The 139994-nt window shown below is 48.4% G+C and overlaps 7 protein-coding genes, 1 long non-coding RNA gene and 3 pseudogenes across 23 annotated transcripts in view; 7 read left to right on the top strand and 4 right to left on the bottom strand.

The window, feature by feature from the left end:
- Klk1c4 (kallikrein 1-related peptidase C4) overlaps positions 1 to 1868 on the top strand; it is a 4185-nt gene extending 2317 nt beyond the window's left edge. Inside the window, exons 3-5 of the mRNA XM_087610059.1 lie at positions 785 to 1071; positions 1168 to 1304; positions 1667 to 1868. Coding sequence (XP_087466185.1) covers positions 785 to 1071; positions 1168 to 1304; positions 1667 to 1822 — 580 coding nt within the window. The 3' untranslated portion in view covers positions 1823 to 1868. The remainder of the gene's footprint in view (positions 1 to 784; positions 1072 to 1167; positions 1305 to 1666) is intronic.
- A 311-nt stretch (positions 1869 to 2179) lies between these two features.
- LOC147996791 (uncharacterized) lies at positions 2180 to 3772 on the bottom strand. Its single transcript, XM_087610049.1, has 2 exons — positions 3658 to 3772; positions 2180 to 2924 (listed from the first exon to the last, which is right to left on the bottom strand). The coding sequence occupies exons 1-2, from the start codon at positions 3734 to 3736 to the stop codon at positions 2626 to 2628; spliced, it is 378 nt and encodes a 125-aa protein (XP_087466175.1). The 5' UTR covers positions 3737 to 3772; the 3' UTR covers positions 2180 to 2625.
- A 1073-nt stretch (positions 3773 to 4845) lies between these two features.
- Klk2l (kallikrein related-peptidase 2 like) lies at positions 4846 to 10309 on the top strand (annotated as a pseudogene).
- A 19020-nt stretch (positions 10310 to 29329) lies between these two features.
- Positions 29330 to 33389, top strand: Klk1c10 (kallikrein 1-related peptidase C10). The gene is made up of 5 exons (NM_001135173.1): positions 29330 to 29375; positions 31306 to 31459; positions 32310 to 32596; positions 32693 to 32829; positions 33194 to 33389. Exons 1-5 carry the CDS (start codon positions 29330 to 29332, stop codon positions 33347 to 33349), a joined length of 780 nt encoding a protein of 259 aa, NP_001128645.1. The 3' UTR covers positions 33350 to 33389.
- Positions 33390 to 36313: 2924 nt separating this feature from the next.
- Klk5l-ps3 (kallikrein related-peptidase 5 like, pseudogene 3) lies at positions 36314 to 41731 on the top strand (annotated as a pseudogene).
- A 1875-nt stretch (positions 41732 to 43606) lies between these two features.
- Klk1c12 (kallikrein 1-related peptidase C12) lies at positions 43607 to 58321 on the top strand. 8 transcript variants are annotated; one of them, XM_087654456.1, is made up of 7 exons: positions 43761 to 44005; positions 48167 to 48234; positions 54196 to 54292; positions 56166 to 56319; positions 57236 to 57522; positions 57619 to 57755; positions 58118 to 58321. In XM_087654456.1, exons 5-7 carry the CDS (start codon positions 57345 to 57347, stop codon positions 58271 to 58273), a joined length of 471 nt encoding a protein of 156 aa, XP_087510582.1. In that variant the 5' UTR covers positions 43761 to 44005; positions 48167 to 48234; positions 54196 to 54292; positions 56166 to 56319; positions 57236 to 57344; the 3' UTR covers positions 58274 to 58321. The 8 variants fall into 8 exon arrangements, with proteins under 8 accessions (XP_087510562.1, XP_087510566.1, XP_087510553.1 ...); XM_087654436.1 differs by lacking the exon at positions 54196 to 54292 and having other exon boundaries at positions 43607 to 44005; XM_087654427.1 differs by lacking the exon at positions 48167 to 48234 and having other exon boundaries at positions 43696 to 44005; positions 54196 to 54281.
- A 310-nt stretch (positions 58322 to 58631) lies between these two features.
- Positions 58632 to 78346, bottom strand: LOC148007343 (uncharacterized). Of its 7 annotated transcripts, XM_087600348.1 has the most exons (6): positions 78121 to 78285; positions 76471 to 76533; positions 61113 to 61303; positions 60141 to 60287; positions 59522 to 59601; positions 58632 to 59379 (listed from the first exon to the last, which is right to left on the bottom strand). In XM_087600348.1, exons 4-6 carry the CDS (start codon positions 60239 to 60241, stop codon positions 59081 to 59083), a joined length of 480 nt encoding a protein of 159 aa, XP_087456474.1. In that variant the 5' UTR covers positions 60242 to 60287; positions 61113 to 61303; positions 76471 to 76533; positions 78121 to 78285; the 3' UTR covers positions 58632 to 59080. The 7 variants fall into 7 exon arrangements, 3 of the variants coding, with proteins under 3 accessions (XP_087456474.1, XP_087456478.1, XP_087456476.1); XM_087600352.1 differs by lacking the exon at positions 76471 to 76533 and having other exon boundaries at positions 61182 to 61303; positions 78233 to 78321; XM_087600350.1 differs by lacking the exon at positions 76471 to 76533 and having other exon boundaries at positions 78233 to 78268.
- On the top strand, positions 67806 to 74013 carry LOC148007344 (eukaryotic translation initiation factor 1 pseudogene; annotated as a pseudogene).
- LOC148007342 (uncharacterized) lies at positions 74415 to 78692 on the top strand. Its single transcript, XR_015646376.1, has 2 exons — positions 74415 to 74525; positions 77370 to 78692. It is a non-coding gene; the product is annotated as an uncharacterized LOC148007342 (long non-coding RNA).
- An 8250-nt stretch (positions 78693 to 86942) lies between these two features.
- On the bottom strand, positions 86943 to 92173 carry Klk4 (kallikrein-related peptidase 4). The gene is made up of 6 exons (NM_001004101.2): positions 92134 to 92173; positions 91697 to 91768; positions 89474 to 89639; positions 88979 to 89229; positions 88755 to 88891; positions 86943 to 87541 (listed from the first exon to the last, which is right to left on the bottom strand). Exons 2-6 carry the CDS (start codon positions 91758 to 91760, stop codon positions 87389 to 87391), a joined length of 771 nt encoding a protein of 256 aa, NP_001004101.1. The 5' UTR covers positions 91761 to 91768; positions 92134 to 92173; the 3' UTR covers positions 86943 to 87388.
- Positions 92174 to 131585: 39412 nt separating this feature from the next.
- Positions 131586 to 139994, bottom strand: part of Klk5 (kallikrein related-peptidase 5) — an 8663-nt gene continuing 254 nt past the window's right edge. The window contains 5 exon segments of one of the 3 annotated variants that reach the window (NM_001427467.2): positions 131586 to 132171; positions 134810 to 134943; positions 135154 to 135410; positions 136939 to 137203; positions 139708 to 139827. In NM_001427467.2, coding sequence (NP_001414396.1) covers positions 132019 to 132171; positions 134810 to 134943; positions 135154 to 135410; positions 136939 to 137203; positions 139708 to 139780 — 882 coding nt within the window. In that variant the 5' untranslated portion in view covers positions 139781 to 139827 and the 3' untranslated portion in view covers positions 131586 to 132018. 3 annotated transcript variants of the gene reach the window in all.

Raw genomic sequence — 139994 nt, 5'->3', positions numbered from 1 at the left:
ATGGTCTGTCCATGACCTCCTGGGTCTCTTTGCTCCTCTCTCCAGGCTTGTGTTCATATTCTGGTTCTTTCTTTTCTGCCTTGTTGTTCATATGTCTCCTGCCTGTATTCACATTTGAGTGTCTTTGTGGCTGTCTGTCACTCTGTGTCTTCTCCATGGGTCTAAACCCATCTCAGTCTGGGTCTGGGTCTCTTGTGTCCTCTTTTATTACTACTGACAATACTGGAGAACAGGCCTAAAGGTCCCTGAGGATACAAAGTCATGTCACTGAATGTAGGTTGAGCCTGAATGTATGGTGTGAGAGAATTCCTCACTCTCCTCAGAGAAGCTCGGCCATTAGGACCTTCTGTCCACTCACAGGACACAGGGAAGGGCTGGTCAGAGCTGGATCTGGGTGAGGTAACTGAGTACAGAGGGAGAGCAGGATGCTGGTGTGGGGAGGGGAACTAGGGGAGGGGAGCTCAGACTTGGGCTGTGAGCCAGGCCTTACCTACTGGGGAAGTTCAGCCAAGTTCCTGCTGCACCTGAACAGCTCTCAGGCCCTCCCCTCCTCTGTGCTCCCTCTTCCCTTGTCTTCTGTCTTTGTCTCTGACTCTCTGTCTCTAAATGTGTGTCTGTGAGTTTGTGTGTGTGTGGCTCTGTCTCCCTCTCTCTCTGTGTATGTGTGTGTGTGAGTTTCTGTCCGACTCTTCCTTCCTCCCTCCCTCTTCCCCCTTTCCCTGTATTCTGCCCAATCTCCCTGGTTGCCTCTTCTCATTCACTCCGTCTCCTTCCCTGCCCTCAGCTATTACCATGTTTTGTTGGGACGACACAACCTATTTGAAGATGAACCCTTTGCTCAGTACCGGTTTGTCAGCCAAAGCTTCCCTCACCCTGACTACAACCCATTCCTCATGAGGAACCACACCCGACAAACCGGGTATGACTACAGCAATGACCTGATGCTGCTACACCTCAGCGAGCCGGCTGACATCACAGATGGTGTTAAGGTCATCGATCTGCCCACGGAGGAGCCCAAGGTGGGGAGCACCTGCCTTGTCTCAGGCTGGGGCAGCACAAAACCCCTTATATGTAAGTCTAAGCCAGGAAACAGAGCTGGGTGTGAGGGGGAGGCAGAGAGGACCTGGCTGGGGTCTGCTCACGACCTGCTTGCATCCTGATCCACAGCAGAATTACCAGATGATCTCCAGTGTGTGAACATCGATCTTCTGTCTAATGAGAAGTGCATCGAAGCCTACAGATGGAAGGTGACAGATCTCATGCTGTGTGCAGGAAAGTTGGAAGGAGGCAAAGACGCTTGCAATGTGAGAAAGCATCTCCCTGCAGAGAGGTGTAGGGATGAGAGAAGGAACTGAGGTTCTCAATTCCCACTTCCTCACCCTGTCTAAGCAGATGCTTCCCATCCTTCCTTATGGAAGTGATGTGAGCTGGGAGGGGAGGATCCTGCAGTTGGTACTATTCCTCCTCATTGACTTGGCTTCCGGGACCGGCCTGTCCACCCCTCACTCGCTGTAAGAGCTGGCCTCCCAGGAGCTGGGTTCCCTCCCCTACTGGCCAGAGCTGCCTCTTGGAGTCTCCCTGTCTTCCTCCTGAAATCAGTTCCAGGTTGTGAAGTAGAACCCAACTTCCAACTCCTTCCTTACTCCTGTCCCTCTCCTTCTTTCAGGGTGACTCAGGAGGCCCCCTCATCTGTGATGGTGTGCTCCAGGGCCTCACATCATGGGGCTCTGTCCCATGCAGTGAGCCCCATAACCCAGGCATCTACACCAAAATTATTAAGTTCACCTCCTGGATAAAAGAAGTTATGAAGGAAAACCCCTGAGTGTCACACTGTCCCCTGATCTCAATAAAACGCACCATGCAGCACACGTGTTCAAGTTCTGACACTCTCTCACCTTCTGGAGCCTGGAGCTGGGAGTCCACCCAGCTAAGGTCTGGCCTCTAAAAGGAGGTCAACAAGGGATAGGGGTCCATATATGGTTGGCTAAAGGGATCCCCTTGAGACTAAGGCAGACAAAAGGCTCAGACCAAGTCAGGGATGGCAAAGGGGTTTCCTTTGGCAAGGAGCGTGTTCAGGTCTCACAGTGTAGTAATGTTCGACACACCTTAAAGGTCGTCTCCATCTAGGCCCGATGCTACACTGGAGGCAGAAGAGATGACAAGCAGTCGGACATTGAATACTTAAACTGCCAGCCTGGTTATATTGAGTTGCAGAAGCCAAGAAAGGGGCAGGAGTCTTATATTAATCCTTTTCTTCCTGGGAAGGGGTCTGTAAACAGAAGGGTAGGGACTACCCCCAAGGCTAGGCTGCAGAGTATTCCCCTGGAACCCATGGAGGGTATGTCTCTTGTAGGGCTGGAACAAGGATGAGGAGTGGCTTAGGGGCATGCCCTGTGGGGCAGAGTATTGCCCAGCTTGGGAAAAGGGCCACATTGTTCCCACTCCTTGGGACCACAAACCAGTGTCTTTTCAGAGGGATATAGCCACAGCTGAGAGTATTGGAGGACTTTCAGAGGAGGGTCCCTGCCAAGACTCAGGCAGTAAGGAGTGGGCCCTACAGCGGGGACTGGGGCTTGCCACCTGTGTCCCCAGGGTGCTACCTGCTCTCAGGGGAAGTATGGGACCTCAGGGGAGGTCTGATGGAAACTGAGCCACAGGGACCGAGGTAGAGGCATCAGGCTGCGGGGACTCATCAGTGTCCTGAGAAGTTGCGTCGTCCCTCTGTTGGGGAGGCTCGAGGTAGTTCACAAAGTTGCTTGCAGTAGACAGCTTCTGGGCGGGCTCCAAGTTTCTGGCCGAAATAGACAGCTGCTGCAAGTGTAAGGAGTGGTGTCTCGAGGCCCAACGGAAGTAGCTGAGCCTCCGCTCCATGAAAGGCGTATTGTAGCTCCACATCCACACTTGGTTGAGGAAGGACAAAGTCCCTGTGGGAAGGGACCCCTTTGGCACTCAACTCAGAGCCCCACTTCAAGCCCCAACTCACTCCTGGAGGCTTGACCCCCTTTCCTGCGCTCCACCCCTGCCCTGCACAGGACCTGCCCTTCCCTCTGAGGCCCCGCCCTCACCGGCCCACAGAATCTAGGCTCTGGTGCACCAGCACAGGGAAGCCAACTGGTAGGATACCTGTGGCCTTAGGCACAGCCTATTGCAGTTGAAGACAAAGAACTTCAGTGTGAGCAGAATCAGAAGCCCTGCACTGGGGTGGGGCAAGAGAAGCACAGAAGGCTAGACAGGAAACACCACACCACACACCAAAAGGAGAGAAATAGAGTCAACCAGCCTTACATGCCACAGGTGAAAACACACACACACACACACACACACACACACACACACACACACACACACACACAGAGGACAAATGGATACATACTCAGTACTCAGAGGGAAAGGGAATTAAGAGACAAAACCATCGGTCACAACTAGTGGGCATAGGCTTTTAATCCCAGATACTTATGATGCTGAGGCAAGAGAATGGCATATTCAAAGCCAGCATGGACTAGAGTGAGAGCACAGCCAGTCTGAGCTAGATAGTCACAGAGACACCCCTCTCCCTCAGAGCAGCAGAATTGGAAATCTAGCCACACCTCTGGGTAGGAGCAGCTCTGGGCTTGGGTGGGGAAATCTTCAGTCACCCCTGTCCTTGCCAACACTTACCAATGCCAATGCTGAGGAAACTGAAGATGAAGTCTATCTTGTTCAGGCGTCGGCAGACTGGTCGGAAGGAGAGGAACATGGTGGGCAGGAGGATGAGGCATAATGCCAGGGCCAGAAATATGGAAGCCCTTGCTCATGTGAGTGTAAAGTGGGGAGGAGAGTCAGAGAGATGGCTACAGTTACCTCCCCCACCTCTGTCCATCTCTCTCTCTCTCTCTCTCTCTCTCTCTCTCTCTCTCTCTCTCTCTCTTTCTCTCTCTCCCTCTCCCTCTTTCCCTCTCCCTTTCCGTCTCTGTATGTGTGTGTTTGTGTGTGTCTGTCCTTCTTCTCACACTATCAGGAGTCCAAACTAATTACCCCAAAGGCTGGGATGGAGAGCCATCTCAAGGCCAGCCTGAGCAGTTTAGAGACACCTAGACCTTATCTGTCTCAAAATACAAAGTATAAGCAGTCCAGGGGTCCTGGGGTTGTGGCTTCACTGGTAGAATGCTTGCCTAGCATGTGTGAAGTCCTGCACTCCAGCCTCAGCATGAATGCTGGGCTTGCTGACCTCCAGCTCAGCTCCTGCTTCAGAGAGACCTTGTCTCAAGGGAGTAAGGGGGACACTGACAGTGGGGGTCATCTTGTCCTCCCCTGCCCTCCATGCCCGACTCAGATGCCTGTACCAGCAGATACACACACACACACACACACACACACACACACACACACACACACACACACACACACACACACCACTATAAAAACACGTAAGTATTCAGAGGTGTTAGAAAGATAGTCTTGATCTCAGAGCGGCAAATGGGCCATTGGCATAGATTGTACTGACCACTGAGACTTGGAAGTGAGGTTTTTATTGGGGTCTAGGTAAGTAAACTTTGATTGAGTGCCAGTCATACCCCTGTTTTCACCCATTCCACAACCTTCAGCTTCTTTGATCAAGCTGCCCTGCCCATGGGCCCATTCCCAGTTACATCTCAGACCCCAGGAATCCATACTGAACTAAGAAATATGGGTTCTCGTGCTCAGTCTCTCTCCTTGGTGTAAGTGTATATCTCCCAGACTTAGAGGCGAGGCTCAGATATCTCCCATGTGCCTGCAGGGCCGGGTGGAAGTGTGGAGGGGTGAAGGCTTTCTCAGGCCTTGTAGAGAGACCAAAAGACCTCAGCTCCAAGCTCAAACCCTGCTGCCATGTGGTTTCTGGTTCTGTGCCTCATGCTGTCTCTGGGGGAATATGGTAAGAAGTTGAGGGTTCCACAGGAAGAAAAGGGGACCAGACTCCTCCCTTCTTTCCCATAAGTCTTCCCTCTCACAGCAGCACAGTGTCATTCCCCACCCCATGGAGTTCCTAGACCAGAGATGGGTGTTTTGATTTCTTGTGGTGCCACCCGGCCAGCCTATCTCAGCCCTACCATGCTGCATAGCCCTTCTTCTTCCTTTTGTCTACCTTGATGTCCTAGAAAATCTCTTCTAGTCCACACCCTGCCTCCAGCCAATTTACCTCAGGTGCAGATCCTGGGCCATCTCGGTCTGTCATGGTGAGATTCAGAATTCTTCACTAGAAGACATCCCTCTGCCTTCCAGCACCCCTTAGCCTAACCACAACACTCCTGTCATTCTCACACAGACTCAACTATCACCCTAGGCCCTCCACCTTGACTTCTGTCCCACACTTCTTTTCTGGGAACACAGATCCTAGGACACACCCTGTTCTATCATTTAACTAAGAGATCTCCTCAAAGATCACAAATAGCTCTGCCCTCTACAGTCTGGAATTAGGTTTTTTTTTTTTTTTAAATTTTCCTCTTATTCTGCTCTCCTCCTTATCTTTCTGAGAGGGTTGCAGGGGCTCTTCTAGAACTGCTTCCTGGGTCATCTTTGGAGTCTAGTCTGTCCCCATCCTTTCCCACTCTGATCCCTTAACCCTACACAGGATGGTTTTTCAATAAACAGACCTCTTCCATAGGAGCCCATCTCTATTTTGGACACTCTTTCCCTGAGAACAGAGTTTCCACCATCATCCACCCCATGCCTTGCTTATGCCCAATCCCCCAGGAGCCTATGCAACTCCAGACATTGCCTCATCTGATGTCTCCCAGTCTGTTGTCTAGGGTTAACTTTGTATTCAGAGTCTATGTCTCCCTAGATAAAGCAAACTACCATCGAGCAAGGCAGGTGTGAGTCATGAAATCCAGTCCACTCTAGCACCCCTTAACCTGACCACCCTCCTGGTCCTCTGCACCATGTCCCTTCATATCCACAGGAAAGTTTTTCTTCTCAATCCCTTTTCCATGCCAATGCTGGGCCCTACCCAGAATTTCTTTCTGCAGGTGACTTTCCCCTCGTCCAGTCCAGTACCGTTGGAGGCTGGGAGTGTGAGAGACATTCCCAACCCTGGCAGGTCGTGGTGTATCACTATGACAAGGCTGTCAGGGGTGGTGGGGTGGCATCCTGGTCCAACCGCAGTGGGAACTCACAGCTGCCCACTGCATCCCAGGGAGGATGGGTTCAGGTGTGGCTGTGGCCGGAGCATTTGACTGACAAGCAAGGGTCCCTGGGATCCACCTCCCAAACACATTAGTAGGAGGAAGATTGGGATGAGGGAAGCTCTTCTCCTTCAAGGAAGACTATGCCACCGTCTTCCTTGAAGGACCTCATGGGAGGTAGAGGTCTGAGGGATGAAGGTTGGTGCTGGGTCAGAGGGACAGAGGGGTGGATGGGCCATGAGCACCTGAGTCTCTCCTCATGTCTCCCATTTTTGTCTCTCCTCTTTCCCTGACTCCATGCTTCTGCATCTGTCCTATCTCTGTCCTCCTCTGGGTGCCTCTGTGACCATCTGTCACTATTGGTCCCCCCTTCTAGATCTACGCCCAACTCTATCTGGGTCTGGGTCTCACTCTCCATCCCCATCACTACTGACCACATTGAAGAACAGGATTCACTGCACCCTACAAGGCTGGAATGGGGGGACCCATATGCCAATGTGAGGGAAGTCCTCAGCTTCTCCAGAGCAACCTGGCACTGTAGGATCATGTCCAGGCTGGGGGACATACAGGGAGAGGCTGGACAGAGCTGTGTCAATACAGCTGGATGAGCACAGAGACAGGGCAGGGTACTGGGAGGAAGTGGGCACAAAGCTTGGGCTGTGACCATATGGCAGTTGCCAGGCAAGCTCAGGCTAGCCCAGTGCACCTGAGTGGCTCTCAGGCCTGCCCCTTCCCTGTTCCATTTCCCCTTCTCTCTTTACTTCCTGCCTCATTGTCCTTTTCCTCTGTTTGTCTCTGCCTCTTGTCCATCATGAGTCCCTTCTCTCCCTTGTACTTTCTGCTCCCACCTGTCCCCAGGTGCTTTCCCATACTGCTCCTCGCTGCCACTTCCCCCTGCTACCTTTCTAGTTCTTTTGATTTAATCATGTGTGTGTGGTGCATGTATGCATACTGTTGATGAGTGTGTGTGAGCATGTGCGTGTGTGTGTATGGAGGCCAGGAGCAGACATCATCTGTCTTCCTCTCTTGCTCTCCAGCTTGTGTTTTCTAAGTTGATTTATCCCTTTTATTTGTTGTGTATGTGTACGTGTGTGAGTATGTGTATGTGCAAGCATGTATGACACTGCACCAGCTTGGAGGTCAAGAGACAGCTTACAGGAGTCAGTTCCCTCCCTCCACCATGTAGGTCTTGGGATTGAACTCAGGTCACTGTGCTTGGCTGCAAGAGCCCCTACCTACTGAGCCGCTTCACTGCCTGCATCCTTTTTCTTTAATCATCTTAATAAAAAATCCTGTATATGAGTGATTTGCTTCTATGTGTATCTGGGCACTAGGAACTAGAGTTACAGACATTTGTGAGCCAGCAGGTTTGTGCTGGGAATGGACCCAGGTCCTCTGAAAAAGCAGTCAGTGCTCTTAACCACTGAGCCACCACCTGTCTAGCCATCTTCTGCCCCTATTTTTTGAGACAGGAGCTCAAATATTCAGCATAGCTGGGTCCCAGGCAGCACTAGAGATCATCATGTCCCTGTGTCCTCATCTGGGAATACCAGGAACGCACAACATTCAGTTCCGAATGTCCAAAGTCAGGTGCTCACACTAGTGCAGTAAACTTGTTACCTGCTGAGCCTTCTCACACCCTGGTGTCCCTGCCTTTCCCATTCTGTGTCTGTGTCTGCGTCTCCCTCCCTCTCCTGCCAGTTCTTTCCTGCTCTCTCTGCTGTCCACCCTCTCTTTCCTCTCATCCATTTCTTTCCTTTCATCCATTTCTCCTCTCGTTCTCCCTTCTGCCCAGATGCCCTGCGTGCTCCTTCTCCCTCATCTCTGCTTCTCCCTCACATAACAAGGTGAGGCTGGGTCAGCACAGCCTGGACGCTGATGGAGACACTGGCCAGTATGTCCCTGTAGACATTCTGTCCCACACCCACTCTGTAACAGGAGCCTCCGAATGCCCACGTTTCTCAGCCCGGATGCTGACAACAGCCACAACCTGATGCTGCGTCAGCTGAGGGAGCCAGCCAACACCACAGAGGCTGTGAGGGTGACTGAGGAGCCCACTGAGGAGGCTAAGCTGGGGAGCTGCTGCCTGGCATCCGGCTGGGGCAGCACCAGGCCAGATAAGTGTATGTCTGGGTCAGACCCTGTAACCTGGAGCAGGAAGTGCGGTTCTGGAGGAACAGGCCGGGCAACTGAGCTCCTGTATTCCTGTCATGGTTGTGTTCTCTCGGGCCACAGCTCTAAGTGCAAAGATGCTGCAGTGTGTAGACCTCACCCTCATGTCCAGTGATGTCTGTAAGGATGCCTATTCATAGAGGGTGACAGAACTCATGCTGTGTGCTGGACACCAGGAAGGCAGCATAGATACCTGCATAGTGAGCAGCCCCAAACCCAGGTCACTGAGAGAAGACATGGAGACAACCAGAGTGAAGGAAACTGATTCTGGTCTGAGGCCCAGCAGCATTTCCTCAGATGCTCAGGCACCATAGTCCTTCAGTGCCCTGCCCTGCAGTGTGTCACAGCCTCCTCTGCTCCAGTCCTGTCCCCTCTCCTTCCCAAACCAACCTATGTCTCTCACTTTTCCACATCCAGTCTTTTCAGCCTGTGAACGCCTTTTCTTATGGATCTCCATGGTACCTATGACCATCCTAGACCCTGGGCAGCCAACAGTGAGCCTAGTGCAGCCCCTCCCTCCCAGAGCAGCATTGTGTGTGTGTGGAGGGGTGGATGCTGCATGGCTTTTCCTGGGCCAGCATTTCTACTCACCACAGACAGAGAAGACAACACACCAGGTCATCCATCGTGGCGAGCTCATGAGTTGTTAGATTAGCCTCAGGAGCACGGAAGGCAACTGCATCATCAAAGAGCCTGCCCCAGGATAGCACTTAGGAAAGCTGCACCTCCTGAGTCTCCTGCACAACTCAAGCCGTTCCCCTCAAGACTCTCCTGTCCTGAGGGGCCTCCTGAAGCCCCATGCTCACGCCAGGAGGGGGATTTGGATGTGGAGAACACAGATCCAGAAAAAAGGGCAGCCATAAGCACCAGGTACAACTCAGGCGTGATGGGGTAGAATGTCATAAGGTGATGGAGCCACGGGGCAGACAAGAGGCCTGAGACGCTGGGAGGGTCACTGTGGTAGGAGGGAATGTTGTGTGCAAGGTTAGAAGAGGCAGCACCTGACACAGGGGTGCAGGGCACTTGGAACTGGGGGGGGGTGGGAGGCAGGGACCAGGTCTCCAGGGCAAGGGCTAGAGGGCTTTGGGGGAACCAAGGAGCTTGTGACTAAATAAATGTCTGCAGACAGAGTGTGAACAGGGCTCAGAGCACACAAGGAGAGGTTGCTTTCTTCAGGGCCTCAGCAGGGCCCTGTCAGATACTTTACTTTCTGGTGTGCTGGAAGCTGGCTCTGGATGGTGCTGGACTGAGCAGGGACAGGTGACTCTGCTCTCAGTCGCCCTCTCGTGTTTGTGAGATCAGGCTTCAGGAAGGCTGAAGCAGGAGGGCTTGTCTCAGGCTTGAGCTGGGTGAAGACTCCAACCAGATCTTTATCCTCATCTGGTCTCACCCCACCCCCTTCCTCGCAGGTGTTTCCACAGTCTCTCCTGCTGCATTACCTCCAAACTACCCTTCTAGTGTCAGAGCTGGTCTCTCTTAGCCCCTGCTCACCCTTGGCTATGAGGTGTCTATCCTAGAATATGTTTATGGGAATGGGGCCAGGAGATGACCCCACAGGCAGTGTCACCTTTGTTCCCCTACTGCCGACCTGGGGACCCTGCCTTCTGTTCCCCACACTGACACGGAGACACTGCCTTCAGTACAGGAGATGTATCTGTTTGCCTTCCCCTCTGCCCAGGGCTTCAGGCTGTGTTCCCTTTGGGATGCTATCCTGCATTTTCCTGGGAGGCAAACTGCAAAGTTGTGATCTGTAATCTGTTGGTGGCTAAGGATGAGAGGTGGGGCACCCAGACAGAAAGTGGGATGTTCTCTCGCTCTACCTCCGTGCCTTCTTCTCTCAGGGTGACTCTGGAACCACACTCCTCTGTGATAGGATGCTCCAAGGGATTACATCATGGGGTGGTAACCCCTGTGCCTTTCCTAAGAAGCCTAGCATATTCACCAAAGTGTCAAAATGCATAAGCTGGATCAAGGCCAACCTGCAGATCATCCCATGATGTCTTGTGCCTTCCCTAGTAAACTGACAACCATCTATTTCATGGTCTGCACCATCCGTTTTTATGGGCCCTAGGCATATGGGAGCCCACGATTCAGCTGACAGAATACAAAACCTCCTGACTCTTCCAATTCTGGTGCTTAGCAGGAAGAACGAGCAGAGACATTTGGTTCCGGAGGTCTCAGAGGGGTTCCCTATGCCTCTCCCATCTTAAGAGCATGGCAGGTCTGCAAACAGCTCAAGCAGAAGGAGGTGGTGGTGGCCTTGGCATGCATGTGATGCAGAGATGAAGGAACAGGGTCCCCTGGGAGGCAGGACAGAGGCACACAGTGACAAGTCCATGGAGCCCTGAGCAAAAGCCAATCCACATGCACCTGGGTACATGGTGGGGTGATGCTAAAATGTCACCCTCATTTTTTTTCTGGACATGAGAGGATGCCTAAGGAAATTCTGAACAGAGGAAGGAGGTCACTCCATGACACAAGGCTGGGGAAAAGGAGAGCAACTACAGAATGGGGAAGCTCATTCACTTTGTGGGTGTTGGAGACAACAAGCCGCAATTAACAGAGGGACTCTCAGTCACAGATGTGGAGCTAGGGTGTGTCATGGGTGAAGACCATGACAGGAAGCAGAGAGGGACCCAGAGGCAAACTTGCAGGTGAGCTGTGGGGTGGAGAGGGTAACCTTACCACTCCCACTCCCTGTCAGAGGTTCCTATGGACAGTGGTGTGTCAGGACACGTCCAGAGGGCTTCCATCAACAGCAGCTCAGCAAGCTGATGGCCAAATCCGCATTCACACTTAGAGTCTCGCTCTCAGCACAAACTGCTACTGATATCCAGGGCTCCAGTGAACTGAGACTCCACTCATACAGGAAAGTCTCAGGCATCCAAAATTGTCCCAGGAGGGACTCAAGTTAGGGTTTTCTCAAGGTTGAGTGCCTTTGCCTCTAGGGAATCTTCTACAGCCCAGGAGATGAAGGAAGAAAGACTGAGGAAGAGGAGGAGAGAGGAAAGGAGGGGAAGGGGGAGAGAGGAAAGAAAGCAGTGGGGAAGGAAGAGAAGGGGGAGGGCTGAGGAAAACAGCAGGCCTGGTGACATCTTGTGATCTGTTGACCAGTGAGTGGGCATGTGGAAGGAAGTGCATGTATGGGGAAAGACCCACACTCACTGGGGACATGGTGGTCACTCCATTGCTTTTTCCTCCCATCCTTGTGCAAGAAAGAATCTCACCCTAGGTCCGCAGGGTAGATGGATATCCAGCCTTCCATACTGGACATGAGAGACCATAGAGTGTGTCATAGGGATATAGAAAGACCATAGCTGAGGAATAGGTCATGACTGGGCACATGAGACAACACAGAACTGTTAGTAGAATCAGGCTGAGGAGTGACACAGCTTAGTGAACTGCAGTTCTCCTAGGGAGAATGGAATTGTGGCATCACCATCCGGAAGGCTGGCAGGATATGAGAACTTTGTGAGATACTGCTGGTGGTACCACTGATGGAGAAAGAAGCTAGGTTGAGTGCCTATCTCAGGGTGGGGCCCTGAGGCCTCTGAGGCCTCCTGTTGACAGACTTTGAGACAGAAGCTGCTGGTGAGGACACAGTGTGCTACTGGATCCCTCCCTCACAGTCATCATCCTATGAAACCCAGTGCATGGGCTTCAGGACTTTAATTACTGGTCAGGAGGACAGGGTCTGAGTCACGGCTATGGCCCTGGGAGAGGAGGTGGTGACTGAGCTACTCCAGGAGCTGAAGTCCGGTGAGATCATACCCTACAAGGAAGCTGAGAAACAACATGGATGCTCCACTCCCCCATCCAACTGGGCCTGTGAGTCACACTGACAAAACCAAGTCCCCAGGAAAAGCTGCCTGCCCTAGAGGCTTTGGGAATAGGGTGAAGCCTGCCTAAAGTGTAGACCAGGACATAGTCCATGCTTACCCTTGAGTGCCTCACTCTGCAATAAACTGCCATCTTCTAAACAAAGGTCTCTGCACCTCAGATGAATTCTTTTTGATGGAGATCACAGGGCATGGGGAGCCAGGGGTAATCCAGTAAAAGGTCTTGGTGAGTGTTCCATAAGCATGTGAAGGGTCATTTGGTGACTAAAAATATTTAATTTGGATGCCAGTTTGAGGTAGAAATGTCCTAATAAGGGGCTGGAGAGAAGATTTAGCTGTTAAGACCGTTGGCTGCTCTTCCAGAGGACCTAGGTTCAATTCCAAGCACCTAAATGGCAGCTCACAACTGCCGGTAATTCCAGTTCCAAGGGATTTGACACTCATACAGGAAAAACACCAATGCACCTAAAATAATAATACATAAATAAATCATTTTTAAAAATCTTTGAAAGAAGAAATGTCCTAATAAATTTCTGAAGGAGTTAAGGCAAGATATTGACAATATAGAACATGAAAGCATAAAACAAGTTAGAATAGAACTAGGGATGAAGATTTGCATATACTTTAAAACAGAAAATTGTCAAGATGAGAGGATCTAGGCGAGGTCAATGACTCAGTCAGTAAAGTGATCAGTGTGCAAGTGTGAGGAACAGAGTAGGAGTCCCCAGCATGCACCTAAAAGCCAGCTAGGACAGTGTCTGTCTCCTGGAGATGGGAGACAGATTCCTGGTACTTGTTTGACAATCAGTCTAGCTGGATCAGAAAGAATGTTTGTCTCCCCCCACCCCAAACACAGACAAAAAGGAGAGGGGGAAGAAAGAGGGAAGGAGGAGAAGAAAGCAGAGAGAAAGGAGGAATGAGAGCAGGAGTTAGAGCAGGAGGGAGAGCAGGAGGGAGAGGAGGAGGGAGAGGAGGAGGGAAAGGAGGAGGGAGAGGCAGAAAATAGGGGGAAAAAAAGAAAAGGAGAAATACAACATAATTAGTTATTTGCAATGGACTAGGTAGGATGTCAACTGTCTGATTTCAGATCATAAGTCTCCCCAGGGCGCTCCATGTGTGAGATGGCCCCCTCCCTGGAAAATACTTAACCTGTTACACTGATGAAGCACAGGCTATTAGCATCCATTACAGTCTCCACTCCACAGAGACACATTTTCATGAAAATCCTGTGACAAGGGTCATACCTGAAGCAAACAGGAATCTTCCAGAATGTTCATCCCAGGAGAACAGCACAGACAGTGGTGTGGTCTTCACAGCAATGAGGACAGTGTGCAGTGACCCAGGACTGTGAACCATCAAGACAGAGCAGCAGAAACATGGGGCATCTGGGGTAAAGGGGGTAAGAGGAGCTGTGAAGCCATACAGGGTGTCCAGAGACACAGGGAGACAGGAAGGCCCTGTCCAATGAAGATGAACAGCATGGTGTCTGGGGTAGGGCTCTGTGCTGGACCTACCAGGACCCACTGAACACAGTTTAACCTTCTCTCCGATCCTCTCTGCCAGGCCCCTTGCCTCCATCACTGTCTGCCACAGTCTCTAAGGTTCAGTCCTGTGAGTGAGAGTCTCATCTCCACCTGACTCGTGTCTTACATCTTCTCCAGCTCTCACCTTCTAAGGACACTGAGGGTTCCTGGAATCTGATCTAGCAGGTTGGTGTATGAATATTGGGTCTCTACGGTCTGGGTCTGCAATTCTGAATCTCTACAGTGGAGGGTTTTGGGGTGGATGACTGGATGACCCTGTACTCTCTTTGTTTAGCTCTGTGAATATGTCTCAGTATACACACACACACACACACACACACACACACACACACACACACACACACACAGTCACTAATCCTATGAATCTTAAATATACCATGTTCCCTTGATGAAAATAATCACTTTCACAGAGCAGGTCCTGTATTTCGGGCATTATCATTCACACACAAACACAGAACTTCCCTGTACCCTTAAAAACAATGGTCGTCTCACAGATTAAGTAGAACAGTGTGGACAAAGTAATTCTTCAAAGACTGAGAAATGACCTGTTGAATGCCAGAGGGTCAGATTGGCATGGACTTGATGTGCCGCAGACCCACGTGCCTGGGATGAGGAAGTCTGTCTCTCACCCACAAAGCTCTTTGGGCCCACAAAGCCCTTTTGTGGAGATTTGGAATTGCAGACTCAGCCCCAGAGATCCAACATCTAAGGACACATTAGATCACATTCCAACCAACTCTGAGACACAGAGTTGTGGCCTCAGTATATGTCAGCATTTTCCCTTCCTTCGCTGGCAAACTTTTTGGGACTCCCTCCTTGCACATCCAGACTCTATGTGCAAACATTTGCTTATGGGATATGAGACATCCAAATTTATACTGGAGACTGAATTAGATCTAATTTTGAATCCAAAGATGTCTCAGTGTTGCATATTAATATATGCATATGAACATGCGTGTTGTGGTTATTGAAGATACACTGCGAGGCACAGCTGTCATCCACAGTGGTACTCTGGCTGTGCTCATCGATCCACGACATGCTCACAGCCATGCTGTCCTGGTTAGGGTTACTATGGCTGTGATGAAAGACTACCACCAAACCTCTCAAATGGCTCTAGCTTGTGTCAAGTTAAACTAGCCAGCACGAAGAGGAGGGGACAGAAGCCATCAATGTCTGTAGAACAGACAATGGAGAAGGGAAATGTTGAGGACGACCCTGCTCTCAAGGATGGTGACACATTTCTGAGGACTGTAGCCACTGCGTCTCATGCCCAGGTTAGAAGGTGAGCTCACGGACCTTGGCAGATTGAATCCCACACTCACCTCAAACATGTCCCCTCCTGAATGCTCTCTGGGGACTGCAGTTCCTGCAGTAGAAAGTTAGGCTCCGCATCCTGGCATAAGGCACTGAAAGCAGGAAGTTCTCACTGCTGGGGAAGCATTGGGGAAGACAAGCGCTCATTGTTCTAGATCCTGGGGCAGACAGGCACTTGTACCCAGCCTACACTTTCAAATTCTCTTCTCATTTTTGGGCAAGATTATCCTTCTTTCAGCAACCCTATAGTCTAGGCCCCAGCCCTCAATCCCTCAGACTCAAAGCTCCAGGCCCAGAATCCCCTTCCTCAATCCCAGGGGTCCACACCCAAGTCCTCATCCCTTAGACCCATGGACCAAAACCCCAGCTCACCGAGAACCACAGGCCCAGAGTTCAGCCTATCCCCTCAGACACAGGACAATTTCCAGCACTTGTTCCTCAGACACAAGGTCAAGGCAGCTCCCTCTTCCCTCAGATAGAGAGAAGGACTTCCTGGTGCCACCTAGTGGTAAATCCCTCTAAGTACAAAACCAACTTTCCACTTTGCACAGCACAACAGAACCCCTGTTCTTGGCTCTGTGGTGCTGCTTCACACTGGGGCCTCCCATACTCACTCACCTCTCCCATCCCTCCAGTCCCTCAACTGTAAACAGGGTTGTGGTCGAGGGGCTTTAGGGATACAGAACAGGATGTCATGTCTGTCAGAATAAAAAGAAACAACCAGGGATGGTGGTGAGCATCTTTAATCCCAGCACTTGGGAGGCAGGGAGAGGGAGGTAGATTTCTAAGTTTGGGTCAGCCTGGTCTACAGACTGAGTTCCAGGACAGCCAGGGCTACACAGAAAATCCTTGTGCAGAAAAACAAAAAGAAAGTAAGAATCCAAAACAAAATGTCTTCTTCCACTGACTCTATCCACTCCCATAAGCTCTGTGCCCAGATACTGTAACTCAGCACTGACTCCCAGCCAGCAGGAACCCAGCCACCAGTGTTGCTGGAGAGGGGACTTATTGTTCCTGCCTCTTAAATGAGGAAAACACGGCACAGAAAGACTGAGTGATATGCCCAAAGGCAGGAAGCATTTTGTATCTGGGCAGGATTTGAACTCAGTACTTTGCTCTAGATCAAATGCCTGAATGCCATATCAAAGCTGGTTTTTAACCACTAGCCTGATTTTATGATTTGAACACATACTTCACAGGCATTACCTCACTGTACCCCAGCGAGATCCGTACCTTCCCATCAGCCCAACCTAAGTCTCTGACAGCCAAGCAAGACTGCTTCACACCCAAGGAGCAACCCTGGAACCAAAATCTTAGCCTCTGTCTATAGCTTGGAGACTGGACCAGTCTCCTTGTGAGCTGCCTGTTTGTTCCTGAGGAGCCTAACACTCTCCCTTGTTATGCAAATGAAATTTTACTTAGCTTTTCAGAAAAAAAAAACTACCCTCTGTGTACTGGCTCCCACAACAGCACGGACACACACACAGACACACACACACACACACACACACACACACACACACACAGAGGGGTAGAAAGGAGGGTGGGAGGGAAAGATGAGTGCACACACATGAACATACGCACAGACTCCCGCCCGTACACAGACGCACACACACGTTTAAATAAATCTTTTCTTCTCTTGTTGTAATGGTTGTCACTGAAGTTTATTGTCTCAGTTTCCTAACCTAGCCCTAGTCCTGCAAGCTTCTAACCTCCATACAATGTTACCGAGGTCTAGAAAGTTTTCTGCCTCTGAGACTTCCTGCTGAAAATGCTGACCTTTCTTGTTCACTCTGAACTCCCATTGGTAGTTAAACTCACCTGTTCTGGTTCAATATTCATCTCCATGCTAACCAATCTGTTCTCTCTCTCTCTCTCTCTCTCTCTCTCTCTCTCTCTCTCTCTCTCTCTCCCTCTCTCCATCTCTCTCTTTCTCTGTGTGTGTGTTTGTCTCTGTTTCTGTCTCTGTTTCTCTTTCTTTCTGTCTCTGTCTCTCTCTGTCTCTCTCTCTCTGTCTCTGTCTCTCTCTCTCTCTCTCTCTCTCTCTCTGTGTGTGTGTGTGTGTGTGTGTGTGTGTGTGTTCTCTTATCTAGCTTTCCTAAGTCTCTCTTTTTGTGAGAGTTAGACACATCCTATCCTGTCAAAACTTTCTCTGACTGTTCACTTTGTCTGCCACTCAATTAGAGATCCTTTCAAATTTGTGTGTATCCTTCTACGAACTAACTTGACCTTCATTGTTTGGGATTAAAAGTTTGCATTAAGGATGTGTCTAAATTCCAGCCAGAGGGCTGAGGTACACCACAACTAGAAACAGGGCTTTTCAGTAACTAATAAAATTTGGGGTTCACAATGTAATCAAACATCCTGCAATACATACACACCACTGATACTACAAACTAACTAAGTTAATGGAAGGAGTCTGAACTGGGCTCTGTGAATCCAGTTAGAGTCTCTGAATGCATCTTTGAATGAACAGTTGAAGAGCGGGGGTTGGGAGGTCAGGTTCCCTCAAATGAGACATCTGCTTTCCCTGAGCACCAGGACTCACAGGTATTGTCTCCAGCAGAGACTCCTCCAAAGCCTGCACCTCCAGACTATAAGTCAGGGCCCTTGTTCAGGGTTGATAGAAACATCACAGAAGGGCTGAGAGCCCGGGAGGGTGTGGAGACCAAGTGAGGATGAACAGAGTGGACAGACTGCAGGGTGAGAAGGCAGGGAGGAGGGTGCAGTGACAGAGCAGTGAAAGATTAGAATGTGAAGCCAGATGGAGAGAGCAGAAATGTGGGGACCTGGCCAAGGGAGAGGCTAACAGGAAATGACTGGGGTGGGTGAACCACAAGAGGGAAGAAGTTAGTAAATGAAAAAAAGAAGTAAAAGGAGGACATGATTGATCCTAGGTGTGATGGAGGAGAAGGTTTATTGTAGATATGAGGGACCATAAGATTCAGAGAGGACAGAGCTGGCAGACTGAACCGGGTCATGTTAGGAAAGGGAGAAGGAGAGAGGAGAGAGCCAGGAGCCAACAGGCCAAGTGGGAAAAAATGGTAATCAGAATGGCTGAGGTTATATAGGGAAGAAGGGGAGGGTAGCCCAGCTTTGAGGACCCTATAACAGGTAGGAACTGAGAGGTATCTGAGGAAATCCTGACAGCCAGCATCAGCTTGGATACATTAATACTCACTCAAGGTTCGAGATCTAACTAACTATGAGGAGAGCAGATGGATGCAGGGCAAGCCAAAGAGAGTTTCAGCGGGAGAAATGAGTCAGGGAAGGGAGTACTAGGAAGCCGGTGGCTGCAGAAGACCGAAGGTCTGCATTAGATAGAAGTCCTGAGTTTTTCATAACTGATCCATGGGAGCTGATCAAAGAAAGACTCCTCAAGAGGTGAAAGGGAAAGTAGAACGGGAAGAGAAGGAAAGAGGGGACAAAAGGAAGAGAGAGAAGGGGAGGGGAAGAGAGGAGAAGAGGAGGGAGAGGAAGATGAGGGAAGAAGGGTGGAGGGGAGGAAGATGGAGGCAAGATAAAAAAATATAAAGAAAACTGGGAGGTGGGGTGGAGAGGAGAAAGCGGGAAAGGGGAGACAGAGGAGGCTCTGGGAGGAGGCATGGAAGGATCACAGAATGGGAGCCAGGGGAGGAGGAAAAAACAGCACACCCAGTCTCAGGCTCAAGGACTCCTGGTTTGGCCTAGGTCCCCAAGAGGATTGCTGCAACCAGCTTGGGGCAGACAGGAGGACATGCAGATGATGTCACCGCTAGGGGGCAGGTCAAGCACACTCCCAAAAACCACATCCTGGACTGTAGTTGGCAAGGTGTGAGAGCTCCTAGGTTGTCCCTTTACATGTCTTAGAGACAGTATGTGTCTGTGCAGCTCACAGTAATGTGTCCTATTGGACACCAGGGTGTTCCACAGAGGTATCTGGACCCTGGGAATGTGAACTGTGGACACCCCTCCCCTTGGCCTTCTACATAGATTTTGCCCTATCCGAACTTTATTCTCTATTAAGGAAGCCCAGGCACCATCTCCCAAGAGGACACAGGGATCTGAGGGCAGACAGCAGTGAGCGGCAGCCTGAGTCCCACAGAAAAGTGACACAGATGAAGCTCATCTCAGCGTGAAGCTGGGCACCGCTGAGTGTGAACGTTGCAGAGACATGTGGACATGGGAGACTTCCAGAGTGGATAGCCTTGGGGGTCCAGCATGTCTGTAGGTCTAGGATAGAGACGTGAAATGGGGCTTCTGGGGGATCTGAAGCACCACAGTTCCAGAGTGACTGGAGCCCAGTGATTTCAGACAACTGTCACACCTTTGGCCCCCAGGTTTCTGATGACACAGGGAGACAAAATATCCTAAAGTCTGAAAGCCCATGTTCTGAAGATTTGTGTCCTGTATGTCCAGGGGGACTGAGCCAGCCCTACAGGTTTGTCCCATAAAGCCAACAACTTCCCAGACCTAGGGAGGGATGGAGCTTGTAACTGATGTCATGATTGGCTGTGTGACCTCAGCTTAGTGCCTCCTGCTCAAGGGACCTTCTCATTATGGAGGTTCTAGGGAATTGTTCAAGGCCCTTTGAGGGTTCTGAGACACCAATAGCCAGTCACAAATACCAGAAGCTTTGGATCGTCTGTATGATGTCTCCTGGCCCAAATACAGAGTCTAGAGGCCAAGCTCCAGATCCCAGGACCACCTCAGAATCCAAAAGACAAGACCCTGCAAGCTAGATGTTCAGTGTGTGCTCCACAGCCTACAGTGCAGTGATCCACAGTCAGAAGCCAAGCTAACTTGAGTCCAGCTTATTTGTGCGTCTATTGAGATAGCATTTCTCCATTCCTCAGCCTGGACAGCCCAGGCTGGCCTAAACCTTCCATTCCTTCCCATGCCTACTTCCTAAGTGCTGGGGTTATAGGAAAAAGGCTTGTGATACTGGGCCTGGCTCATGCAAATTCTGTTCTTTTGTGGTTTTTTTGTTTTGTTTAGTTTTTGGGTTTTTTGGAAGGGGGATGTTTTATTTTGTTTTGTTTTGTTTTGCTGTTGTTATCATAAACAAGTCTCAGGTATCCCGGGCTATCTTCAAGTTCATATAAGTTGGCAAACATGTCCTGAACTCCTGATCCTCCTGCCTCACCCCCTCAAGAGCTGGGATTGCAGGCTTGCCCTATCCTATTTGCTTTATGTGGTGCTGGAGATGCACATCTGGAAGAGGGTGAAGAGAGGGAGGAGGAAGGAGAGGAGGAAAAATATAGAGATTAAACCAGAAGAAGGAAAAGATGCAGAACAAGCCTGGGACCACAAAATTTATTCACAGTTCTGAGCCCAGGATGCAGCTGACTGAAGGCACTGGACCTCAAACTTCAAAAGTAAACTATCGTAGGGACAAGGCTCAGTGAACAAAGTGCCTGTCATGCAGACCTGAGGACCTGAGGTCAGTGTCATCCAGAACTGGGAAGATGGGACAGGTAGGTCTCTGGAGCTGACTGCCCAGATAGCCTGGGTCTATCAGGAAGCTCCAAGACCAACAGAGAGAGAGAGAGAGAGAGAGAGAGAGAGAGAGAGAGAGAGAGAGAGAGAGAGAGAGAGAGACTGCTCAAAAGAGAAGCTGTACAGATAGCTCAGTACTTATGAATACATGCTGATCTTTTAGGCAACCCAAGTCTGGTTCCCAGCACCCATGCCAGGTAGCAACCAGAACAACGTTCTGTAACTCTAGTTCCTGGGGATCCCATGTCTCTAGCCACAGGGACACCTGCACTGGTTCACAAGTCCACATATGTAAGACACACATAAGAAATTAAAATAAATAAATAAAACTCCCAAAGTGGCTTTTGGGAGATAACCAGAGTTGATATCTGGCCCCCACATGCACATGGACATGTGTGTGCAAACTTAATATATTTTAATGAATAAAAGTTTAATTAATCAATCATATGTTGGTGGTGCACACCTTTACTCCCAGCACTTTGGAGGCAAAAGCAGTCAGATCTCTGAGTCCGAGACCAGCCTGGTCTACAGAGTGAGTTCCAGGGTAGCCAGGGCTACACAGACAAACCCAGTCTTGAAAACAAAACAAAAGAATTAAACTAACACTCTGGACTTCAGGTCATGACAACCAGATCCAAGCCTTTTCCAGTACATTTGCTAACATAAATCTACATGCACGGTGGCATGGTGGCATATATGTGTCATCCCAGCCTTTGGGAGGCTGAGGCAGACGGATCTCAAGTCCAGATTCACATCAGCAAGACCCCGTCTCATGACAACAGAAAGAACCAAAGCTCCAAAAGTCTCTCCCGGGTCTGAGAAGCACGACTTTAACAGTCAGCGTCCACAGCTACCAAAAAGTTCCAGCTCTGTGCTACACTGTCCTCTGGTTTCTGCTCTTTCTCTCCTGTCCCCTCCCTCTGAGGGATTTTCCCCTGGGTGGAATTTCTCCTTGTAGACACAGACAATGTCTTCAGACTAATAAATGTTCATTAGAAGCACCTAGTCTCACATCCCACCAGTCACCATGGTGTCCAGCCTGTAAACCTGACTATCCACTTCCTCTCTCTCCACTCTACCCAGCCCCACCCCGAGACCCAGGCTGGTCTAGGAGCTTGGACATGAAGGCTGTCCATTGTCTGCTCCCCTTCTGGCATCCCTCCTGCCCCGGATGTCACTGGAGGATCAGAGGGGATAAAATCGTTGAGAGAGAACTTGGGAAAGTGGATGGGAACACACAGGGGACCTGACAAATGCCTAGGTGTCCAGGAGGCAAATACTACCCTGGATGATCGGTAGTCAAGGGATTTGGGTCTTCTGTGTTCTTTTCCTCTTTCTTTAAGTTGAATTTGAATCAAGAAAATGTCTTGAATCTTCTAGAAAGAGCCTAGGCTGAGGAGGGAGGAAGGGACAGGGTGAACTGGGAGGATGTCCCTGAAAACACTTGCCATGGCCCAAGAACCTGGTCAGCAGTTATCACAAGTCCAGTCAGTTCAGAACCACCTCCCTAATGTGTCCCACACTGGGCAGAGCTGGGGACAGGAAATTCTATCCTGACCACATTCTCCTCAAGGTTAAGAAGTAGGGAATCCAGGTCTCAGTATCTGCAGTCACTGCTACCATGCAGGGGCAGGACAGACGCCATAGAATCTTGATGACATCGCCTCTGGATTACCATGTCTTGGTCTTCCAAGGCTTGCATAGTCTTTCAGGATGAGTTGAAAGAGTAAATAGCAAGATGAGGCGGACTTGAATTCACTCCCCCAAACTTCCTGAGGTCTCTCCATGGGCCAGACTTGAACACTGGGTGGTACATGGGAATGTCGGGTCAGTCTGGAGGGATCTGTTTAGGAGTTCTCAGTCTGATGAGGAGACACCACAGAGGGTCTGGGAGTGAGTGGGGAGAGAGAAGTTCGAGATTTTGGGTAAGCCGTGCAGTCTGTGTGTGAAACTGCAGGCTGAAGTCCAGCACTGGCTCTGCCTAGGGCAAGGTCACAGAGACCCAGCTGGGCAGGTTGGAAGAGGAAGAGGAAGTTCATCCTTTCTAAGTACTACTGAGGACATGGAACTTTATTTAGGGGTTATCAGAAGTCCATGGGAGACTTGACAGGAAAAAGGAGTGCACATCTCTGCTGTAGAAAGACCCGGTAGAAGGCAGATGGGGTAGTGAAAGCCTGTCATTCAACACCTGAGAGACTAAGGCATGAAGGTGGAGAGTTCAAGGCTAACCTGGGTTACTTAGTGAGACCTGGAACAAAAGAGAGTTGGAGATGCAGCTTGGTTGTAGGGAGCATTTCTAGAATCCACCAGTAAGGAGTATGTGTGGCTCAGTGCAGTTATCCAGCTTAGATCAGAAGAGAGGAAAGAAAGAAGGGAAGGAGAGAGGTAAGCTCTCTAGGAATATGTGTATGGGGTAGACTACAGGAGTACTAGATTAAAGAGGACCCATGGGAAGCTGGATGGAGTCCTGATCAAGGGCAATGGGGATGAGAGAGAGACCCAGAGGCTATTGAATAACACTGGGGTCTGCCAATTCTGGAAGGCACAGAGGTCCCTCCAGAGATAGGGACCAGGAGGGAACAGAGGTGGAGGCTGCGGGAGACGGAAGGCAGATCAGTAAAAGTAGATCTCTTAGTCAAGCATCATGCTGTACAACTGTCCTCTCAATAGTCAGGAGACTAAGGCTGGAGGGTCATGAGTTTGAGGCCAGCCTGGGTCATGTAGAAAAGCACTGTGACAAAAGACAAAAGAAAAGTGTGTCCTACACAGGGGATGCACTTCTGTCTTCAGAAGGGTGATGGGGACAGATGGATCCAGCCTTATCCCAATCTTTGTCCTGCCCCTCAGATCACTAAGACCTGGACCTTACTCTACAATGTGGCTTCTCCTTGCTTTCATCTTGCTGGTGTCTGCAGGTGAGGGGCATCAAAGTCAGGTACTGGTCTGATCAAAGAGGGTGCCCCTTCCCCCAGAATATCTGCACCCTGGGACCTGCCAGCTTATACTTCACCCACAGACCCCTATTCCTATTTCCATCTGAGACACAAGCTAAATGTCCCTGAATTCTCAATCCTGAGTCACCAGAAGTTCTGGGCCACCTGAGCACTTGAACCTGAGTTCCAAATATGATCTTTCTTACTGTGTAACCTTGGGGACACTCTTTTACCTCTCTGGCCCTCGAGAGCTATATAGCTATGACAGTCAGGGTGAAGTCCCTATCACATCATGTAGGTGACACATGTGATAAACAATGAGGGTGGTTGAGACACCAAGAGCTCAGGACTTAGGTCTGAATCCTGTGGCTACCAGTTCCCCAACACTGCAAGTCTAGTTTCCCAACCCTAGGAAGGAGGCAATTATCCTCCCTAAGAATTCAGTGTGGTTCTGTATGAGGTGTGTGAGCATGATGGGACAATTTGGACACTCCAGGCACAGCTATTCCCACACATCGACCATGTGAGGCAGAGGGTGTGGGAAAGTCCAGTGGATAGAGCATGGGTGTCTGAGTTTAGATCCCCAATACCCACATGGGAAGCCCAGATGAATGCCTGTAAAACAGAGCTGGGATGTGGAGACAGGGGAATACCTGGGGCTTGCTGGACATCCAGTCCAACCAGTCTCTAACCTCAATGTTTAATGAGAAAACCTGTCCCCCAAAATAAGTTCAGAACTTTTAAGATGACACAGATTAGGTACCTGCTGTCAGGCTTGAATAATGGAGTTTGGGACCCACACTGTGGAAGGACAGTCACTACTGCCTTCATTTACTAAGGGAAAGGTTGAACTCAAGGATGGCCATTAAAGCAAGGTCATGCTGAGTGACAGGCCAACCACAGACCAACCTCTATCACACATCTTGTGGAAATTTTCAGTGTAACCTGATGATTTATGCCCTGCAGAAACCTGGAGGGGTGTCCATTAACAATCCTCCTGTTCCACACATGACCTCTGCCCAGGGCTCTCAGCCTTCCCCCATGGTGACCAAGCCTCCCCTTGGGCTCACCATGGGCTCTGCCTCAGCTGTGTGCTGCACCTAGCCAGAGCCTCCACCCTCCTCCAGCTGGGACCGGCTGGGTGCAGCTCAATGCCCAGCTGTTCAGCCAGTGTCCTCCTCCACAGGGCGACTTCACCCTTCCTCTGTTAAGCCCCTCAACTGCCACATCAGCACTCCCACAGCCTCTCAGGTTCTTGGCTTTATTCCTGACCTTGGAAGGTAGAGGGCAGAGTGTAGACAGATGGCTTGGTTGTAACAGTTCAGCTCAGGAGTAGGCGTCTGTCATGATCTTGACTTTGGAGGAGTGGGGCAAGAACATTGCTGTAGTGTTCTTATTATAGTAATCTTTCTGTCTCTGTCTCTGTCTCTCTATGTCTCTCTGTTTCTCTGTGTGTCTGTCTGTCTGTCTCTCAATGTGTGTGTGTGTGTGTGTGTGTTGTTGTTGTTGTTGTTGTTGTTGTTGTTGTTGTTGTTGTCCAGAGGAAGGAACAAGGTCCTCCCACCCCTTGTTAACTTCAGTGTATGTCCTTAAACATTAGTGCTCTTCTGCTTGGTGTCTTTGACCTTAAAATCTCAACTCTGTATCTGGTGATATCTGAATGTGGTCTGGGCTGGTGGGGAACTGCTGCTATCTAAATATTCATCCTATAGGTGAATGTCTGTGTCCCTGAGTTCTAGAAAGTGGCTTGTGGGTAAAACACATATTTTTCATTGTGTGCACATGTCTATACATCCAGTATGTACACATGCATGTCAGCCACTGCCTGCTTTGTTTTTTTATTTTATGTGTGGGAATATTTTGTCGGCATTCATGTATGTGCACCATGTCTGTGCCTGGTGCCCTCAGAGGTCAGAAAAGGCCATCAGATCCCCTGGAACTGGAATTCCAGATAGTCATGAGCTACCATTTGGTTTCTGGAAATTGAAACTGAATTCTCTGTGAGAGCAGCCTGTGCTCTTAACCTGTGAGCCATTTCTCCAGCCCAACCTTAGTTTTTTGACACAGAACTTATCAGAGGCACAATGCTCACTGGTTAGCCCGGGGGAGCTCCAGGGATCTGATTGCCTCCAGGCAGTGTAGCTTATGGAGTTATAAGCACGCGCCGCCATGCCTGGCTTTTTCCTGGAGTGCTTGGGATTGAACCTGGGTCCTTGTGATTGGAAGGCAAGGACTTTACCCACTGAGTCGTGTCCTCAGATTTTAAATTGTGGTTTGATGTTGTAACTAGATCTGTACCGATGTCTGTCATACTTCAGGCATAGCTACCATCACCAACCTGAACATCCTCATGGACACATAAATAAACGGGTGTCCTTTGTTTAAAGTAACAAGTGTAATCCCAGAACCTGAGAGACCTAATAGAGAAGACTGTCAGGCATTCAGACTGCCCCAGTTACGTTACAAGTTTTAAGCCAGGCTGTGCAACAGAGTGAGACCTTGCCTCAAAACACTGAATGAATAAATCAATTCATAGTGTTTCAAGGGCTTAGAATGCTTCAGGCAGAATTCACCACACACAGACACCGGTAGGCCCTTTCTGAGTTTCATGACCGTACCCATGTTCTAGGATTGAGAAAAACAAGCTCCAAGAGTCCAAAGTCTGGCCTGGGAGACAGGTCAGTCAGTGAGAGTCCAGTCAATGAGCTGCTTACTGTACAGATTTGTGGATCTGGGTTTGACCCTCGGAATGTGTCAGAAGCCATAAGCAATGAAGCTCTGGGTGGCGGGAGTAGACACAGTCGGTTCACGAGGGTCACTGGCCAGTCAGCCTAGCATAGTCAGTGAGCACAGGTTCAGTGAGAGTAATCTATCTCAGTACTCAAGGTACATGTGCCTGAAGAATGACCCTGGAGACTGTCCTATGACTTCACATGTGCATATATACACCCAGGCACATGCGCACAAGCAAACACAGGAGTCACTGTCTCCCTGCAAGTACAGTTGGAGTTGTCGAAATCAGAGTATAGAACTGCAAGACAAGTGTGTGTGTGTGTGTGTCTGTGTGTCTGTGTGTGTTTGTGTGTGTGCGTCTGTCTGTGTGTGTCTGTGTGTGTGTCTGTGTGTGTGTGTGATATGCATGTATACTCACGGGTGCAGTGTGGGTGGAAGCCACATTTATATCTATTTGTTTTAAAATTTTATTTTCTTTATAATTGCATGTGTGCACATGAACGCATGCATTCAAAAATGTGCATGCACTAGTGCACATGTGTGTTTGTATGTATTCCTGAAGGCCAAAAGAAGATGTCAAATCCCTTGGAACTGGAGTTACAAGTTGTGAACCGTCATTTTGGTGCTGGGAATTCTAATCGTGCCTTTAGGAAAGTAATCTGAGTTCTTAACCCAAGAGCCATCTCTTTAGCCTTCTATTTTTTTTCTTTTCTTTTTTCTATTCCTTTCTTTTGTTTTACCCAGGCTCTCTCACAGACCTTTACACTAGCTGGTCAGCTAGCTCTGGGATCTGATTGTCTCCCTCCCCCAGGCTACACCACTAGTGTTACAGGCATGTGCTGCCACATCTGACTTTTTATGTGGGTGTGGGTGTTTCCCCTGCATGTATGTATGTATGTGCATCACATGTGTGTAGTGCACATGAAAGTCAGAATATGGCCTAGGAATTGAAATTACAGATGGTTCTGAACTGCCTTGTTGGTGCTGGGAATCAAACCTGGATCCTATGCAAGAGTAGCCAGTGCTTGTAATTGCTGAGACATCTCTCTATTTCTTAGATAGCCAAGGCCCATTTGCCTAGGGATGGTGCAACTCACAGTGGGCTGGATCCTATTGGACCAGCAAACAAGACAACTTCCCACAGACACGCTCTGGGCAACCTCTCAATTGAGATGCCTTAGATGATCCTAGGCTGTGTCACATTGGAAGATGAAATCAGACAGAATAGATCAAGTAGGGCTCCTTGAATTTTCTTTGCTTTGGGGCAGAGACAATGTGGTGCTTAGCTATGGATGAAGTTCCAGGATCAGTTAGAATCATGGCGAGGTTGAAAGTGGGCTTGGAGATGTGGGCATGGAATGTATAATATGATCTGGGAAGGCATAGATGGAGGGAGTTTGGTTTGACTCAGGATAGGGAGGATATTGTGATTGGCATTGGATGGCGTCGTTTTGTGGGAGGGGTAAAGAATAAGAAAGATGGGAGTTGGGCTGCGTTTACAGAGTACAGGTTTAGATTAGCTTTTGATCAGGACGATACATGGATTTCGGAGGGCATCTGACTTGAAGTGAGTGGGGCTGGGTACTGAACATGGAGGACTGAGTTCCCTTGGGTTGTGTTGAATCAGCGGAGAGTTGGACTGATTTGAGTTAAGGTTTGAGCTTCCTGGGCTGGGTTGGCTGGGGATTTCATTGATGAAAAGTCGTGGTTGGTTAGAGTAAGGGCGACAGTGGGTTGGGTGTAACTCGGTTGGTTGATAGAGTTACCTGGCTTCCATCTCCAGCACCACAGACAACAGGCAGGGCGGCGCACACCTGTCGCCCCGGCACTCAGGGGGTTGAGACAGGAGGAGCAGGTGTGCATCCTCTCACCACATAGAATGAAATATTGAGAAAAACCCCTCCCTCTGTCCACAGGGTGACTCTGGAGGACCCTTGGTCTGTGGGGGTGCCCTGCAGGGCATTGTATCCTGGGGTGATGTCCCCTGTGATACTACCACCTAGCCTGGAGTCCACACAAAAGTCTGCAGCTACATAGAGTGGATCTGGAAAAATATGAGAAGGAACTGAATCAATGGCCCACCACTTACATCCTTCAAGGACCACCTGGGACTCTGACTAAGAATCCCCAGTAGCTGGCCAGCAGCCTCATTCCTACCTGAGAAAGCTCAGTCCCTCTGCATATCAATATACACTGTTAGCCAGGGTCTCCTCCTTCCTGATGTCCCTGTTTGACATAAAGAAAACAGTATTGGTAGGGTGGTGGTGTGGGTCTTTGATCCCAGGACTCAAGAATCAGAGGCAGGTACATCTCTGACTTTGAGGCCAGCCTCGACTACAAAGTGTGTTCCAGGATAGCCAGGGCTACACAGAGAAACCATCTCTTAAAAAAAGAAAAAAGAAAAAGAAAATAGTGTTGTTCCATATTTCTGTTGATCCAACTATCTGCATAAGGGTGTGAATTTCTTTCTAAGGGTATTGTTGTGGTAAATAATATTTGGGGGTTTCTACATCACCATAGATCATTTACATCCCAAATAAAAGACTCAAAACCTTCATATTTACAAAAAGCCTTAAAGCACTACGCTGGGCAGGTTTCAGCCCTCTATGCTCTTTTGTCTTCTTCCCTGTCAATGACCCCAAGATGTGACTCTCCTTGTTCCACCTGGGCCGCTCCTACTGCTAGGGAATGGCCCTCATGGATATGTGCTCATGAACCACCTACCCAATGACAACTTCTTCCTTCCCATGTCCTTTTCTTCTCATGGTCCCTGTCTGAGACCCCAAGACCAGGAACTTCCAGGTTCTTGTACCTGCATATAACACCCCTTCACTGTCACCCCTGAACTTGGCATCTAGCTTTGGTCCCCAGAACATAAATAGGTCCAGGAGCAGCAGGGCCTGCCCCACCCAATCTCCACCCTGGTAAGGTATCCAGGGTGACCTAGGGTCTACTGGACAGCAGGTGCAACAGGGCCCTCCCCTCCCACAGCCATGAGGGTGAGAGCAGGGATTCTACCTCCGTCAGCAAGGGCAGGGCCTTGGCCAGCATCTGGGTGCCAACAGGGCAGGGGCGGGGCTGGGGGGAGAACGAGGAGTTTTTAAAGGCTCCCCAAGGACACTCCTCAGCTCCAAGATCACCACCTACTTCTCTTCTACTTCTGGACACCTGATATCATGTGGTTCCTGATCCTGTTCCTCGCCCTGTCTCTGGGAGGGATTGGTGAGACAGGGGGGACGTTGGAGGGGCCAGAAACCTGACTCTCATGCTGCCTTTGGCCCAGGACATTCCTCTTCCCTCTCCCCTGGCCCCAGCTACATTCTAAAGCAACACCTGCTCCTCCCTCTCTCCCCCAACACACTGTCAAGTCCCTCACAGTCCTCTCTCCCATGCCAGGTACCTGTTCCCTCCCATTTTCCAGAACTTTCTCCTTCCTTAGCCACCTCAACATCACTGGGCTTCTCCTGTCACTCCAAGGAATCTTTCCAAACCCCGAATTAACCTTAGGACCTCACTTGTCTCTCTAATTGTTGTTTTGGCTTGAGCCTAAGAATCTAAGCCCTGATTCGGGAGCTTGCCCAAATCCCACACTAGAGCCCTTGGCTGTCTAGAAGCTGTCAGACTTCAGCTGTGCTCTCCACATCCTTAAAACTGGTCTCCCATCTTCTCAAGGTGCTCAGTTTCTATTGACAGTTTCACTTCCCAAATTGCCTTGTGACATCAGATATGTCCCCCTACCCTTTCTCCTGTGGGGGGTTGACCCATGTCCCTTCTCCATTGCTTTTTGGTTAAGTCTAGTTTTGGGAGGAGGTGTCAGGTGCCAGTTGTGGACATCAAGGATCTTCATCGATCACTTGGATAGGGTCTCACTGAATGTGGATTTTCCATTTAGACTAAATTGACTGTCTGGAAGGTCTCAGGGACTCCTACTGCTTCCACCTTTGGTGTTACAGGGGCACACTGCCACACCTGACCTGTTACCTGGGTTTGGGGAGTTCAGCTTGGATCCTAATGCTTGCACAACCAATACTGTAGCAACCAAGCCATCTGCCCAGCTCTCGGGAATAAGCACTGAGCTAGTGTCTCATGGTGAAATTCAGGCTTGTCTTTGGTCTGTGGCAATCCTCCTGCCTCAGCATTCTGTGTGCTGGGATAACAGATATGTGCTTGCCAAGCTTCCCTGTTTCCTAACTCTGTGCTTTCTCTGACTCTTCCCTCCCCTGCTGCCCACTCTCATCCACAGGCCACTTGTTCTTTCTAGCCCCACCAGCTCCTGTCCTGTCTTGCTAGAACCCCACTGCACAGCTCCAGTTCCCATTCTGTGCAGGACATCCCAAGACCCCAACACCTAACCCTAGCACCCCACACCAACTGGGTCCTCCTCTCTGCCTCATAGTGGTATGACTTGTTTAACTCTATTTACATCCCTCTGCTGTCTTGAGGCTGCCTCCAAGAGAACCCTGAACCTCACCAACACACTGATCATTTGACCCTGCCCACTGCTTGGGAAACAGGACCATTCCCTCACATCCCCCAGAGTCTCCTTCTCCAATTGCTTGTCCAGGCTCAAACTATGTTCTTAGGGAGCCCCACTCTCTTAGGTATCATCTCCACCACAGACCATAACAGGAGCCCACACCCAAGGCTCAAACCTGCCCCTTTAATTTGGAAACCCCTCATTCTCTCCCATGACAGCTGGCCGCTTCATACCCAATCCAGGAAACCCCAAGTCATCCCCAAGCTCCCGTGTCTGGATTCATTTATTTGCTCAAATCTAGTTATCAGGGTCCTCACCCTTTCCAGAATTCCCAAAATCCAACCAAAGCCCTGATGTCTTCTCAAGCCTTGGAGTCTTTAAATGCCAAAGCCTCTTGGCCTCTGATTTCACTCTCATTGGACTGAGAATGGACTGGAATTCTCTCTCTTTCTCCCTCTTTCTTTGCCCTCCATCCCTTAACCCATACCTAATTTCTGCTTCATGAATTATCTCTGTCCCCACAGCATTGATCTCCTTGCAGAGGATCAGCCATACTGGAGTCCCTTCCCCACATACTGTAGCTATGTCCCAACCCTGTCTAACTGTGTCCCCCAACACTACAACCATACACGTATCTGTTCCAACCATACCCCCACCCCCGTTTGCTCCTTACAGATGCTGCACCTCCTGGCCAATCTCGGATTGTTGGAGGATATAAATGTGAGAAGAATTCCCAACCCTGGCAAGTGGCTATCATCAATGAATACCTATGCGGGGGTGTCCTGATAGACCCGAGCTGGGTGATCACGGCTGCCCACTGCTATAGCAAGTGAGTAAGAGAGGGCACAAGAATGACTCGAGGACAGGCAGAGGTACTTAATGGCAAGGGGTTGGGATTGGCTCAAAGTCAAAAGAGATCCAACAGGGCTGGACCCCTGGCCTATCCATGACCTCCTGGGTCTCTTTGCTCCTCTCTCCAGGCTTGTGTTCGAGGCCTGGTTTTATCTTTTCTGTGTTATTGTTCATATGTCTCCTGCCTGTATTCACATCTGAGTGTCTCTGTGGCCATCTGTCACTCTGTGTCTCCTCCACAGGTCTAAACCCATCTTAGTCTGGGTCTGGGTCTCTTGTGTCCTCTTTTATTACTACTGACAATACTGGAGAACAGGCCTAAAGGTCCCTGAGGATACAAAGTCATGTCACTGAATGTAGGTTGAGCCTGAATGTATGGTGTGAGAGAATTCCTCCCTCTCCTCAGAGAAGCTCGGCCTTTAGGACCTTCTGTCCACTCACAGGACACAGGGAAGGGCTGGTCAGAACTGGATGTTGGAGAGCAGGTTGTTGGCAGTAGGGGAGGAGAGTTAGGGAAGGGGAGCTCAGACTTGGGCTGTTGGCTAGGCCTTACTTACTGGGGAAGTTCAGCCCAGTTCCAGCTGTAGTTGAACAGTTCTCAGGCCCTCCTCCTCCCCATGCTTCCCTTGTCTTCTGTCTCTGTCTCTGTCTCTTTGTCTCTAAATATGTGTGTGTGTGTGTGTGTGTGTGAGAGAGAGAGAGAGAGAGAGAGAGAGAGTTTCTGTCCAACTCTTCCTTCCTCCCTCCCTCTTCCCCCTTTCCCTGTATTCTGCCCAATCTCCCTGGTTGCCTCTTCTCATTCACTCCGTCTCCTTCCCTGCCTTCAGCTATTACCATGTTTTGTTGGGTCGAAACAACCTATTTGAAGATGAACCCTTTGCTCAGTACCGGTTTGTCAACCAAAGCTTCCCTCACCCTGACTACAAGCCATTTCTCATGAGGAACCACACCCGACAACGTGGAGACGACTACAGCAATGACCTGATGCTGCTCCACCTCAGCGAGCCTGCTGACATCACAGATGGGGTGAAGGTCATTGATCTGCCCACGGAGGAGCCCAAGGTGGGGAGCACCTGCCTTGCCTCGGGCTGGGGCAGCACCAAACCCCTGAATTGTAAGTCTAATCTAGGAAACAGAGCTGGGTGTGAGGGGGAGGCAGAGAGGACCTGGATGGGGTCGGCTCAAGAACCTCTTGCCTCCTGATCCACAGGGGAATTACCTGATGATCTCCAGTGTGTGAACATCCACCTACTGTCTAATGAGAAGTGCATCGAAGCCTACGAACAGAAGGTGACAGATCTCATGCTGTGTGCAGGAGAGATGGATGGACGCAAAGACACTTGCAAGGTGAGAAAGCATCTCCCTGCAATGAGGTAAAGGGATGAGAGTAGGAACTGAGGATCTCAATTCCCAATTCCAGACCTTGTCTAAGCAGAGGTTTCCCATCCTTCCTTATGGAAGTGATGAGAGCTGTGAGGGAGGACCCTGCAGCTGGTACTATTCCTCCTCATTGACTTGGCTTCAGGGACTGGCCTGTCCACCCCTCACTCCCTGTAAGAGATGGGCTCCCAAGAGTTGGGTTCCCTACCTTACTGGCCAGAGCTGCCTCTTAGAGTCCCCCTGTCTTCCTCCTTCGGAAATCAGTTCCAGGCTGTCAAGTACACCCCAAATTCCAACTCCTTCCTTACTCCTATCCCTCTCCTTCTTTCAGGGTGACTCAGGAGGCCCCCTCATCTGTGATGGTGTGCTTCAAGGCATCACATCGTGGGGCAATGTCCCATGTGCTGAACCCTATAACCCAGGTGTCTACACTAAACTTATTAAGTTCACCTCCTGGATAAAAGAAGTTATGAAGGAAAACCCCTGAGTGTCACACTGTCCCCTGATCTCAATAAAACTCACCATGCAGCACACGTGTTCAAGTTCTGACCCTTTCTCACCTTCTGAAGTATGGAGCTGGGAGTCTGCCCAGCTAGGGTCAGGACTCTAAAAGGTCGGGAAGGGATAGGGGTCCATATATGGTTGGCTAAAGGGATCCCCTTGAGACCAAGGCAGACAAAAGGCTCAGACCAAGTCAGGGATGGCAAAGGGGTTTCCTTTGGCAAGTAGCGTGTTCAATTCTCACAGTGTAGTAATGTTAGACACACCTGAATGTTTAACTCCATTTAGGCCCGACGCTATACTGGGGCAGAAGAGGTGATGAGCAGTCGGACACTGAGTACTTAAACTGCCAGCCTGGTTATATTGAGTCGCAGAAGCCAAGAAAGGGGCAGGAGTCTTATATTAAGCCTTTTCTTCCTGGGGAGGGGTCTGTAAACAGAAGGGTAGGGACTGCCCCCAAGGCTAGGCTACAGAGTATTCCCGTGGAACCCATGGAGGGAATATCTCTAGTATGGCTGTAATGGGATTGAGGAGTAACTTGGGGGATGCCCTATGGGGCAGAGTATCGCCCAGCTTGGCAAAAGGGCCACATTGTTCCCACTCCTTGGAACCACAAACCAGTGTGTGCCCAGAGGGACATAGCCACAGCTGAGAGTATTGGAGGACTTTCAGAGGAGGGTCTCTGCCAAGACTCAGGCAGTAAGGAGTGGGTCCTAGAGCAGGGAGTGGGGCTTGCCACCTGTGTCCCCAGGGTGGTACCTGCTCTCAGGGGAAGAATGGGACCTCAAGGGAGGTCTGATGGAAACTGAGCCACAGGGGCCAAGGTAGAGGCATCTGGCTGCAGGGATTCATCAGTGTCCTGAGAAGTTGCAGTGTCTATCTGTTGGGGAGGCTCTTGGTAGTTCACAAAGCTGCTTGCAATAGACAGCTTCTGGGCAGGGTCCAAGCTTCTGGCCTAAATGGACAGCTGCTGCAAGTGCAATGAGTGGTGTCTCGAGGCCCAAAGGAAGTAGCTGAGCCTCCGCTCCATGAAAGGCGTACTGTAGCTCCACATCCGCACTTGGTTGAGGAAGGACAAAGTCCCTGTGGTAAGGGACCCCGTGGGCACTCGACTCAGAGTCCCACCCCAAGCCCCAACTCTGTCCTGGAGGCTTGACCCCCTTTCCTGGGCTCCGCCCCTGCCCTCCCTAGGCCACGCCCTTCCCCCGGAGGCCCCGCCCTCACAGGCCCACAGAATCTAGGCTCTGGACCACCAGCACAGGGAGAAGGCCAGCTGGTACGATACCTGTGGCCTTGGGCGCAGCCTATTGCAGTTGAAGACAAGGAGCTTCAGTCTGAGGAGAATCAGGAGCCCTGCACTGGGGTGGGGCCAGAGAAGCACAGAAGGCTAGACAGGAAACACCACACCACACACCAAAAGGAGAGAAATAGAGACAACCACCCTGACATGCTTTAAGGAAGCGCGGACACACACACACACACACACACACACACACACACACACACACACAAACACACAAACACACAAACACACATGCACACACACACACAGGACAAATGGATACATACTCAGAGGGAAAGGGAATTGAGAGACAAAGCCATCAGTCACAACTACTGAGCATAGACTTTTAATCCCAGCTACTTATGATGCTGAGGCAAGAGAATGGTATATTCAAAGCCAGCATGGACTAGAGTGAGACCACAGCCAGTGTGAGCCACAGAGAAAGCCCTAGAAAGACAGAGACACCCCTCTCCCTCAGAGCAGCAGAATTGGAAATCTAGCCACACTTCTGGGGAGGAGCAGCTCTGGGCTGGGGGCAGGGGGTGTCCCGGAATCTCCAGTCACCCCTGTCCTTGCAAACTTTTATTGATGCCAATGCTGAGGAAACTGAAGATGAAGTCTATCTTGTTCAGGCGTCAGCAGACTGGTCAGAAGGAGAGGAACATGGTGGGCAGGAGGATGAGGCATAGTGCCAGGGCCAGAAATATGAAGCCCTTGCTCATGTGAATGTAAAGTGTGGAGAAGAGTCAGAGAGATGGCTACAGTTACCCCCCCCCACCTCTCTGTATGTGTGTGTGTGTCTGTCCTTCTTTCACACTATCAGGAGTCCAAACTAATTACCCCAGAGGCTGGGATGGAGAGCCATCTCAAGGCCAGCCTGAGCAGTTTAGAGACACCTGGACCTTATCTGTCTCAAAATACAAAGTATAAGCAGTCCAGGGGTCCTGGGGCTGTGGCTTCACTGGTAGAATGCTTGCCTAGCATGTGTGAAGTCCTGCACTCCAGCCTCAGCATGAATGCTGGGCTTGCTGACCTCCAGCTCAGCTCCTGCTTCAGAGAGACCTGTCTCAAGGGAGTAAGGGGGACACTGACAGTGAGGGTCATCCTGTCCTCCCCTGCCCTCCATGCCCGACTCAGATGCCTGTACCAGCAGACACACACACACACACACACACACACACACACACACACACACACACACACACACACACATACCACTATAAAAACACGTAAGTATTCAGAGGTGTTAAAAAGATAGTCTTGATCTCAGAGCGGCAAATGGGCCATTGGCATAGATTGTACTGACCACTGAGACTTGGAAGTGAGGTTTTTATTGGGGTCTAGGTAAGTAAACTTTGATTGAGTGCCAGTCATACCCCTGTTTTCACCCATTCCACAACCTTCAGCTTCTTTGATCAAGCTGCCCTGCCCATGGGCCCATTCCCAGTTACATCTCAGACCCCAGGAATCCATCCAGAACTAAGAAATATGGGTTCTTGTGCTCAGCCACTCTCCTTGGTGTAAGTGTATATCTCTCAGACTAAGAGGCATGGCTCAGATATCTCCCATGTGCCTGCAGGGCCGGGTGGAAGTGTGGAGGGGTGAAGGCTTTCTCAGGCCTTGTAGAGAGACCAAAAGACCTCAGCTCCAAGCTCAAACCCTGCTGCCATGTGGTTTCTGGTTCTGTGCCTCATGCTGTCTCTGGGGGAATATGGTAAGAAGTTGAGGGTTCCACAGGAAGAAAAGGGGACCAGACTCCTCCCTTCTTTCCCATAAGTCTTCCCTCTCACAGCAGCACAGTGTCATTCCCCACCCCATGGAGTTCCTAGACCAGAGATGGGTGTTTTGATTTCTTGTGGTGCCACCCGGCCAGCCTATCTCAGCCCTACCATGCTGCATAGCCCTTCTTCTTCCTTTTGTCTACCTTGATGTCCTAGAAAATCTCTTCTAGTCCACACCCTGCCTCCAGCCAATTTACCTCAGGTGCAGATCCTGGGCCATCTCTGTCTGTCATGGTGAGATTCAGAATTCTTCACTGGAAGACATCCCTCTGCCTTCCAGCACCCCTTAGCCTAACCACAACACTCCTGTCATTCTCACACAGACTCAACTATCACCCTAGGCCCTCCACCTTGACTTCTGTCCCACACTTCTTTTGCTGGGAGCATAGATTCCCATGACACACTCTGTTCTATCATTTAACTAAGAGATCTCCTCAAAGATCACAAATAGCTCTGCCCTCTACAGTCTGGAATTAGGTTTTTTTTTTTTTTTAAATTTTCCTCTTATTCTGCTCTCCTCCTTATCTTTCTGAGAGGGTTGCAGGGGCTCTTCTAGAACTGCTTCCTGGGTCATCTTTGGAGTCTAATCTGTCCCCACCCTTTCCCACTCTGATCCCTTAACCCTACACAGGATGCTTTTTCAAGAAACAGACCTCTTCCATGGGAGCCCATCTCTATTTTGGACATTCTCTTTCTGAGAACACAGTTTCCACCATCACCCACCCCAGGCCTTGCTTACTCCCAAACCCCCAGGAGCCTATGCAACTCCAGACATTGCCTCATCTGCTGTCTCCCAGTCTGCTGTCTAGGGTCAGCTTTGTACTCAGAGTCTATGTCTCCCTAGATAAAGCAAACTACCATTGAGCAAGGCAGGTGTGGGTCCTGAAATCCAGTCCACTCTAGCACCCCTTAACCTGACCACCCTCCTGGTCCTCTGCTCCATGTCCCTTCATATCCACAGGAAAGTTTTTCTTCCCAATCCCTTTTCCATGCCAACACTGGGCCCTACCCAGAACTCCTTTCTGCAGGTGCCTTTCCCCTCATCCAGTCCAGTACAGTTGGAGGCTGGGAGTGTGAGAGACATTCCCAACCCTGGCAGGTCGTGGTGTATCACTATGACAAGGTTGTCAGGGGTGGTGGGGTGGCGTCCTGGTCCAACCGCAGTGGGAACTCACAGCTGCCCACTGCATCCCAGGGAGGATGGGTTCAGGTGTGGCTGTGGCCGGAGCATTTGACTGACAAGCAAGGGTCCCTGGGATCCACCTCCCAAACACATTAGTAGGAAAATTGGGGTGAAGGAAGCTCCTCTCCTTCAGGAAGACTATGCCACCCTCTTCCTTGGAGGACCTCATGGGAGGTAGAGGTCTGAGGGATGAAGGTTGGTGCTGGGTCAGAAGAGCAGAATGGTGAGTGGGCCATGAGCACCTGAGTCTCCCCTCACGTTTCCCATTTTTTCTCTTCTCTTTCCCTGACCCTATGCCTCTGCATCTGTCCTATCTCTGTCCTCCTCTATGACCATCTGTCACTATTGGTCCCCCCTTCTACACCTATGCCCAACTCTCTCTGGGTCTGGGTCTCACTCTCCATCCCCATCACTACTGACCACACTGAAGAACAGGATTCACTGCACCCTAGTGGCAGGAATGGGGGGCATATTCCAATGTGAGGGATGTCTTCTGCTTTCCAGACCAACCTGGCACTGTAGGATCATGTCCTCGCTGGGGGACACAAAGGGAGAGAATGGGCTGGTCTGGGACAGGGCAGCTGGATGAGCACAGAAAGAGGGCAGGTTACTGGGAGGAAGTGGGCTCAAAGCTTGTGCTGTGACCATACCGCAGGTGCCAGGCAAACTCAGGCTAGCCCAGTGTACCTGAGTGGCTCTCAGGCCTGCCCTTTCCCTGTTCCATTTCCCCTTCTCTCTTTACTTCCTGCTACATTGCCCTTTTTCCTCTACTTGTCTCTGCTTCTTTTCCGTCCCCAGTCCCTTCTTCTGTCCCTTATACTTACTGCTCCCAGGTGTCCCCAGGTGCTTTCCCATGCTGCTCCTTGCTGCCCCTTCCCTCCATTACCTTTGTAGGTCTCTTGATTAAATCATGTGTGAATGCTGCCTGTGTGTGTACTGTTTGTGCATGTGTGTGTGTATGGAGGCCAGGAGCAGATGTTAGCTGTCTTCCTCTCTTTCTCTCCAGCTTCTGTTTTCTAAGTTTATTTCTCACATCTCTGTTTTGTATGTGTGAGTGTGTGTGTGTGTGTGTGTGTGCAAGCATGTATGACACTGCACCAGCTTGGAGATCAGGAGACAGCCTGCAGGAGTCAGTTCCTTCCCTCCACCATGTAGGTCTTGGGATTGAACTCAGGTCACTGTGCTTGGCTGCAAGAGCCCCTACCTACTGAGCCGCTTCACTGCCTGCATCCTTTTTCTTTAATCATCTTAATAAAAAATCCTGTATATGAGTGATTTGATTCTATGTGTGTCTGTGCACTAGGAACTAGACTTACAGACACTTGTGAGTCAGCAGGTTTGTGCTGGGAATGGACCCAGGTCCTCTGAAAAAGCAGTCAGTGCTCTTAACCACTGAGGCACCATCTCTCTAGCCAACTTTTGCCCCTATTTTTTGAGACAGGAGCTCAAATATTCAGCATAGCTGGGTCCCAGGCAGCACTAGAGATCATCATGTCCCTGTGTCCTCAGCCCGGGAATTGTAGGCACATGCCACTCAACCTGATTGGCATCTCAGTTCCTAAGGTCAATGTCAGGTGCTCACACTAGTGCATTAAGCTCTTTACCCGCTGAGCTGTCTCACACCCTGGTGCCCCTGCCTTTCCCATTCTGTGTCTGCCTCTCCCTCCCTCTCCTGCCAGTACTTTCCTGCTCTCTCTGCTGTCCACCCTCTCTTTCCCCATCCATTCCTCCTCTCATTCTCCCTTCTGCCCAGATCCCCTGCTTGATCCTTCTCCTTCGTCTCTGCTTCTCCCTCGCAAAACAAGGTGAGGCTGGGTCAGCACAGCCTGGATGCTGATGGAGACACTGGCCAGTATGTCCCTGTCGACATTCTCTCCCACACCCACTCTGTAACAGGAGCCTCCGAATGCCCACGTTTCTCAGCCCGGATGCTGACAACAGCCAGGACCTGATGCTGCTTCAGCTGAGGGAGCCAACCAACACCACAGAGGCTGTGAGGGTGACTGAGGAGCCCACTGAGGAGGCTAAGCTGGGGAGCTGCTGCCTGGCATCCGGCTGGGGCAGCACCAGGCCAGATAAGTGTATGCCTGGGTCAGACCCAGTAACCTGGAGCAGGAAGTGCGGTTCTGGAGGAACAGGCCGGGCAACTGAGCTCCTGTATTCCTGTCATGGTTGTGTTCTCTCAGGCCACAGCTCTAAGTGCAAAGATGCTGCAGTGTGTGGACCTCACCCTCATGTCCAGTGATGTCTGTACGGACTCTTATTCACAGAGGGTGACAGAATCCATGCTGTGTGCTGGACACCAGGAAGGCGGCAGAGATACCTGCATGGTGAGCAGCCCCAACCCCAGGTTGCTGAGAGAAGACATGGATACCACCAGAGTGAAGGAAACTGATTCTGGGCTGAGGCAAGGCCAGCAGCTCCTCAGATGCTTAGGCTCCATAGCCCATCAGCACCCTGCCCTGCAGTGTGTCACAGCCTCCTCTGCTCCAGTCCTGTCCCCTCTCCTTCCCAAGCCACCCTATGTCTCTCACTCTTCCTCATCCAGGCTTCTCAGTCTGTGAATGCCTTTTCTTATGGATCTCCATGGTGCCTATGACCATCCTAGACCCTGGGCAGCCAACAGTTAGCATAGCACAGCCCCTCCCTCCCAGAGCAACATCATGGGGGTGTGGGGAATGATGCATAGCTTTTCCTGGGCCAGCATTTCTACTCCACAGACAGAGAAGACAACACACCAGTTCATCCATCTTGGCGAGTTCATGAGTTGTTAGATTAGCCTCAGGAGCACGGAAGGCAACTGCATCATCAAAGAGCCTGCCCCAGGACAGCACTTAGGAAAGCTGTGTCTCCTGAGTCTCCTGCACAACTCAAGCCGTTCTCCTCAAGACTCTCCTGTCCTGAGGGGCCTCCTGATCCCCATGCTCATGCCAGGAGGGGGGTTTGGATGTGGAGAACACAGATCCAGAAAAGGGGGCAGCCATAAACACCAGGTACAACTCAGGAGTGATGAGGTAGAATGTAAGGTGATGGAGACACGGGGCAGACAAGAGGCCTGAGACGCTGGGAGGGTCACTGTGGTAGGAGGGGATGTTGTGTTCAAGGTTAGAAGAGGCAGCACCTGACACAGGGGTGCAGGGTACTTGGAACTAGGTGGGGAGCAGAGGGAGAGGCAGGTACCAGGTAGCCAAGGCAAGGGCTACAGGGCTTGGGGGAAACCTAGGAGCTTGTGACTAAATTAGTGTCTGCAGACAGACTGTGATCTGGGCTCAGAGGGCACAGGAGTTTGCTTTCTGCAGGGCATCACTAGGGTGACAGGGGATACACTTACTCTCTGGTGTGCTGGAAGCTGGCTCTGGATGGTGCTGGACTGAGCAGGGACAAGCTGACTCTGCTCTCTGGTGCCCTCTGGTGTTCATGAGATGAGGCTGCAGGAAGGCTGAAGGGGGAGGGCTAGTCTAGGGCTTGAGCTGGGTGAGGACTCCAACCAGATCTTTATCCTCATCTGGTCTCACCCCACCCCCTTCCTCGCAGGTGTTTCCACAGTCTCTCCTGCTGCATTATGACCAAACAGCCCTTCTAATGGCAGAGCTGGCCTCTCCAAGCCCCTGCTCACCCTTGGCTATGAGGTGTCTGCCCTAGAAAATGTTCGTGGGAATGGGGTCAGGAGATGACCCCGGAGGAAATGTCACCTCTGTTCCCCTACTGCTGACCTGGGGACCCTGCCTTCTGTTCCCCACACTGACACAGAGGCACTGCCTTCAGTACAGGAGCTGCATCTGTTTGCCTTCCCCTCTGCCCAGGGCTTCAGGCTGTGTTCCCTTTGGGATGCTATCCTGCATTTTCCTGGGAGGCAAACTGCAAAGTTGCTATCTGTAATCTGTTGGTGGTTAAGGATGAGAGGTGGGGTACCCAGACAGAAAGTGGGATGTTCTCTCGCTCTACCTCCGTGCCTTCTTCTCTCAGGGTGACTCTGGAACCACACTCATCTGTGATAGGATGCTCCAAGGGATTACATCACGGGGTAGTAACCCCTGTGCCTATCCTAAGAAGCCTAGCATATTCACCAAAGTGTCAAAACACATGAACTGGATCAAGGCCAACCTGCAGATCACCCCATGAGGTCCTGTGCCTTCCCTAGTAAACTGACAACCATCAATTTCATGGTCCACGCCATCCCTTTGTATGGGTTCTAGGCATCTGGGGGCCCACGACTCAGCTTGCAGAATACAAAACCTCCTGACTCTTCCAACTCGGATGCTTAGCAGGAAGAACGAGCAGAGACACTTGGTTCCGGAGGTCTCCGAGGGGTTCCCTATGCCTCTCCCATATTAAGAGCATGGCAGGTCTGCAAACTGCTCAAGCAGAAGGAGGTGGTGGTGGCCTTGGCATGTGTGTGTTGCAGAGATGAAGGAAGGGTGTCACCCGGGAAGACAGGACAGAGGCACACAGTGACAAGTCCATGGAGCCCTGAGCAAGATCCACGCCCCACGCACCTGGGTACATGGTGGGGTGGTGCTAAAATGTCACCTTCATTTTTCCTGGAGATGACAGGATGCCTAAGGAATTTCTGAGCAGAGGAAGGAGGTCACTCCATGTCTTAAGGCTGGGGAAAAGGAGGGTGACCACAGAGTCAGGAAGCTCATTCACTTTGTGGGTGTTGGTGACAACAAGCCGCAATTAACAGAGGGACTCTCAGTCACAGATGTGGAGCTAGGGAGTGTCATGGGTGAAGACTATGACAGGGAGCAGAAAGGGATCCAGAGGCAAACTCAGAGGAAACCTGTGGGGTGGAGAGACAAACCTTACCACTCCCACACCCTGTCAGAGGCTCCTATGGACAGCGGTGTGTGAGAACATGTCCAGAGGGATTCCATGGACAGCAGTTCAGCAAGCCTGGTGTGCAGGGTGCTCACTGGGCTCTATCTCCTGTACTCTGCACTCAAAGGGGTCACATGACTCACATCCTGTCCATCTCCAGTGTCTGCAGGGCATAGCCCAGATACCCAAATCCACATTCACCCTTATAATCATGCTCTCAGCACAAACTGCTACTGATGTCCAAGGCTCCACTGGACTGAGATCCCACTCAGACAGGAAAGTCTCAGGCATTCAGAATTGTCCTAGGAGAGACTTAAGTTAGCATTTTCTCAAGGTTGAGTGCCATTGACTCTATGGAATCTTTTAGCATCCAGGAAACAAAGGAAGAAAGACTGAGGAAGAAGAGGAGAGAGGAAAGTAGGGGAAGGGGAGGAGAGAGGAAAGAAAGGAGCAGGGAAGGAATAGAAGAAGGAGGGTTGAGGAAAACAGCCGCTCTGGTGACATTCTGTGATCTGCTGACAAGTGAGGGGGGCATGCAGAAGAAATTGCAGGTATGGGGAGAGACCCATACTCACTGGGGACATGGCGGCTACTCCATTGCTTTTTCTTCCCACCCTTGTTCAAGAAAGAATCTCACCCTAGGTTCACATGGTAGAGGGATACCCAGCCTTCCATACTGGACATGAGAGACCATAGAGTGAGTCATAGGGATAAAGAGAGACCACAGCTGAGGAGTAGGGCATGGCTGGGTGCATGGGACCATACCGGACAGTAAGCAGAATCAGGCTGAGAGAGAAGGGGAGGGGAAGAGAGAAGCGGAGGAGGGAAAGGAAGATGAGGGAAGAAGGGTAGAGAGGAGGAAGAAGGAGGCAGGATAAGAAATATAAAGAAAACTGGGAGGTAGGGTGGAAAGGAGAAAAGGGGGAAGGGGAGACAGAGGAGGCTCTGGGGAGGAGGCATGGGAGGCTCACAGAGTAGGAGCCAGGGGAGGAGGAAAAACAACACTCCCAGCCTTAGGCTTAAAGACTTCTCCCTCAGCCAAGATGCCCAAGAGGAGCTGCAACCAGCTTGGGGCAAGCAAGAAGACGTGCAGATGAGGTCACCTCTAGGGGGCGGGGCGGACACATTCCCAAAGCCCACACCCTGGACAATACTTGGCAGTGTGTGAGAGCTCCTAGGTTGTCCCTTTGTGTGTCTTAGAGGCAGCATGTGCTTGGGCAACTCACAGTAATGTGTCCTACTGGAAAGCTTAGTTAAAGCTCCTCCCCCAGGCCCATCAGGAGCCTACAGTATAACCCCAGTTATAATCCATTCCCCTGGCCACCAGGGTGTTCCAAAGAAGTGGCTGGAAGCTGGGAATGTGAACTGTGGACTCCCTCCGCTTGGACTTCTGCATAGCTTTTCCCCTATTGGAACTTCATTTTCTCTCTATTAAGGAAGCCCAGGCACCATCTCCCAAGAGGACAAAGGGATCTGAGGGCAGACAGCAGTGAGCAGCAGTCTGAGTCCCACAGAAAAATGACCCAGATGAAGCTCATCTCAGCATGAAGCTGGGCAATGCTGAGTGTGGACAAGGTAAAGAGACATGTGGACATGGGAGACTTCTAGAACAGCTTAACCTTGGGGGTCCAGGGTGTCTGTAGGTCTACGATGGAGACCTGAATTGGGGGTTCTGAGGGATCTGAAGCCCCAGAGTTCCAGAGTCCCTGGAGTCAGGTGATTCCAGACAACTCTAACACTTTGGGCTCCGGAGTTTCTGAGGACACAGGTAGACAAAATATCCTAAAGTCTGAAAGCCCATGTTCTGAAGATTTGTGTCCTCTATGTTCAGGGGGACTGAGCCAGCCCTACAGGTTTGTCTCATAAAGACAACAGCTTCCCAGACCTAGGGAGGGACGGAGCTTGTAACTGATGTCATGATTGGCTGTGTGACCTCAGCTCAGTCCCTCCTTCTCAAGGGACCTTCTCATTATTGAGGTTCTAGGCAATTTTTCAAGGCCCTCTGGGGGTTCTGAGACCCCAGGAGCCAGCCACAAATACCAGAAGCCTTGGATCATCTGTATGATGTCTCCTGGCCCAAATATAGAACCTAGAGGCCAAGCTCCAGATCCAGGACCACCTCATAATCCAAAGAACAAGACCCTGAAACCTAATTGTTCAGTGTGTGCTCCACAGCCTACACTGCAGTGATCCACAGACAGAAGCCAAGCTGACTTGGGTCTGTTGAGATAGCATTTCTCCATTCCTCAGTCTGCACAGCCCAGGCTGGCCTTAACCTTCCATCCCTTCCCATGCCTACCTCCTTAGTGCTGGGATTACAGTGAAAAGCCTTCTGATACTGGGCCTGGTGCATGCAAACTCTGGTCTTGACAGGGGTCGGGGGGTTGTTTTGTTTTGCTGTTGTTATCTTAAACAAGTCTCATATCCCAGGCTAGCTTCAAGCTCATTTAAGTAGGCAAACATGTCCTGAACTCCTGACCCTCCTGCCTCACACCTTCAAGAGCTGGGATTGCAGGCTTGTCCTATCCTATGTGGTTTATGTGGTGCTAGTCAATCAAGTATAAGAGGGAGTGGAGGGGCAGAAGGGGAAGGAAGAGGAGGAGAGGGAGGAGGAAGGAGAGGAGGAAAAACAGATTAAATCAGAAGAAGGAAAAGATGCAGAATACAAGCCTGGGACAGCAAAAGTTATTCTCAGTTCTGAGCCCAGGATGCAGCTGACTGTAGGCACTGGACCTCAGACTTCAAAAGTAAACCATCATAGGGACAAGGCTCAGTGAACAAAGTGCCTGTCATGCAAGCCTGAGAACCTGAGCTCAGTGTCATCCAGCACTGGGAAGATGGAGAGGTGGGTCTCTGGGGCTGACTGCCCAGATAGCCTGGGTCTATCAGGAAGCTCCAAGCCACACCAAGATAAAGACTCTGCTCAAAAGACAAGGTGGCGAGCTGGAGAGAAAGCTCAGCAGTTCAGAATACAAGCTGCTCTTCCAGGGAACCCAAGTCTGGTTCCCAGCACCCATGCCAGGTAGCAACCAGCACAACCTGCTGTAACTCTAGTTCCTGGAGATCCAAAGCCTCTAGCCTGAGGGGCACCTGCACTGGTTCACAAGTTCACATATGCAAGACACACATAAAATATAAAAATAAAATGAATAAAACTCCCTAAGTCTCATTTGGGAGACACCCAGACTTAATATCTGGCCTCCATATGCACATGGGCATGTGTGTGAAAATTTAATATATTTTAAGGAATAAAAGTTTAATTAGTCAACCAGATGGTGGTGGTGCACACCTTTAATCCCAGCACTTTTCAGGCAGAAGCAGGCAGATTTCTGAGTCCAAGGCCAGCCTGGTCTACAGAGTGAGTTACAGGGAATCCAGGGATACACAGACAAACCTAGTCTTGAAAACAAACAAAAAACAAAAACAAAAACAAAAAACAAAAACAAAACAAAACAAACAAAAAAAACAAAACAAAAAAAAGAATTAAACTCACACTCTATACTTCAAGTCCTGACAACCAGATCCAAGCCTCTTCCAGTTCATATTCCAGTCCATATGCTAACATAAATCCAGATGCAGGGTGGCATGGTGCAGATACCTGTCTTTCCAGCCTTTGGGAGGCTGAGGCAGACGGATCTCAAGTCCAGATTCATATCAGCAAGACCCCGTCTCATAACAACAGAAAGAACCAAAGCTCCAAAAGTCTCTCCCGGGTCTGAGAAGCACGACGTTAACAGTCAGCGTCCACAGCTACCCAGAAGCTCTGGCTCTGTGCTACACTGTCCTCTGGTTTCTGCTCTTTCTCTCCTGTCCCCTCCCTCTGAGGGATCTGCCCCTGGGTGGAATTTCTCCTTGCAGACTCAGAAAAGGCTTCAGACTAATAAATGCTCATTAGAAGGACCTAGTCCCACATCCCACCAGTCACCATGGCGTCCAGCCTGTAAACCTGACCATCCACTGCCTCTCTCTCCACTCTACCCAGCCCCACCCCGAGACCCAGGCTGGGCTAGGAGCTTATAAATGCAGTTAGTCCGGTGTCTGTCCCCCTTTGGCATCTTAGCTGCCCTGGATGTCACTGGAGGACCTGGAAGGGTGAGATCTTTGAGAGAGAACTTGGGAAAGTGGGTGGAGCAGAGAGGGGACCCTACAAATGCTTTGGTGTCCAGGAGGCAAATATTACCCTGGATGATCAGGGGTCATGGGTTTGGGGTCTTCTGTGTCCTTTTCCTGTTACTTCAAACTGAATTTGAACCAAGAGAATGTCTTGAAGTTTCTAGAAAGAACCTAGGCTGATGGGGTAGGAAGGGACAGGGTGAACTGGGAGGACGTCCCTGAAAACAGTTGCCATGGAGCCAAGAACACCGTCAGCAGGACAATTCAGTTCAGAACCACCTCCATAATGTGTCCCACGCTGGGCAGAGCTGGGGACAGGAGGGTGTGACCTGACTCCATCCTTCTTGAAGAAAAGGAGTGGGGAGCAGCCAGATCTCAGTATCTGCAGTCACTGCTACCATGCAGGGGAAGGACAAATGCCATAGAATCTTGATGACATCGCCTCTGGATTACCATGTCTTGGTCTTCCAAGGCTTGCATAGTCTTTCAGGATGAGTTGAAAGAGGAAATAGCAAGATGAGAAGGACTCAAATTCACTCCCCCAAACGTTCTGAGGTCTCTCCATGGGCCAGACTTGAACACTGGGTGGTATATGGGAATCTAGGGTCAGTTTGGTGGGATCTGCTTAGAAGGAGTTCTCAGTCTGATGAGGAGACACAACAGAGAGTCTGGGGATGGAGAGGAGGACAGAGAAGGTCAAGAGTTTGGACAAGCTATGCAGTCTGGGAGTGAAACTGCAGGCTGAAGTCCAGCACTGGCTCTGCCTAGGGCAAGGTCACAGAGACCCAGCTGGGCAGGGTGGAAGAGGAAGAGGAAGTTCATCCTTTCTAAGTACTACTGAGGACATGGGACTTTATTTAGAGGCTATCCGAAGTCCATGGGAGGCTTGATAGGAGAAAGGAGTGCTCATCTCTGCTCTAGAAAGGCAGATGGGATAGTGAAAGTCATTCAACACCTGAGAGCCTAAGGCATGAAGGTGGAGAGTTCAAGGCTAACCTGGGTAATTAGTGGGACACTGCCCCAAAATGAATAGTAAAAAGAAGGTTGGGCATGGGTGGTAGAGGGCATTTCTAGAATCCACCAGTAAGGGACAAGGAGTGTCTGTGGCTCAGTGCAGCTATTCCGTTTAGAGCAGAAGAGAGGAAAGAAAGAAGGGAAGGAGAGAGGTAAGCTCTCTAGGGATATGTGTATGGGGTAGACTACAGGAGTACTAAATTAAAGAGGACCCATGGGGGAGCTGGATGGAGTCCTGATCAAGGGCAATGGGGATGAGAGAGAGACCCAGAGGCTATTGAATAACACTGGGGTCTGCCAATTCTGGAAGGCACAGAGGACCCTCCAGAGATAGTGACCAGGAGGGAACACAGGTTGAGGCCGCGGAGATGGAAGGCAGATCAGTAAAGTAGATCTTAGTCAAGCATCATGCTGTGTAACTGTCCTCTCAGTAGTCAGGAGGCTGAGGCTGGACAATCATGAGTTTAAGGCCAGCCTGGGACATGTAGAAAAACACTGACAAAAGAAAAAGAAAAAGTGTGTCCTACAGAGAGGATGCACTTCTGTCTTCAGAAGGGTGATGGGGACAGATGGATCCAGTCTTACCCCAGTCTTTGTCATGCCCCTCAGATCTCTAAGACCTGGACCTTCCTCTACAATGTGGCTTCTCCTTGCTTTCATCTTGCTGGTGTCTGCAGGTGAGGGGCATCAAAGTCAGGTACTGGTCTGATCAAAGAGGGTGCCCCTTTCCCCAGAGTATCTGCACCCTGGAACCTGCCAGCTTATACTTCACCCACAGACCCCTATTTCCTTTTCCATCTGAGCCACCAGCTAAATGCCCCTGAATCCTCAATCCTGAGTCACCAGAAGTTCTGGGCCTCCTGAGCCTTTAAACCTGAGTTCTCAGGATGGTCTTTCTTGCTGTGTAACCTTGGGGAAACTCTTCTACCTCTCTGGATCTTGAGAGCTTTATAACTATGACAGTCATGGTGATGTCCCAGTCACATCGTGTAGATGACATATGGGACAAGCAATCTGGATGGTTGAGACACCAAGAGCTCAGGACATAGGTTTGAATCCTGCAGCTTGCAGTTCCCCAACACTGCAAGTCTAGTTTCCCAACCCTAGGAAGGAGGCAAGTAACCTCCCTAAGAATCCAGTGTGGTTCTCTTTGAGGTGTGTGAGCATGATGGGACAATTCAGACACTCCAGGCACAGTTATTCCCACACATCGACCATGTGAGGCAGAGGGCTTGGGGCAAGCCCAGTGGATACAGCACTTACTGTGTAAGCATTTGCTTTGTAAGCATGGCTGTGTGAGTTTAGATCCCCAATACCCACAGGGAAAGCCCAGCTGCATGCCTATAAACTCCAGAACTGAGAGGTGGAGTCAGGGGGATCCCTGGGGCTTCCTGGCTATCCAGTCTAGCCAGTCTCTAAGCTCCATGATTAGTGAGAAAACCTGTCCTCCAAGATAGGTTTCGAACTTTTGAGATGACACAAATGGTACCTGCTCTCAGGCCTAAATAATGGGGACCCACACTGTGGAAGAACGACCACTATTGCATTTCTTTACTAAGGAGCAGGTTGGAATCAGGGATGGCAACTAAACCAAGGTCACCCTGGGTGACAGGACAAACACAGACCAACCTCTGTCACACATCTTGTGGAAATTTTCAATGTAACCTGATGCTTTCTGCCCTGCAGAAATCTGGAGGGGTGTCCATTAACAATCCTCCTGTTCCACACATGACCTCTGCCCAGGGCTCTCAGCCCTCCCCCATGTTGCCCAAGCCTCCCCTTGGGCTCTCCCTGGGCTCTGCCTCAGCTGTGTGCTGCACCCAGCCAGAGCCTCCACCCTCCTCCAGCTGGGACCGGCTGGGTGCAGCTCAATGCCCAGCTGTTCAGCCAGTGTCCTCCTCCACAAGGCAAACTCACCTTTCCTCTGTTAAGCGCCTCAACTGCCACATCAGCACTCTCACAAGGAACAAAGGGACTGAATGTACTCCAAGCCATCTGTTCTCCTCAGTGAGAATCCCTGATACATTGCATTGTGCCACCATCATTATTATCTCTGAGGCATCTTGCAACAAGGACTACCCAAGTTGCCTGCTGCCCACCATTGTGTGTGACTTTGTTGAGGTCGGTGGCACAGACTACTAGGTAAAAGGAAAGAATGGGATGTATCCTAGCTTGATTCGCTGTTGCTGTGATAAAATACACTGGCCAAAAGCATCTTGGAGAGGAAGGAATATATTTAGGTTGCACCTTATACTTTGACATTGAGGGAAGTCAGGGCAGGAAATCAAGGGTGAACCACAGCAGAAACCATCGCTGGCTTTCGCACTGACTCCTGTTCAGCTAGCCCCACATCTGTCTCTCTGTCTCTGTCTCGCTCTGTCTCTCTGTCTCTCCCTGTCTCTCTCTCTGACTCTCCCTGTCTCTGTCTCTGTCTCTCTGTCTCTCCTTCCTCTCTCTCTCCCTCTCTCTCTAATGTTAATGAGTGCTTCCCCTGCATGTTTGTCTGTCTGTGCATCACAAGTGTGTGTAGTACACATGAAGGTCAGAAAATGGCCTTGTTGTTGAAATTACAGATGGTCTGAACCACCTGGTGGGTGCTGGGAACCAAACCTGGTTCCTAGACAAGAACACCCAGTGCTCTTAATCAGTGAGACATCTCTCAATTTCTTACACAGCCAAGGCAAATTTGCCTAGGGATGGTGCCCACAGTGGGCTGGATCCTCTGACATTTGACCAGCAATCAAGTCAACTTCCCACAGACATGCTTGGGCAAACTCTCAATTGAGATGCCTCAGAGGATCCTAGGCTGTGCCAAGTTGGAAGCTGAATTCAGACAGAATAAGACAAGTATGGTTCCTTGATTTTTCTTTGCTTTGGGACAGGGACAATGCTGTGTTTAGCCATGGATGAAGTTCCAGGATCAGGTAGAATCATGGTGAGGTTGAAAGTGGGATAGAGATGTGGGCATGGAATAGATTTTGTGGTCTGGGAAGGCATGGAGGCAGGGAGTTTATTTTGACTCAGGATGGGGAGATATTGTGGTTGGCATTGGATGTCATAGGTGAAAAATAAGCAATGATCAGTGTTGGGTTGTTTTTAAAGAGCACAGCTTTAGTTTGGCTTTCAATGAGGACAATATTTAGATTTTGGAGGGCATCTGATTTGAACCAAGTGGGGCTGGGTACTGAACATGGGGGACTGAGTTCTCTTGGGATGTGTTGAATCAGAGGAGGCTTGGATTGGTTTGGGCTAATGTTTGAGTTCCTGGGCTGAGTTGGCTCAAGATTTCATTGATGAAAAGTCGTGGTTAGTTAGAGTAAGGGCAAGAGTGGGTTGGTTGGTAGAGTTACCTGGCCTCCATCTCCAGCACCACAGACAACAGGCAGGGCGGCGCACACCTGTCGCCCCAGCACTCAGGAGGTTGAGACAGGAGGAGCAGGTGTGCATCCTCTCACTACATGGAATGAAATATTGAGGAAAACCCCTCCCCATGTACACAGGGTGACTCTGGAGGACCCTTGATCTGTGGGGGTGCCCCGAAGGGCATTGTATCCTGGGGTGATGTCCCCTGTCATACTACCACCAAGCCTGGAGTCCACACAAAAGTCTGCAGCTACATGGAGTGGATCTGGAAAAATATGAGAAGAAACTGACTCATTGGCCCACCATCTATGTCCCTCAAGGACCACCTGGGACACTGACTAAGAATCTGCCTCATTCCTACCTGAGAAAGCTGAGCCCCTCTGCATATCAGCATACACTGTTATCCAGGGTCACTCCCCTCCTGATGTCATCTGCTTAGCATGAAGAAAACAGAGTTGGTAGGGTGGTAGGGTGGATCTTTGATCCCAGCACTCAAGAATCAGTGGCAGGTGGATCTCTGATTTTGAGGCCAGCCTGGACTACAAAGTGTGTTCCAGGATAGCCAGGGCTACACAGAGAAACCTTCTGTTAAAAAAGAAAAAGAAAATAGTGCTGATCCAATTTTCTCTGTAAGGGTGTGACGTTCTTTCATTAGGGGTATTGTGGTAAATAATATTTGGGGGTTTCTACATCACCTTAGGCCATTTAGTTCCCAAATAAAAGACTCAAAACCTTTATAATTTCAGTAAGCCTTAAAGCACTACACTGGGCAGACATCAGCCCTCTATGCTCTTTTGTCTACTTCCCTCTCAATAACCCTGAGATGTGACTCTCCATGTTCCACCTGGGCCGCTCCTACTGCAAGGGGCTGGCCGTCATGAACATGCGCTCATGAACCACCTACCCAATGACTACTTCTTCCTTCTCCCATATCCTTTTCTTCTTGTGGTCCCTGTCTGAGACCCCAAGCCTAAAATCTGCTAAGCCTGCCTATCTCGCTTCTGCCTATAGGTGGTAGGCATCTTTATTAACCAACCAAGGATAACTTGGGAACAAGGTTTGTACAACAAAAGTTGGTACATGAGGATCTACTGGTCTTGAATCAACCAGGTCTTGGGGTACAGAATTTTGCAATGAATATAAGCAGCACTAAGCCAAAACCCTATAGGGCATAATGGGAAATGTGTGGAGGACTAGGATACAAAGTCTCCTGTTGCATGTTACCCAAAGACCCCTTCCTTGGGAGATGGTACACGGCTTCAGGTATGGCTTTGCTCTTTTGAATTAAATGTGGAATCACGGATCAGGGGTGTGACCTCGCTCATCCTTGGTTTTCCCATCTGTGACCTAAGTGACCACAACACATGTCTCCTAGGGTGTCTGTGAGGATTAAATGAGCTGTGCTTCTTAGCCAATCAGAACTGTGTCTGGCACTTTGTCCACACTCATGAGCTGTGTACCCCAGTAAGAGGACCTAAATCTAGATTTCCAAGATTCATCATTAGTTCTAGGATTCCCGGTGGCCAAGCCAATAAGGGAAATGTTCTCTTTGCCTTGTCTGCGTTGGTGACACACAATACAGGCTTGGACATGGTGAGCTGCCTTGCTGATTGCATCCAGGTCTCAGGGTTGAAGCCTGTGGCTTTACCATCAAGGATACAGGAGTCCAGTTTCTGATTCTCTTCAGAGACCCCAACCTGTGATTCTTAGGATCACTGAATGTTGAAACCTTTGATATTGATCATTGAAATCAACAGATTTTAGATAACATTGTTTTTATTGCAGGCCTTTATTGTGTGGGTGAGAGTGGCTGTCACAGGACATATTTCAAGAGTTGGCTTCCTTCTACCACTCAGGATTGAATTTAAAGGACGTCAGGCTTGGTAGCAGACACCTTACCCACTGAGCCATCTGGCCAACCTCAAAATATTTACTTATATATTTATTCCCTCCTGTCAGTCAAGGATGACCTTGAACTTCTGATCCTCCTGCCTCCACATCACACATGCTGGTTCTACAAGCATGCACCACCTCACCTGGTTTTACACACCACTGTGGTTCAAACCCAGGGCCTCGTGCATTCTAGGCAATGAGTCCACCACTTGGCCTGCATCCCAATCCTACTCATCCCCACACACACTTCTTTTGGAAGACAAGGTCTCATGTAGCCTGACCTAGAACTTGTTCTGTAGCTGAGCTGACCTTGAACTTCTGATCCTCCTGCCTCCACTTCCCAAGTGCTGAGGTAACAGGTGTGACCACCATGCAGGCCCTGTGGGCAAAATCTTCCACAAGGTAGGCAGTTAGTGCAGATCTTTTGGCTTTTGAAGGATGGGACCTTGAGTACCCTTACCTAGGAAACAAGAGAAAGTCATTGACTACAACACTGTTCAGGGCATGTGACACTCCCCAGGAATAACCCAAATTCTCATATTCTAGCTAAAGAACGGTCAGGCCGTGGTAATGTGCACCATAACTTCTATTTATCTTATTTTATTGCTTTGTTTTGAGACAGCTCTATATATAATGCTGGCTGTCCTGGAATTCACTATGTAGACCAGGTTGGTCTACATCACAGATTATTAGGGCCTAAAATCACAGAGATCCTCCTGCCTCAGTCTTCAAAGTGCTAGGATTAAAGGTGTTCATCATTATACCCAGCTCCCAAACTTCTAATAGGAACAATAAAATCAGTGATCCAGAATCCAGAGTCAAAGAAGGCAAGATTTTTGGCATTCATAAATAAATAAATAAACAAATAAATAAACAAATAAATAAATAAATAAGTAAATAAGTAAATAAATAAATAAAAGACGCACGTCTGTGGGGAGCTTGCAGACTTCTTGACTGTCACTGGTCCAAAGAACTTTTTTGAAGTGCTGATTTCTGAGGATCATCTTGGCCTTGAGGTGCAGGACCTTCCTTACAGCTGTGTTTTGGGGGTCACATGCTCCTCCACACACCTATCATACCCCTTCACTATCACCCCTGATCTTGCCATCTGGCTTTGGTCCCCAGAACATGAACAGGTCCAGGAGCAGCAGGCCCTTCCCCACCCAATCTCAGCCCTGGGAATGTATCCAGGGTGACCTAGGGCCTACTGGAGAGCAGATTCAACAGGGCCCTCCCCTCCCCCAGATATGAGGGTAAGAGCATGGAATCCACCTCCGTCAGCAAGGGCAGGGCATTGGGCAGCATCTGGGTGCCAACAGGGCAGGGGTGGGGCTGGGGGGAGAATGAGGAGTTTTTAAAGGCTCCCCAAGGACACTATACAGGTCCAAGATCACCACCTGCTTCTCCTGGACACCTGATACCATGTGGCTCCAGATCCTGTTCCTCTTCCTGTCCGTGGGACGAATTGGTGAGACGGGGGTAAGCAGGCATGGTCAGAGCCCTGACTCTCATGCTGCTTTTGGCCTTGGACATCCCTTTCCCCTCTCCCCTGGCCCCACCAACATTCTAAAGCTCCACCTGCTCCTCCCTCTCTGCCCCTGCACACTGCCAAGTCCCTCATAGTCCTCTCTCCCATGCCAGGCCCCTGCCCCCCCATTTTCCAGAACTTTCTCCTCTTCCTTAGCCACCTGATCATGTCTGAGCTTCTCCAGTCTTTCCAAAGAATCTTTCCAACCCCTGATGAATCTTAGGACCTCGGTTTCCCTCTATTTTGTTGTTTTCCCTAGAGCCTAAGATTCCAACCCCTAAGTCAGGAGCTTGCCCAAATCCCAAACTAGAGCCCTTGGCTGTCCAGCAGCTGTCAGCCTTCAGCTGTGCTCTCCACATCCTGACAACTGGTCCCCCATCTTCTCAAGTTGTTCAGTTTCTATCAACAGTTTCACTTCCCAAATTGGCTTGTGACATCAGATGAGTTCCCCAACCCTTTCTGGTGTGGAGGATCAGCCTATGTCCCTTCTAGATGGCTTTTTGGTTAAGTCTGGTTTTGGCAGGAGTAGTCAGGTTGCAGAAGCCAGTCTTGGACATCAAGTATCTTCAATGATCACTTGGATAGGGTCTCACTGAATGGGGAGTTTCCCTTTAGGCTAAATGGCTGTCTGGAAGACATCAGGGGACTCCTACTGCTTCCAATTCTGGTGTTACAGGTGCACACTGCCACACCTGACCTCTTACCTGGGTTCTGGGGAGTTCAGCTCAGGCCCTAATACTGTAGCAACCAAACCATCTCTGCACAGCTCTTGGGAATAAGCGCTGAGCTAGTGTCACTGGCCCATGACAATCCTCCTGCCTCAGCCTTCTCTGTGCTGGGATTACAGATAAATGATTGTCAAGCTTCCCTGTATCCAAACACAGTGCTTTGGCCCCCTCTTCCCTCCCGTGCTGCCCACTCTCATCCACAGGCCTCTTGTTCTTTCTAGCCCCACCAGCTCCTGTCCTGTCTCTCTGGAACCCCACTGCACAGCTCTAGTTCCCATTCTCTGCAGGACATCCCAAGACCCCAACACCTAACACTAGCACCCCACACCAACTGGGTCCGCCTCTTTGCCTCACAGTGGTCTGACTTGCTTTGACTCCTTTTCCACCCCTGTGCTGTCTTGAGGCTGCGTCCAAGAGAACCCTGAACCTCACCAACACCCTGACCATTTGCCCCTGCCCACTCCGTAGGAAGCAGGACTGTTCCCTCACATCCCCCAGAGTCTCCTTCTCCCACTGCTTGTCCAGACTCAAACTATGTTCTTAGGGAGCCCCACTCTCTTAGGTATCATCTCCACCACAGACCCTAACAGGAGCCCACACCCAAGCCTCGACCCTGCCCCTTTGATCTGGAAACCCCTCATTCTCTCCCATCCCAGCTGGTCACTTCATGCCCAATCCAGAAAACCCCAAGTCATCCCCAAGCTCCCGTTTCTGGATTCATTTATTCCCTCAAATCTAGTTTTCAGGGGCCTCACCCTTTCCAGAATTCCCAAAATCCAACCAAGGCCCTGATGTCTTTTCAAGCCTTGGAGTCTTTAAATGCCAAAGCCTCTTGGCCTCTGATTTCACTCTCATTGGACTAAGAATAGACTGGAACCCCCTCCCCCCATTGCCTGCCATCCTGTAATGTGATTTCTGCTTCAGGAGTTATCTCTGTCCCCACAGCATTGATCTCCCTACAGAGGATCAGCCATACTTGAGTCCCTTCCCCACATCCTCTGGCCATGTCCCAGCCCTGTCTAACTGTGTCCCCCAACACTACAACCATACACGTATCTGTTCCAACCATACCCCCACCCCCGTTTGCTCCTTACAGATGCTGCACCTCCTGGCCAGTCTCGGGTTGTTGGAGGATATAAATGTGAGAAGAATTCCCAACCCTGGCAAGTGGCTGTCATCAACAGATACCTCTGCGGGGGTGTCCTGATAGACCCCAGCTGGGTGATCACGGCTGCCCACTGCTATAGCCAGTGAGTAAGGGAGGGGACAGGAATGACTCCAGGACAGGCTGTGGTACTGAATGGCAGGAGAGTGGGACGGGCTCAAAGTCTAAAGAGGTCCAGCGGGGCTGGACCCCTGGCCTATCCATGACCTCCTGGGTCTCTTTGCTCCTCTCTCCAGGCTTGTGTTCATGTTCTGGTTCTTTCTTTTCTGCCTTGTTGTTCATATGTCTCCTGCCTTCATTCACATCTGAATGTCTCTGTGGCCATCTGTCACTCTGTGTCTCCTCCCCCGGTCTTGGTCCATCTCAGTCTGGGTCTGGGTCTCATGTGTTCTCTTTTATTACTACTGACAATACTGGAGAACAGGCCTAAAGGACACTAGGATACAAAGTCATGTCCCTGAATGTAGGGTGTCCCTGAATGTAGGGTGTGAGAGAAGTCCTCACTCTCATCAGAGAAGTTTGGCCTTTAGGATCTTCTGTCCATTCACAGGACACAGGGAAGGGCTGGTCAGAGCTGGATCTGGGTGAGGTAACTGAGTACAGAGGGAGAGCAGGATGCTGGCAGTGGGGTAGGGGAGTTAGGGAAGGGGAGCTCAGACTTGGGCTGTGGGCCAGGCCTTCCCCACTGGAGAAGTTCAGCCCAGTTCCATCTGCACCTGAACAGCTCTCAAGTCCTCCTCCTCCTCCCTGTCCCCTCTTCCCTTGTCTTTTGTATCTGTCTCTCTGTCTCTAAATGTGTTTGTATGTGTGTGTGTGACTGTCTCTGTGTGTGTATGAGACTTTCTGTGTGCATGTGTGTGTGTGTGTGTGTGTGTGTGTGTGTGTGAGTTTCTGTCTGACTCTCTTCTTTCCTCCCTCCCTCCCCACCCCCTTTCCCTGTACTCTGCCCAATCTCCCTGGTTGCCTCTTCTCATTCAATCCATCTCCTTCACTGCCCTCAGCAATTACCATGTTTTGCTGGGCCGAAACAACCTATTTAAAGATGAACCCTTTGCACAGTACCGGTTTGTCAACCAAAGCTTCCCTCACCCTGACTACAACCCATTCTTCATGAAGAACCACACCCTATTTCCTGGGGATGACCACAGCAATGACCTGATGCTGCTGCACCTCAGTGAGCCTGCGGACATCACAGATGGGGTGAAGGTCATCGATCTGCCCACTGAGGAGCCCAAGGTGGGGAGCACCTGCCTTGCCTCAGGTTGGAGCAGTACCAAACCCCTTGAGTGTAAGTCTAATCTAGGAAACACAGCTGGGTGTGAGGGGGAGGCAGAAAGGACCTGGCTGGGGTCTGCTCACCACCCTCTTGTCTCCTGGTCCACAGGGGAATTCCCTGATGATCTCCAGTGTGTGAACATCAATATTCTCTCTAATGAGAAGTGCATCAAAGCCCACACACAGATGGTGACAGATGTCATGCTGTGTGCAGGAGAGTTGGAAGGAGGCAAAGACACTTGCAATGTGAGACAGCCCCTCCCTGCAGAGAGGTGAAGGGATGAGAGAGGGAATTGAGATTCTCGATTCCCACTTCCACACCCTGTCTAAGCAGATGCTTCACTTCCTTCCTTATGGAAGTGATGTGAGTTGGGAGGGGAGGACCCTGCAGCTGGTACTATTCCTCCTTTTGACTTGGATTCAGGGACTGGCCTGTCCACCCTTTACTCCCCTGAAGAGATGGCCTCCCAAGAGCTGGGTTCCCTTCCCTACTGGCCAGAGCTGCCTCTTAGAGTCTCCCTGTGTCTTCCCCCTGAAGTCAGTTCCAGGTTTTCAAGTAGAACCCAACTGCCAACTCCTTCTTATTCCTGTCCCTCTCCTTCTTTCAGGGTGACTCAGGAGGCCCCCTCCTCTGTGATGGTGTGCTTCAAGGCATCACGTCCTGGAGCTCTGTCCCATGTGGCGAAACCAATAGGCCAGCTATCTACACCAAACTTATTAAGTTCACCTCCTGGATAAAAGAAGTTATGAAGGAAAACTCCTGAGTGTCATACTGTGCCCTGGTCTCAATAAAACCCACCATGCAGCACACATGTTCAAGTTCTGATTCTCTCTCGCCTTCTGGAGTCTGGAGCTGGGAGTCCACCCAGCTAAGGTCTGGACTCCCAAAGCAGGTCGGCAAGGGATAAGGGTCCATGTACGGTTGACTAAAGGGATGGCCTTGAGAGAAAACCAGACAAAAGGCTCAAACCAAGTCAGGGATTTCCCAGTGGTCTCCTCTGGCAAAGAATATGTTCAGATCACAAAGTTTAGTAAAGCTAGACACACCAGAAAGGTCGTCTCCAGCTAGGCCCGACCCTACACCAGAAGCAGAAGAGATGACAAGCACTTGAACGCTGAGAATTTAGAGTGCCGGCCTGGTTTTATTGAGTCTCGGAAGCCAGGAGGGAGACGAGGATGTTATATTAATTAAACCTTTTCTTCCTGGAAAGGGGTCTGTCCACAGAAGGGTATGGACTGCCCCCAAGGCTAGGCTACAGAGTATCCCCATGGAACCCATGGGGTGTATGTCTCTGGTAGGGCTGGACCAAAGATGAAGGGTGACTTAGCGGCATGCCCTGTGGGGCAGAGCATCGGCCGGCTTGGGAAAAGGGCCACATTGCTCCCACTGCTTGGGACCACAAACCAGTGTCTTTTCAAAGGGACATAGCCCCACCTGAGAGTATTGGAGGACTTTCAGAGGAGGGTCCCTGCCAAGACTCAGGCAGTAAGGAGTGGGCCCTAGAACAGGGAGTGGGGCTTGCCACCTGTGTCCCCAGGGTGCTACCTGCTCTCAGGGGAAGTATGGGACCTCAAGGGAGGTCTGATGGAAACTGAGCCCCAGGGACCGAGGTAGAGGCATTTGGCTGCGGGGACTCATCAGTGTCTTGAGAAGTTGCGTCGTCCCTCTGTTGGGGAGGCCCGGGGTAGTTCACAAAGCTGCTTGCAGTAGACAGCTTCTGGGCGGGCTCCACGCTTCTGGCCGAAATGGACAGCTGCTGCAAGTGCAATGAGTGGTGTCCTGAGGCCCAACGGAAGTAGCTGAGCCTCCGCTCCATGAAAGGCGTTCTGTAGCTCCACATCCGCACTTGGTTGAGGAAGGACAAAGTCCCTGTGGGAAGGGACCCCGTGGTCACTCAACTCAGAGCCCCACCCCAAGCCCCAACTCGGTCCTGGAGGCTTGACCCCCTTTTTCTGGGCTCCAACCCTGTCCTGCCCAGGACCCGCCCTTCCCTGCGAGGCCCCGCCCTCACCGGCCCACAGCATCAAGACACTGGTGCACCAGCACAGGTAGGAGGCCAGCTGGTAGGATACCCGTGTCTTCAGGTGCAGCCTATTGCAGTTGGAGGCAAAGAGCTTCAGTCTGAGGAGAATTAGCAGCTCTGCACTGGGGTGGGGCCCGAGAAGGACAGAAGGCTAGACAGGGAACACCACCCCACAACCCGAAAGGAGAGAAATAGATACAACCACCCTGACATTCTTCAAGTGGACATACACCCACACACCACACACACACAAACACACACACACACACACACACACACACACACACACAGGACAAATGGATACACACTCAGTACTCAGAGGGGAAAGGAAAATGGGAGACAAAGCCATCAGTCACAACTACTGAGCATAGACTTTTAATCTCAGCTACTTATGATGCTGAGGCAAGAGAATGGTATATTCAAAGCCAGCATGGACTAGAGTGAGACCACAGCCAGTGTGAGCCACAGAGAAACCCCTAGAACGACACAGAGACACCCCTCTCCCTCAGAACAGCAGAATTGGAAATCTAGCCACACCTCTGGGTAGGAGGCAGCTCTGGGCTTGGGTGGAGAATCTCCAGTCACCCCTGTCCTTGCCAACACTTACCAATGCCAATGCTGAGGAAACTGAAGATGAAGTCTATCTTGTTCAGGCGTCGGCAGGCAGGTCAGAAGGAGAGGAACATGGTGGGCAGGAGGATGAGGCATAATGCCAGGGCCAGAAATATGATGCCCTTGCTCATGTGAGTGTAAACTGGGGAGGAGAGTCAGAGGGATGACTACAGTCTCCCCCCCTCCCCGCATTCACATCCCTTCCCCATCTCTCCTCTCACCTATGGAGTCCAACCTAAGCATTCCAACAGCTGGGAAGGAGACCCATCTCAAGGCCTGCCTGAGCAGTTTAGAGACACCTAGACCTTATCTGTCTCAGAATACAAAGTATAAGCAGTCCAGGGGGCCTGGGGTTGTGGCTTCATTGGTGGAATGCTTGCCTAGCATGTGTGAAGTCCTGCGCTCCAGCCTCAGCACTGTGCTGAACTGAGGTGGTAGCACACTCAGGGGATCCCCGCCCTTGGAAGGAGGATCAGAAATTCAAGGTTAGCCACAGCTACTCATTGGCCTGGAGGCCAGCCTGGGCTACATGAGACCCTGTCCCAAACTAGGCAGAGGATGGGAATATAGGTCAGCACCTGTCTAGAATCCTCCAGTGAGGGTCTGGGGCTTACTTCAGAGGTAGAGCGCCTGCCTAGAATCCTCCGATGAGGTTGTTCTGAGGACATGGCTCAGGGGTAGAGCCACTGTGGAGTGTAAGGCTCTGGGTTCAAACCTCAGCAAACAGCAACCCCACCCCCCAAAGGAAGAAAAAGCGTCACCTCCACTCACATTAGCAAAATGACTATGTAGAATGTCTAAAGTAATCCTACTACCACTCACAGAGTTACATACCACCACCAACAGTGCCCCTACTGTGAGCTCTTACCTACCCCCCAAAAGAGACTCCTGGGAAAGCGCACATGGCCCACCCCATAGTCACCTCTGGCACCCATTATCAGGACCCACAGTCTATGTATACACTGACCAGTGAATTGGCCCACGTTGGCACACTTATGCCTCCTGCAGTCAATCCAGATGAAGCCAGTGAATGGACAATACACATAGGCCATCCGACCATCATCACGCCAAACACCAACAAAGTTGCCAGGAAGGTGAAGAATAGGGACCCACCTAGGACCAACTTTCGGTCCTCCTCCCAGGAACAGAGCAGGTCAGCTGGGGAGGGAGAACGTTCTGGGGATCTGGGTCTTCTCTCCAAGCTCTCACTGCCAACCTTCATCCTCATCCTCATTTCCATTCCACCCTCTCATCTACAACCAGTTCCCTGGGGAAGTGTCTGCAGCTCATCTCCAACACCAGGTCAACTCTTCCCATTCCCACTGGCCTCCTGTGACGCAGTACACCTATCTCAAACTCCAGCTGACTGATGATGAATGCATGACTGGATGAGTACATGAATGAACTCACGAGTGCACGAATGCATGCTTCCTGTCTCACCCTTTAGAGCAAAGAACAGTGTAGTTTCCAGAACAATTTAGGCACAGAGGCCAAGGACACAGAGGAGCCCAACTGGTCATCTCCTCAGTTAGCCTGGATTTGGGCTAGCCTGGCATTCTTGGAGCTTATACTGCACACATGCATACACCCAGGTCAAATGGGATCATTGCCATGAGAGTTGAAATAGTCTAGATGCTCAATGACAGGGGGTCAGTCTGAAACCTGCAACAGCAGCTAGGTGTCAAAGGCTAAGTATTTCTTCTTCTCTGTAACAACCCATGCTGAATGAACTCTCCCACCCAAACCCTAAAATAAAAACAATATTCCTAAGTACACATAGCGGTCCTGTGGAAGAACAATCAGTCTTTGTTTCTGTGGCCATGTTATTTTTATTAGCCTAGGCTGAAACAGGTCCACAACCACAGACTTTTTATTTACTGTCCTAAGCAGTAAAGAAGTTGGTTGCAAGAGGGACAGTACATTCACTGCTAGGACAGCAAGCAAAGCTGATCTCCAGAGACACCATCTCCCCAGGCTGCCTGCTGGGCAAGCATCCATGAAGGGCAGCCTGGGAAGGGACAGGAGAGAGGGCCTGGCTGGAAGAGACACAGCAGACTCGTGTCTCCTCACAGTGTTGCTCTGGCCTCTCCCAGCTGCAGGGCACCTCAGCAGTGTGTCAGGAAATACTGTCAGCTACATTCCTCATCTCCTTGGCAGCCAACGCTGCAGGTCCAGGTCCTCACACTGTCTTCAGCAGCCTGCTGTCAGTAGAGAAGAAAGGCAGGGTTAGAGTCTGTGGGGCTTGGCTGAGTGGAGGACTCGGGGTGGGAGTGGAAGGGCAGGAAGGCTGGGTTCTGGAAAAGGAAGAGGCTGAGGTCAGGCTTGGGTCAGGAGCGTGTAGATTGGGCCCTTGAGACTCCTGAGGGGCAGACTGGAGAGACACCATCTCATCAATACTGAGATGGGAATGTCACATGCTGTCCAGGAGTCCCATATCCTTGGAGGAAGATCTGGAAGCCAAGAGGCTGAGTTCCAGTTGTGTGTGTCTGGGAGCGACATGTCCCTTAGAGGCAGGGACAATTGGTCCAGGTTGTCAGGGAAGAGCATGGGACCTCCAGGTTTCCAAAGAGATGGAGAAACAGGTTCTGCCCTTCCATGGTCTCTTCTTCTTTCCATGACTCTGCATGGGTGCTCCAAAGATAGAACAGTGATCCACGTGAAAAGGGGTTTGGGGGTTTATCCCACCTCACCCAGAAACCAGGCTCTGAGATCTACTGCCATGATCTGCCATGCCATGACCTTCACCCAGTTCCCAGGCCAGGGTCACACTGTGAGCTCACTTGTGTCCATTTCTAGGGACAGCCTGTGAGATGCTCCCTGGAACCTGGGTCAGACGAGCATCCTGTGAGGCAAGGGAAGCTGGTTGAAAGGGAGCTGAGGAGGCCAGGCTTTCAGTGATGGCTACTGGGTAGTATCAGGAAAGGCCTGCCTTTAGAGGCATCGTCTCCTTCCACTGGCCTTCCAGGTCTCTGAGAGATGTTGAACTGTGCTGATAACCAAGGATCTCAGCCATGTCTAGAACAAGGACTAGTCAGGGCGCTTGGCTCACAGGAACTTATGTGTCAGAGTGGAGTTGGGGGCGGGGACTCCTCTGCAGTCCTAACTGAGAGGGACTCAGGTGACAAGTGTGGGGTCCATTTGAGCATCAGGATGTGCTAGTTTGCGTTCCTCTGAACAGTTCAAATACTGAGTGGGTTGAGGGCAGGGGATGGGTACTGGGGAGAATGGAGGACTAGGGCACAGCTGGGGAGAGTTCACCCGGTCAGTGGCCAGGCTTTCGCTCTGATTCTCCTGTGATACATCAATGCAAATTTCAATCCAACCAAATATGAGCTCCAGGTCTTTGTGATGTACTGAGAACTCACGGGGTTTCTGTCATTTGGTATTCTCTCTTGGCCTGAGAGAATATGGCCATCTGTGGAGAATGCATGGAAACGGAGGGTGCTTAGGGAACTCAGTGAACCCCACATCCTCCACAGGAGCTGCACTCTCACATGCTACAGGCTCAGTCATGGAGGGTCCTTCTCCTGATGGGAGGGTGCTGGACAGGAGCATCTGTGAGCCATGAGGAGCAGCCCTGCGACAAGGGAGTGCACATCTGCACGTGTGAGGGTGGAGTCAGAGGTTCTGAGTGCTGAGACCGTTTCAGCTTCATTAGAGCCTGGACTCGGGCTGTGAGGAAAGTGCTGGGGACGCAAGCAGGAAGATCTGAGTTCCAATCCTAAGAACTCGACCACACACCCCTTTCTAAATGAGCCCTGTCACCCAAACACACACACACACACACACACACACACACACACACACACACACACATACACACACACACACACACACGAAGCCCCTGTTGATGTGAGTTGTGGGGACAGGATGGTTGCTGGGGCTTGCTGACCACTAGCTGAGTTCCTGAGTCAGAGAGACCTTGTCTCAAGAGAGTAAGGTGGACACTGAGAGTGATGTACATCCTGGCCTCCCCTGGCCTCCATGCCTGAATAGACATGCAAATATAAGTGAACATATATTCACACAGATAATATAAAAATACTTTAGTATTCAGAGGTGTTAGAGTTAGTCTCTGGTCTTGGAGTGTCATGGGGGTCAGGGTGTTTGCTGCCTACTTTCCTCTTCCCCATGGCTTGCTCAGCCTGCTGTTTTATATACCCCAGGACCACCTGCCCAAGGTGTTCACCACTCACAGTGAGCTGGATCCTCTCACATTAATCAGTAATCAAGAAACTGCCCAACAGATTTTCCAAAAGGCCAGTCTGATGGAGGTATATTCTTGATTGAGGCTCTCTCCTCAGTTGAGTCTAGCCAGTGTCAAGTTGACAATAAACTAGCCAGCAACGTGACAGTGGATGCTTGCTTATAAGCCACATGTGACGTGGAGGCAGGGGCAGCAGAAAGAGATGGGAAGAATCAGGAGAGTGCACACAGGGTTTCCAGAGATGCTGGGAGGCTGGAGGGCAGTCAAGTTATGTTAGATATCCAGACAGCAGAGACTAAATCCCTCGAAGGGGCAAGGCTGGATGGCTATGAGCTCCAGGGAATCATGTTTCCTACCTGCCCAATGTCCCCAACATGATGTAATAGTCGGGGCCAGGGTTGCAATCATGCACCACTACACCTGGCTTTGCCTTTTCTTTCTTTTTTCTTATGTGTAATTTTGGGGCTCAAACATGGGTAGGTCCTCATAGTTGCCCAGCAAGCTCTCTACTTACTGAACTATATGTACAACCAGGAGTCCTAGATCTTATAAGATAAGAAGGCTACCAGCCAATCTTTCTAGGCTGCTTCCCTGATGGCAATTGTTCCTTACTATCTTGAGTGGCAGTCAAGGCTCCTCTTCATACCCACTGTGTATGTGTGTCCCCACAAACCTGGTGACAAAAAATGTCTAGTGCTCTGGGAAGTAAGCTTGGGCACTTTGGAGAGGACATGATTTATAAGCCTACTTGCTGGCCCAACATTCCTCTTTTATTAAGAAAAACACTTTAATAAACTCTTTGTGAGTTTCATACATGCATACAATATATTTTGATCACATTCACCCTCACTCCTACCCTGACTCTCTGATCTGCACACTCACTTCAAAATTTGTATTGTCGTCTTCTTCCCTTCCTCTTCCTCTTCTTCCTTTTCCATTTGTCCATTTGTGTCCATTTGTGCTGCTCATATGCTTGTGGGCATGGGGCCACACACTTGATAGTGCTTAACTTACCATGGTTACAACTTCAACGAGAACTAATTCTTCTCTTTGAAGAAGTAAGTGTGTACCGGAGTTATCAGCTTCTGGGGTGAGGTTGTGAACCTCTGATTTCATCCTACAGTGCTGACTGGCTTCATCTTGTAGATCTTGCTCAGGCAACCACAGCTGCTGAGAGTTCGTGCGGGCAATGGTCCTGTTATGTCCAGAAACCACTGCTTTGCTTTGGTTTTTCTTGTTCTGGTTCTTTCAATCTTTTCACCCTATCTTCCATGATGGTCTGTGACACCTCTCCTTCCCTCCCTTCCCCCCTCCCCCCATCTCTCTCTCCCCCTCCGTCTCCCTCCCCCCCACCGTGTGTGTGTGTGTGTGTGTGTGTGTGTGTGTGTGTGTGTGTGTGTGTGTGTGATATCCCATTTGTGACTGAGCACTCCGCTGACCCTTATTTTTTGCATATTGACCAGTTGTGTGTTCTGCATTAACCACCATTTGGGGCACAAAGAAGCTTCTGTGATGAAGTCTGAGAGCTTCACCAATTTCAAGGCAGTTTGATGCTATGTTCATTTAGCAAAATGATAATTGTAGGTTCACTCAGGGCTTATAATCTCAACTTCTGAATTTTGGCCAAATGTACAGTACTAAGTGTAGGATGATGCCACAGGTGAGGCAGGTACAGGATAGAAGGAGGCCTGTCACTGGAGGAGAAGGAAGGATGGGTGGGAGAGAAGTTTGAAGGAAGAGGAGACTGGGGGAGATGGGGAGAAGAGGAGACAGAGAGAGGGGAGAAGCCATGGCAGGTGATGTTAAGATTCTGCTCTGTGTATTTACAGGTTGTTATCAATGTTCCTAAGGGATGGGTGGTACTGGGCTTTGTATGTTTAAGTGGGCAATTACATCTTACCAATTGGATCTAAGATTATTGTGTTGTGTGTTCTTTTATGTGAGGGTTTGAGTGTAGGAAAGTGTGCGGCTGGGCTTTGTTTCTGCCAAGATATCTAGCAGATATCTTGGGACACTGTGGTGAGGACCTAGCGGGTAAAAAGACCACATTACATTATTATTTTTATATTTTTACAACAACAACTAAGCATGGATTACTTTTTGTGGAGAACTAGACCTCTACCTCCTCTTCCTTTTTCTCCTCCTCCAACTTTTCGAGATAGAGTCTCACTATATACCTTTGGCCCTGGAACTTGATGCATAGACCAGGCTGGCCTTGATTTCACAGAGATTTTCCTATCTCTACCTCCCAAGTGTTCATAGTATATGCCACCATGCCCTGCCTGGTCAAACATGCTTGATAGATAGTTCAGACAGAGGATCCCTTTTAAACTTTTCTCTGAAGACATATAAACACAAGATATCACACATAATTTCTTTCTGAAGTAACTCAGCCTGTAAACTTCCTTCTTCCCTACACAACAATCGCACACTGTTTTCCTCATGTCTCTCTTTCATTGTATCTGGGTTCCTCCAACAACATCCAAGTCTTGGTCCCAGTGATGATGCACTGTGAGAATATATATTTGTCAGGGAAAGTGTGTGTGTGGATTTGTTCTTGAGGAGACAATCATAAGGAAAAGAAAGTATCATGACCCTTGATTGCGTAAGCCCTTTTGGGGACTTCTGAATTATAAAATTTGAAATATTCTCTCTCTCTCTCCCTCCCTCCCTCTCTCTCTCTCTCTCTCTCACTCACTCACTCACTCACTCACTTCCTCTCTCTATTCATCATCTCCCCTCAAATGTAGTTCATGTCTACATATGGTGAGTATCCTTCTACCTCAGGTACCTGATCTTCTGGCAGATCCAGAGATAAACGTATCTTCTGTCCTGGTTCCTCGTATCCTCAACAACTTTCCACCTTCTAACTCTATGTCTGGGGTTTGCCTGAAATGTGGTCTGCTGCATTTTGATCTATAAATGCTGAATCTCTAGAGTCTGGCTCTGCAATTCTGAATCTCTTTTTATGGGCTTTATGGGTGGATGATACTATAATCCTTGACTATCTTTTTGTGAATATGTCTGACTTAAAAATAATATTTTAGATATTGTCTACAAAGTATATACCATTCACATTTTGAATAAATCATTATATGCTCTTGTTTATTGCTACTCTCTTCTGAGAGTCTCCTGTGGGTGAACAAGGCTGATCTAAGATAGATATGGTCTTAACTAATAACTAACTTTCATTAAGGAATTATAAAATTGCCCCTTTCTTGTTTAACATTTAAAACTATTCAATCTCACAGGTTAAGAAAATGGAAGCATAGATTAAGTAAAAAACAAAACAAAACAAAACAAAAACAAAAACAAACTTTGCCCCAGTCACTGAGTCTCCGCTGAGGACTCAGCTACCTCCCCCTCGAATCCCCTCACTTCCTGATGCTCCGTCTCCCCACCCGCCTTCTCCAGCAGCCGCCTGCTGCAGACCATTTCCACTGAGGAAAAGAAATGTATGTCCAGAACCTCCACTCTTTCGACCCCTTTGCTGATGGAAGTAAGGGTGATGACCTGCTTCCTGCTGGCACTGAGGATTATATCCATACAAGAATTCAACAGAGAAACGGCAGGAAGACCCTTACAACTGTCCAAGGGATCGCTGATGATTACAATAAAAAGAAACTAGTGGATAGGGCCTCTGGGAAGATAGAGGCACTCAACACAGCGGTCCAGACACTGCCCAGATCTGAAGGGACCCGGTCAAACAGCTCCCTGCACCCAAATCCCATGGGAGGGAGAGCTAGACCTTCAGAGGGGCAGACACTCCTGGGAAGCCAGAGGAGATTACTTTCTGCCCACATTTCTGACTCTAGAGGAAATTGCCTAGTGCCATTTGGGCTCCCTGTGCACAGGGTACCGAATGAAGGTGGGGCAGGGCCTTCTGGTTGCTGCCCTCATGGAGAGCTGAAACCCAGCTCTGAGGAGCGACTCCAGGCCCAAGACCAACTTCTCTGCTCCAAGTGACCTGCCTGGTAGACTCAGGACAAACACCCACAGAACAACTACATGCCTGAAAGCAGAACACTCTGTTCCCATAACTGGCTGAAAGAGAACAGGAAAACAGGTCTACAGCACTCCTGACACACAGGCCTATAGGACGGTCTAACTACTGTCAGAAATAGCAGAACAAGGTAACACCAGAGACAACCTGATGGCAAGAGGCAAGCGCAGGAACCCAAGCAACAGAAACCAAGACTATATGGCATCATCGGAGCCCAATACACCCACCAAAGTAAACAGTGAATATAAAAACACACCAGAAAAGCAAGATCTAGATTTAAAATCACATTTGATCATGATGATGGAGGAATTCAAGAAAGACATAAAGAACTCTATCAGAGAAATGCAGGAAAATACAAATAAACAAGCAGAAGCTTATAGAGAGGAAATGCAAAAAATCCCTGAAAGAATTACAGGAAAACACAATCAAACAGGTGACAGCAATTAAAAATGGAAATAGAAGCAATAAAGAAAGCACAAAGGGAGACAACCCTAGATATAGAAAGCCAAAGGAAGAGACAAGGAGCCATATATACAAGCATCACCAACAGAATGCAAGAGATAGAAGAGAGAATTTCAGGAACAGAAGATTCCATAGAAATCATCGACACAACTGTCAAAGATAATGTAAAATGGAAAAAGACAGTGGTCCAAAACATCCAGGAAATCCAGGACTCAATGAGAAGATCAAACCTAAGGATAATAGGTAAAGAAGAGAGTGAAGACTCCCAGCTCAAAGGACTAGTAAATATCTTCAACAAAATCATAGAAGAAAACATCCCTAACCTAAAGAAAGAGATGCCCATAAACATACAAGAAGCCTACAGAACTCCAAATAGACTGGACCAGAAAAGAAACTCTTCCTGTCACATAATAGTCAAAACCAAATGCACAAAGCAAAGAAAGAATATTAAAAGCAGTAAAAGATAAAGGTCAGCATATAAAGGCAGACCTATCAGAATTACACCAGACTTCTGACCAGAACTATGAAAGCCAGAAGACCCTGGAAAGATGTCCTACAGACCCTAAGAGAACACAAATGCCAGCCCAGGTTACTGTATCCAGCAAAACTCTCAATTAACATAGATGGAGAAACCAAGATATTCCATGAAAAAACCAAATTTACACAATATCTTTCTACAAATCCAGCCCTACAAAGGATAATAATTGGTAAAGCCCAACATCAGGAAGCAAGCTACACTCTAGAAAAAGCAAGAAACTAATTGTTTTGAAACAAAACAAAGAGAAGACAAGCACACAAACATAATCTTACATCCAAACACGAATATAACAGGAAGCAACAATCACTATTCCTTAATATCTCTCAACATCAATGGACTCAATTCCCCCAATAAAAAGACACAGATTAACAAACTGGATACACAATGATGACCCAACATTTTGCTGCCTACAGGAAACACACCTCAGAGAGAAAGACAAACACTACCTCAGAGTGAAAGGCTAGAAAACAACTTTCCAAGCAAATGGTCTGAAGAAGCAAGCTGGAGTAGTCTTTCTAATATTGAATACAATTGATTTTCAATCAAAAGTCATCAAAAAAGATAAGGAAGGACACTTCATATTCATCAAAGGAAAAGTCCACCAAGATGAACTCTCAATCCTAAATATCTATGCTCCAAATACAAGGGCAACTACATACATAAAAGAAACCTTACTAAAGCTCAAAGCACACATTGCACCTCACACAATAATAGTAGGAGATTTCAACACCCCACTCTCATCAATGGACAGATCATGGAAACAGAAATTTAAACAAAGACGTAGACAGACTAAGAGAAGTCATGAACCAAATGGATTTAACATATATTTACAGAACATTCTATCCTAAAACAAAAGGATATGCCTTCTTCTCACAACCTCATGGTACTTTCTCCAAAATTGACCATATAATCGGCCATAAAACAGGCCTCAACATAGAAATAATCCCATGTGTCCTGTCAGATCATCACGGGCTAAAGCTGATCTTCAATAAAAGTAAGGAAAGAATGCCCAAATATACATGGAAGTTGAACAATGCTCTACTCAATGATAACCTGGTCAAGGAAGAAATAAAGAAAGAAATTAAAGACTTCTTAGTATGTAATGAAAATGAAGGTACAACATACCCAAACTTATGGGACACAATGAAAGCTTTGCTAAGAGGAAAACTCATAGCTCTGAGTGCCTGCAGAAGGAAACAGGAGAGAGCATATACCTGCAGCTTGACAGCACACCTAAAAACTCTAGAACATAAAGAAGCAAACACACCCCGGAGGAGTAGAAGGCAGGAAATAATCAAACTCAGAGCTGAAATCAACCAAGTTGAAACAAAAAGGACCATAGAAAGAATCAACAGAACCAAAAGTTGGTTCTTTGAGAAAATCAACAAGATAGATAAACCCTTAGCCAGACTAACCAGAGGACACAGAGTTTGTTTCCAAATTAACAAAATCAGAAATGAAAAGGGAGACATAACAACAGAGTCAGAGGAAATTCAAAAAATCATCATATCCTACAACGAAAGACTATATTCAACAAAACTTGAAAACCTACAGGAAATGGAAAATTTCCTAAACAGATACCAGGTACCTAAGTTAAATCAGGAACAGATAAACCATTTAAACAACCCCATAACTCCTAAGGAAATAGAAGCAGTCATTAAAAGTCTCCCAACCAAAAAGAGCCCAGGTCCAGATGGGTTCAGTGCAGAATTCTATCAGACCTTCATAGAAGACCTCATACCAATACTATCCAAACTATTCCACAAAATTGAAACAGATGGAGCACTACCGAATACCTTCTACGAAGCCACAATTACTCTTATACCTAAACCACACAAAGACCCAACAAAGAAAGAGAACTTCAGACCAATTTCCCTTATGAATATCAATGCAAAGATACTCAATAAAATTCTTGCAAACCGAATCCACGAGCACATCAAAACAATCATCCATCATGATCAAGTAGACTTCATTCCAGGGATTCAGGGATGGTTTAATATAGGGAAAACCATCAACGTAATCCACTATATAAACAAATTGAAAGATAAAAACTACATGATCATTTCATTAGATGCTGAGAAAGCATTTGACAAAATTCATCACCCCTTCATGATAAAAGCCCTGGAAAGAACAGGAATTCAAGGCCCATACCTAAACATAGTAAAAGCCATATACAGCAAACCAGTAGCTAATATTAAACTGAATGGAGAGAAACTTGAAGCAATCCCTCTACAATCAGGGACTAGACAAGGCCGCTCACTCTCTCCCTACTTATTCAAGATAGTTCTCGAAGTCCTAGCCAGAGCAATCAGAAAACAAAAGAAGATCAAAGGGATACAGATTGGAAAGGAAGAAGTCAAAATATCACTATTTGCAGGCGATATGATTGTATACGTAAGTGATCCCAAAAGTTCCACCAGAGAACTACTAAACCTGATAAACAGCTTCAGCAAAATGCCTGGGTATAAAATTAACACAAATAAATCAGTAGCCTTCCTCTACACAAAAGAGAAACAAGCCAAGAAAGAAATTAGGGAAATGAGACCCTTCATAATAGTCCCAAATAATATAAAATACCTTGGTGTGACTTTAACCAAGCAAATGAAAGATCTTTATGATAAGAACTTCAAGCCCCTGAAGAAAGAAATAGAAGAAGATCTCAGAAGATGGAAAGATCTCCCACGGTCATGGATTGGCAGGATTAATATAGTAAAAATGGCGATTTTACCAAAAGCCATCTACAGATTCAATGCAATCTCCATCAAAATTCCAACCCAATTCTTCAGAGCATTAGAACAATTTGCAAATTCATCTGGAATAACAAAAAAACCCAGGATAGCTAAAACTATCCTCAACAATAGAAGAAAAAGTGGGGAAGAATCTTGAACACATGGGGACTGGAGAAAATTTCCTAAACAAAACGCCAATGGCTTATGTCCCAAGATCAAGAATCGACAAATGATATCTCATAAAACTGCAAAGCTTCTGTAAGGCAAAGGACACTGTTGTTAGGACAAAACGGCAACCAACAGATTGGGAAAAGATCTTTACTAATCCTACAACTGATAGAGGGCTTATATCCAAAATATACAAAGAACTCAAGAAGTTAGACTGCAGGGAGACAAATAACCCTATTAAAAAATGGAGTTCAGAGCTAAACAAAGAATTCACAGCTAAGGAATGCTGAATGGCTGAGAAACACCTAAAGAAATGTTCAACATCTTTAGTCATAAGGGAAATGCAAATCAAAACAACCCTGAGATTTCGCCTCACACCAGTCAGAATGACTAAGATCAAAAACTCAGGTGACAGCAGATGCTGGCGAGGATGTGGGGAAAGAGGAACACTCCTCCATTGTTGGTGGGATTGCAGACTAGTACAACCATTCTGGAAATCAGTCTGGAGGTTCCTCAGAAAATTGGACATTGATCTACCTGAGGACCCAGCTATACGTCTCTTGGGCATATACCCAAAAGATGCCCCAACATATAACAAAGACACATGCTCCACTATGTTCATAGCAACCTTATTTATAATAGCCAGAAGCTGGAAAGAACCCAGATGCCCTTCAACAAAGGAATGGATACAGAAAATGTGGTACATCTACACAATGGAATATTACTCAGCTATCAAAAACAATGCCTTTATGAAATTCATAGGCAAATGGATGGAACTGGAAAATATCATCCTGAGTGAGGTAACCCAATCACAGAAAAACACACATGGTATGCACTCATTGATAAGTGGATATTAGCCCAAATGCTTGAATTACCCTAAATGCACAGAACACATGAAACTCAAGAAGGATGACCAAAATGCGAATGCTTCATTCCTTCTTTAAAAGGGGAAGAAGAATACCCTTGGCAGGGAATAGGGAGGCTAAGTTTAGAACAGAGGCAAAAGGAACACCCATTCAGAGCCTGCCCCACACGTGGCCCATACATATACAGCCACCAAACTAGATAAGATGGATGAAGCAAAGAAGTGCAGGCTGACAGGAACCAGTTGTAGATCTCTCCTGAGAGACACAGCCAGAATACAGCAAATACGTAAGCGAATGCCAGCAGCAAACTACTGAACTGAGAACGAGACACCCGTTGAAGGATTCAGAAAAAGGACTGAAAGAGCTTGAAGGGGCTTGAGACCTCATATGAACAATAATGTCAACCAACCAGAGCTTCCAGGGACTAAGCCACTACCCAAAGACTATACATGGACTGATCCTGGGCTCCAACTGTATAGGTAGCAATGAATAGCCTAGTAAGAGCACCAGTGGAAGGGGAGGCCCTTGGCCCTGCCAAGACTGAACCCCCAGTGAACGTGATTGTTGGGGAGAGGGCGGTAATGGGGGGATTCGGAGGGGAACATCCACATAGAAGGGGAGGGAAGGAGTTAGGGGGATGTGGGCCTGGAAACTGGGAAAGGGAGTAACATTTGAAAAGTAAATAAGAAATACCCAATTAAATAAAGATGGAGAAGAAAAAAGAAAACTAGTGAAGTCGTTTAAGAAGAAATTTGCCTGCAATGGTACTGTAATTGAGCATCCAGAATATGGAGAAGTAATTCAGCTACAGGGTGACCAGCACAAGAACATAAGCCATTTCCTGATAGAGACTGGACTGGCTAAGGACAGTCAGCTGAAGGTTCATGGGTTTTAAGAGCTTGTGGCTCTCTGAAGCTTAAGTGAGGATTTCCTTCCAATGAGTAGAATTTCCCTTCTGTCCCTTGTCACAAGTTTAAAATCCTCACAGCTTGTACAATGTAATCATTTGGGGTCTGCTTTTAACTTGGACTAGTGTAACTCCTTCATACAATAAACTGAAAAGAGCCATAAAAAAAAACTTCAATGATCTATATTGTAATGGAGAAGGGATGGGACCTCAGTCTTTGGGTCTGAGGAGAGAATCTGGAAAGAAAGATGAAGATTTTGACTCCTGTGTCTGAGGGAGGAGGAGAGTTGTTGAAGAGAGTGAAAAAAGGGTGGTGAGAGAGAACAAACCTCCCTCTCTCACAAACACAGACACTCCCCCACATACAGATGGGGCTGGGAGGCGCCCAAGGCACAGACTTAGGGTGAGAACATCCATCAGCATCGTGACAGAGGGTGGAGTGACCCACACAGTAAATCCCTAGACTTACTCTCCAGCTTTAAGAGGTGAAGAATCTGGGGGTGAGTCTTTGATTCTTTAAGATAATGAAAGCCAAGGATAGAGATAGAGGAATGTCATGTGGGAGTGTCAAGGGGACAAGTGGTAAGACTATACAATCACAGGCAGGCAGAAGAGGCAGGCAGAGGCAGGCAGAGGCAGGCAGAGGCAGGCAGAGGCAGGCAGAGAGGCAGGCAGAAGAGGCAGAGGCAGGCAGAGGCAGGCAGAGGCAGGCAGAGAGGCAGGCAGAAGAGGCAGAGGCAGGCAGAGGCAGGCAGAGGCAGGCAGAAGAGGCAGAGGCAGGCAGAGGCAGGCAGAGGCAGGCAGAGGCAGGCAGAGGCAGGCAGAAGAGGCAGGCAGAGGCAGGCAGAGGCAGGCAGAGGCAGAGGCAGGCAGAGAGGCAGGCAGAGGCAGGCAGAGGCAGGCAGGCAGAGGCAGGCAGAGAGGCAGGCAGAGGCAGGCAGGCAGAGGCAGGCAGGCAGAGGCAGGCAGGCAGAGGCAGGCAGGCAGAGGCAGGCAGAGAGGCAGGCAGAGGCAGGCAGAGGCAGGCAGAGAGGCAGGCAGAGGCAGGCAGAGACAGGCAGAGAGACAGGCAGAGGCAGGCAGAGGCAGGCAGAGGCAGGCAGAGAGGCAGGCAGAAGAGGCAGAGGCAGGCAGAGGCAGGCAGAGGCAGGCAGGCAGAGGCAGGCAGGCAGAGGCAGGCAGGCAGAGGCAGGCAGGCAGAGGCAGGCAGAGAGGCAGGCAGAGGCAGGCAGAGGCAGGCAGGCAGAGGCAGGCAGGCAGAGGCAGGCAGAGAGGCAGGCAGAGGCAGGCAGAGGCAGGCAGAGAGGCAGGCAGAGGCAGGCAGAGACAGGCAGAGAGGCAGGCAGAGGCAGGCAGAGGCAGGCAGAGAGGCAGGCAGAGGCAGGCAGAGACAGGCAGAGAGGCAGGCAGAGGCAGGCAGAGGCAGGCAGAGGCAGGCAGAGGCAGGCAGAAGCAGGCAGAAGAGGCAGGCAGAGGCAGGCAGAGGCAGGCAGAGGCAGGCAGAGGCAGACCTTCCTGAGTTCCAACCCTCCCATCTCAGAATGTTCACTGTGCTCTAAGGCCTCTGTGCTCTGCTGGCCCAGTGTCTGCCGGCAGCTCTTCTGAAGGGCAGGGCAGGGCTGGCACGAAGGGGAAGACACACACTGGAAGCTAGGAGAAGTGGGAGTCCAAGACAGGGTTCTGCTTAGCACCAGGCTCACTGATGTCTTTCCCCTGGGTTGTACTTGACCATATCTCTCTGAAATTAGAGCAGCCTTGGTCACCCACAGAAGACTCTCAGAAGAAAGGAACACTAACATTCTCCTGGGAGGAGACACAAGAGACACTTGTCCCCTGGCTATCAGATTATCAGGACAATAAACTACAAGAAACTGGAGTCTCCCTAGGAGAAGAGCAAGGCTAGAATCTGCCCTTTGTGTGTGTGGAGTCCCCTGGAAAGAGACTTAGATCTGCACTTTTCAGACCACCGTGCAGAGGGACTGGATGGGAGGATGATGTGGAGTACCACACTATGACCATGCTCGACCATGCTTGCCTCTCGCCTTTTATTTACACTTAAACCTTTGAATCCGGAACCTGAAGGTGGACTTGGCAGAGACGTCACTGGGCCTCTTTGTCCTCCTAATGTGGCACACTGAACCAATATCCTCTCTGGTTTTCTCTGATCTGTGTCTCTTTAATAGATCTACAGAGGGCTAGCGGCCAACCAGCTTCTGACCTTAACAGCTCCTTTAATATTCTCTGAAGCCTGCCCTAACCCTCCATGAAAGGTGTAATATTGGCTGAGGGGTTTGGCCTCTTCCATGATAGAGCTGGCTGTGAGTAGCCCAGGGGACTTCCATAGACAACAGTGCAACAGCTAGACACTTCAGAGTGTTTGAGACTCTGTGTGACAGAGGCCACAGGGTCAGTGGTAGATACCAAGGCAGACTCACTTGAACTCACCATTTGTCCTCTGGTCTGAAGCAAGCTGGTTCTGCAGATGCTGATATCCAGATAGAGCTTGTTCTGTATGCAGACAGTTCACTCAGCTTTGATGAGCTTAGGTACCAAACGGCTGCCCCTTAGGACCTCATGAGAAGGAGATGCCTACACATCTCAATCCACACCAGTCAATGCTAGCTGCTTTGAACCACTATCTCACACAGAGAAGCCTTGGCCCCTAAGACTGAAACTGAGTCCTTTGAAAGCTGAGGAGGGTAATGTGGATGTGCAGGTGAGGCCTTCGGGGCATACATAGTAAGTGTCCTTAGGTAGATAACGAGGTAGGCTGGAGAAATGGTTTGGTAGCAAAGAGCACTTGCTGCTCTTCCAGAGGATCAAATTCCATTCCTAGACACATTAGGTAGCTAACAGCCACTAGTTAATTTCAGTTATGGGGGATCTGACTTTGTCTTCTGGCTTCAGTAGTTCCCTCGGCAAACAAGTCACACACACACACACACACACACACACACACACACACACACACACGTGCTCTCAAAGACAGGAGTTGGGGATAAGAGATGAAAAGATGCAGAAAAACAAGATCTAGAGGCAAGGAGAGGTGAGGAGAGACAGACAGAGACGGAAAGAGGGACAGAGACAGAGAGACACAAAAAGATGGGGAGATAAGGAAAGACAGGAAGAGACAAGAGACAGAAAGGGAGGGGAGAGGAAAGGTGAGGGAGGGGAAGGGTGGGAGGAGAGAGAGAGGGGTGAGGGACAGAGGTGAGGGGGGCAGAGAAAGAGGGGGAGGGAGGGGGTGAAAGGCTCCTTGGAGGCGACTTCAAAGGTTTCTGCCATGATTTCTGTGATGACCTGGTCACTCTGCCCCCCTCCCCTTGTCCTTCCACACATCCTAGGGGCCTCCAGTCAGGACCAGCCAGAGAAAAGGACATCCATCCTGCATTTCCCACTGTGACCTTGAAGCTACCTCTTAAAGAACATCTCAACCCCATCCATTGGCATCTCTAGTGGGCAGGCCCTCACCAGGGCCCTGCTGGGGGCACTGTAGGATGTTTTGGAGCAATTCTGCATCGTCCCATTAGATGTCAGCCTTTCCTGCCAAGTTGGGACAATTGGAACTGTCTGAGATAGTCTCTACTGTGCCTCTGAGAGGCAGACAGAGACTCACACCTGTGATGGGAAGAGGTGGGCGGGGGGGGGTGGGTGGGGGGGGACTGGAAGGGAAACAGGGAGCGGGAGCGGGAGAGACAGCAAAAGCCAGAGACAAGAAGAAAGGTTGGGAGAGGGTTTGAAAAGGGACTAGGGATGAAAAGTCACAAGGAAGCCCTCAGGGTGGGTTAATGACAGATGTGAGCAAAGGTTCTTGTGGCCCAGCATTCGGGGTTCCGCCTCTGCCTAGGTGTTGTAACAATCACATCTGGTAGGTCTTAATACCCGCATATCACTAAGAACAGAAAAAAGAACAGAGAGACTGACCAACTTATCTGAGCTGCGTAGCTAGGTGCATGACACGAAAACCTCATTTCGGTGTAACTACGGGGTTTCCCACCTCTTTGTTCTCCGAAATAATAACTGAGACTTAATATTTCATAGATAAATGCCTAGGTTAATAGCTCTGGCTTGTTTCCTAACTAGCTCATAACTTACTTAGCCCATTTAAACTATTCTGTGTCTTCAGCATGGTTGGTTATCTCTCCTCAGGTTGGTGAGTGTCTCCTTCAGCGTTCTGGGGTTTATTCTAATGTCACAGGCTGGTTACCTTCTCGTTTTCATGCATCTGTCTCCTCCAGCATTCAAGGCAAATCCGTTCTCGCTCCTGATTCTATTCCAGAATTCCTCTCTCTGTCCCGGAACTTCCGCCTCCCTATGTCCTGCCTAAGCTAATAGACAGACAGCATTTTATTGACAGCGATGCTTTCACACAGTGCACAGAGATTCTCTCTAACCTTTGGACTACGGAGGGCCTGAGTATGACCTCCATATGTAAAAGACTGGGACAGGGGAGTGGAGAGGGCTCAGCAGATAAGGGCACTTGCTGCTCTTACAAAGGACCTGGGTTTGGTTTCCAGCACCCATACTGGGAAACTGTAGCCCGGCTCCAGGATCCAATGCTTCCTTTGGCCTTCGTGGGCACCAGCATTCACAGTCACAAATCCAAGTTCACAAGTGCATGTTCATGCACACACATGATTAAAAATAAAAATAAATCCTTTTTAAAAATAAATTAAGAAGTAAGTTATGTCACTTTTGGGGGGTCTTGCAGTCCTGCAAAATTTGATATTATAGTTTTGGGTGTGGTGCCTCAGGTTCTCCCCACCATCCCATGCGTGTGTGTGTGTCTCTCTCTCTTTCTGTGTATGTGTGTCTGGTGTGTGTGTGTGTGTGTGGGTGTGTGTTTCCGTGTATGTGTGTCTGTTCGTATGTGTGTATTTGTTTGAGCATGTGTGCACGTGTGTCTGTGTGTGTCTCGTCTCTCTTTTTCTCTCTTTTGTATGTGTGTGTGTTCTCGTGCATGCATGCGTACCTGCCGTGCGTGTGTGTGTGTGTGTGTGTGTGTGTGTGTGTGTGTATTTATAGATTCAAGGTGATGTTGGGGATCATTTTCAATCATTCTACCTTATTCACTGAGGCAGAGTCAATCAAACCCAGGGGTCTCCTGAGGACTGGTCTCACTAGCCAGCTTGCCCTGGGGATGCTCTGTCTCTACCTTCTGAAGCTGAGATTACAGGTGGCCATCACATCCTCGACTGCCAGAGCCATCTCCACAGACTTACAGCCACTGCCATCATCACAGTCTAGAATCTTCCATCACCCCTCAAATTCTCCATGCCTCCTTTCAGGTCCATTAAGTCCCCAGAAAGTCCAGGCTTGTGCTTTTGGGCCTAGAGTCAATTTTTTATCTGCTTTTGTTTAGGTACAGGCTCTCATTCTAGACCGAGCTGACCTCAAACTTGAAATTCCTCTGCCTTGGACTCCCCAGTTTTGGGGTTTTAAACCTGCCAACTACAGTCAGCTCTGTTGATTTCTGTTTGTTTCCTAAGAAGGGTCTTATATAGCCCAGGCTGGTGGTCTCCCAGGCTGGTGGTCTCAGATTCTCTCTGTAGCTATGAATTATGGTCTTGGATTCCTGATTCTCCTGCTTTGATTTGGAGTTCTGGGGTTACAGCTATGAGCCCCGACACCAGCTGTTCATCTCCTTTTATATGGAATAGGATTTTCCTGTCTGTATGAACCAGTTGAAGTCAGTTTATTTGTCTTTCTTTGGACACTAAACATTCCCTCAGCACTGACCTCCTTCACTCCTTAACTTAGTGTAGGGATCAATGTTAATAAGTGACATCTTATGATGGCACGTCTCCTCCAGCTTACCAGACAGTTATTTTGCTTGATTTGTATTTTACAATGGAGCGTCCATGAGGGTCAGTGTCTGAAACCCCCAGAATCTTGCTGCTTGCATGATACATACTTGAGATATATTTGTGGGGAGAGTAGAAATGAGCTAATGCTTTCTAAAATGGGCCACCATGACACGATCCAGCTCTGTCCTTTAGTCTGGGCCTTCCAATCAAGATACCTGTCTGGATATGTCTTTCTCAGGTAGACAAGATTATTTTTTCTCCTCCCTTCTTCCTTCCCTTCCCTCTTTCCCCCTTTCTCTTCCATTCTCCTCTTCCTCCTCCCTCCGCTCTCTACACAGATCTGCGTACCTACTTGTCTGAACATGTTTGGCGGCCCCTCGTGGTCTGATGCCAACAATGGAATGTGAGCAGAGCTGAGGTCTGAACTCTGACATCACCTTCCCAGTCTGGTCTGCTGTGTTTGGGGCTGGGGTGGAGATAGTCAGGGCTGTGGAATCCAGACCAGAGGTTGGTGAACACTGACGGTTAAGGTCCAGAAAAATAATGATTTTAGGTTTTTGTGGGCCAGACAGTTGCTGCTACAATTACTCACTCCTGCTGTTCTGGCACAAAAAAATAGCTCCTCCGGGGTGCCTGATGGGGGACAGGTGACTGATTTTCTCCTTCCTCCTGCTTCCACCACCCTCCCTTCCTGGGTCTCATGTAGCCAGCCTAGCCTCAAAATCACCTGGAGCTGGTGACAATCTTGAATATATGATCCTCCTGTCTCCACTTCCCACGTGCTTGGATCACATGATATGCTATTACGCCTGGCTTTCCCCTCCCTTCTCCCTTCTCCCTCGGTCCTTCCCTTTCTCCCTTCCTCCCCATCTCTTTCCTCATAAGAGGGGCCTTAAATTCTTGATCCTCTTGCCTTCACCTCCTAATTGCCAGGATTGTAGTCATGTGAACCCCGCCCAGTCTCAAAGTTTAATTATGATCTGTGCGTTTGTTTTTGAGACAGCTTTCTGTAGTCCAGACTGGCTTCCAACTCACTGTGTAAGTGAGAGTGGCCTTGAATTTCTGATCCTCTAGCTGCGTTGCACAGCTGGCTTTCAAAACCTTCATTTTACACAAATAGGTGGCAGCAGTAGCTGGCCCTGGCCTGCAAGTGTGTGGTGTGTGGAGCATCGGAATGGAAGTGAGGGTTCTGGGATCCATGGGGTACTCTGAAGTTCAGAGCTTGGGGCTCACAGTCTGATGCGGGCAGGGGAAACCTAGACTCCAGAGTCTGAATCTGTGGCTGTGAATCTTGACTTTGGAGATAAGGGGCTTTGAAGGCAGGCCCTGGACTTACCTTGCTACTATGGCAAGTATCAATTTGACGTGGACAGATGTCAAGGTTAAAATGAAACAATCAGCAAAACTAGGGACAAATAAAAGGGCTTGTCCCTGGGAATGAACTAGCTGATGAGAAGGTCAAAGTCAGTCTCAGCCAGCTCCAGCTGACCTCTCTGAAGGCCAACCTTCTTGAGGCGCATCCACAGGATACTGCTGTCCTTTTATACATTCTTGCTTCTACGGAAGCTAATTTTAACAAACTGAACTATGGGTAAGAATGGTTGCTAAGGGGGAGACTCCACCATCTTCTCCAGAAAAGAGGCCACATTGTAGACAAGAGCTAGAGATGAGGCAACCAAGAAAGATAGCAGCTATGTCTTGGTGGCTTGGTCTCCATCAGGGATGGTAACTTACAAAAGCTGGGTTTCTGAAGCTCCCTGCAGGGCTTGCAGGTGTTGGGATGGTCAGATTTCTCCTGTTCTCATCAATTGTCACTGCTTATATAACTTGAGGGAGAGTGCTTGTGAATTCTGTAAATTGCAGGAGCTTCTCAAGACTTGTAAGTTGTATCTACTTTCTGAGTCTCATGAGCCCCACCTTCTCCGTCCAAAAGGGAACAGATTGATTCAGAGGAAATTACTACATACATAAGAGAGCATTGATCCTTATATTAACATTTATAGAGACACACTGGCTTTCCCTCCTCTTCTGGGCTTCATCCTGTTCCTTAGTGTTGAACATTGACAACCAACCTTCTGAGGTCTATCATTGTCCTACCGGAACTAACAGACCATGTATCTTTTCTTCAGAGGAAGAGTTGCCAAGCCTTTGTATATGAGGGACCAGGGAGATGGTTCAATGGAGAACATGTGTTACATAAACAAGAGGACCAGAGTTTAATCCCCAGTACCCAGGTAAAAAAAGCCAGGGGTGGTTGCCTGTAGCCCCAGAGCTGTGGGTGACAAAGGTAGGAGAACCTCTGCTAGCCTGGCTCCAGGTTCAGCAAAAGACCTTGTCTTAATAGACACTTGATGTCCTCCTGTGGCTTTTGCTATCATACATCAAACACGCATACACAACACATACACCCTTACATGTTAGTATCCACCAAACACACATGCACCCCTCCATGACTTTATAGTTAATACACACACACACACACACACACACACACACACACACACAAGTTCTATACATGAGTCTCAAGGTACCAGCAATCATCATCGTTTAGAAGCCTCACACCATGAGTGGTCACTCCTGCTCTCTCCTCATTTTAGCTCCTACACCTGTTTCTGTGGAGTTCTGGATACTTCATGAAAATCTATTTATAGAATATGCGAAATTTTGTGACTGAAGATTTTTTTAAAGATTTATTTTATGTTTAAGTGTGTGTGTGTGTGTGTGTGTGCATGAGTGCAGTGCCCACAGAGATCAGAGATCAGATGAGGGCATTGTGTCGTTGGAGCATGGTGTTAGGCAGTTGTAAACTACCAGGCAGGTGTTGGGAACTGAACCCAGGACTTTTGTAAGAGTAGTCAGTGCTCTTAACTACTTAGCCATTTCCCCAGCCTCTTTAATATTTCTTTTTTTTCATTTTTTTAAAGATCTATTTGCTGTCTTTCTTCTGAAGATGATTGAGTTAGTAATCATTTCTCGGCTTTTTTTTTTCCTTGTCTGTGTGCTGGTGGCTATGTGTCACCCTGGCTGTCTGGAGCTCTGTAGACCAGGTTGGTCTCGAACTCAGAGCTCTGCCTGCCCCTGCCTCCTGAGTGCTGGGATTAGAGGTGTGCACAGCCACCACCCAGCAGCACACACTTATTTACTATTCACCTAAAAATAATTTCTAATTTTATTATGTGACTCGTTTGAGCTATGGGTTCCTTAGATGTGCTTTTTTTTTTTTTTCAGTCATGGACATGCAGTACTTTTCTGGTTATATGTCATGATTTCTAGCATAATTACTTTGAGGTCAGACAATGTACTGAGTATATTACAAAGAAGATTTTGTTGAGATTTGCTCTGTAGGCCATCTTGGTATTTGGCTCATTTTTCGGTAAACGCTGCATGTGGTTTTCTTAATTGAGGGATAATTTTTTACTGATGAGTACCCAGCGTAGAGCTAAGATCTGAAATGAATAGTGTAACAGGACTTGGCAAATGCCGGTATCTGCGAAGCTCCCACTCCTCTAAGGTTACGGGATATTTTTGTCAACCCTGCATGTCCTCTCGTGACCCTCCCAGAATTTTCTGATTCCTTCTGTTGCTGTGGTAAAATGCACTGACATAAAGCTACTTAAGGTAAGAGAGGGTTTATTTGGCTAGTGATTCAAAGTCACAGTCTTTCATTTTGGGGAAGTCAAGGCAGAAGCTCAAGCAGCTAGTCACATCCCACTAACAGCCATGAACAAGAGTAAATGTGCCCTTGCTTGCTCATAGCTGGTTTACTCCTCTCTTATACAGTTCAGTTCTGGACCCCCTGCCTAAGGGATGGTGCCACCTACAGTGTGCTGGGTCTCCTATGGCTATTAAGAAATTCCCTATAAACATGCCCACAGGTGACCCTGGTTCACATAACTGTCCATTAAGACTCTCTTCCTGGCTGGAGAGATGGCTCCATGGTGATAAACATGTACAGTTCTTACAGAGGACCCAAGTTGGGCTCTTAGCACTCACATCTGCTTACAACCACCTGTTACGGTAGCACTGGCCATCCAATGCCTTCTTCTAGCTGCCCCCCACCCTCCATGCATGCATTGAAAGATTTTGCTGGGAGATAAAAGCAAAATAAAGTTGTTAGAGCTTGTTGGAGCTGTGTGTGTGTGTGTGTGTGTGTGTGTGTGTGTGTGTGTGTGTGTGACTCTTTTCACTGGCCCCAAAGAATTAAGTTTTACTCCCCATGCCACTCCTCAGCCTACCTGACCTGTCGAAGCTGGCTTTGGCATGTAACTCTCCATATTCATCCCCATGTGCGCACGAGCCTCTCTCCTGTGATCTTTGACAATCCCACTGGGACCTGCAGATAGACCTGACCTTAGGCCACTGTCCCTGACATCAAGAGTGACGAGTCTCCTTAGCCATGGTTGCATTCTTAGTAGCGTCCTTGTTTTTGGCTGAGATCTGCAGACCCTGATGCCACGACCCTGTGCTCTATGTGATTGGAGACAACTTTTTATGACCATTACTGTAAGAACTAACAAGCACACAAGCACACACACAAGCACACACATGCACACACACATGTGCACATACACATGCACGCACACGCACACACACATGTGCACATACACATGCACGCACACGCACACACACACACATGGGCACACACACACACATGTGCACATACACATGCACGCACACGCACACACACATGTGCACATACACATGCACGCACACGCACACACACACACACACACACACACACACACACACACACACACTGCGTGGCTCCAGATTGTGGCGAGTTGAGTGAAACACAGTTAAAACTAAGCAGCACATTCTCTTCTCATTCTAGCATGCTGGCATTACTGGTTAATTGTTCTGGTCCTGGAATCCCATTATCAGTGGATTTGTACTGTATATAGCAGTCCATGGTACAAAAGGGTTTTCATATGTAACTGTACTGTTGCTCATGTCATCTGTTCTTTTTCCTTTAATCTCTGCATGATATCCATTCTCCATCGGGTCTCCAGGTCATTCACTAACTGTACACACTTGGTGTTATTTCCAACCTGACTTCTAAGCAAAACATTTGCGTGTTAGGGGGAGGGGACAACAGGGTCTCATGAAGCCCAGACTGGCATTAAACTAGACAAGTAACTGAGGGTGGCCTTGAACTCCTGATCCTCCTGCCTCTGCTCCCCAAGCACTGGATTTACGAGCTTATACCAGCACATCCGGCTTATGCAGTGTGGTGAATGGAACCCAGGGCTTCATGCATGCAAAGAAAGCACTCTTGCCTTCCTCACTCCTAAGCAAGGCTTCTATTTTTAACCCCTCCCCCCGAACACACACACAGATAACTAGGGGTGAAACCAATGACCATCAAGCAGATCCATGTTTGAGAATCTGCTTAGAGGGCCGGGAAGATGGCTTGCTGTAAATCACTTGCTATGCAATCATTGAGGCTCTCACATGAAAGCCAGACAAAAGAGGGTCCACAACTGTAATCCCAGCACTCCCATGGTGAGATGGGGGTGGAGAGGAGAATCCCTAGAAGTTGGCCTGCTGAATATAGCAGCAAACAAGAGGCTCTGTCTCTAGGTGGAAGGACGAGCATTCCAGGTAGTCTTCTGACCTTTGCAGATGTGCTGTGGTATGCATACAGCCATAGTCACAGGCATGCACACACACACACACACATACACACACACACACGTACACACATACACACACATGCAAGCACACACACAAGCACACACAAGCACACACATACACACTCTTTAAAAAAGAATCTCCTAGATTGTTTTCTAATTTGGTGCACCATTTTAAAATCTCCCTAAAATTCCTGCTCTATATATAATTGACACTTGAGCTGGTTACATTCTGCAGCGTCAGCAATCTTGGTAGGTGTGCGTATATGAGAAATTATATGTTCTATAGACGGAGAATGCACTGTTTCACAAACGCTCGGGCAGCAAAGTGTACTGATTACACTGTGTGAATCATTTGCACACACCCACTCATTTCCATCTTGACTGTCCTGTCTGTCATTTTCTCCAAGTCACTGTGAAAATCTTCAATGACAAGGAACTCATTGATGCTACCTTTAGTAACTTACTCCGTATTTTATATACCTGAAAATCTATTAAGGATACATAAAAAAATGATAGTCGGGTGTGGTGGTTGCGCATCTGTTCCAGCACTTGGAAGGTGCAGGCAGGAGGGTCAGAAACTTAAGATCATCCTTAGCTACGTAATGAACTCCAGGCCAGCGCCTGGGTTACATATGACCCTGTTTCAAAGCAAAACAAAATAAAGGACAAGACTAAACACATAAATAAAAGGTGGTCAAAACTTTGATATATCTGGTTTGCTTGTTTGTTTGAGACTAATCTTGAACTCTTGATCTCCCTACCTCAGCTTGTATTCCAGATATGTGATATGCACCGCCTTGCCAGTATGATTTATTAACAAGGAGCTTAATAGCAATTCTTCCTATTAGGGGCGCTGAGCATGCCCCTGTCCCTGTCTCTGGGTCTCACAGCAGGCCTCTTAGATTTTTCCCTATCAACTTCCAGCGATAGCAGCTTGGTCCTGAGCCAGCTACAGAGAAACATTCTTAAAGACAAGAATGGGCTGGAGAGATGGCTGAGTGGTGGAGAGCACTGGCTGCTCTCGCAGTAAATTGGGATTGGATTCCCAGCAGCCATGTCCAGTGGCTTGCAGCCCCTGTAACTCCAGCTCCAGGGTATCTACTACCCTTTCCTGGTCTCCATGGCCACTGTACTTACACAATTGTGTGTGCTTGTATACACACACACACACACACACACACACACACAGAAATACACATAAATAAAAATAAGAAGTAATTCTTAAAATCAAAAGACAAAACCAAAAACAGACCATTCACAACAGAAGCTGCAAAGCTGGAAATGTCCCTTTTGGAAGTGAGAGGCCATCACATAATAATGGATGCCTCTTAACATCACTGACACAAGCTGCTGCACAAAGAGCCAGGGGCTTCCTGGTTTACATTCCCACTGCGCAAATGGGAAGCTGAGACACAAAGAGAAGCCTTATGTTGGAATATCCCAGGAGTGGAAAGGGACGCAAAGAGGATGCTTCAAACAGTATTGAGAGTTCTTTTATTTGTGGTTCCCTGAGGAGACACAAGGTGTTTGGGGAGCGGGAGGGACTAGCCTAATGGTGTAAAGGCAAGGCTGGGTCAACACTGGGCTACTAGAGGACACTGCACACAGAGGAACGTGCAGGTGGGTTGCACTCCTGCGTCCCAGGAGGAGGTTGTGGCATGGTTCCCTGAGCCTGAAAGAGGGTGTTGTGGTCTGAATCCTTGGTTCTGGGAGAGGAGATTGGAGTCTGGACTTGTGAGTCTGAGGAAGGAGATTGGAGTCTGGACTTGTGAGTCTGAGGGAGGAGATTGGAGTCTGGACTTGTGAGTCTGAGGGAGGAGGCTGGGACCTGAACTTGTAGATCTGAGGGAGAAGGGCTGGGAGCAATCCTGAGTCTCAGGTTCCCTCAGCAGGCTTCATGTGGACGGTGTAGTCAGTCCAGAGCTATCTTGTCTGAATGGTGGTCCAGATCCAGTTAGTGAACTTGCAGAGATTGGTGTAGACACTTGGTATGCCAGGCTGCCCGCATTCTCCTTGTCCCATAGACACGAGCCCTTGTAGGGATCTGTTGCACACTATGGGACCCCCAGAGTCCCCCTGAGGGAGAGGGAGGGAGAGAGAGGAGAGGGAGGGAGAGGGGAGAGAGGGAGAGGGAGAAAGGGAAGGGCAGAGGAGGGGGAGAGTGAGAGGCAGAGGGCAAGAGGGAGAGGGAGAAGGGTAGGGAGAGGTAATGAGGGAGAGGGGGAGAGGGAGAGGGGGAAGGAGAGGAAGTCAGAATCTAGGAAAGCATGAGCAGAAGATACATTTGAAGTCTCAAAGACTCCACTTAAGCATTGTAGACAGAGGCAGAAGGAAACCAGCCAAATACTCGTGCCAGAGCCCTAAGGCCATATGACCAGGAGCCCTGTGTCTACACAACTGGCTGCTTTCTTGGGACTTGTTGCTTGTCCTCTGTCTCCTTCAGGGCTTGCTTCTCTGCCTCTGTGTCTTTGTGTTCTATGTAGGTCTATGTTCCTTTTGTTTAGAATGGCTATTTCTGTTTCTTCCTAGATCCATTCAGTGTTGTTTGTTTGTTTGTTTGTTTGTACTACTGGAAGCAGAACCCAGAGCATTTACTGAGGTGCTTTACCCCTGAGCCACGCCCCCCCCCGATCCTCGCTGTGGGGGCGGGTTTTAGGCAGGTGTTTCACATTGGTTTATATTCCTAGTCTCTTCTCACATTTTATTTTGAGGCATAATCTCACTAAGTCGTCCAGGCTGGATCTTATTTCTTAGCTTCCTGAGTGGCTACGATTATAGGTTTGAACCGCCATGATTGGCTTCTGGGTCTCTGTGTTTCTGCTTCCCTGTCCTCTCCCCTCCCCTCCCCTCCCCTCCCCTCCTCTCCTCTCCTCTCCTCTCCCCTCCCCTCCCCTCCCCTCCCCTCCTCTCCTCTCCCCTCTCCTCTCCTCTCCTCTCCCCTCCCCTCCCCTCCTCTCTCCTCCTCTCCCCTCCCCTCCCCTCTGCTTCTTTTTCCTCTTCTCCCCTCCCCTCCCCTCTGCTTCTTTTTCCTCTCTCCTCCTTTTCTCTTTCCCCCATTCTCTTTCCCCCATTCTCTTTTTCCTGCTCGTCATTTTGAGACAGGGTCTCACTATATATCTGGCTGGCCTGAACTCACAGTCATCACCTGCCTCTGCCTACCTTGCTGAGATTAAGGGAGTGCACCCCTACACCTGGCTCCCACCACTTCTCACAGTCCATCTCAGTGTGTCTCAGGTGTGTCTTTTGTACTTCCCTGCCTCGTCTCTGTTCCATCCTCCCGGTGTCTCACATTGCACGTGTCCTTTCGATCGGGTCCTCCTCCGGCGCAGAACATGCTGAGGTGGTACACGGGGTCATACAGCAGCCTGCAAGTCTCCTCAGATGCTACCGAGAGATTCACACACTGCAGGAGGCTGGGCAGTTTCCCTGGGGCATACAATGGAGTGACAGTCAGTCCATTTTGGCTAGGTGGGGAACTTCTCAGAGAGGGCAACCCTGTACCCAGCAGCTCACCATTCTTTAGTCGACCCCAACCAGAAACTAGGCAGGTATCCCCAGGAGTGGGGCACTGGGAAGCCACAGGAATGCGCCTGATGGTGTTAGACTCCATCACTGATTCATTCAGCTTGATGAGCATGAGGTCGTTGGCAAAAGAAGGGTCATTGTAGTTCGGGTGCTGGATGGAGAGGTGGGCCTCTAACATCCGACTGCCAGGCTCTTGGGAGCCTTCCAGGTTGTGCAGGCCCAGTCCCACGGTGTAGGAGCTGAGGATCACCCAGTAGGTGAGCTATACAGTGGCACCTGTGTCTCCCATCTCATCCTCTACTCTAAAGCAACAGTGATCTCCTGTTTTTCCTCCCTCCCCCGCTCCTATTAGACTGTCCTGGTCCCCTAGGTTTGGGCTCCTCTCACAAGTCAACACTGTGGCCACTTGCGCGCCCTCTGCAGGCCGAGTATGATATTGAGCTCCCTCCCTCTCAGCGTCCGGCCGTTACCACCCCCACTCACTCCTGTATGCAGTGTGCTGCTGACAGCACCCACTGCGGATGCACCAGAACGCCCGAGCAGAAAAAAGCATTGTCTTCTGAGAACAGTGCCGCCTGCCAGGGTTGCGAGTGTGGGAGGCAATCCTGGCCTTGTATGATCCGGCTGCTGATGCTTGAGGCGGAGGATCCTAGGGATGGAGTCAGGATTGGGAGGTATGGGGTGTGGAACAGGGGCGTTTCAAGGCTTCTGGGATGGGACCAGGGTCCTGGATGAGAGCTCAGAACTATGGGAGTGATGTTTGAGTGAAGGGATGTAATCAGAGGTTGCAGTGGGTGTGTGTGTTGGCGCGGGGTGGGGGAAGGTTGAGACTGGAAGCAAACTGTAAGTCCTGGATTAGAGTTTAAGTGAAGGGGAGCAGTTAGAGCCTCAGGGCGAGGCCATGGTAGGGAGCCAGTTCAAGAGGTAAGATTAGGGCTCCTAAGGGTAGGATATCAAAGTTAAGGATTTGGTAAAGAGTTTGGGGGATAAAATTAGTGTTTTAGGGGCTTGGCCACTGCTGGAGGCAGACAGGATCAGGACACACAGCTTTGCTGTCCCTGGAGGTAAGATTTGGTTCAGAGGCTTGGTCAGGGATTCATGGGTGTTGCCAGGGCTGGAGACAGAATGTAGGCGCTGGACCAGGGAAGGTTTGAAAGCAGAAATGTGGGTGAAGCTTCCCAGGTCCCAAGGGAGGTGTCATGGAAAAGGGAAAGAAAATTGCTTTGAAGGTGGGTGGTCAGGGGAAGAGTCTGGACTGGGTGCACGCAGGGCTCACGCTAGTAGGGTGTCAATGTAAAGACCTTGATTTCTGCCTCTTGAGAAGAGTTAGGGTTCACCACATAAACTGGGCAGTTCTGGGGACAAGGTCTTACTTCAGGGTTGTGGGAATGGCTGGGGACAGGCAAAGAGGCTGGACTAGGGTTCTTAGAGGCAGAGTCTGAGAACAGGAGTATGAATGAAGCTTTGAGGTTCATAAAAGTCAAGGTCAGAGGAAGGAAAATTACCATGAAGGGGCTGGCAGAGTCAGGACTGGATGGTGAGTCAGGACCTAGGACATGGGACTGGTCTCCAGTCACCAAGCAACTGGTGCCTGGAGTGTACTGAGAACTTCAGGGTAGGGTCAGGGCTCAGAGGGGTGGAGTCAGGGCTCAGAGGGGTGGAGTCAGGGCTCAGAGGGGTGGAGTCAGGGTTCAGAGGGGGTGGAGTCAGGGCTCAGAGGAGGTGGAGTCGGGGCTCAGAGGGGTGGAGTCAGGGCTCAGAGGGGATGGAGTCAGGGCTCAGAGGAGGTGGAGTTAGGGCTCAAAGGGGTGGAGTCAGAGCTCAGAGGGGTGGGGTCGGGGCTCAGAGGGGTGAGGTCAGGTCCCTTGAGAGGAGTTAACGCCAGGGGCCTCCTTAGGTCTGGGAGCCAGGATCAGCACATTGGATGTAGGGTCATTTGTCAGGAGGGAAGGTCAGCTTGGATTCTCAGGCTGGTCTGCAGCACCCAGGAACCGTTTCTCTCTCTCACACAGTCATGACTTCAGGAACTGTTCAGCTTTTGTGGTACAGCTGTGCTCCCACGCACCTCCTCACAGGCGCACCTAGCCACAGCCCATTCACCCAGACAACATTATTATCCCAGAAGGGGCCGGGAGCTCAGTCGGCAGAGTACTGGCTTAGCATGTGCAAAGCCTTGGGTTTGAATCCCAGCACCACAGCACCACGTAAACTGGGCACGGTGGTGCACACCTGTAACCCCAGCACTTGGGAGGTAGAGGCAGAAGGATGGGAAGTTTAAGGTTGTTCTTGTTTGCTTAGAGAAGTCAAGCCAGCCTGGACTATCTAAGTAAGATTCTTAAAAAAATAAATAAGTGGGCCCGGTATCAACTCTAGCACTCAGAAGACAGAGGCAGGCTTACTTCTGAAAGTTTGAGAACAGCCTGCTGTACAAAGGGAGTTTAATAGAAGGAACCATTTAGTCACTCAGGAACTGGGCACAGATCCCATCTTCCCCTTAGTGGCACAAACGGTCGCACACTCTCATGACCCGCCACCCTTTACAGCCAGGGCTACACACCAGTCACATCCTACTGCCATACTGCTACATCAGACAGTCGGAAGCAGTAGGACACTGAGTCATGCTGTTGGCTGACAGTGTTCCCTCGGGCACACACCATCACACACACACACACACACACACACACACACACACACACACACAGATACCTGTGACCTCAAGGATGAGGTACCCCAGGAACCAGCCCCAGGGGGTTCGTGCAGTGACCATCATATTGGCTCCTGGAAATGAAGACAAGTGAATCTGGAGAGCAGTCTTACTCTCAGTCTCCCCATAATCTCTCCCTTGCCTTTTTCATTTGTAGGATGTGACTGAGCAGAGAGAGACAGAGGGATGGGGGAAGAAGTAAAAAGGAGGAGGAGGAAGAAGAGTAAGAAACATCTAAAGACAGGGGTGGGCAGTGGAGAAACGGAGGCATAGATCTTCACCTAGGACAGACGAAAGACCCTGACAGGGCAGTCTATCTGGCTGGAGGCAGATCTATCTGGTTGGAGACAGCCTGAGAGGCAGAGACCAGAGTCAGAGGTCCAGGGAGGAAGGCAGGGATGCTTCTAAACAGAGTGAGAGAAAGCAGAGAGCTTCTTACCCTCTGAGCTCCGGATTCTGCCACTGAGCTGAGTTGAGTTGAGCTGGGCTGGGCTGAGTTGATTTGCTACCCACAGGGGCCCCCACGGGGCTTATAAGCTTCCTCAGCTGGGGCTGGCCTGCCCCCCAGGGGACACATTCCATACGTCAGGTGCTGCAGACTCTAGCTCAAAGCTTTCAGGCAGCCTTCATGCCAGGTGGAGTTTGGGGCACAGGGAAGAAACAGTATCCAGACCCTGGCCTCTCTGGCCCCATTTTCTTCCCCTCCCTTGTACCCCCTCATGTTTTTTCACTCATTCCTTCTCTCAGGCTCCTTTTACTCACTAAATGAAATTTCACCTACCTCACTCCTGTAGTCTCCCTCTGTGTGTCCTTCCCATGTATCCTCTGAAAACTGCCCCAGCATCAAATCCTGCTGGGATCTCGTACTTCCTTGGAAACCTTATTGACCTATTTCTTGATCCTCTGTTTCCCCACACATAGGATCAGGGTAAGCATCACCCAGTGCTCAGCCTGAATTCAGATAGGCCTGCACACAGATCTTCCCTCTGAGGTGTCCTGGTGCAGAGGCTCCTAGGAACGCGGGTGTGATAGGGCACCCCTTAGTCAACAGCAACTGGTGGCTTTCACGCTTGGAGCTCTAGATCAGTCAGGGACCAGGAAGAATGATGTCTTTATGTTCCTGGCACTCTTGTCCCGGTGAACATGGGGAAATGTGCAGGCGAGAAAACTGAGGAATCAAGGAATAATTGGTAGTTGGCAGTGTCTGAGCCAGATGCCTATGTGGAAGAGTGGGGAGCAGGCAAGTGAGGTTGTAGCAGAAGACACCCTGGTGTGTGTCCGTGGATGACATTCCCATGGGAAGCAAGGCAGACAAGGCAGCCTTCAGAAATGGCTTAAATAATCAAGGTTCAGCGGTAGAGGAAGTGACATGAGTTTTGTTTACTTTGTAAAATTGCTCTTGGTGAGGAGTGACAGAGATCGGGATTGGAGGGAGGATTGCGACTGGGAAAATGCTGAGATTCAAGTAGGGGATGCTATGGCCCAGAGGGAGATGCTGGGATCCAGGAGGGAGACTCTGAAGTCCAATGGGAGAGGTTAGGCTTCCAGTGCGAGATTCTGGGGTCCAGTGGGAGAGGCTGGAGTTCCAGTGGGGGATTCTGGGATTTGGTGGGAGAGGCTGGGGTCCAGTGGGAGACCCTGGAGTTCAAGTCTCATAGGTACAAACTGTGATGGACGAGGCCAGTACTGATGACAGGGAGGCCAGTAAGGCAAAGAGGTGGGTGGTGCTTTCTTGTCTCCCATTGGGTCCAGTGGGGATGACCTAGAGTTATTTGGGAATGGATATAGGCAGTGGAGACATTTCTGGTCTCACATGTTGGAGTTATCCACTGCAGGGACAAGGAGGGACAGACGTGAACCAAGGGAACTTGAAGGAGGCGAAGGCTCAGAGAGAAGGAGACTTGGAGATTGGAGATGAGAAGAGCAGAAACACAGACCCAGAGGGACACACGACAGCCTCGTGCTCATCCCTCACTGGAGGATTCTGGGCAGGGGCTGTAATTTTGAGTCACGCCATAGGTTGGCCCTTTTCTGTCTTGCTAGACCGCCTTACACATTTCTCAGAGACCACGGAACGACTTGACGCATGTTTCTGTTTGTGTGTGAATTCTCCTAACATCCGTTTCCCCCAGACTGGGAGTCTTGAGGACAGATTCCTGTGTCTTGTTTTTGTGATGATGTTCATTCACTATGCAGGGGTTAAACAGATGCATATAGAGATACAGATAGGACCTGGAGCACTGAGGCAGACAGGGAGAGAGAGAGAGGGGCGGGGAAACAGTGACAGACACAGCGATAGGTCACTATTATTTACTTAACTTTCGGATTAATTACCGTCTGGGGAGCACGCCTCTGCTTCTGTCTCTGCCTTCAGGGCTTGCACACAGTAGAACTTGCAGATTCTTTACCCAGAGTGCTTGGGCCAGAAGAAATTGTGACCTTTTCTTTCATTCTCTCTCTCTCTCTTTCTTTCTTTCTTTCTTTCTTTCTTTCTTTCTTTCTTCCTTCCTTCCTTCCTTCCTTCCTTCCTTTCTTCTCCCTCCTGTGTGTGTGTGTGTGTGTGTGTGTGTGCATGTGCGCGTGTGTTCATGTGCATGCAGGTGCACGTGTGTAAGGATACATGTGTAAAGCCAGAGGTCAGCCTCAGTCATCATCCCTCAGGTGTTACCCATCTTTCTTATACTTTTAAGACATGGTCTCTCCATGGCCTGTAACTCACTGGTTCTGTGAGGCTGAGTCCCAGGGATCCTGGTTCTGCCTCTCTAGTGCGGGAGTACAAGCACAACCATACCTGTCTTTTCCTTTTTTATTTATTCATCTGTTTTCTGGGGGTGGAAGTCAGGGTCTCAAGCTTGCAAGGTTTACCCACCGAGCCGACTCCTCAACCTGATTCTCAAGCATTTTCAAATACAGAAGTCAGTGCGACTGGAGAGATGGCTCAGCAGTTACAATCACAGACTGGTTCCCAGTGGGCGGCTCACAAATGCCTGTAACTCCAGCTCCAGGGCCTCTGCCGCTCTCTTGTGGCTTCCCTGGGCACTACACTCATGTGCACACACACCCCCCAACCCCCATTTAACTAAAAATAAAAATAAAATATTTTAAAAATCATCACGTTTATTTATTTTTTGTCTGATACGTATACATGTACCTGTGTAAGTATGCATGTATGTATGTAAGTATGTATGTAAGTGTGGATTATGTGTGCTACTACACACTATCAAAGTCAGAGGACAGCTTGTGGAATCAGTTCTCTTCACCTACCATGTGGGTCCAGGGATGGAATTCAGATCTTCTCAAGTGAAGTGCATTGTCCCACTGAGCCGTCCTGGGCCCTCTTAAGTTGTTTCTGAAGCAGAGTCACTCTGTAGTTCAGGGTGGCCTTGGATTCCAGATGATCCTGCACCAGCCCCGTCAGTGCCAGGAAGGCAGGTTTGAGGCACACACGCAGTGACTGTGCACACTCTTCCTGACGTGCTTTGTGGCATGGAGCTTATCAGTTGAAGGCGTCATTTTGGTGTTCTAGAGATTTAGATTTTGAAGTGTTTTGGATCTATGGACTTAGAGACACACAACCTGTCATTTCTCTTTTGATGGTTTTGGGGAATGGAGAGGTCTGTGGACTTCATTTTACAGACAAGGAAACCGAGACACAGAGAGACAAGTGAATACTGAAAGTCAGATAAAGGCTGAAACTGGAGGGATTTAGATGTTGAACAGAGCAAGACAAGGAGCTGGACGGAGCCCACACAGTGAGAAGGTGGCCAAAGTCAGATGTTGTGGGAGCTAGGGGTAGAAGAGTAGTAGTAGTAGTAGTAGTAGTAGTAGTAGTAGTAGTAATACTAATAATAATAACAATAATAAAATATAACAAATAATAATATAATTGTATTATTATATTATATACACACAATATTAAAGCATCATTATAAATAATAAACATCATATTATACAATATTATATTATGTATAATAAAATATATACATTATAAATAATATTATTGAAAGTAATAAATGTAAAATATAACTATTATTACAAACAATATTACAATGATTAATTAATAATATTATTGTTGTTATTATTAACAACCCAAAAATAGATTGGGAGACCAATGTTTCTAGAACATCTACTCTTTTGTATGTGTTGTTGAAATTGCTCTGTAATCATAACCCTGAGAAGCCCAGAATTATGGCCAACTCTGTAAATAGGAGAAAGACACACAAAGAAATCAAACTGTGACCCAAGGCTACAGAGCAATGTGGCAGTGAACTTGAGACTTCTGGCTTGAGAGCAAAGTGTGTGGTGGTTTGAATACACTTGGTCCAGGGAGTGACACTATTAGGAGGTGTGGCCTTGTTGGAAGAAGTGTGTCACAGAGGGGCTGGGCTTTGGGACCCTCCTCCTAGCTGCTGGAGGATAGTCTTCTCCTAACCGCCTTCCAATCAAGATGTGGAGCTCTCAGCTTCTCCAGCACCATGTCGGCTTGGATGCTGTGATACTTTCTGCCATGATGATAATGGACTGAACCTCTGAACCAGTAAGCCAGCCCCAATTAAATGTTGTCCTTAAAGAGTTACCTTGGTCATGGTGTCTGTTCACAGTGGTAAAGCCCTAAGATAGTGTGTATTGATCACACTCTTATATTGCCTCTCAGGAAACTGCAGCTGCAGGGTTTGACAGATGCCGTGCTCCTGCGGGGACACAGGATGTGGGGAGCCCAGGGCACACCCAGGCTGGACATCTTTCACCTGAGCATCCTCCCTTAATCTTATGTACAGTGAGGTGCAGCCTGGACAGGGGAAAACCCGAGGCACCAAGGTTCGGGGTGTAGGGTGCTAGGCAGAGCCTACTCCTAGCAAAACTGGAAAAACAGGTCCTTGTGTTGCAGGCAGGAGAGCTGGGCTGCTTACTGAGGAGACTCCTCTATTTTAGAACCCCAGACTTTCCTGGCTGGAGTCCTGCTAGGGGCCCAGGCAGTGTAGGGGGCGGGGGTGGGGGTGGGGACCTGTTACATTTTCCTGATAAACCTTCAGAACAGCTGAGGGTTGAAGCAGACCGAGCTTCAACGGCATAGGCAGGTGCCGTCCGTCCCTGCTTTACTCAATGGTAAAGCTGTCTTAGGACCTGTCAGCTTCCATAGAGACCAGTGTTTTCTGTCCTAAGTATGGACAAAGGATGAGGGAGGCAGTGGGAAAATCCACAGGGCTACCAAGGAGAAGCCAGGACAGAGTTGGGGCAATCTCCAGGATCCCCTTAAGTGAAGAGATTTTGGACAAGAGAGAGAGTTTGGAGGAGGAGGTCGACAGCTTGTGGGGAGGGTCTAGCCTGGAGCAGGCATAGCTGGAACCCAACAGTGAGAAGAACAGCTGGGGGTGGGGGGCTGAGGGCTGAATTGGGAGAGAAAAGAGGGGCATGAGTAAGCACCACCACAGTCAGCTCAGAGGGAGCACTACTGCTGCTGGGAGCACACGCATCAGGCAAGCAGACCTGGGTTGTCCCTAGTCGCTCCCCAGAACAGTACACTACTGAGGCTGCTTCGACTTAAAGTCGCAGTGAGAGCCTGCTATATCAAAATACAAGGAAAGGGAGGGCTGGGGGCTGTGGATAGGTGGTAGAGCCCTTACCTAGAATCTATCAGTGAGGGGCTGGGGACATGTCTCAGGTACCCCTACCTAGTACTTTCCTAGTTTGCACAAGGCCCTGGGATGCATCCTGATAACCACAGGGAAGAAATAAAAAGGGTTGAACAGAAAGAAAACCTGTGCCACCCTTGGAGGAGTCACAGGGTCTTCATTTTGACTTCGCTGTGAACATGAGAAACTGGAGTGCTCAGTGCTGTCTTCACTACTGAACCTGGACTCCGTCACCGTGGTTAACACCTCCACCGGCCAATAATCAAAGATGGTTCTTCTCTTAGGATGAAACCCTGGTATATATATTTTAAAGATTTATTTATTTATTTTACATATGTGAGTACACTGTCGCTCTCTTCAGACACACCAGAAGAGGGCACCAGATCCCACTACAGATGGTTGTGAGCCACCATGTGGTTTCTGGGAATTAAATTCAGGGCCTCTGGAAGAGCAGTCAGTGCTCTTAACCACTGAGCCACCTCTCCAACCCAGTTTCTATATTCTTTATAAAAGGGGGAGGGAAGCCCCCCCCCAAGCAGGCTTCATGTTGCTCCTGGTCTCCCCTGAGTTTGTGTAAATTCAGGTCCCTGGGGTCTCACATTCCCTGTACACACATCTGGCCTGCTCTTTCCTATCCTGTTTCTGCTGTTGTTTTAATGGAACACCAGCCTGGAAATGGCCAGGAGGTTTTGAGCTGCTCTTGTAAAGACTACACGTCTGTCAGCAATGTGTCCGCGCACTTCCTTGTGTGGCTTTGTCTATCTTCAGAGTGCTGAGCCCAGGAGTATATGACAGTTTTACCATGTTTTCATTTCGTGCCTAGCCCCTTAGACCTCAGCAGAATGGAGGGAGTGGGGGCGGGGAGAGAACGGAGAAGGATAAAGAGAGACTTGGCGAGTAAAGGATAAAGGAGATCAGAGGGAAGAAAGCCACAAAATAATTAAAAATGGAGATGGCTATCCCCATTGTCTTAGGGTTCTATTGTTGTGATAAAGACCTTGACCAAAAGCTACCCAGGGAGAAAAAAGGTTTATTTAACCTTACAACTTTCAGGTCACATTTCATCGCTGAGGAAAGTTTAGGGCTAGAACCTGGAGGCAGGCGCTGAAGCTGAGGCCTGGAGGAGTCAGTGAGCGTGCACGCGCTCGTTCCTCCATGGCCTTGCCATGAGTCTGGGGCAAGCCCTTTGGAGCCTAGAGGATTGGAGTCCCAGCAAGCGGACTCTGAGCTTCACTGTTGAAGGTTCACAGGGACTTAGATTCTGCTTTGACCTGGTTGGGACTGTGCCCTGGTTCTTCCCTCTTGTAATAAGAAAGTATGTAACTTCCTTTGACTTGACTGGAGCCCTCAACGTGGCACTACTTTCTAGATTGATTACATCCACAGTGGTCCTTTGTCCCTGCGAGAAATAGTTCTCAGGCTTGCCTCTTCTACAAATAAGTGCCTCTGTCAAAATGAACATCCGGGTACTTACTTGGAGCACGCCTTATCCGCTCTCCTGGTACTCCACGCAGTGTTGCTTCTGATCAGAGAACCCGCTTCACAGCTAAAGAAACACGGCAACGGGTTCATGCTCATGGAATCCTCTGGTCTTACCGTGTCCCATACCATGCCGAAACAGCTGGATTAGTTTAGCAATGAAATGGCCATTTAAAGACCCAGCTAAAACACCAGCCGGGTGGCGGTACCCTGGAGGGCTGGGGCAAGCTTCTCCGGAAGGCTGTGTTCTTGTCCAGTATCTGGTGCTGTTTCTCCCACAGCCAGGATTTATGGATCCAGGAACCGCGATATGGAAATGGAAATGATTCTCACTGTCACTGATAGTGACTGACTGGGAAAACTTTTGCTTCCCGTTCTCACAACTTATGCTCTGCAGGCTTAGAGATTTTGGTTTCCGAAGAAGGGATGCTTCTGCCTGGGGACACAACACGCAGCTCACTGACTTGGAGGTTACCAGTTTCCTCCTGGCTGTTTTGAGGTCCTGATGCTCTTGAGCCAACTGTCTAAGAAAGGTGTGACAGTATAGGCAGAAGCGATCTATCTAGACTACCAGGGGGACACTAGGCTGCTTCTCCATTATGGAAATAAGAAAGAATGTATCTGGAGAGTAGAGGAGATCTTTCAGGGCACCTCTTGGTCTTACTATGTCCTGCGATTTAGGTCAGTGAGAAACTACAACGACCCCAATCCAGGTAGTGTGATAAATGACCCAGACCCTTCAGGAATGGAGATATGGGTCACTGGCCAGGAAAGGAACCAGAACCTGCTGAGGGGGTTACTGAGGGGTTTGCTGGGGTCGAGGGAATGAGGAATGGGTAAATACAGGAAGGTAGTTATAAACACCAGGTAAGGCCACATGGCCAGTGACAGGAAGGAGGACTGTAGCTGGAAGGTCTTGCCTTTTTTGGAAGGAATGTGCTTGTGTATACAGTAAGCAGGTTTTTGGGGTTTTACTTAACATAGCATCAATTGAGATAATATTGGAGGTTAAATGTGATAAACCTTGGATGTCATACTTAAATTATGAGACATTAGACTTCTTCAGAGAACATTGCTATACAAGCTCTCTGGATTCTGGATGAAGAAAAAGAAATAAACCCTGACTGCTCTGAGGTGGAGGAGGGTTACTGTTGATAAAAGGGAGAGAGAGCGGGGCTGGGGATTTAGCTCAGTGGTAGAGCGCTTACCTAGGAAGCGCAAGGCCCTGGGTTCGATCCCCAGCTCCGAAAAAAAGAACCAAAAAAAAAAAAAAAAAAAAAAAAAAAGGGAGAGAGAGCACAACCAGAGACATCTGGGGGAGTTCAGGGACATGACCCTAAGCCAGGTGAGGAGAAGGGGGGAAAGAGAGACGGGAGAGGAACCAGGTGCAGCAAGATGGCAAAAGTTTAAAAAAAATAGTGGGTAACCGAAATGTCTGGATTATACAGGGAAGAGCCTCTGAGGGAAGCCTAGCTCCTGGGCTGGAGAGTTCTGGACAGAGGGCAGGGTATGCCAGCCATACCCTGTAGCAGATAGGGACTGAGGGACCCAGGTCTACACTGATATATTCAATAGGTGCCTCAGCCGTTTGTCCTGAGGTTGAGCCCTCACAGATCCCAAGGATTGAATTCCTAGTTTCAGGTGCCGCTCACTGGAGCTGTGAGATTGGTATTTTCTCTGCTGGGTTAGATTGTTGCTTCCGTGTGGCTGTTGTTTGTGGTGGCTTTTGGTTCTTCTCTTTCGGAATAAGGACTCTTACTTGGCATCATAGAATTTAAATGTATACAACGCGCATGGCTGCTCTTGACCGGCAGCGTGACGCTGGGAGGGTGGAGCCTAAGAATGGGGCGGACTACGGTCTCACGCATCAGCCAACTTTATTCAGAGCGTCAGACAATTTCTACTTTGAGGGTATTCTGAGGGTTAAGCGAGGTCGGAGGAGCAAAGGTCACATGAGTTAGGCTGCATAGAGGAGAAGCTGTGCTTGGAAACATCATGTGGACAACGGTACTAAGGTGATGGGTGATCTGAAGTAAACCCACTCCTCACTACCCCTGGGTGAGGCACGGAAGCACAGCCTAAGATAAACCTGTGTGGGAGGAACAGAGGTCGCAAGACTCTTGTCTTGGAGTTTTCTCAGAGGCTCTCAGAATTCTCCTCAAACAGCTTCACTCACGGACAATGTTCAGACGACTTGTTTTAATATTCTTATGAGTTTAAGATATATTTTAAGGATTGGGATCTTAAAGGATTTTGCCCCCCCCCCCGTTTAAAAATAGTAACATTTAAATAACATTTATAAACAGTAACACTTTAATAACATTTGCAGTATGAAATGAACGTGAGACTTCAAGGAGAAAGCCAGTCAGCAGCACCCTTCCGTGGTCTCTGCATCAGCTCCTGCCCACCAGGTCCCTGCCCTGCCTGAATTCTTGTCCTGAATTCCTTTTATGATGGATTGTGATGTGGAGGTTCAAATGAAATGAATCCTTTCCTTCCCACATTGCCAATGGTCTTGGTGTTTAATCACAGCAATAGAGAGACTCTAAAAGAAACATGGACTGATTACCACCACCACCACCACCACCACCACCACCACCACCACCACCACCACCACCACCAGCATCACCACCACCACCAGCATCACCACCACCACCATCACCGTCTCCCCCTCAATCCCTCCTCTCAGCTAATGCTTGTTTTGTACAGGCACTGCTCTGGGTTCTTCAACGGTGTTATCTGATTTAATCTTCTCACATCCCATGGGGCCGGAACTATTGTTCCTTCTTCTATGGAGATTAGGAGAAGGAGGCTGGAGATGCTGGCCCACCCTTGGTGCAGCCACGTGGAAATTCTCTGGCTCTCTGCCCAGTGTGCTTCCACTGTGCTGCACTGCCACCTTGTGGCGCTAGACGGACACACAGGGATGGTGGAGATGAACTGGAGGTTCCTTGGGGGCAGTTTCTCCGGAACCCAGCACCCTGCTCTGGCCTGGAACCCAGATGGGCTACTTTCACTCCAGCTTAAATCTTCTCATTTGTGTCCAGGTCCTAACCTCGTGTCTCTGATAAAGCAAGAGAAGGGCTGAGTGTGAGAGAAGCAGGAGCTGAGGGCTTGTGGCTCAGTTTTGGCTTTGCTCCCTTGAGCCAATGATGGTATCTGGGTGAGGTTCCCATGGCAATGCTTTGTACACACAAGAGTAAGCGGCGGGCGGCTTCAGTCCCTGCTAGCATTACTGGGGGATTTGAAGTTCCATTTTGGCAGGTCCTTAGTCTCTGACCCCTGTGTATCTGTTGTGCAGGCAAGGACCCTGCTCTGACCACTGTCATCAGAATGGACACCTCACAACGTCCAGCACCCCCCTCATCTTTCCCTCCTCCTCCCTTCCTTTTTCTGTTTGTTTGTTTGTTTGTTTGTTTATTTATTTTGGTTCTTTTTTTCGGAGCTGGGGACCGAACCCAGGGCCTTGCGCTTCCTAGGCAAGCGCTCTACTACTGAGCTAAATCCTCAACCCCTTGTTGTTTTATGAGAAAGGGTTTCTTGGCACCCAGGCTGGTCCCCTGCTGTGCCATTGAGGATGACCTTAAATTCCTAATCCTTCTGCCTCCACTTGACAAATGCTAGGGTGACAAGCATGTGCCACCACACCTGGTTTACGCAGCTATGGTTATGGAAACCAAGACTTCATGCATGCTAGGCAAACACTTTACCAAATGAGCTAAGCCCAGGTCCAGAAAAGGCTTTAAAATACTTTTTTACTGGGGGAGATGACTCAACAAGGTAAGTGGTTGCCAAGGAGCTAAGGACATACCTGCCCCTCTGCGCTCACATCAAACGCTGGGCTCAGTAGTGTATCCTGCAATCCCAGTGCCAGGGAAGCCAAGGCAGGTATTCCCAGGGGTTTGGTGCTCGACCATCCTACTTGAATGGACAAGCTCCAGGTTCATGGAGAGACCCTGCCTCAAAAGCTGAGGTGGAGTGCTGTCAGAACATGGTCCAAGAAGGGAGTTGTGTGAGGAGAATTCTGAGTGCTTATGAGAAAACTCCAAGAACACAAGACAGAGAATTGTTCTTGGAATGTGTTCTCATGCCCTTCCCAGGTGCTGTGGATAGGAGTGAGTTTACTTCAGATTATTCATTACAACTGGCTGCTGTTATTTGTTTATGTGTCTCTATGACAAAACATGTTTTGGCCGAGTGCTGCTTGTCTGCCACATGTAGCTTGCCCTTATGACTGTACCCTTTACTCATGTGACTTGGCTTAGCCCTCTGAGCATAAACCGTCTGATGCTCTGAATAAACTTGACCACTGCATGAGACTTTGGTCTACCTCATTTATGGGCTCCATTCCTCCAAGTCCTATTGTCTCTGGAACAGTAAACAGACAGTGATTGAGGAAGACACCTTGATGTTAACCTCTGGCCTCCACACTTGCATGCATACAGGCACACACACACACACACACACACACACACACACACACACACACACACACGTACATACACAGTGGTTTGAATATGTTTGGCCCAGGGAGTGGCACTATTAGGAGGTATGGCCTTGTTGGAAGAAGTGTGTGTCACTGTGGGATGGGCTTTGAGACCCTCCTCCTGGCTGCAGTCGATCAAAATGCAGGACGCTCAGCTTCTTCTACATCGATATATCTGCCTGGGCACTGCCATTGCTTCCTGCCATGATGATAATGGACTGAACCTCTGAACCAGTAAGCCAGCCCCAGTTAAATCTTGCCCTTACAAGAGTTGACTTGGTCCAGGTGTCTCTTTTCAGCAGTGAAACCCTAAGACAATGTGTGCATGTGTATGTACATACCTGCAGAAGCCCATGAAACCAGAAGAGAGCATTTGATCCCTGTAGCTGGGGCTACAAATGGTTGTGACCCCCCCTGACATGGGTTTTGGGAACCAAACTTAAGTACTCAGGCAGAGTACAGGCTCTTAACCACTGAAGCATCTCTCCAGGTCCCTCCCCACAGTTTGTTTCATCATGTAGCTCTGGCTGTCCTAGAACTTGCTACATAGACCAGGTTATCCCTGAAGTCCTGGAAATCCTCCTGCTTCCTGAGTACTGGGACTAACGGTATGCACCACCATACTGGTGATGACTCTCTCATTTCTTTCCTACTGCATGCATCCTCTGCACAAGTGGGCCTTGAAGTGGAAACTTACGGTGTCTTTGGAAAGTCATTTGTGTTGGATGAGTTTTTGTCGGGGCAAACATGTGAAAGGGTTTTTTCCCTGAAGCAGACACAGGTGGAAGGATGTTTTGCTAAAGTAAGCTCGTGAAAGGATATTGGATGAAGGATCCCTCATTAATGATGTGCATGTATTGGTCCACCTTACACTTCATGGTTGAGCTCCTTTTGTTGTGACTCCATAGAGGGGAAGAAGCACCCAAAAACTTCTGGCAGCTTCTTGCAGCTTCTGTGGACTCTGGACATTTGGTGGAGTGATGTCAGCTGATTCAGACTCACATGGAGTTTTGCTAAGACAGACTTAGAGACTGAAGCAAAACTCATGGTGAGGCAAGGCCCATAGAAGCCACATGCTGTTTGCAGGGAGCACAAATAGGACTCAACAGACAGTGATGGGTCGGGGTGGGGGCTTGTTTACACAGTTAGCTTTACAACACTTCTTGGTCTCACATCTTCATGGATCTTCCCTTCGTTGAGAGAGGCATGGCACAAACCTGGTCCCTTCGTTGACTTGTGCTGATTGAGTGAAGGCCTGGCTGTTTCTTCTAGGTCTGCCACTGCTGCTGATTCGTGTTTGCTATCCTGATGACACTACTGAACTGGACTGCTGGTGTATTTGTAAAGTATTTGCGAGTAGATCGAGCTACCGCTGCTGAATCCTGTAAACTGAACTGCTGATTTCTTTCCCACTTCCTCTGGCTGGTGGTGGATAAAAAGGAAGGGTAAAGCATTAAAAAATTATTAAAAAGGTTTAAAAATTTAACCTTCAGGGCCATCAACTTCCATGTGTTATATATCCCTTGTGCATATATAATTGATACATTTATAAATTGACATTTATAATTATATATTATACATTAACCTATAATAATGGATACATTTTATGTATCCATTCTAGATTCTTTGTGTGATAGACAGCATGGGATAACTCTCTGTCCAAGTCTGACTCCCGCCTGTTCTAAATCACATTCAATTCTGTTCATTTCACTACAAAGAACATAGTTTTGTTCATATAGCTGAGTATGAACTCACATATATATATATGTGTGTGTGTGTGTGTGTGTGTGTGTGTGTGTGTGTGTATGTATGTATGTATGTATGCATGCATGTATGTATAGTTAGGTCATAGTCTAGTCCTTTTAAACCTAGCTTGGCAGCCTACAGTATCTAGCCTTCCTCTCTGCTTTGATGAACAGAGCCCTGCTGGGCTGAGTAAGCTCACTGCCAAGTCTTAGCTGAAGTAAACCCAAACCCAAGACAAAAGAGATGCAGCCAACACCACCCTGTTCATCTCTCCACCCAACCCCCATTTTCCGTCCCCTACCCAAGCCCAGCTTGCCTAGCAGACAGCAAGGATGGCAGCAAAGGACAAGCAAACTTCCTCTCTGTCCCCATTGTCCCTGACTAAGAAATGATCTCCCAATGCCCTTGGGGCATGTACCTGAGGCTAGCCCATGCTAGCCTATCCTAACACTAACGTCAGAGAACTTAGGCCTTCTCTTGGTTGCCCAGGAGACTCCACAGTGCACTTAACGCTGTCTCAGTTTCCTGTGGTGGAAACTCCACCTGACACACGAGAGAAATGCAGGAGAAAGATCCCATTCTTCCGTCTGAACAGGCCTCAGTGTCTGTCTGTAAGTCTGCTGTTCTCTTGCCACATCTGAGTCTTCTATTTTACATGGGCGCCACATTTTCTTAGTCTAGCTATCTGTGGACAGACATACTGACTGACTCACAACCAGACTATTGAGTAGAACAACAGACACAGATGAGCAGGTACCTCTGTTGCACTGACTTAGAGCCCTTAGTGTGTTACCCAGACGTGTAGCTGTGTCATGCTGGTAGCTTTGTTTGAGTCTATGTCCTATCCAAGGGTGGGGAATATTAATAAAAACCATGAAGAATCCACTGTGATGGTGTTCAGGCCTTCCCCAGATTAACTGGTATATTTTCCCATCCACCAGGGAAAACCACCATGATTGTGATCTTGACAATCAACAGGGGGAACTGAGGCTAAGGGAGAGTACAGTCATTGTCCAAAGTCACTTAGATTCTGTTAGGATTCTTGCAGTGGAGTCCCTTGGCCGGTCAGGGCCAACGTATGACGCAGAGATCACCCCAAGCAACAGATATCACACAAGAGATTTATTGACAAGTAAGTGAAAGACTGTCTTGGAGTGGGAACATAAGAGATAGACAGAGAGATAGGGACAGAGTGAGAGAACAAGAGAGCAGTCTGTGGTGGCAGGGCGACCTTTTAAAGAGTGTTGCGTTTGGCAACTAGTAATGATGTGGCTGGTGGTGTGGAGTTCCTGAAGGCAGGCTGGAACTAACATTCCTCCCTTTTGTTATAAAAGACAAGGAAATGGGAAGGGGTTACTGCTGAGGTAGGAATGGGAACGCTGAGCTCTTTAGGCTGCTTCCTGCTCTCCAGGGGCATCTGCATATTTGGGGGACCCAAGAAAGCTGGGATCCTGGCTGAGTCCTGGAAGAGCAGGTTGTAGACATAAGTTTTTGCAACCTACTTTTAATAAGTGTTCAATCTCTCCTCTAGCCCACCATGCACCAGAGGTAGTAGAAGAGAAAAGTTATTAGGGTATGGGGGAAGTGGACCTGTTCAGCAATAGTTCTTTGGGGGTGAGCTCTATCCTTTTTGACAGCAGTTCAGTCCTGTAGCAGACACAAAATAAGGCTAAGTAGCTGCAGTCCAGTCCTCTAGGCAGGCAGACACCACACATGAACTGACAGCTTCAGTCTCAGCAGGCAAACAGACACTAGGCCGGAATGCCAACCAGCCTGAGGCAAGGCCATGGGAGCGCTGCAAGCTGCAGCAGGGACCTCATGAGCAGTTCTTGGGTAAATTTCTCTCAGCGGTGGCATTGCCAGAAGTTGAGCTCAACAAGGCTATGTCAGGTGAATAAATCCACACGTGTCGTTAGTGAAGAATAGCGAGGCAGAGCAAACCAAGCCAATGCTCAGTGCTCATCTCCCACTGTCCGTGGGGTCACATTTATACTCCCTCATCAAGCGTCCTTTCACATGTGTGCTATACCAAAACATCCTTTCACCTGTGCCTGCTTCAGGAAAACATTCTTTCCTGTGTCTGGTTTACCAAGATGTCCTTTTGTAGGGAGCGGCTCGGTAAAACAAAGATGGTGCCGACATCCAGCCCCGTCTGAATGTAAGCAACTTACCGCGCATGCGCAGGTTTGTCCCCTAGCTAGGGTGGCCGTATGATAATGAGGTGGTCCGGCGCCCTCCTGTGGTGAACAACAGTACTGCGCATGCGCAGGTTTTGCACCTGGCGTCAGTCTGGCTGGGGCGGTACTATGCTAATGGGGTGGTTCATGCTGCGCCAATCTCTGGAGGACAAGTAGCTGGGATGATAGTGGGGTGATAGTGGGGTGACTTGTGCTCCGCCAATCCCTGAAAGATTATTAGCATACTGTTGTGTATATAAGGCGAGCGACTTTGCCACTAGTGGTCCCCGTGTCAACAACGAAGTGGTCCTGCAATAAAGGCTGTTGAGAAGAATCTGACCGTGTTGCATCTTCCTTGCTGGCCGAGGTGGGCGTGACATCCTTTCACCTGTGTGCCCCAACGAAACATCATTTTCAAAGAAACTAGAAGTTTCCACTTCAGCGGGCTGTTTCACTTGCTGCCCAAGCTCTGTGGGACCACCTGGGGGTAGGGATGTTAAGGCAGCAGTTGGAGCAGTTTCTGAGGTTGGACCACCTGGGGCTAGCCCCTTCCGAAGCTATCTGGGATGCATGAGGGGCCACATAAGCTGCAGGTTGCTGGGATATATATGTATATATAATATATATATTATATATATATATGTATGTATAAAATTAGGGGCAGAAGATACGGTTAAGGAGTTTAAGGGGATATTTTTTCTTAGGTGTTCATTTGAAATTTTTACGTGGCCCTATTAGTAGAGGAAGAGGAGTCACAAGCCAAGGGAAGGGGAGGGATTCTACCCTCAAGAATAAGTGTAATTAGGGGGGTGGGGAAGCAGGCTGTTGATTGACAGTACTTACCTGGAGTCTACTTGACCTTTGAGGGATGGAGTCAAGCGATCTCTAGAAGCTTACAAGAATTTTTTAAGTTTACAAAAAGGGATTTATTTTAGATGACTATAATGTGTGCTGAAACTCACATTGCAGAAAAGGAAGTGGGTTCTCGCCTTTAAGTCACAGTAAAAAGTCTGGGACACACAATGATTTTTGAGTTAGAAGCATGGATTCTCTTTTCTCTATCCAGAACCCTGGGGTGCGTATAGATTAGACAGATGTTTTTAGTACAATAAGAAGCACTTTTAAGTCTATACTTAGAAGACAACCAAAGGAATCTAAAATCTTGAGCCTATGACCCTAACGGCAGTCAGGGCTTACCAGAGCTAGATTAATAGCTTATCAGATCTCCACTGATCAATGATAAAACTCTGAATGTTTGAAGTCTTAATATAACAATAGTTTAGATAGGAAAAGAGACTTGAAACATTTGTCATTTTTATATACCTCAAGTCACTCTCATATCTTTACATGTTGCATTTACACCTTAAAACACCGTCTTAGACCCTCACAACTTAAGCTTTCGTATCCCCAGACCCTACATAAACTTTACACATTCTTATTTTCCTACCTAATCATTTCCCATGAGACACAGGAGACAGATCACTGAGAGCAGTCATTGTGAGGCGAGTTTATTTAAACATTACATTGAAATCTTGTGAGTTTCTTTCTTTTTCCAATCTGGTAGCAAGGTAAACTGTGCCTTGTTCTAGTAGTGGTTCTAGGAAAGCGAGGGCTATGGCCTGATGTTTAAGAAGGTGAGATCTGAGAAGGCAGCTGAAGCTGTTGTTACGCTGATAAATCCATCACTAGCCTAGTCACCAACACCATCAGTGACCTGAGTAAGACCAGAGAAGCAGAAAGTGCAGACCAGGCAGTTTCTAAATCCACTAAAAATGACAGAGATTTACCATCTCCCTAGACAGTCACCCTAGATTCCTCTGAGGTCAATGTAGGCAGAGGTCCCCAGGCAGTCTCAGTCTTCTGTCACCAGCCCAGAGGAACCAACAGAATTTCCTGTGGGGTGGGAACTTGGAGAGACTGGCCTACCTTGTCTAGGCAAAGAGGGGCAGTGAACACCCCCACGTCCTGCTTTTCCACAGTTTGGACAGGGTCCTGGCCATGGATGAGGTAAGGGTGTTTTTTTTCCCCAGTGTCTAGTTTCGCCACATTTAAAGCAAGCTCCAGGTGATATTCTTTTGTGCCTGTCATCTTCTTTGGAGGAAATTAAGGTACTGCCAGGAGCTGACATGTCTATCACAAAAGGCCCTTTTTTTAATTCTACTGGATTTTTTTAAATTTACATTTCAAATGTTATTCCCTTTCCTGGTTTCTGAGACATAAGCCCCTTATCCCATCCCCCTCTCCTTCTTCTATAAGGGTGTTCCCCTCCCTATCCACCTCCCCCCTTCTCGCCCCCCTCTGATATTCCCCTACACTGAAGGTCCAACCTTGGCAGGACCAAGGGCTTTTCCTTCCACTGGTGCCCAACAAGGCCATCCTTTACTACATATGCAGTTGGAGCTATGGGTCAGTCCATGTATATTTGAGTAGTGGTTTAGTCCCTGGGAGCTCTGGTTGGTTGGTATTGTTGTTCTTATGAGGTTGCAATCCCCTTCAGCTCTTTCAACAAAAAGCCTTTTTAGTAAACATTTTTAAATGTCACATTCAGCAGATAACCAAAGAACTTGAGGACCATTAGCTATTAAGTATCCATAAACTAAACAAACTTTGTTTCTAGTTAATTGTTTTCTGCCTAACTTTGAAAGCACACACAGGAGGCTGAATAAAGCTTATTCCTGTAATTAATTTCATTAGAGCTTAGCATGACTACAAATACAGTTCTGAACACATTAAAGAATTTGATCATTTATGAGATGACAATTCACTTGCATATCTTAGTCATATTTAAGAGTTTACAGTAAGTTAGTAGCTTTTATAATACTAGGGCTTTATATCCCATCCCTATTAGGTTTAGCTTTAAAAAAATAACAATTTTTGAGTCCAAGTTCTTCTAGTATCAAAATAAAACTTTTTAACCGTAGATATAGCCTATAGAGAGGGGGCAACTTTACTGATCCTTATAGTGCACCGTTATAGAATATTACAGTTATTTTTGTATGACTCAGTTTATCCAAATGGCTAAAGCTAAAGGTGAGTAAAGACGAGGAAGCTAGACAACTATTACTGCGAACCTGAGTGGGCCTTAGGAGTCTACAAATCTCGATTATCAAATAGACCTTATGTATGAAACAGATGTTGCTAATTATCTAAAATTTTCTAGCAGCTTGGTGTTACACAGTTAGCAAAGACATAAGAAGTTAGACATAGATCTTAGACCAGCTTTTGTTAATTCGAATAAACCTTAAAATGTTATCATCAAGCACAGTATTTTTTAAACCAGACTTGAATCACATATACAGTATGTTGTTGCAAATATAACCTTAAATTTTTATCTCCATACAAATGTTCATACCGATGCAAACTATTGGACACTTGCTTCCTTTGCCTAAAAGGATATACACTGATAAACAGAGAGCTCATTAGAGCTAAGAAGTTTTATAATTGTTGCTTTATGTCATGCTGTCGCCTTAAATGGTGAAGTCACATTGCATGTACTCTTTAGCCTTAGTTAAGATGGTTGCCAGCTATGTAGCCACTGACATCTGATGAGGTCATCAGCCAAGATGGAGAAGAGCACATGGTTACTGTGTACAGACATCTATTTTCTACATATATGGAAAATATATACTATATTAGGAAAATATATATTAGGAAATTAGATATGAATATTTAAATGAGGTTGAATCCATGTTACATACATGACAATGTATAGAGTTCAAGTTACACACACACACACACACACACACACACACACACATTTTAAGCAGGAGTCAAATCATATATATGCCCATGCATAGGTTTTTAATTGTAAAACTTTTGCTATAAGTTTACCGCCAAAAATTTTTACAGATTTTTTTAAACCATACCCAAAGAATTTAGAAATCCTGAGAGTTTTCAGCATAATCTTAAGAGATTTTTGTTTTTGAGAGCAGAGCTTAGTGAAATCAGAGAGATAAAGATTCTTAAGAGTGGAAAGTAGAACCTTAGAGATGAGACTTTGGGATCATTTGTTTCTGTGGCCCAAGAAGTTGTTACAATCTGTGAGAATTTGGAAATCACGTGCACCACTACTTTAGCCATCGGTCTGTACCGAGGCCAAGCTGTAATAAAATCTGAGTCTGCGGAGGAAGACAGAGAGGGAGTCACAAAGCGGAACACTGAGCAGGTGTGTTCTTGTAAGCTTCAAGAGGGAGCAGGGGGCTGATGCTGCGGGCCGCAGCCAGAGATAACCAGGAGCGAGCTGGAGAGCTGCTAGCCATCCACGTGGGTGCAGAAGGCTGCAGGAGCCAGAGAGGCACACAGGTGCCCACGTGGAGGGCACAGCGGGCCACAGGGAAGCAGCAGCTGTAATATCAGAATCAGATTCATAAATGAATCTGTACCTTAGGGGAGTTAGATCGGCAGCTTGGTCTGGAGCCAACACTGCAGGGATGAACAGGCGTGTGCTGGGTGTGTGCTGTGCTGAAGCTGGCCTGCGTTTCTGCGTTCCTGCCCCCTTGCTAGGCCCAGCTCCCACTTTGCAACAAACTTACAGATCCATCAACCTAAAGGAAAAGATAGGCCATGCATATAGTGTTGGAGGAGACCAGACAAAACCAAACAGGGCTTGTGGCAGAGAAAAAAAATAGGGAATGGGGAATTCTTTACCTGTCCTGGATTGTTTGGTGGGTCATTTTGGATTAATTATCTAAGGGGTACTAAGGCCAGATTTGACTGTAAAGGTGGACAAGTTTAGATGCCCTTAAATTGGGCACTAGGTGAAGTGGTTGGATATTCTCCAAGAGGCATTCCAAAGGAGAGCCAAGAGATAGGAACAGTGCAGTTTCCATAGGTGAGGTGGGCACTTGTGCGTGTGTGTGTGTGTGTGTGTGTGTGAGAGAGAGAGAGTGTGTGTGAGTGTGTGTGTGAGTGTGTGTGTGTGAATGTGTGTGTGAGTGTGTGTGTGTGAGAGTGTGTGTGAGTGTGTGTGTGAGAGAGTGTGTGAGTGTGTGTGTGTGAGTGTGTGTGTGTGTGAGTGTGTGTGTGTGTGTGTGTGTGTGTGTGTGTGTGTGTGTATGGTATCCAAGACTTGAAGTCCAAGGTGTCACTAGGGCCCCGGGGAACTGAAGAAGGCACAAGCTGTTCAGTAGGTCATCCCCTCACTGGATAGAGGCCAGGGATTCAGCCTGGCTAAGCCCCAGGAAAGACTCTGTACCGGGACTTTCAAATGAAGCCATAAGGTAAAAACCAACCTAAAACAAATTAAGCCTCACCCAAGGCAAAGGGTCAGAGGTAGTGGGTACCTATGCCTCCAAGAGAACCAGAGACTCAGAGAAGCATGTACGCCAACCGAGCGAGATTACTCACCGATTGCTGGTGATAGATGGAGGGAAGGTGAGCTCGTTGCAGGTGGACCAGAGCGAAGGGATAGGGTCCTACTGAGGCTTAGAGCCCCAAGCGGGGAGTGGGCAGGCATCAGGAGAGCCTACTGAGTCACAGGCACCGATGTTAGGGCTTCTGCAACAGAGTATTTTGGTAGGTCTGGGCCAAGAGAGCACAGAGATTACAATACACAACAGATCTCATGCAAGAGATTTATGGGGTTGTGGGAGGCAAAAGGTCCTCTTGGAGTGGGGTTGTGAGAGAGAGGCAGAGAGACAGACACACGAGAAAGAGAGCAGCCTGTGATAATGGGGTACACGTACTGTGGCAGGGCAAGTCACTGAGGGCAGGCTGAGGCTAACAGGCTTTATCCCAAGAATTTTGGAGCCCATTTTGTGTGTGTGTGTGTGTGTGTGTGTGTGTGTGTGTGTGTGTGTGTTAAATATTTTTCAGGGGTAATCTTGAACTCTTGAACTTCTACTATTATTTCCAGAGGGTGATACTATAGGAATGTACTACCCTGCTAGGATTCTGTAGTTCTGAACATAGAACCCAGGGCCTCGTGCATGCCAGACAAGCACTCTTCCAGCTGAGTTACAGCCTTAGCCTCAATAAAAGTTGTTTGATTTGTTGATCAGGAAATATTTTCAAAGGGAAGAAAATACAATGCTTGCCAAATAGGCCTAGAGTGGTGACGGAGACCCACATTGAGGTCATCCCTCTCCCCTGCCCCATCTCATCCCTTTTTAAAACAAAATGCTGAGTCCCGTGGCATAAGTTTGTCTTCCTAGCTTGGGAGGCAGAGGACGAGGATTTACAACTTTAATGCCAGTCTGGCAATGTAACAAGACTGTCTCAAAGTGAAAACTAAAAAGAGGGCAGGGACCGTGGTTCAGAGGAACAGTTCCCAGCCTGGCACGAGTCTCTAGTCGTGTGGCTAGGCTGCTGTTTCTCCCTGGCAGCTAAGTGCAGCCGGCTGCAGTAAGGCTATAAAACCATGTATCCTGAAGCCAAAACTATGAGCGATCACAACCCCAGAACATAAATGTATGCTATACCAGAAGCTGTGTCATGAAGCTCTTACAGTAATGGAACAAAGAAAGTCACAAATCACGATACTCAGCAAATCCGTTGGTGGTGGCATCATCAGGTAGAAGGCGTACAGCCAAGGCGGGAGCTCAAAAACCCTCCCTTATCGCATAAGACGCCATCTGACGACACTCTTGCGTTTTGGTTGGAGAATAGGGTTTTGCTAACTGAACACATTCCCAAAGGTTTTATCTGTTGGTCACAGGATGTCAGACATACAGATGGGCAAGGAGTGGCTATTTAGGGGGCTGAAGTAGCCCAAGATAGAGTGTAGTTAGGCTCTAGACCTGCCACATTCCAACCCCGCCAGGATCACTGATGTTCTAATTGGCTAACAACAAGGTCCAGCTTTCTTCTGGAAACTTTCATGTGTGGGACTTCCACGGTGGCTACGTCCAGGCTGTTGAGGCGTTTTAGGGAGCCTGCCTTCCTTGGCTTCTTTTACCACACAGAACTTGGATGTGATGTCTAGCACACATGCTGGGTCAAGCAGTGACCCTGAGGCTGAAAACCATCTAAAAATAAAGATGGAGGCAAAGAGCTGGTGAAAGCTCAGGGGCTTAGTGATGGAGATCCCAGCTCCGCGCTCCCTACCTGTGGAAGGGCTTCCATTAGGGAGAGATACACACTCATCAAAAGGCACTAGAAATGGACGGATTCTTGATTACTTAATTTAATGTAAAAATTTATAGCCCAATAAAAAGATTTATTCTATAATTTGTGTGTGTGTATAAAATAGTCATAGGTGGGTGTCCTAGGAGGACAGGAGGGGGTGTCTGGTCCCCTGGAGCTGGAGTTACAGGCAATTGTGAGCCATCCAATGTGGCTTTAACCCTTGATCTATCTCTCGAGCCACTTCATGTTATTTTACATGCAGCTATTAGACATTTTAAAACCTCATTTATGACCTATGCTGCATTTTCGTAAGCGGTATTGAAGCCAGGTGTAGGGATGAAGTAGGAGGCTGAAGCAGACTGATCTGAAGGTAATATCCAGAGTCCCAGAAAGAGTTTTTATTGCTGTGATAAAACACTAGGACCAAAGCAACCTGAAGAGGAAAAGGTTTATTTCACTTAAAATTCCACATCGCAGTCTATCATCGAAAGAAGTCAGGGCAGGAACTGAAACAGAAGCCCAGGACCACCTGCCCAGGGGCAGCATCACCCCCAGTGGGCTGGGCCCATCCCATATCAATCATTTTTAAAAAATGCACTACAGACTTTCCCACAGGCCAGTTTGGTGGAGGTGTTTTCTCGGCTGAAGTTCCTCTTCCCAGAGGACCTGAACTTACAGTAGGTTAACAGAAAACATGCCAGCACAGGTAGCCTGCCTTACAGAGTGAGACCTTTACCCAACAAGGCCAAGTTCAGCCACCCTTCCTTGAGAAGCCTATTAAAACAGACACATTAATAATAGAAGGGAGAGTTATTCAATCTGACCACATTGGGAAGAACATAAGGCGATCCAGTGATCCCCTCCAATCCAGTCTTCTCAGTCCTGCAGTGAGACTAAGGTGTAAATAGAGGGCTAATGTTCTGCATGCCTAAGCAGTCCACGACATGGTCCTACCCACCATTGACCCAGCATTGTCTGGGCTTCAGTCTCAACCTGTAAGGTAGTTGACGAGCTCTTAGAACTGTGTGAAATCTGTTTCTGGGAGACGTTATCCCCTGGTTGATACCTTTTGCTTCTCCAAGCATTAGGTTCCTAGAAAGGAGATTCCCATTTCTTTGGGGTCTGTTGTTCCAATAATGTGATAGATGAGTTGGCCGACATCAGAGTCTTCAGAGTTATTTCCATGTCTGCTAGGACAGATACAGTTTGGCTGACTGTGGTAGGACACACTGGTAACCCCAGCTCTTGGAAGGTGGAAGCAGAAGGATCTAGAGTTCAAGGAGTTCTGCTACATAGTAACTTGGAAGCTATCTTGAGTTCCCTGAGAACTGGTTTTAACAGAACAAGGTGGGAGTTGGGGACAGCAACAGTAGCAACAGTGTTGCTGTTGTTCTAAGGAGCCCACCTGAGATGACTACTCAGACACAGTTTATAGCTAACTGAAAGTCTATTCCAGCCGGATGGACCACACCCAGCTATTTATGTCCTAAGTGTAGCACCAGAGTGTCTGAAGCAAAAGTGTTTTGGAAGGCAGAAACCACATCCCTGCTTCTTGGTGGACAACTGTGGGGGGTGGGGAGTGGAGGGGAGGTTTGGGGGTTGGGGCTTCATGTAAACAAGCCGTTTGATAGAAACTAATATACGCAGTCAGCTGGAGGTTGTTTGCACAAGCAGGCAGTTTAACAGAGGCTAAGATAAATTAGTGTAATGCCCAAAATTAACCTGTAAGCCCCACCTGAGAAAGGACCAGGTAACTTCCTGGAATTCTGGGAGTTAAAGTTCTTAGGGAAAAAAACTCCTGGAAAAGGACGTGGCCTATAGGTTTGTCTTTATAAATACCTGAAACGCATGTCTCCAGGTCATTTCAGCTAGGAAAATTCCAGGGAATAGCCCTGACCATAGTCTGTCTCTTGGTCAACATTTAATATGTAATAAAGCTTGCTTTAATGGTCCAAAATGGAGGAATTGTTGTTTCTCCAACATGAATCTCAGGAGTAACCATTACCTGGGGCATCTTGATCTCCAGTTCCTAGAATAGAGTTGAGTAAATTTCCATGGGATTTTCTATCAAGGAGATCAAATTCTAGTTAAAGTGGCCTCCATGAGAATACAAGACGGAGGAACCTCTGTGCTGTCTGCCCTGCCACAGTGTATTGGGTCACTTTTCGTGTTTGTAAGTTTTTTCTTACAATGTAGTTATAATGGAAAAAAAGAATGAGGTATGCTTTGCACCATATGCGCTCTCTCTCTCTCTCTCTCTCTCTCTCTCTCTCTCTCTCTCTCTTTCTCTCATACACTGGCAATCAGATGGAGAGATAATGTCCAGTCTTTGGGAAAGAAGACACTAACGAAGTCTTCTGGGCTCCTTGAGCACTGTATGCACACATGCACAAATGAAATACATCTTTCGCAAAGATAGATGGCTCTATTTTTCTTTCTAAGCAGGTGTCCTGAGTGCAATCTTTTGTTCTGGGACACTGGAGCCTGAATCACTGCTCTCTGAGCTGTGAGGGCTAAAGTTGTGTTTTAGGTTTCAATTATTGTGCTTAAGTGAGCTATCAAACAACTACAATCAAACCACACCACACCAAACCAAACCAAACCAAACCAAACCAAACCAAACCAAACCAAACCAAAAAACCTGTCTTCAACCCGTAAGCACAACTTACCCGAGGACAGACAGTTTCTTGGATTGTTGGGCTGTTGTTCTGGAAGGTAAAAGTCACGTGGTTTGCTTCTGTAAACAAGCACGGTTGGGCCAACTGCACAGGGTGTGCTTGATCACATGTAGGCGGGGTACATAGGCAGGAAGTATGTCAGGATGAATACTTGCCCCCAATTGGATGAAGGCTGGAAGCACCTAGCCTTTTAGGTTTTGCCAGTATAAACCTCTAATGTAATTTGGTGCCATACTCTGGGAATCCCGGGCAGTGTTCATTGTCCTGGCCAGTATTTAATAAAGCTTGCTTCAAATTTGGCTCAAAATTTGTAGTGGTGGTCTATTCTCAATCAACAGGATTAACGAGATCTGTGGCTTGGCATTAAGCACATTTTTCCTTTTCTGTCTCTCTTTTGGCAGAGGTCAAAAGTCTGGGCATGACTTCTCTGGTCCTCTGGGTTTGCTTTGATCTCCCTGTCTAACTGTAAAAGGCACAAATATCTAAATATCTATCTATCCATCTCTCTATCTCTCTATCTCTCTATCTCTCTATCTATCTATCTATCTATCTTCTTCTTCTTCCTCCTCCTCCTCCTCTTCCTCTTCCTACTCCTCTTCCTACTCTTCTTCCTCCTCTTCCTCTTCTTCTCCCTCTTCCTCTTCTTCAGATTTTTAGCTTGCCTATGCTTGTGCCCTAAGAGCTGTGGTGACCTTTGCCCATCTCCCGGCCTCACACCTTGCCAGAGACCAAACTGAGAGCAATGTCTGTGAATCTCTGTGACAGGTGCATGTGTGCGTGTTCGTGTGTGTGTGTGTGTGTGTGTGTGTGTGTGTGTGTTTATGTGTGTGTGTGTGTGTGTGTGTGTGTGTCTGTGCATGGGGATGGGGGGATGGGAGCTGAATTTCTCATTATATGAGTTTTTAGACTCTGGCACATCAAAAGGCTACATGTGACTTGGAGACACATTTCCCCCTCTTCCCTCTGTTGGCACCTCATGGTGAAGCACAGACAGACTGGCTGCAGACTCTGACAATGAATCTTCCCCTCTCCTCTGAGACCTTTAATAAGGGGGTCCTCATTTCAGGTTCCTGGGCCTGGTCCTCCTCAGCATCCCCACCATGCTGCTGTCTGTGATGCTGGAGCCTGAACTAAGAGGCCCCACTCTGTTATCTGTCTATTCATGGCATTCATAACTATTGTGACGTGTTTCAGTGACCCCTTGGACTCTGTGTTCGAGATCTTTCAGCCCTGCCATGTTTTTTTTTTTCTCAGATTCTAATAAAACCATCATTGAGTGCCTTATGAATTTTAAAAATTCTTTCATTGGGCTGGTGAGATGGTTTACCATTTAAGAGCACTGACTGCTCTTCCAGAGGTCCTGAGTTCCATTCCCAGCAACCACATGGTGGCTCACAACCAACTGTAATGGGATCTGATGCCCTCTTCTGGTGTGTCTGAAGACAGCTACAGTGTACTTATATGCATATACATAAAATAAATAATTAAATCTTAAAAAATAATTTCATTAATGAGACTAAGAATTCCAAAGGGAACCCTGGGATCCCCAGTAACACCAGGGTAGCTTTAAGTATAGTGACGGATAATGTTCAAGAAAGCTTTGTGTTTGGACTGGGTCTTCAAGAGACTCTGTCAGGAAATTAGCATGCCTCTGGGGCAGGAGGTGAGTGAGGTCGCACAGCTTCACAGTTAGAAGCTTGTTCTGGATTTTATAGGTTTCTTAAAACAAGGAAACTTCATTGCTGAGCTAGGCAGGCTACAGGGCTGGCTCACTCACCTTCTCTAGCTAATCAGGGAGTGGGCATATTGTTCACACTTAGTCATGTTATAAAACCGTTGTGCAATGAGCTGGAGGATGTTCTACAAACACAAACAACTCAAGTATTGGCAGGTCCTTTCTGTTGCCGCTGTGGGGACAGGGTCTCGTGTGACCCAGACTGACCTCAGACTTACCATATAGTCTAGGATGACTTTGAACTCCTGATCCTCCTGCCTCCACTTCCCAAGTGTCAAGATTTACAGGCAGGTATTGCCACACAGGTGGCTTTGATGGGTTCCTTTAAAAAAAACATTTTGAGGGGCTGGAAAGAGGGCTCAGAGGTTAAGAGCATTGCATATTCTCTCAGTGGTCCTGAGTTCAATTCCCAGCAATTGCATGGTGGCTTATAACCTCTGTAATTAATTTGATGCCCTCTTCTGGCCTGTAGGCACACATGCAGTCAGAACACTGTATAAATAAATAAATAAATAAATAAATAAATAAATAATGAATCTTAATTTAAAAAATTTAAGATTGTGATTGGGTCTGGAGCGATGACTCAGTAGTTAAGAGCACTTTTTGCTCTTGAGGAGGACCTGGGTTCTTTCCCCGGTACCCACATAATGGCTTGCAACTGTCTGTAACTCCATTTGCAGGGGATCCGATGCCATGTTCTGACCGTCACCATGGCACCAGGCGTGCATGTGGTGCACACACAGACAAAGCACTCACAATCATAAAGCCAGTTAAAAAAATTAACTAAGGAGCTAGCAAAGTAGCTGAGTTGGTAGAGTTGTAGCTTTGCCCCGATGATTTAAGGAGCCTGGCAGAGTTCTGAGTTTGAGGCCATCCTGGTCTATAGGGAGTTCCAGGCTAGCCATGACTTCATAGTGAGACTGTCTTAAAAGTTTTCTCATTACTCTATTTATTAATTAATTATATATAAGTACACTGTAGCTGTCTTCAGACACACCAGAAGAGGGCATCAGATCTCTTTACAGATGGTTGTGAGCCACCATGTGGTTGCTGGGATTTGAACTCAGGACCTGTGGAAGAGCAGTCAGTGCTCTTAACCACTGGGCCATCTCTCCAAGCCATTTTTTCATTACTTCAATTTAAAAATATTTTTTGCTTTATTTTGTGTGTATGAGTGTCTTGACAACATGTATGTCTGTATACTACTGTATACCCACAAAAGCCAGAATAGGATGTCAGATCCCCTAGACATGGAGTTACAGACAGTTGTGAGCCTCCATGTGTGTTCTGGTACCCTAAGAAGGTCAGCTTGTGCTCTTAACCATCTCTCCAGTCCCTTTAGTACTTTGAAATGTTGATTTTGTGGTCAGGAGATGGGGCAGACCTGGAGGAGTTAAGGAGTGATCGTGATCGAAGAATTAAAAATTATATTAAAAGAGTACCAAACACTAAAGAAATGTACGAGAGAGAAAGGGGGTGTGGAGCCCACAGAACAATTTGTAGTAGCTGGTTCTTTCCTTCCACCATGTAGATCTCAGAGATCAAATTCGGGTCACTAGGCTGCAAGTTGTCCTCTGACATACACTCCTGCACGCTGGTAAGGTGGCTCACAGCATCTGTAACTCCAGTTTTAGGGGATCTGATGCTCTCTTCTGATCTCTGCAGGCACTCACACAAGAGCACACAGTGCACTCCCTACAAGGCCAGCATTGAGTTAATTGAGTTTTTTGTTTTGTTTTGTTTTGTTTTTTTATTTTGACATTCTAGTCTTTATGAGATGTAAGGGTGGTTCTGACGCTAAGGTTCTGTTCTCCAATTGGTTCTTGATCTATCACTAAAGATGGCATGGGCCAATCGCTGGGTGGAAAGTATAGGCAGAATTTCTGGGTCCTGGCAGGCAAGGGGCAGACAAAGGAGAGAGAGGGGAGGAAGGGAGAGTTGCTTCGGAGAGAAAAAGAGCCAACTAGTCATGTGAGATCTTGGGCAGAGCGGCCACAGGGGCTTCTAAAAGCAGAAGGTTGGAGGTGTGGAGCTGGGAGTGAAGGTGGCTGAAGAGCTGAAGTTGAGTGCAGATTTAGGGTGCTGAGCTGGGAATTCTGGGAAGGGCACACTAGTCGAGGTAGGTTGGAGGAGACCAACAGTTGAGACAATAAAGCAAGTTGAAATTAAACAACTGTGTGTGTCTGTGTTTTTCATCCGAGGAGACAATAATCTCTAGGCGGGGGCTGGTAGGGTGGTCCATTCCCGGACTTAAAGTGGGGTAGCAAAAGTTTCACACAACAATGAGAAGCACCCTTGGAGGCATACGCCTCCATTTCACAATGTATTAAGCTACTGCAAAATAAGATTTTATTTTTGGAAGTCTTATTATGGTATTTTTAAGTGTGTGTGTGTGTGTGTGTGTAAGAGAGAGAGAGAGACACAGAGAGAGAGAGAGAGAGAGAGAGAGAGAGAGAGAGAGAGAGAGAGAGAGATATGCTGGTCGTGGGTACTAGATGAACCCAGGCCCTCTGCAAGAGCATCAGGTGCTCTAAATCACTGAACCATCTCTTCAACCCCCAAATAAAATGTCATTATAAAGATGTGTCCAGGGGCTGGGGATTTAGCTCAGTGGTAGAGCGCTTACCTAGGAAGCGCAAGGCCCTGGGTTCGGTCCCCAGCTCCGAAAAAAAAAAAAAAAAAGAACCAAAAAAAAAAAAAAAAGATGTGTCCAAAGTTGGACAGGGTGGTGCCTGATAGCTGTAATCCTAGCATTTGGGAGACTGAAGCAAGAGGATCACTGAGAGTTCAAAGCCACCCTGGGCATCGTAGTCTGGCATATGGGAGGTGCTCAGGGAGTGGTTGTGCCACCTGCTTCCTCAGCTCCACCCTCCTGCTTGCTTTATCTTTACTGGACAACTTTGATTATCGCAAGATGAACCGTGAGGATCCTGGCAGGAAAGTCAACAGCCACGTTGGGACGTTCAGAGTTCCTGGCACACAGGTTCACTGGACTGGATAGAACTGAGTCATTTGAGTGTTCACACCAGGTCTCAAACAATCCCTTAGGTAATTTGCTCATAATAGGGATTGTGACAGGAGCCAAGCTTTACAGGTTCCATGCAATGCGCGCTGGACAGGGAAAATGCTAATGTTCTTAGCAAAGGGACACAACTTCTCTCAATCAGGAGTCTGGCCTGGGAGAGGAGGAGAAACGAGAGGACACATGCCAGCATTTGATGGTTCTTATGGCTCAAGAATCTTACTCTGTTTTTACGGATTTTGTTACCCGTTTTTATTTGTGGTAGTGGGGGTAGCATCTGGAGTCTGGAGTATGTTAGGCAGGGTCACTGTAGCTGAACCACATCCCCAGCCTCTCACTGGGTCATGGTAGGCAAAGGCTCTACCACTGATCCTCATCTCCAGTTGAGATTATGTCCCAAAAAAGCCAGGAAGGAAGAAAGAAAGGGAAGGAAGGAACCATGTCCCCAGAAGACTATTACGCTTTTTGGGGGTGGGGGGGGGGAAGGTGACAGACAAAGAAATAGGGAATAAAGAAAAGACATGAGAGAAACGCTTTGCTATATGGGTCTGAAAATGTTATAATGAAACTTGTTATTCTGTATGCTGAAAAGAAAAATCCAAAGAAAGAAAGGAAGAGAGAGAGACAGAGATGCCTTTCTTGGCCTTTAGCCCTCTGGGAGGGGAGGATGGGTGACAACCATGGTACATCTTCACGAGTTTGTAAATAACTTCTTTCATTTTTCCTCCCTTTATCTTTTCCCTTCCCTCTCCCTACCCCAGGCTTACAAAACATCCATTGCAAATGTCCCAAGTGTGTCATTTTAATGCATGTCACTGTCACCAATATTGTGTAATGTGGCACGTTCTTCCCCAATCTCTTTGTCCTTTAGGATTCATCAGAGAACCAGGGCTTCCCCTTGTGATGCCCACCCCAACCCACACAACAATCCCCTCATGATGGGTCTTAGAATTTATAGGTAAAGAAACAGACTAGGGCCTTAACTAATAATGGCACAACCCTGATGACTTGCATGTGACCCCTGGGGCCACAGGCTGGATGGAGAGGTTTGACTCTCTTGAAAGACTCCTCTGAACTCCACACATACACTACAACTCACACATGTACTGTAGCATATGCACCAGCACATGCACACAGACTAAATAAATAAGACATGGTTTTTACAAAAAAAGAAGAAATAGAAGAAGAAGCAGAAGGAGGAGGGAGAGGAGGAAGAGGAGAAGGAAGAAGTGGGGAAGTGGGGAGGAGGAGGAGGAGAAGAAAAAGAAGACAAAAAAGAGAAAAACAAAGCTGATGAAATAACATTGTAGACCACTAACCAGAGAATAGTCGGCTTGTGACCACATGACCACAGGCAGCTATGGTCCTTTAGTTCATGAATATTAAGAGCTAGCTCAATGGAGCACTGAAGGGAGATAAAGAGCCATAGGTCCATGGACCAAGGGAATTCTCTCACAGGTCTTCAGAGGAGGGGAGGGCGGCAGGATCCGTATCACGTGACCTAGCCAAGAGGCACGGAGGCAGACAGGAAGTAGAACTATAAATTTAGCCTGCAACTGGAAGTTGGTGGGGGAAAGAGAGCATTGTGAGACCCTCAAAGTTATGAGAGGCCTTCATATTAGCTAGGAGGAGGGGCACAGAGACTTCGAGGGATAGAGACTGAATTAGGGGAGACACAACGTGAGCTGAAGGGGCTGTGATCTAACAATGGGCATGTGATAGCTTCTAACCTCTGGAGACCTGAAGCAATGAGAGGCACAGGCTCATACATGTCCCCTCCTGGGTGTGGATGTGCAGCCAGGAGAGAAATTGCTGAGTCACAGGGCGTGTGCCTGCGAGAGCTGACAATACCTGAGAGATTTTCAGAATAGGAGGCTCTGTGCTGACCCGAGTACATCTCGGATTTGTTAATGTTGAGCTTCCTTCATGGGACCAACCCCCCTCCTTTCCATTTCCCTAGCTTCATTCAGTATCAAGGACTTCATTCAGTTTCCCCCCAAATGTTTATCACATGTAGTTTATTTGGATATGTGGGTGGTGCACGAGAGAGCTATTGCGCATAGGTGGAGGTCAAAGCCAGTTTTGGTGAGTTGGCTCTTGTAGGTGTTTCTGCTTGATGGGCGAGCATCCTGAGACACGGAAGCCCAGGAACCATACAGCTCTGAGGTGGGACAGTGTCCCAGTGGAGGGGTATCCTGGGACTCGGAAGCTCAGGAACCACACAACTCTGAGAAGAAGCCTCCTCAGCAGAGGCATTGTGGTTCCCAAGGGAGGGTATCCATCCCCAGCTGAGCCGAGGGGCTGAGGAGCTCAGGAACCTCAGCCCCACTCCACTTCTTCGATTCATGGCTTCTTTTCTTGGTGTCTTCCGACTAGAGAATCACACCAGGCAGAAACCTCATGAAAGAGATTTATTGGAGGGTCTAGGGTGTGGAGGGAGGGGCAGATCCAGGGACAGTAGCCCTCTGCTCCTTGGAGTGGACAGCAGGGAACTGGACAAAGGGGAAGTGCTTATATAAGATTAATGAGGGGGTGGAGCTTCTTAGGGCAGAGATTTCCAGAGCGATGATTGGTGGGATTTCATATCCTGAGCTGGAAGATTGGGACTGTGTTTAGGGATTGGTGGGTTTTGTTGTTCAAGACTAGTGGATTTCCTGCTCAGAGAGTGGCGATTTTCAACGGCAAGCTCAGGGACTGGTGGGTTTTTGTGGGAAGTTCAGGGATTAGTGTTTTTCTATTTTTTTGGTTTTTGTTTTTGTTCTTTTTTCGTTTTTTTTTTGTTTTGTTTTGTTTTGTTATTTGCTTAGCAATTGGTGGATTTTTTTTTTTCATTCCCTTTCCCTGCATCAGGGTCCATGGGCTAGAGTGGGAAGTCCTTCTTGGCTGCAGCTGGCTTTTGCTGAGGTGCCATCCCTGTGGGGTTTCTGGGCCTGGGGGTGGGGGGAGGCTGGAGGGAAGGAGCTGCCACTGTGGACAGATGCAATGGTATTTCCCCAAGGCTGTAAACTGAGGCAGGAAAGGTGCCACCACCATGGGCAGCTCCTGGGACAGCAGCAAGATGAGAAGATATCTTGGTGCCACCATTTTGACAGCCATTGGAGCTCCCTTGGCACAATTTACTCCTGTGGCTGTAGGCTGGGACTGTAAAGAGGGACCCACTTTTCTGGCTCATCAGCTTCTGCTGTGCGCTGCTCAGGGACTATATTCTCTCCTTCCACCGTGTGGGTCCAGAGATCAAGCGCAGGTCATTAGGTTTGGTGACAAACACCTTCACACGCTGAGCCATCACACTGGCCCATGATAACTGATAACATGAAATACCTCCTTAAGAACAATAGTTTTTTGAATTATGCTTTTTTTTTTGGTTCTTTTTTTCGGAGCTGGGGACCGAACCCAGGGCCTTGCGCTTCCTAGGCAAGCGCTCTACCACTGAGCTAAATCCCCAACCCCGAATTATGCTATTTTTTAAAGCTGATTTTTTTGATCAATCTTTTAATGAAGACATTTCCCCCCACCTCCCCACGTTCTCTCCTTAGCAAATTAAGGAGCTGGAGAGATGGCTCAAGTGTTAAGAGAACTCGCTGCTCTTCTAGAGGACTGGAATTTGGTTTTCCGTATCACTTGTAATGCTAATTCCAGGGCATCTGAGACCATTTTCTAGCTTCTGAGAGTAACTGCATTTTTGTGCACACATGCACACACAGAGATAGACAGATACACACACACACTCACACACAAGCTACACAAATTCACAGCTGTTTCTTACACAGTATAGGTATAGGTCTTTCTATTTTTGGCTACCCCAAATAGCTTCCTCCACTTTGAACAATGCCTCTCACAGTCTATTCCACCTTTAAACCTGAACACTTAAAATGCAAATCCTCAAACTACTCAGAATTTTGTCTGAACAATTTGTGAGTTTGAAGGCTTAACAAGTCAATCCCCAGAGTCAAATATACTTGCCTTGGTTTTTCTTTCCTAAATCTCCAAGTATGTTGTACCTAAGAGGTTTTTTTAATTTTTATTTTGAGGCAGAACCTCACATACCCTCACTGTGTAGCTGAGAATGGCCTTGAATTCCTGATTCTACTTGTCTCCAACTCTGGAGTGTAGAGGACACAAGTATGTGCCACCGCACATGGCTTGGTAGTGGCCTGTTTTGTTTTTGTGAAGCATGTATATATCTCACATGCGGCTAGTGTGTGGATGCAGGAGGGTGCCTGTGGAGGCCATAGGCCAACTTGGGAATCCTTAGTCAGTGTACCCCTACAGTTTTCCTCTAAGACTTATTTACTTTGTGCATACAAATATTTTGCCTGCACATATACATGTGCACTACATGTGAACCTGGTGCCCTTAGAAGTTAGACGAGGGCATCAGATCCCCTGGAACTGGAGTTTAGATGGTTGCGAACCACCGCGTGGGTGCTGCGAATAGAACCTGAGTCCTCTGCAAAACCAAATTCTAAGCTGCTGAGTCATCTTTCCAGCTCCCCTTTTTGTTTTATTGAGACCCAGAGTTTCCCAAGTGATAGGTTATTTCCCCATTGGTGAAATGAGCCAATTCAAACCAGATTAGATTACATTAAGTGTGAGTTTTTTGATTGTCTGGATTATATAAGGAGGAGTGGGGGAAGGGGGGCACAGTTTTTTTCTTTTTTATTAAACAATTATTTATTGTTATTTTTGGCAACCAGACATATCCGTGGACAGCTAAAAGTGAGTCCACAACAAACAGGCATCTTTACAGCCAGCTTTCGAAGGACCCAGCGACCAGACACATCATCTCGATAGTGTTTTGCCTGTCTCTTTGCCCATGCGCAAATCTCATTTAAAAAGTCACATTCTCCCTGCTCCCACTCTCTTCGTTCTTCCCTCTCGAAGAAGCTCCCTCTGTATTCTCACCCAATAAATCTCCCACGTGAGACCTGCCTTGCCTCATGGTGTGTTTTTTGTTGGGACCCGCTGCCTAATCCTATCAGTTATTGTGTGAATATATATGATGGGTATGGAGGTTGGAGGGCAACTTTAGGGAGTCAGTTCTCTCCTTCCACCTTTACATGGGTTCAAAAGATCAAACTGAGGGCGTTCGGCATGTGCAGCAAGCACCTTATCTGCTGAGCCATCTCTCCAGCCCTGGGTTTGGTTTCTGGTTTGGAGGGAACTAGTTTTCCCAACACCATTTGTTAAGCATCCTGTGTTCCCCTGTCCATCTGGTCTGCTGTAGTAATTCATGTTAACTCCTAGACTTACACATCCACCTGTCTGAGTCTCCTCTCCGATGTTGCACTTGGGCCCACTTGATGATAAGCTCACTCTTGCTCTGAATGTCACTTCTGTTTGTCACAGTGCCAGGATGTGATGTGTCCTAGGGTGAGAAGCTTGCTATTTCGCCACCTCAGCCCTGTGCTCCTCGGTCTTACAACACTGTGCTGGAGAACCTTCTCCACCCTTGATATTAAGGGACTGCTCACAGACGCCTGCCTCCTCCCCACTCTGGAAGCGGCGTCTGCATGGAAAAGACACATCCTCATGTGAGAAAAGAAAGTTAGGGCTGCCAAGAACACGAGTGTTAGCTCAGTTCCCACCTTCTGGAAGCCTTTTTTCCCCACACCCTCCCCTGTGGATCAGTGCAAACAAACGAAGACAGCATCTTTGACATTTGCATTTTATTTTCCCGGATCCCAGTTGAGATGGGAGAAACCCATTCAAGGCTGGAGCAGGAAGGAAATTCCTGAGAGGGTGGGTTATAAATGGCTTGCTGTCTGGTCACCATTTGACGGCTTTTTTTCTTGTGTTTTAAGATGGTTAGTCCTCCTCAGAGTATCCACCTTCTAAGTGAGAAATAGGAGAGGGATATTCAGACTTTATCTTCCTTTAAATGGTGTTTGTTTGTTTTTGTTTTTGCTACAAGGTCTCACGAATCCCAAGCTTGCTGTGAAGTCTCTATTTAGCCAAGGATGACCCTGAAGTCCAGAGCCTCCTGCTCCCATCTCCAAACTCTGGATTACAGCATCCGCCACCACTCCCTTTTTACACCTCACGAGCACTCCACCAACCGAACTACACCCACGGTGGTTTTGTTTGTGTTTGTTACCGAGACAAGTTCTCACTAAGTAGCCCAGGCTGGCCTTAGTCTCCAGGTTCTCCCTGCCTCAGCCTCCCTAGTTCGGGAATTTTAAGTGTCAACCACTCCTCTCAGTTTCATTTCCCATCTTCATGCTTGGAAAAAAAATCAGTGCTGAGGGTGGGAAAGGGGTTGGCAAGATGGCTCAGCCAGTAAAGGTGACTGCCTCCAAGCCTGACAGCCCGAGTTCAGTTCTCAGGACCCACAGGGTAGACATAGAAAAGATAATCCTGCAAATCGTTCTCAGAACAGGCAGTGACCGTGACATGCACCTGCTTCTTCATGACCCCCTGACCCCTGCATGCATAAAATAAAATAAAATAAAATGTAAAAAAAATGTTTAAACCCAGCACTGAGGATTAAACTCAGGACCTCGCATACTCCTGTCACTTGGAACAAGGTGGAGTCATTCTGTGACCTCGTCTGACTCCACACTTTAGATAAGATGGGTGCAGTTGAAATGAGCTTATCAACCACCCTCCTACTTCATTCTTGACCAAGCAGATACTGCTCACGTCCACATGTGACCCGGAAAGAACTCCTCAGCCCCTCACTGGGGGATTCTAGACCGGTGCCATCACCGAGCCACGATTCCAGTTCTGCTTGCTCCCTTCTACCATGTAAACAAACATTCCCCAAGACTGAGGGTTAATAGCCCTGGGCTTGCTTTCTTTAAATATTTATTTACTTATTTATATGAGTACACTGTAGCTGTCTTCAGACACACCAGAAGAGGGCATCAGATTCCATTACAGATGGTTGTGAGTCACCATGTGGTTGCTGGGATTTGAACTCAGGACCTCTGGAAGAGCAGTCAGTTCTCTTAACCACTGAGCCATTGCTCAGCCCAGCCCTTGGCTTCCGTCCTAGCTCCTAGTTTAGAGCTAAGTCCTGTGGCTTCTGTGATGCTTCCAGGTCACTTGCTAACTAACGTAAGTGGGAGCTGATCTTGCCCGGGGTGTAGAAGGGTTTGGGTGAGCTCATCTCAGCTTTATCCAAATTATCTAGTGTGCAGTCAGAGGGGACACAGGGCATTGGTCTTTCTTCCTAGTCATATCTGAAAAATTATTTCTCCACCAATGAAACGAGCCAGTTCAAGTCAGATTATATATATATATATATATATATATATGTGCAGGTTTAGTCTGAAGCTGCTCTGGAGCATTTACTGGCCCCAAGGAAGGAAGGAAGCCAGGGAAGTCACCATGGGAAGGGAGAGAGAGGAGAGGGGGAAGAGAAAAGAAGAACAAGGGAGCAGAGAGAGAAAGAGAGAAAGAGAGAGAGAGAGAGAGAGAGAGAGAGAGAGAGAGAGAGAGAGAGAACATGAGAGAGTCAGGAGACAAAAATGTCTGGATTATATAGGGAAGAGACTCTGCCCCCACGATGGGAAGTTCACTGTTGGGGACAGAGTATGCCAGAGAGGGACTGAGAAATGCTGGGAGAACCTGGAGACCAGGTCTGCTTTGTTATGTAAGATATGCACCTCAGTCCCTTGTCCTGGCATCTGAAACCAAACAACATTTTTGTCTTGAGTTCTCTGCTCACCTTTGACTCTGATCCTGAGTCAGGGTGCATCCAAGCTCTGCCACTTGCAACAAGGTTGTAGATGAGACCCACGTCTGTGAGAAGTGGAGAATCCACCGCAAGCTTCCCTTGCTGGGTTTCCCCTTTAGTTACAGTAAATGTCACAAACCCACTGTCTTCATGTGAATGCACATTCCTGTATGGGGTATGTTGGTGTGTGAAGGGCAGAGGTTAATGTCAGGTGTCAGTCCTTTGGATCTGTCCACTTGTTTTCTGAATCAGGGTCTTACTGGCCTGGAAGGTGCTGAGTAGGCTAGGCTAGCTGCCTAGCAAACCCCAAGGATCTACCTGTCTACCTGTTCTCTCTGTGGTAAAACATGAATACAATGTATGCTCTTTTCCGTCAGAGGATTAATAAATCAAAACTCCATTAAAAATAGAATAAAATTGTTGTTTGGGAGAAATTCCCCCAGGGTTAGCACTTCTGGAAATCAAAACACTTGGTCAAGGTCACACCCTCTTCTCCAACTTGTGCTTTGTTGATTGGCTGTGCCATTCAGAGCCAGCGAACCTTTTAATAAAGTATAGCCCTGGCCACTCAGAACACAGCACAGCACCCCTTTTACTCTAGGAAATGGGCATGGTGGCACTCAGGAGGCAGAGACAAGTTTGTCCCTGTGAATTTGAAGCCAGCCTGCTCTACATAGGGAGTTCGAGGACAGCCAGGGGCTAGCTAATAGAGAGACCCTCTCTCAAAAATAACATCACCACCCCTACCACTACTACCCCCACAAACAAACAAACAAACAAACAAACACCCAGTGGGACTCACACTGTGTATGCATGGTTTAGGATGGCTCTGCAGAAAAAAATCTGGAGGTCAGCAAGGTGGCTCAGTTGTTAGGAGCACATACTGCTCTTGGTGAGGACCTAAGTTTAGCTCCCGGCACACTCACTGGGAGGCTCACAGCAGCCTGTAGGTCACAGCGCTGGGGGATTGATGCTCTCTTTTGGCCTCTGTGGGCCATGTACTCAAGCGCACATACCCATCGACAGATACCCATAAACAAAACATAAACATAAAGACATCTAGGGCCTGATGAGACGAATCCATGGCAAAGGCTTTCCTCGCTTTGATCCCAGAACCCACAGTCAGAAAGAGAAAACTAACTCTCAAAGAAGTTCTTTAATCTCTAAAAGCAAGAGCCCCCTAATTTCACCCCCCAACAAAAGATTAATAAATAAATTGAAGAACCATAAAGATGGGCTGGGGTGATGGTTCAGAGGTTAAGGTAACTAACTGGCTGCTCTTCCAGAAGTCCTGGGTTTTGTTCCCAGCACCCAGAAGGCGTCTCAAATTCCAGTCTGTCATTCCAGTCCCCAAGATCTGATGCCTTTTCTGGCCTCCACAGGCCCTGGACACAGGCAGTGTATAAACATTCATGCAGGCAAACTACCCATACACATAAAATAATATATATTTAAAAAAGAAACAAACACCCAAGATAAACAACTTAAAGGGAAAAAAGGTTTATTTAGGTTTGGAGTTATAGAGGTTTAAGTCCTCTTGCCTCTGGGTTGGGACAGCTTGAGTGTGGCTAGCAAGGTTCTGGCAGGCTTTGCCTCCCCCCTCCCCCCCCATTTTCTTGCTAAACTGTTAGATGACAGTCCTAAAGCTAGCCATCAAGGTCTAGTCCCTTATTTGGTCACTTCCTCCTCTGGAGGCTGACTGCAAAGTATTAAAATCTAGCAATCAAAAGATCCGTTGACTCACCTAATTAACATAGCCAATCAAAGTCTACCACAGCATCTTAATAGTAAGATAGTTACTGTTTGTGAAGAAAACGTAAAGTCATCTAAAGACCCCCTGGGGGCAAGGAGCAGCCACTGTGGTGTTTGACTGAGATTGGTCTTGTAGGTTCATGTATTTGAATGCTTGGTTCTCAGTTGGTAGAAATGTTTGGAGAGCATTAGGGAGTATGACTTTGTTGGGTAAGGTGTGTCTCTGGGAGTGGACTTTGAGGTTTCAAATGCCAGTGCCATACTGAGTTAACGTTCTCTCTGTCTTGTGGATCTGTTTCAGTATTTAAGCTCTGAGCTACTACTCACAGCACCATGCCTACCTGACTGCCACCATGCTCCTCCCCATAATGGTCATGGTTCTCTGACCCTTTGAACTGTAAGCCCATAGAAACGCTTTCTTCTATATGTTATTTTGGTCATGGCGTTGTTGTCTTGTTAAATGATAGAAAAATAACTACGATCCCTACTTGTCCACAACTGCATGGCACAGAAGGAGAAATAGCAAAGGGGTTCTTCCCATGTTTTTTTTTTTTTTTTTTTTTTTTTTTTTTATTTCAGGGTCTAAATCTGGTTTACGGCTGAGGAAAAGGCTCAACTCGGGGTTTGTGGATGGGTCCATAGCTAGTGATGGGTTTGAACCCAATCTAGTCATTTCAGGAAGTGTTCCTAGGGTCTGGCTACAGAAACAGGGCCAGTCCACCTTGGGGGATGGTGATCTTGGTGCCAGGAGAGGCAGAGCAAGGTCTGGAGAGACTGACATTAGCTTCAGCATTCTCAAAGAGGGACAGAGGGACGGTGCTCCTCACTGCAGCTGGGTGGCACTGGCTCCATGGTTCCTGGTATTGGCTCATTAGTTGGAGTGAATGGTGTCCTTAATCCAAGGAACGAACTCACACAGGTTGGTGTAGACACCTGGTCTGTTGGGCTGAGCACAGGGGAAATCACCCCAGGACACAAGGCCCTGTAGCTTGCCATTGCAGATCACAGGTCCTCCGGAATCACCCTGTTAGGGAAGAGCGGAGGCACGGAAGGAGGCAGGGGTGGGGGTGAGGTCGAATGGGGAGGAACAAGACATTCAGTACCATGAGTCAATGCAGAAAGGACACAGGAAGCAGGTGCAGACAAGGGTGAAAGGGCCAACAGGATTGAATGTAGGTAAAACAGAGCAAAGTGGAGAGAGAGAGGGAGGATGTTGTCAGTATTTTACTTCAGGTTCAGCTTGTAGAAAGCCCGCTAGCCAGACTCTAGCTAACACCACACCCCCTTCAGCCCTGTCTCTACTATCTTCCTTATCTTTTTTCTCCTCACAAGATGTCTAACCTGTCTCCTTTTCTCTCCCCTCTATCTATCCATCCATTCATCTGTCAATCCATCTGTCCATCTGACTGTCAGTCTGCCCATCCATCCATCCATCCATCCGTCCATCTGTCCGTCCGTCCGTCCATCCACCCACCCATCCATCCATCCATCCATCCATCCATCCATCCATCCATCCATCCACCTCTGCTTCCCTTCCTTCTCTCCTTTTCTTCTCCCCCTCTGCCTTCCCCCTTCTTCTCTCCTTCCCATCTTGTCTGTTCTCCTCCCTGTTTGTTTGTTTTTGAGTCATGATCTTGCTATGTAGCCCAGGCTGGACTGGGATTTGCAATCCTCCTACTTCACTCTTCAGAATAACTGGGATGATAGTCCTATGCTACCGGCTCAAGTGCTTTCTCAGTTATTTTTCTTTGAATCTTTGCACTGAATTTTGAGAGTCCATGTTCTGTTTCCTTAGCCTGTATGAGTCTGGCTCCAGGGTGGTTTACAGTCCCTGCCTATGTACGCATAAGGAAGCCCTCCTCTTGACCACAATGAAGATGGGTCCTAGTGTTTTATTTTCTGGTGACTCCTTATAACTTTCTGAAAGAGCCCTACGTGTAAAGCTTCTTGAACATAGGTTTTTTAAAAATTGTACTGTACATTTTTAAAAGATTTATTTTTATTACATTAAATCAGTAGTTCTCGATCTTCTTAGTTCTTTGACCCTTAATTCAGTTCTTCGTGTTGTGGTGACCCCCATCCTCAAAATTATTTTTGTTGCTACTTTGGAGCTGTAATTTTGCTACTGTTATCAATCATGATGCAAATATCTGATATTCAGGATGGTCTTAGGCAACCCCTGTGAAAGGGTCGTTCAACCCCAAAGGGGTAGCAACCCACAAAACCCATAGAACCCATGTCAAATTGTGTGTGTGTGTGTGTGTGTGTGTGTGTGTGACTATATACATGGGAATGAAGGTACCAGAGGAGGTCAGAAGGAGCTGTCGGATCCCCTGGAGCTGGAGTTACAGATGTGGGTGCTAGGAACATAACGAGATCTCTGGAAGAATAGCCAGCCTCTTAAGAGCTGAGGTATCTCTCCAGCCCCCCTGACTATAGGATTTTGTGTTTTATGTCTGCTTCTTCAGTACTTCCAACAATGAAGCCTATCCTATATGCTCTTTTTTTAAAAAAAAATATTTAAAACAAGTTTTCTCTTTTCTTTCCTCATGGCATTTTATTAGCTCTTATTAGAAAACTGTCACCTGATGAATTCAGTTGCAATGAGACATTACATGTTTGAAGACGCCACATAAATAGAACTATGATGGCCATTGCGTAAAGGGACCCCTGAGATGTAGCACCTTTATGCAGTGTATTCTCTAGCCACAGGGAGCAGCCTTGACTCCTCCTTCCAGACCTGAACTGTGAGACCGAAGCTGCTGTATGTCTAGCAAACTGAGATGGATTCTCAGGGTAAAAGGCATCACAGAAGCAGGGTGGAAGCTGTATATTTATAACTGTTACACATTAAATCAATTCTAAAAACTCTCACCTGAGAACATAGAGAGGCCACAGATGTTCAATTAAATAAAATATAATAGTAACATTAGTTTTATATCTGTAGTTAGTTAATTACTCTTTTGTGGGGCAGGAGATAAAATTCAAGCCTTGTAGCATGTCGTGAAAACACTCTATCACTGAGCCATGCCTCCAGCCCCTCACTGGGGGATTCTAGGCAGGGGCTCTACCACTAAGCCATGCCCCCAGCCCCTCACTGGGGGATTCTAGGCAGGGGCTCTACCACTAAGCCATACCCCCAGCCTCATCTTTACCTTTTAGTTTGAGATAGGGTCTCAGTACGTTACCCAGGCCATCCTTCGACTTACTCTGTAACCTAGGCTGGCCTTTGGTTTCATTCTTCCTAACTCAGCCTCCCACATATCTGAGATGACAAGCCACGCCCCACTTCTTTCTCTTTTTTAAAACTTTCTAACGAAAACTGAAAACAAAATGTGGAGGCTCAATCTGTGTAAGCATCATATAGAACAGTGTCCTGGGGCAGGAGCTCTGTGAAAATAAGAATCTCGGTGCTTAATAAAGTACAGGTAACCAGGGTGGCCCTTGATGCACTGCTTAGGAGGCTGCTGAGGTAAAGGGACTTGATGGTAAAAGGACCCTGATGGCCTGAGTTCAATCCCTGGAACCCACATAGTGGAAGAAGAGAACTGACTCCTATGTGTTGTCCTCTGACCTGCACACACACACTATGACATATGTGTGCACACATAAGTAAAATAAATGTAATTTTCTGGATAAATGGAGTTGCATCCAGTCCTTACCTGGCAGGAGTCCCTGCCCGCTTCATCACCAGCACAGAACATGGTCTTGTCTATCTGTCCCGGGTAGGAGTTTTTACACCTCTCCTCGCTGAGCACAGTAATATCCAGGCATTGAAGGACTTTGGGAAAGTTATCTGTTAAGCAAGAGAATCACGAGGGACAGAGGGCAAGAGAGAGAGAGAGAGAAAACAAAGTTGGGCATGGTGGAGCAAGCTTGCTGCCCAAGCTCTAGTCAGGCGGTGACAGAATACACAGTTGTAGTCTGGGTTAGTTCGGGGTAGCCTGTGCTATGTGGGGAGATTCTGCTTGGAAGAGCAGGGATTAGGAGGAACCACGATACTTACTGTGGCTGCTGCTTGTTGTCCCCCATCCAGATACCATGCACCTGGTCCCTTCTTTGGGACAGTCAGAAGTAATTTCGACAGGCTTCACTGAGTGAGAGGCACGGATTTTTCTGTTCATTTTGATGAGCATGAGGTCATTGGAGTGGCCAGGGTGGGAGTAACCTGGGTGGGGGATGGATTTGATTCCCTGGAACATCTGCTGCCCAGACTCGTAGACAGGTGACATGGAGTGGTGGCCCAGACGGATTCTGAACACTCTGAGGAATATGGCAACGATCAATCCCCGCCCAGAACTCTATCCCCCTGTCCAAGGCAGTCTCAATCGCTACCCGCTCTAACCCATCCTCAACCACAATTCCACTCATCTTCAACTCAACTCCATGTCATCCCCAACCTCACTCCTTCCCATCCTCATCCACAACTCAACCCTGGCCTCAACCCCAACTTCCCCCATTTTAAACCCAGTTCTACACCATCCTCAACCCTAACTCTACACCTAACTTTATCAGGTTCTATCCCGTATGCACCTCCAGCCCCTCCCAGCTCCCAGCCTATCTGTCTCTCATCTTTCACACCAACTGCAACGTAAGTGCATAACCTCCAGTAACTGTCAGCCTGAGCATTCATTTTCAACCTCAAGTCTAACTGTGTCTTGTCTATAATCAAACCATCCTCCATATGCAATGCAACCATTCCATCAGTGCATGGGAGCACAGGTTTATAATCTCAGATTTTAGGAGACAAAGGCAGGAAGACCGGGAGTTCAAGATCATCTCTAGCTGCATAGCTAGTTTGAGGCCATCCTGGCCTACGTGAGCCCTTTTCTCAAAACAGCAAAATGATGGCAAAACAACAAATCAACCCAAAAGTGTTTAGCCATCCCTCACTTCACAAACTAGCCCAACTACACCATTTGTCCTATATCCATTTCTGGTCCCAAACTCTGTCAACCCTGTCTTTCTCTCTACCCATCACACTTTCCACTAACCTCCATTCTAGATCCAAACCCACATTCATCTCACCCTAGACCATCAATGTATGTGTGCCCAACCCCAACACTTCTCTTTTCCTGACCCAAATCCATGTGCATGTATCTCTCAACCTGCATTCAACTATCCCCATCTCCAAGCCCAGGCAGGTTCAATCCCTTTCCTGACTCTAACCCCATTCCGGTCTCCAATCCAAGCCGTACACTTAGCCCCTTCCGAACCCCATCTTCATAGGTCCTAATCCTAGCTCCATACCAAACCATTCCGTGTGTCTATGTCTCTGTATAATCCTTATCACCTCTGTCTCTCTCCTAGCATTTTCTTATCTCTGCTGCAATCTTTCTTTGTCTCTGTCCCTTTAAGTTTGTAATTTCACCTATCCTGATCTCCCATGCCCAGACCAGCTCTCACCAGTGTTTACCTCTTCCTCACGCTGTTTGTTCCCATCTTCCCTTCTATCCTTTCATCCACCCAACTTTCCATCCACCTTCTAAGTTTCTATCCATTCATGAATCCTCCCACTCATCTATCTATCTATCTATCATTTATCTATCCACCCATCCACCCACTCACACACCCATGCACCCACCCATTCATTCACCCATCCACCCACTCATCCATCCACCACCTGCCCACCCATCCACCCATTCATTCATTCATCCATCCATCCATTCATCTTTCCATCCTCTATCCATGAACTCATCCAGTCTTCTTTCCTAATACCCTCCCCAGTTCTGTCCTCTCCTGCCCCCTATCCCTAACTTTCTTCCACCCCCTCTTCTCCAGGCCCACTCACGGCTTTCTGCAGTGCGCTGCTGTGAGCAGCCACTGTGGGTTGATCAGAACGGCCCCACAGTACAGCTTGTTGGGCCCCAGAAGCAGGGCACCTTGCCATGGCTGTGTGTCCTTTGGGCAATCTGACCCATTCACAATCCGAGAGCTGCTGTCTGAACGGGTGTCCTCCCCTGAGTTGGAATCTGTGTTGAGGTCTCTGTTGGTTCCAGAGGGTTTGGTGCCAGAGGAGTTGTCACAAGAGGCAACATCATCAGCAAGAGCTAGCTCTGGAAATAGAGTGAGTGGAGAATGGATCTAGCGGTAGGGGTTGGAAGGGGCTTAGATGCAGGAATGCTCTTACAGTCAGAAACTGGGACTACCCAAATTGTCTGACGTGACATGCTAGGCTTTTAGATAAGGAGTTGGAACCAGGACTGTGGAGGGGAAGCCAGGGATTATAGGCCTGGGCTGAAGGATTGACTAAGCCCTAGATCTAGGGATATAAACAGAGCTGTAGGGGTGTAGGCCAGGACTGAAAGACGGGGTCAGGACTATGGAAATAGAACCAAGACTGGGATGTGGCCAGATCTGTAGGGGTGGGGTCAGAGCAGTGTAGGCAGAGCCAAGACCACAGGGAGGGAGCTTGTAGAACAAGCTGAAACCACAACTCAACCAGCAAGTTGGGATTTAGGACAGGGAACCTTGGTTCCAGTGGGCTTCTTGGACTTTGTGAGCCCCAGGGATTCCTGATATCCCCCGGAACTCAACAGGAAATACCTGGAGAGAAGGATGGTGCCCTGGGGCACAGGAGCCCTTAAGGGCAGACTAAGCTTGAGCACTGAGACCTAAGTTCCAGAAGTGGAGTCAGAAGCCAAGACCAGTGGTACAAGCTGGTCACCCTACCTATTCTGGAGACTAGGGCACCAGAATGGCAAGACCCAAGAGGCTGGGGACTTGGAATTAGTCTAGGGAGAACTGAGGCAAGGTCTCTTGGGGTGACAAGTCCCATAAAAACCCTGACTTTGGAAAGGAAGATGGAGCTAAGCTTTGGAACCACTTATAGCAAATGGATGGAGCCTAGCGAAGAGGGGTAGGCTCTGGGGCTGACGCCTGGCCTAGGGACTTGGTGAGAGCAGTGGGTAGAGTGGGAGCCCTTGGGTGGAGCTGGGGTGGGGGACAGGAAACAGGGACTCTGGAAGGGCCCAGCAAGTCTCACTTTCTGAATTCTCACATAGACTTGTATGCATTCTGTTCCCCACCCCTCACCCTCACGGGCTATCATTGGTCATGTTCCTGCTAATGGCCCAGAGAAGGGTCGCCTTAGTGCTGTCTGCACTCACAGGCACATTTCAAAAAAACAAAAAACAAAAAACAAGAAACAAAACAAAACAAACAAACAAACAAAAAAACCAAACCCACACACTGTGTCCAAAGGCAGCTGCTCCCGAGTGACAGGTGCTCTCTCTGGAGCTCGCCCACCTGGCCACCTGAGTGGTGGTGTGTGTGCATGGGGAGACCACAGACACTTCTGCACACAGCCATGCTGACGTGTCACACTGAAAGGACACCTGTATTTCACTTTCCAGAATGGCACAGTGCAAGAAAACCGTTTCAGTAGCTACGGTCAGTCACTTCTCAATCAGTTTCTAGAGGCAGAGTCAGGAACCCCAGTTACAGGGGCATGAGAACACGTCCAGCTGCGTTTGCAGCCCTCCAAAAACACACTGTCCCCTGAATGTAAACCCTAACTATCCTAACTGTCACAGGACCACAAATACAGTCACGGACACAGCCCTGCACTCAGAAGGGGCTGTCTGCAAACACAAGGGTCATGCGTTCCCACGGGGATGAGCAGAGCTGCATTGCATCCCAGACATAGACACTGGGGTACAGAGGAGACACACGGAGTCAAACGCCCAGCAACGTCTACGCCAAGCTGGAATGTGCACCCACAATGTTGCAGCACCAAAGTGAACTGAGGTGCATGGACACCTGACTACCCACAAAGCCTCAGAGGATCCATACCGTCTGCCATGCAGTCACTCCATAGGGGACAAGGACACATGCAAGGCAAGCAGAATCACTCACATTTGTAATCCTGGAACTTAGGGAACTGAAGCAGGAGGATTGCCTAGAATTCAAACCCAGCCAGGGTTGCACAGTGAGTACTAGGAGAGCCTGGGCTATACGACAGGTTCTAGGTTAACCTGGGCTAAAAGTGAGATTATGTCTCAAGAACTAAAACTAAGGGGTCTGCAGAGACGGCTCAGTGATTAAGAGCACTGGCTGCTCCTGCAGTGGACCTGGGTATGATTCCGAGTGTCCACCTAATGGCTCACAGCGAGCTGCAACTACAGCTTCCAACTAAAGCCTATTCTGCCCTCCTTGGGCACTGACATGCACAGTGCAAAATATCTTTACAAATACATAAGTAAAATAAATTAAAAAAAACCAAACAAACCAATAACAGCAAGAACATATGATGGCGCACAACTGCAATTCTACCTCTCAGGAGGCAAATATAAAAGGATTGGCTGCAAGTTCAAGGCCAACTTGGTCTAAATAATGAGTTCTAGACCAGCCTGGGCTGCACAGTGAGACTCTGTCTCAAAAATAATAATAAACAAATTACATAAAAGCCGTTTCCTTCCCCGCAATACGTACACAGCCACGGGGCCCACATTTAATTGTGTAACCACAGAGGCACAAACACACATTCACCTGGTCCTGGAGACACACCCTGTGGTCCACAGAGGCAGTCCTCCCCACACACTTAGGGGACCCTGGTTACCTGAGACCCCCAGAACCAGGGTTGCGATCAGGGTAGCCATTGCCCATTTCCAGGGGTGTCCTGCCCTCGCCATGACCGCTGAACCTGGTAAGAAATAGAGGACGAGGCTAGGTGGTTCTGAAGAGGCCTAGGTGGTTCTGGAAGTCCTGTTCCACTTTCATCCCGTCCCTGCCTCACCATGAGCACCCAGGGAACGGCAGTGGAGGGGAAGGACTGCCAGCATCTTATAGTCCCTGTACATGTGGACAGCAAGAGAGGCAGAGTGAATCCAACCAAGATAAGACAGA

The sequence above is a fragment of the Rattus norvegicus genome, chromosome 1 (genome assembly GCF_021556685.1).
Source record: "Rattus norvegicus strain SHRSP/BbbUtx chromosome 1, alternate assembly SHRSP_T2T, whole genome shotgun sequence".
NCBI classification, from domain to species: Eukaryota; Metazoa; Chordata; class Mammalia; order Rodentia; family Muridae; genus Rattus; species Rattus norvegicus.
The sequence above is the reverse complement of the archived record's forward strand: the minus strand, read 5'-3'. Positions and strand labels throughout refer to the sequence as shown.

What these genes read in the sequence shown, in the direction of transcription:
- LOC147996791 (XM_087610049.1), bottom strand. Translation starts at nt 3,736, where the DNA reads ATGTTCCTCTCCTTCCGACCAGTCTGCCGACGCCTGAACAAGATAGAC. An exon ending in TTTCCTCAGCATTGGCATTG is followed by an intron (nt 2,925 to 3,657) that starts GTAAGTGTTGGC and finishes CCCTTCCCACAG; the next exon opens with GGACTTTGTCCTTCCTCAAC.
- Klk1c10 (NM_001135173.1), top strand. Translation starts at nt 29,330, where the DNA reads ATGTGGTTCCTGATCCTGTTCCTCGCCCTGTCTCTGGGAGGGATTG. An exon ending in CAGCACCAAACCCCTGAATT is followed by an intron (nt 32,597 to 32,692) that starts GTAAGTCTAATC and finishes CCTGATCCACAG; the next exon opens with GGGAATTACCTGATGATCTC. An exon ending in GACGCAAAGACACTTGCAAG is followed by an intron (nt 32,830 to 33,193) that starts GTGAGAAAGCAT and finishes TCCTTCTTTCAG; the next exon opens with GGTGACTCAGGAGGCCCCCT.
- Klk1c12 (XM_087654418.1), top strand. Translation starts at nt 46,500, where the DNA reads ATGTCACTGGAGGACCTGGAAGG. An exon ending in CATCTTGCTGGTGTCTGCAG is followed by an intron (nt 48,235 to 56,165) that starts GTGAGGGGCATC and finishes TGCTCCTTACAG; the next exon opens with ATGCTGCACCTCCTGGCCAG. An exon ending in CAGTACCAAACCCCTTGAGT is followed by an intron (nt 57,523 to 57,618) that starts GTAAGTCTAATC and finishes CCTGGTCCACAG; the next exon opens with GGGAATTCCCTGATGATCTC.
- LOC148007343 (XM_087600352.1), bottom strand. Translation starts at nt 60,241, where the DNA reads ATGCCTCATCCTCCTGCCCACCATGTTCCTCTCCTTCTGACCTGCCTG. An exon ending in TTTCCTCAGCATTGGCATTG is followed by an intron (nt 59,602 to 60,140) that starts GTAAGTGTTGGC and finishes CAACTGCAATAG; the next exon opens with GCTGCACCTGAAGACACGGG. An exon ending in TGTCTTGATGCTGTGGGCCG is followed by an intron (nt 59,380 to 59,521) that starts GTGAGGGCGGGG and finishes CCCTTCCCACAG; the next exon opens with GGACTTTGTCCTTCCTCAAC.
- Klk4 (NM_001004101.2), bottom strand. Translation starts at nt 91,760, where the DNA reads ATGATGGTCACTGCACGAACCCCCTGGGGCTGGTTCCTGGGGTACCTC. An exon ending in CCTCATCCTTGAGGTCACAG is followed by an intron (nt 89,640 to 91,696) that starts GTATCTGTGTGT and finishes CTCCATCCCTAG; the next exon opens with GATCCTCCGCCTCAAGCATC. An exon ending in GCAGCACACTGCATACAGGA is followed by an intron (nt 89,230 to 89,473) that starts GTGAGTGGGGGT and finishes GGTGATCCTCAG; the next exon opens with CTCCTACACCGTGGGACTGG.